At 35.7% G+C, this 133,134-nt stretch overlaps 1 protein-coding gene across 1 annotated transcript; it reads right to left on the bottom strand.

Moving 5' to 3' along the window:
* Nucleotides 1–22,096: 22,096 nt before the first annotated feature.
* Nucleotides 22,097–95,063, bottom strand: RTKN2 (rhotekin 2). The gene is made up of 12 exons (XM_080823238.1): nt 94,775–95,063; nt 87,877–88,073; nt 75,138–75,196; nt 69,786–69,839; nt 68,334–68,451; nt 65,733–65,927; nt 53,810–53,904; nt 43,917–44,023; nt 42,854–42,985; nt 31,140–31,305; nt 26,868–26,975; nt 22,097–25,599 (listed from the first exon to the last, which is right to left on the bottom strand). The coding sequence occupies exons 1-12, from the start codon at nt 94,832–94,834 to the stop codon at nt 25,061–25,063; spliced, it is 1,830 nt and encodes a 609-aa protein (XP_080679364.1). The 5' UTR covers nt 94,835–95,063; the 3' UTR covers nt 22,097–25,060.
* Nucleotides 95,064–133,134: the final 38,071 nt, after the last annotated feature.

The following is a 133,134-nucleotide window of genomic DNA, read 5'->3' as shown; positions in this document are numbered from 1 at the left end:
ACTTGAATTGTAAGAGAGTAAGACGGGTATCTACTCAGTACTCCACTTCCCAACCCTTCTCTCCCCAAGTACACTGATGGGGAGGAGGGGAAGGATCACAGCCTTGGTAAACGATCAAACCCCATGGACAGAGGAAAGGGCAGTCATCAGAGAGGCAGGCTCAATGTGAGCTGGGAGATATCACTAACAATCTCATCTGAAGAATTTTAAGTATCGAGAAACTGTCACATTCATGGTGACAGATATAAGTTTTCTAAAATTCTAATTTTCACTTGAAAGCTTAAATTTTAGCATTGGCAAAAAGTACTGTCAAATGCATGACTGTGGTGACAAGCTGACTTCATTCATTTTTGAGAAAATGTCTGCCAAATAACCAAGTCTAAATAACCATAATTTGTCTGTCAGTTATTCTTTTAAGTAAAAATGTTCCATTAAAAAAAGAAAGAGAGAGAGGCTAGTTGGGCTCACAACTCAAGCAACCACACTCCTGAAGACAACCATCATACTTTGATATACAGTGCTCTATACGTACTTCTTATTTTGTCAGATAGAATATTTAAAAATACAGGTAATCGAGGGCCAATATTTAATACAAGGGATAATTTTTAACTGATCCATCAAGAGCATTACACAAAATTGTCTTCTTTTTCCCTCCACATGGCAGTTAAAAATCTAATGACTTCTAGCTGGTGTTCCTGCTAAGATGCCAGTTTTATCCATTATTATTTTTTTTTCCCATCAATGCAAATATCAATATAGCGAAGAAGGCAAATTATCTTTTCAGTGTTATTGTAAAAACCATTTTCCTTTCTCATCTTACTGAAAGGATCTCAGATATACCCCCATTACCTCCATAGCCAGGGATCTGTGGATTACACTGAGATAATCAGTGTTATATACCAACCTGCTAAACATACTTTCATATCAGCTGAAGTCATTGAGCAAGAGAATCTTATTCTTCTGGTATAGTATTTTCCTGGCAATAATAAAATGTATATTCATATTGCATGGGACAACACCACATTTAAAAATTATAAATTATAACATTTTAGTAATCAATTTTGGGGAGAATTTGACTGATAAAACTGGTTGATAAAAACCATAGAAATGATGCGGGTTCAACATAACATCCAGAATAATATTTAAAACAATACATACCATGATTTTGGCTTGATGGATTACTTTCCAGGAACTGAGAAGTTCATGCATGGAGACATGTGATATGATAATTTCCCAAATCACATAAAATTAAAAATTCAAAGAAGTGCTGGAAGTCCTAACCACAACAATCAGACAGGAAAAAGGAATAAAAGGCACCCAGATTGGTAAGGAAGAAGTCAAACTTTTGTTATTTGCAGATGACATGATACTATATATACAAAACCCTAAAGATTTCATCAAAAAGCTACTAGAACTGATAAATGAATTCAGTAAGGTCATATGGTACAAAACCAATATACAGAAATCCATTACATTTCCATACACTAATAATGAAGTCGCAGAAAGAGAAATTCAAAAACCTTCCCATTTATAATTGCACCAAAAACAATAAAATGCCTAGAAATGAATTTAATCAAGGAAATGAAAGATCTGTACTCTGAAAACTATAAAACATTGATGAAAGAAATTGAAGACGACACATGGGGAAAAATATTCTACGCTCATGGATTGGAAGAAAAAGAAATATTGTTAAAATGTCCACACCACTCAAAACATTCTAAAGATTTTATAAAAGATTGTTATTTATTTATTTTAGAGAGAGAATACATGTGCACAAGTTGGTGTGGGGGCAGAGAGACAGGGAGAGGCAGAGAATCTAGCAGACTCCACGTGTGCACATGAAGCCTGATGCAGGCCTTGATCCCATGACCCTAAGATTATGACCTGAGCCAAAACCAAAAGTCAGACACTTAACTGACTCAGCTACCCAGGTGCCTTGTAATCTGTAGATTTAATGCAATCCCTATCACAATCCCAACAGCATTTTTACAGAACTAGAACAATCCTAAAATTTGTGTAGAATCACAAAAGACCCCACACAGCTAAAGTAAAAGTGAAATAGAAAAACAAAGCTAAAGGTATCACAATTCCTGATTTCAAGTTATACTACAAAGCTGTAGTAACCAGAACAGTATGGTACTGGCACAAAAATAGATACATAGGTCAAAGGAACAGAATAGAAATCACAGAAATAAACCCAAGATTATATGGTCATTTAATCTTTGATGAAGCAGGAAAGAATATCCAATGGGAAAAAGTCTCTTCAACAAATGGTGTTGGGAAAACTGGACAGCTACATACAAAGAACCACTTTCTTACACCACACACAAAAATAAAATCAAAATGGGTTAAGGACCTAAATGTAACACCTAGAACAGAGCACATCAATAATTTCTCTAATGTCAGCCATACATACATTTTTCTAGATCTGTCTCCTGAGGTAAGGGAAATAAAAGCAAAATTAAACAATTAGGATTTCATCAAATAAAAAGCTTCTGCACAGAGAAGGAAAAAATCAGCAAAATGGAGAAGATATTTGCAAATGACATATCAGATAAAGGTTAGTATCCAAAATATATAAAGAACTTCTGTAACTCACTACCCAACAAACAAACAAAACAAAACAAAACAAAATAATTCAGTTTAAAAATAGCCAGAAGACATGAACAGCTATTTATTCAAAGAAGACATCCAGATGGCCAACAGGCATAGGAAAAGATGTTCAACATCACTCATCATCAGGGAAATGCAAATCAAAACCACAATGAGCTATAATCTCACACCTGTCAGAATGGCTAAAATAAAAAACACAAGAAACAAGTGTTGATGAGGATATAGAGAAAATGAAACCTTATGTACTGTTTGAAGGAGTGCAGACTGGTGCAACCACAGTATGGAGTTTCCTCAAAAAATTAAAAATAAGACTACTGAATGATCCAGCAATCACACTACTGAATATTTACCCAAAGAATACAAAAACACTAATTCAAAAGGATTTTATTGCAGCATTATTTCCAATAGCTAAATTATGGAAGCAGCCCAAGTGTCCATTGATAGATGAATGGATAAAGAAGATGTGGCACATATAAAATGGAATATTATTCAGCCATCAAAAAGAATGAACTCTTGCCATTTGCAACCACATGGATAGATCTAGACAGTATAATGCTAAGCAAAATAAGTTAGTCAGAGAAAGACAAATATACCATATGATTTCACTCATATGTGGAATTTAAGAAACAAAAGGAATGAAAAAAGGGGAAAAAAGAGACAAACCAAAAAACAGACTTTTAACTACAGAGAACAAACAGATAGTTACCAAAGGGGAGCTGGGTAGGGGGGATGATTAAATAGGTAAAGGGGATTAAGGGTACACTTATCTTGATGAGCACTGAATGACATACAGAACTGTTGAATCAATATATTATACACCTGAAACAAATAAAACAGTGTACATTGACTATACTGGAATTAAAATAAAATTAAAATAGAAATAATAAAAACAACTGTATAAGTAATAAAAACACATTATAACAATATAATTATAATAAACATTAAAGAGAATTCAAGCAACTCTTTGATGCTAAAGCATCCAAGAACAGGTTTGTGAGTTGAAATAATAACAATAAAAACGAAACAAATTAAATTTTCAAATGAAGCAGTTACCATATATAGCACTGAATGAGATCACTAATTTGAATTACTAAGATTCAGAGATCCAGGACTAAGGACGGAGTGGTTTAATTTTCTAGCTGTGTAACTGTAAGCAAATATCTGTGAAATTCTTTGGACTGTTTTCACAGTTTTATTGTATTATATGAATAAATGTATTTAAAGTGTTGGACACTATGTAGCACATAGGAGATATCCAAAAATGTTATTTCTGTGAAAGTTTTAAGAGATAGGCATTGTAGGGACACCTGGGTGGCTCAGTCAGTTAAGTGTCTGGTTTCAGCTCAGGTCATGATCCTAGGATCCTGGGATTGAGCCCCGTGTCAGGTTCCCTGCTTGGCAGGGTGCCTGCTTCTCCCTCTCCTCCCAGTTCCTGCTCTCTCGTTATCTCTCTCTTTCTCTCAAGTAAGTAAATTTTTTAAAAAAATCTTTAAAAAAAGTTAAGCATTATATAGCAGAGAAATCCTATTGCTTACCTAAAAGGATGGTCTTTACTATTCAGCCTAAAAGAATCACTAAAACAAGAATTACAAGAGTAACAAGAGTTATAAGAGTTACAGCTCATAAATCAAAAAGCATAATAAAATGTAATAATAATTGTTATTATAATACTCAACTAATCTAAAAAAGGACAAAAAAGAAGGAAGAGTGGAACAATGAACCAATAGAACAAATAGAAAACAAACAGCAAGATGACAGACTTAAACTTTATCATATCAATAACCACATTAAACATATATTACCTAAATAACAACCCAATTAAAAAGCAGAGATTGGGATGCCTGGGTGGTTCAGTGGGGTAAGCCTCTGCTTTCAGCTTAGGTCATGATTCCAGGGTCCTGGGATCGAGTCCTGCAGAGGGCTCTCTGTTCAACAGGGAGCCCGCTTCCCCCTCCTTCTCTCTGCCTGCCTCTCTGCCTACTTGTGATCTCTGTCTGTCAAATAAATAAATAAAATCTTAAAAAAAAAAAGCAGAGATTGTCAGACTGGATTAAAAAGTAAGACCTTAACTATATAATGTCTACAAAAAGCACATTTTAAATATAAAGAACAAATGGTGTTAAATGTACAAGGATGTAAAAGACTAAAAAGAGATGTGTTATGCTAACATTAATTATAAAAAAAGTCAGAGTGGCTATGTTAATATCAAATGAAGTAGATTTCAGAGCAAAAACAGTGACAGGGAGAAATAAGTTCATTTCACAAAGCTTAAGGGATCAGTTGATCAGAAGGATATGAAAATACTAAACTTTTATGAATCTATTAACAGAATTTCAAAATATATGAGCAAAATGGACAAAACTATGAAGAGGAATAAATAAATCCACAACTATACTTAGGGATTTCAAGATCTATCTCTACCTAATTGACTAAAAAGGTAAATACAAGATGACAGGTATATAAAACACTTGAACAACACAATCAACCACTGAATTTAACTAACATGTATAGAACATTCCATCCAATGACAGAAGAATAGATGTCCTTTTCAAGTGTACACATGTGAAAAATTAATCAAGAATGACAACATTCTGGGCCACAAAGCAAATCTCAATACATTTAAAAGTATTCAAACTATACAATGTATGTTTCCTGACACAGTGTTATTAATTAGAAATCAATACCAAAAGGTTATAGAAAATCTCCAAATGTTTAGGAAATTAAATCACACTTTTCTAAATCACTTATGATCAATCAAGAAATAAAATAGGAGAGTTAAAAGTATTTTGAACTGAATGAAATGAAAACACATGTCAAAATTTGTAAGATGCTGCTAAAGCTAGGCCTAGAGGGAAATTCATGCACTAACTGCCTATAAAGAAAACAAAAGCAGTCTCAAATTAGTGAACTCAGTTCCCACCCTAAGAAACTAGAAAATCAAGGGCAAATGAAACTCAAAGTAAGCAGCAGGGAAATAATAGAGAATTAAGTGGAAATCAATTGTCTTAAAAACAAATATCAATAAGGAAAATCAATAAGATAAAAGTTGGTTTTTCATAATCAATAAAATTAACAAAGCCCTGGCCAGGCTGATCAGGAAAAAATAAGAGAAGAAACCAATAATCAATATCAGGAATGAGAGAAGTGACATCAGTAGAGTCTGCAGATGTAAAAAGATAATTAAAGAATATTACAAACAACATTATGTTATAGATTTAACAACATAGATTACATGCATTAAATTTTTAGAAGGACTAAAACTATGAAAGCTCTCTCAAGAAGAAATAGATAACCTGAGTAGCCCTGAATCTATTAAAGGAATTAAATTTTTCAAAGAAACTTTCAAAGGAAAGAAATCCAGGCCCAGATGCTTTTATTAGTGAATTTTATAAAACATGCAAGGAAGAAATAATGCAAATTCTTCCAGAAAAGAGAAGAGAATGTAATATTTCCTAACTCATTGTTTGAGGTCTCAAATTAATCTATAGATTAAATGGAATCTCAATCAAAATGCCAGCAGGGATTTTGCAGAAACTAGCAAGCTGATTCTAAAAATCATTTGGAAATGCAAAGGATCTCAAACAGTCAAAACAACTTGGAAAAAGAATAAAGCTGTAGGACTAACAATGATTTCAAGACTTATTACAAAGCTGGAGTGTGGCATCAGCGTAAAGACTGAATAGATCAATGGAACAAAATAGAAAGCATCCAAGTCAAAATGACTTACAAATGCATGGGCTGATTCTCTACAAATGTGCAAAGGCAGTTCATTGGAGAGTTTCAATAAATGGTGCTTGAAAACAGGATATGCATGTAGAAATAATGAACTTTGACTGATATGTCACACCATATTCAAAACAAACTATAATGGACCAGAGACCAAATGTGAAACCTAAAAACTATTATGCATTTAGAAGAAAATGTAGGAGAAAACCTCAATGCTCTTGGGTTAGGCAGACTTTGTAAATACGACACCAAAAATCTGATTCATAAAATTTTTTAAAAACCTAATAAATCAACAGCATCAACATTAAAATCACTGTTCAGAGAATGAAGAAACAAAACACAGTCTGGGAGACGATACTTGCCAACCAAAAAGGTGGGAAAGGGCTGTATCCAGGGTATATGAAGAACTTTCAAAACCTAATAAGAAGAAAACAAACAATTCAGTTTTTTAAAGGAGCAAAACACTTAAACAGATACGTCATCAAAGAAAAAACATTGATGGTAAACGAACACATGAAAAGATACTCAACATCTTTAATCATTAAGAAGATGGAAATTGAAACCTCAGTAAGATACTACTACTTACTCATTGCAACGATTAAAATTGAAAAGATCGGCTGCCACGATATGCATACACTGGAAATGAACAATTAGGTAAATTGATGTGGAGGTGGGAACCAGGTTTCTCCCTATTTGAGTGGGACGTTACAAATAATCAAGGGGAAGTGACTAGACTGATCTCTGAGGTAATTGTTCCGAGTTCGATATGCAAGTTTAAACTCATGTTGAGCTTACTATCAATATGTGGCTACAGATAGAAATGTCTATAGACATGGATACATTCATGTGTTCCCATTTCCTTGCCCTGTCAGCAGAGAGATCTAGAAGCAAGAATACTCAGTAAAAATGAGTAAAAGAAACCCGAGTTCTTTGAAGAAACAGCTGATTCTAGGACTAGAGCAGGAAATACACAGATAGTTTGGAGAATTCTGTGGTACCAGAAAGTAAGAAAGCACTCATACAAAAACATAGTGGGGCATGTCATAGAAACACGGGGGCCAAGGGAAAGAACTCACATGGCTGAGGTAGAGTTTGTCAAGTCTTACCACTGTGAAGTTACTTTCTCTCTTCCTCTCCATACTCTTCTCTCTGGAAGAAAGTCACTCTGTGTAGCCTCAACCTTAAGGAGTGGAGGGTTATGCTCCATCTCCTGGAGAAGTGAGTATCTGCATAAATTGTGTGTGTGTGTGTGTGTGTGTGTGTGTACACACACATATATGTATACACATAAATATATTTTTATATATAAATTGTGTATACATATACATATATAAATATGTATATATATGTTTCTGTATAAATATATATAAATATATATCACATAAATGAAGATATATTGGAATTCTCTTGTTATTTATTCAGTCATTTGTTCATAATGGTATAGATTCATGAATAGTTATTTTATATTTTGCATTATAATCTAATACTACTTGATTTTGTTGTTCATGTGGTTCCAGCTTTGCTGCTGGGACACTTCCATATTTCTGGTGCCACAAGGTGTTCCAGACTCATTTTGTGCTGTCCTTACCTAGCAATAGTGTCAGCCATTTCTACAAGGAACTCTGGTTTCTTTTAGTGGAAAGGGTATTTAGAACCAACATCTGGGCACCAGGTATACTCACTGATACTGGTATGTTATGATATCCAGGCCTTTGCAGTGGATAGAGCTATGATACAGATATACATTTGTAAGAAAAAGGAGTTAACCGTAATACTTCCAATTTCAATCCAGTGATGAAGGATATATTCTACTCTTCCCCTTCTCAGACTTGCAACTCAACAGTAGAAACCTAAATCGCTGGCCTGACACTGCAATGAAATATACGAATGTAGCACTTAAAGATAATGAGTTTCCTATGTGGGACAGAGGCAATAGAGGGAGGAAGTTGAGTTCAAATTTATCATGTCCAAAATGTTGACTTTGGACAAGTTATGACGCTTATTCAAGCCTCAATTTCCTCACGTATAAAATGGGAATAATGATGCTGCCTACCTTACTGCATTGTTGTGAGGATTAAATGGGCCATAGCTATAACAATATTCAGTACAAGGAAGCTAAATGTTGTTTTAGACACATTCTGGGAACCCTCTTTAATATACAGTGTAGAGGGAAAGCAATGAACAAAATTGGAGGAATCTTAAGGGCTTACCTGTGCCTACACATTATTTTCTAGACCAACTACCAAGGGAACTGTTAGCAGAGGAATCAAACTGAGACTTCCTACCTTGTTCCAGGCATTGTTGTAGGCAGCGGGGATACAGCGGTCAACAAAAACCAATAAAAATCCTTGTTGTCACAGAACTCAGCATTCTAGTATGGGAATGCTTTGTGTCTCTACTGCTGTTTAATAAACTGTCCCAAAACATGGTATCTTCAAATACAACTTTTTATTTCCTGAGTCAGGAATGCTGAGTGAGGAATTCAGGGCCCAGCCTGGCAGCTCTGTTTCATATAGCGATGGCCATGTCATTCACTTGACTCCATTCTTCTCATGGCTATGATAGGCTAGGAAGGTCAAAAAGGCGTTATTTACATGTCTGGAGCCTTGGTACTTACCCATATGTGACCTCACATCATTTGGCTAGCTTGAGCTTCCTTTGGGCTTGCTGGTCTGAGGGTAGTTGATCTTCTTACTTGTCCATTGGCTTCCAAGAGGAAGCACTCCAGACATCAAAGGTGGTTTCTGAGTAGGGAAGAAATACACATTATATGTGAAATTGTCTTTTCACGGGATCCCTCCATCTACTGGACTGAGCACACCACAGGAAGCTAAATAGAAGTAGGCAGACCAGTCAGAAGATGATTGTAATAATTCAGACAAGAGATGATGGTGGCTTGAATGAAGGTGGAAACAATGGAGAGGTGATAAGTGGTTGGATCCCTGGACAACAAGATTTACTGATGAATTGGACATAGAGTAGGGAGGAACCAGGGAAGCCAAGGATGATCTCAAGGTTCTTGACCCTTGCAGCTAGGGGCATGGAGTTGGTATTCTCCAGATGAACTGAGAAGATTGGGACCGGGAGAGAAGAGGAGAAGGTCATGTTAAATTTGGAATGATTATTGAACTTCCAAGTGTAGTTATTTAATAAGAAGTGGAAGCTGTAATTGATACATGTGTACACTTTTAGATACATAGGAAATTTTTGGAAACATACATTAAAAACAGTTAACAGCGGTTACTACTGGGTATTGAGAATCTTCAAAAATGGCACCGGGGTATAAAAGGACAGACTAATATATGTCTTCTGCTGTTTTTAAATTTAATACCCTTCTGTACCATGTATTACATAGATGGATGTATGTGTTACTGTGTCCTGTATTACTTTGATAACTAGAAAATTACATACAATTTGTGTGGTTGGTGAAATGAATCAAGTCCTCACAAATAAATCTTTATCAGAAAAGCCCACATTGGGCCAGGGTCGTGACAATGTCCTTTCAAGCTCTGACACTGATTTCTATGACTGGGAATTAACTGCTAATTCTTACCTTCACTTCCTCCTCAGAGCTCTGTGAAATTTGGAGTGTGTAAACAGCCTCTCTCATTCACTTGCCTCATCTTGAAAACAGCACCAAGAGCTCTCAACGCTTACCTACCTCACAGGAAATTTGAGGTTGGATGAGATAAGGTGTTCAAATACTTTGAGTTACCACAAAGACAGGTGCTCGTGTAGGCAGGTTATCATGAGTCCTGGAATATTAAGACATCGTAAAAAGAAGCTGTTTCTGTCTTTTGATCACACAGGCATTTTGATACTCTTGAACTATTACTCTTCATTTTGTCTGCCGTAGAATGAGTGTTTCACCCCAAACAGTATTCATTTTAGCATTTTTGTTCATGCCTTCTGTCAAACAAGATTTCCACAGCCTTTGATTTTTATCAAGATTTACTTGACTTTATTCTTCAAAGCATTTAATTCAAAGTTCACTCTATCAGTGGGTGGATTAGTTGAGTAACTGAAATATCAGTGTTGAATGCCATAAGAGTTTGTTAAATTATTTCTCTTCACAGGAGATATACTTACCAAAGTCATGTACTAATGAACAATGAAGTGACTGTCTAAATAGTAGACATCGTTAGAAGAAGTTACTGGTACACGGTGAATGGAAAATCATAAACAGTGACAGCTCTAACAAATGTTCATTCAGTGCCTCTTAAGTATTCTTCTAAGGCCATTATCATGTGTCAGGTACTGTATTAGGTGCTATGAATACGAGAAGAAAACACATGTCTTTTCCCTCATGAAGCTTATATTCTGTCAGAGAAATGTCACGTTGTGTTTTAAGTCTGGTATCGCCGTTTTAATGAAGTATTTGAGATGCTAGGCAAAGAGGAATTTGGAGGGTGCCGGCTGTATCCGTTTCTGGAAATTATGTAGTTGATGACTATTATTTTGAAAAAAATCACCTTTAGTCCCACAAAGGTAAGGAGAAACCCAGAAAATCACCACCAAGCAGAATCACAAAGTACAGTCAGTGGAAAAAGTTGCAAGTCTCAGGAAAGATGAGCCATCTTTATATGTAAGACCTTTCTTAGAACTAGAAATTACAAGAAATCTAGGCTGAATGTTCTAAAAACAATGTAAGATTAAAAAAAAAAACAACACCCCCCAAACAAAACTTATGTCAAACACAGGCTGGAGATTCACAGATATTATGGTCTCCTCGGACTGGCTCCTGCCTCTGGAAGGTGGTTGAAGTAGATCGCCTTTGAGATTCCTTCCCAGCCTGAAGGAACCTAAATAAGTACAATTGTGAAGTGCTATTTTCTCTAGAGAAAGATTTCTCAACAGCCAAATACACCCAAGATGCTAAGATTCTATTTATATTTTATAATTATTTAACAATGATTTCAAACCAGAGATGGAGCTAAAGAAAACAGACGTTGCTAATTACTGAAGAGAGTTAAATAAAAGTATAGATTTTACCAGATATTCTTTTGCCTTAAGTTCATTAGAAATCCTACTCTTCACGGGCCACATGTCTGTCAGATTTAATTGGTAAACCACTAACTGGCCAACGGTCAGTCCAGGGTCCCCCCCCCCGCCACCAGCATCCCCAGTTCCCCAGAAATCTTGCTAACATCGTTCCCCTCGCTTTTGCCTCCCTGTTCTAATTAATTTTCCACCCACATTTCTGATTTCAGTGCCAACTTCAGATGACTCTTGCTTCATCTTATAATTGAGCTTGCCATTCCTCGCTTCTGTAATTATTCTTAAAAAAGACCTCCATAGTAAAAATAAAAACTCACATTTTTGATTGGCAGCTTCTCCAAGTTGACTGGCACTTAGGTGCTCATCCGAAGCTAATGAGCGTTTGATTGCAACAGTTCCTCTGGCTCTGATTCAAAAAGTGCTCCTGGCAAAGCCATTGTCTTGCTTTCAAATGGTGGTGAGACATCAATGAGGGGGTCCGCCGGACATCAGAATTCACGGTAACACTGTTGCGCACGACCGCTGGCTCCTGACCTTGCAGCCACCCCACGGTGGGTTGTCTCCCATGCAGTGTATCAGCTGTTTCTTGTGTTTTGAACAACTTTGGACGTTGGGACAAAAAGAACAGTCTTAGCAGCTAACATTTATTGGACAGGGACTATTTCCTTGGAACTTTGCAGATGGCTTTATGTGTGGTTGCTCACTGAAACCTCGCAAAGACCTTCTGAAGAAGGTCCTGTCATTACCCTTTTGCAGGGTAATGATAAGCCTGTGGCTTAGTGGACTGACGCTGACTGGCCCAAGGCTGGTGGGTGAAGGCGGCACCCCTCCCTCAGCCCTCCACTGGGTGCCTTCACTGCGATGGCCTGGCTGGAGACTGTGCGGTGGAACTCCCTGCGGGAGGGAGGTGGGCCGTTACACCTTCGCTTTCTCTTTTCCGTGCCTGCCTCCCCTTCTAGGGTTGCTCATTCTTGCTTCTTCTTGACATGCACGTGTGTATCTTGTCCTTGTTTTGTCTCACCTCGGGAAATCATCTATAATTCAGCTGAAGCGTCTACCTAATGCATGTAGATATTGTGAAGTTCCAAAAAGAGTTTCCCTCTATGTATCTCAGGAAAGTTTTGCTTTAGAACAATGAGAATAATGAGTTAAGCGAGTGATTTACTAGAAACAGGATTGATGAAGGAACATTCTCCTGATCTGAAGAGGACAAATATGGAGACTTTGTGGCCACAGAGGAACTGAGCAGTGATCCTGTTGGCATCCTTCTGTCTCTTCACTGGAATGCGAGTTGGCACAACAAGGAATGTGTCTATCAGCCCACGAGGAAAGGACATGTGTCATTTAAAGAGATATGTTCTCTCCTTAATTTGTGGTTCCAGGAATCCATTCAGGGCTTGTTTAAACCCTTGGGAGAACACGGAAGATTTGGGTGCCCCCTTCCCTCCACCTTATAGAATTAAAAAACAGGAGTACAATACAACCCATTAAGTTTAAATCTTATATGTCTGCTGGAATTAATAGTTTCTTTTTTTCTTATTGAAGACTCTGGCCTTGCGTGCACACGCGTGCATGTGTGTGTGTGCTGTTGGATTGAGATTTGCTTAGTTTTGTAAACTGAGTAATCTAGTACTGAGCATTCCACATATAAGTTTCCAGAAGGCCCCACCAAATTGCGTAAAGGAGAAAGAGGAGTTAGGCTAAAGCTCATCAGTTTATAAATTGAATGTCTAGCAGCACCTCACTAAGACTCAAGGAATGCATTAGACTAATGGTTTCCAAATTGCTGTGGGAAACCCCAAGGTCCTAGGTAGGACCTAGGTAGGAAGCAGGATGGGGAGGCCATGTGCTCCTACTCCCTTTCCACTCCAGTGTAGTTGCACTGTGACCTCTTTTATTATTAAAAGGCCCACGTAAGATTTTGCTTGGAAATGGGGTCCTGCTGCTGAAACAAAAGCAGAGTATTGTATACGTGTTGTTTTAATGTTGGTTACTGATCAGAAAAGTACTTGTTTTTTTTTCTGGCACTGCAACCGAACCTCATGTATCAGTCCAACTAATACATAATCCCCAAGAAACAGAGACTAGCCTTCATCTTCATCTTCCCCTGCCCAGCAGCGGGCAGAGCCCTACATAGGATGGGGACTAGCAAAGTGTTGGCTGAAAGCATGTCGTGTTCTCCCAATTACATTAACAATACAAGTTATCCACTACTTCCCATGAAGTTCACAGCAGAAAATAAAACAACGGAGTATTTTCACTGGTGTTGATCAGGCTTGTGGTACATTTAGTCCAACACTTTTAGGGCTCTCCACTCTAAGTGTTTTATTTTAGTAATTGATTTGGGTTGAGATCAATCTAAAATGGTTTCATATCTCTGCATTTTTATTGAGTTTCATTTCTTGGGATGCTTTGCAGCACGAAATAGCAAAGGTGTGGAAGTATCCTGGGCACACTATTCTAATTTCCTGAAGAAACTTTGAATGACTCATTTGGGGATGATGTCAGTGTTGCTCTCAGAACTATTTAAAATGCACTTTTGGTATCACAAATTACGAAGAAAAAAAAAAGAAGTACAGCTGAATTTCCCACAGAGGAGAGCAGGAATCATGAACTCCATTCAAAGGGCTTGGTGTGGACGCATGAGGTTTGCCCTGGGCCCGTGACTGTTTCCTCCCTGCAATCTGTTCACGGCTCTGGGTCACTCTTCACAACCTTCAGGCTCCCCTTCCCTCTTGCCTACTGAAAAGAGAATTTGATAAACTCAGTCATGCTCAGATGTTGCAGGTGGAAGCAATTTAATGTGTCATCTTCTCCTAGCAAAGAGGCTGGTAGGTAAGAAGAATCAAGTCAATGCGGTCACATTAGTGGCCTGGATACATGCGAGAAGTTATTTCTCTCCTTAATTTTTTTTTTTTTTTTTTTTTTTTTTTATCAAGCCAGGGGAGACTTGATCCCCCCAGCACTTTGTATTGATAAAGCCTGACTCAAAACTAGCCCCTGCCGTCCATGGACTTCCCAAGGAGTCGGTGACATATACAGGCTATTGTTTTTCCTCTGCTAGAGACATGGCAAGCGTGTTCCCCCAATACCAACCGTCGCCACTCCGGCCCTCCCTGGTCTAACAGAGAGTGGGTCACAGGTGATCAGGATACGCTCAGCCCACATGGAAGAATTCTTCAGAAACTAAATGGAAGGTAAACACCTCAGCCTGACCTTCAAGGCAGTTCATCTGACTTCACTCTCTCATCCATTTTATTTCTCTAATCCCCAGCTATGTGCAATTACACCATTTTAGGCCCTCAGCATACCTTATATTTTCAAGTTTCTTAAGGCCATCTATTGCTTTGGAAACAAATTACCCCCCCCCCAAAGTTACTGGTTAAAACAATAAGCATTTATTATCTTACTGTAAGTTTTTGTGGGTCAAGAATTTTGGAAGCACTTAACTGGATGGTTCTGGCTTGGAATTTCTCAGGCTGCTCACACCTGGGATCTGCTCCTGAGATGGCTCACTCAGAAGGTGGTGCTTGTCGCTGGGAGGAGGGTACAGTTCCTCCTCAGTGGGGTCTCTTCTAGGACTGTTTTGAGGGTAGCTGCTGGCTTCCCTCAAAGTAAGAGATCTGAGAGAGAGCTTGGGGGTAAGCGTCCTTCTAATGATCGAGCGTCATGAGCTGCCGCACAGCATCTCCTCCACCGGTCTGTTAGCTAGGAGTGAATCACTAAGTCTGTATTCAAGGAGAGGGGAATGAGGCTCCACCTTTGAAGAGAAGTGTCAGAGAATTTGTAGATGTATTTTAAACCACCATAATGCTCCTGCCCTACCGTTTGCTCTGTTCTTTCTGCTCAGAATGCCCTTTCCTATATAGGCATGGCCCCAAATGACATGCCTTCATAGTTAACAGCATCCCTGGTCTTTTCCCAACAGATCTGAGCAGCACCCTAAACCCCTAGGCATGGCGATCCAAACTGTCTCCAGATACTGCCAAATAGTCCATAGTGAACACAAATCACCCCTGGCTTAGAACCACAGTTCTAGATGTTAAAAGTTCTGTGATTTATTTTTGTAACCCCAGTACTAAACAGTTTTAATATGCTGGCGCAGTCACTACTCTAAGACTGTTCTAACAAACCTTAGAAGGTGACTTTATTCTTTCAACTTTGTGCTGCTGAGGACCCTCACTTATCCTGTCTGACCTTTCCCGGGCTTCCTTCACCCCTGACTCCAGTGGCCTCTCAATAAATTATCCCATGCCTCTCCCCCACCTTTTTTTTTTTCTCAAGGTCTGGCTCAAATACTTCTTCCAGTTCTCCCTGATTTCCTTACATGCAATTTATCTTTTTTTCCCCTTCTTATTTCTGTTGTTATGCTTTCCATAGTTTAGTGGTAAATTCAAGTTTACATATACCCAATGCAGGTCCCTCCTGAATGCCTTCTGGGGCCAAGCATTATGCTCAAAATAGTATATACTGGATCTTATTGTTAATGAAATGGATTTTCCTTTGGGCTCTAATACAAAGGGATATACCAAGGGACTACATCACTAGGAGAAAAGTTTGGAAGCTAATCTGGCAAAATTTACACTTAATCTTTTTTTGCTATTTCACATTTATTAAAGTCTGGGAGTGCGATGAGGAAGTTGAGCACTCACTTTGGATTGTGAATGATGATGTTCAAATAGTGTCTCACTCACCTTGGGACTTTAGGCAAGTTACTTAATTGTTCTGTGCCTTCAATCACTCATTTGTAAAATGGTGATTGTTATGATACTACCCTGAGGGGATAAAACGAGAGAGATCAACTTGGAGTTACTCTAGCTGAATTAGGAGAGGGAGAACCAGAGGCTCACTCTCTTGGCATCACTCTCTCTATTTGCTACCTCAAAAGCTATCAATTCAGGAGCCTAGGGCTCTCTAGATTAGTTCGAGACAAATACCAACAGCCATTCCAGTGGTTTTACTAATAGGAAAGTTGAACATATGAGGAAATAGTTTGCCCAGGCAACACGGCTATTTAATGGTAAAACGACGACTAGAATCCAATTCCCCCAACTCTTAAACTGAATACTCTTTCCACAAACTCTCTCAACTGTATTGCTGACGTCAACGATTCCTACTTCAGTTTGCCTTATTTTCTTGAACTGGCATTTAAGGTCCTGCACGTGGTCCAATATATCCTACCTTTCCCCTATTGTCAATTATACTTTAGCCATGCCAATCTTTACCACGTTCTATGGGTTCCTACCTGCAAAATAGGCTCAATGCCTAACTTAATCCATTCTTTTCCACAACTGTCACTACTACATTCCCCCTTAAACTCCTCCAGGAACCTACTGGATAAACTATTCTATTCTGTTTATTTCTCCTCGATTTGAAAAATCTTCCTATTACAACTTGTTCTCACATTGTCCCAAGATACTCATAGTATGTAATTTTGCGTTGCTTAACTCACTTGAGTAGTAAAAACATACAAGGCATTTTGTACTTGTTGAAAAATTGTTTTGCAGAAGTTCTCGTACCTCTTAAAATTAGATGTTTGTGATATACTGAATACTCCTTTATATCACCTCTTGTTTATGTATTATCTTTTCAATTAATTTCTCAGGTACACTGGTGGTAGATAGGGATTTTTTTTTTTAAGATTTTATTTATTTATTTGTCAGAAGAGAGAGAGAGAGAGAGAGAGAGAGAGAGAGTAAGCACTGGCAGATGGAGGCCAGAGGGAGAAGCAGGCTCCCTGCCAAGCAAGGAGCCCGGTGTGGGACTCGATCCCAGGATGCTGGGATCATGACCTGAGCCGAAGGCAGCTGCTTAACCAACTGAGCCACCCAGGCGTCCCAGATAGGGATTTCTTTAAACGTCTGTGTAGATATATTACTTTTAGATATGCAGAATGCAAATTCAAGCAGTAAGTCACCTTGCTATTCTCTAATATGGTTGATCCTACAAACACGTGAACTTTTCAAGAATAAGTATTCTTTTTAATTTTCCAAACCGCAATGGTGCCTAACATAGGATTCTTACACAATAAGTATTCGGATACATTTTTAGATATCTCTTAAAGTCTGATATTTTCACATGAAGTAAAAAAAAAAAAAATGGAGCTGGGTTAAATTTTTTTTTTTAAAGATTTTATTTATTTATTTGAGAGAGATCACAAGTAGGCAGAGAGGAAGGCAGAGAGAGAGGGGGAGGCAGGCTCCCTGCTGAGCAGAGAGCCCGATACAGGGCTTGATTACAGGACCCTGAGACCATGACCTGAGCCGAAGGCAGAGGCTTAACCCACTGAGCCACCCAGGCACCCTAAAATTCTTTTAAGAATATATGTATGCATGTGTATATGTTAGCTAGATCTTCTCATGACTTTCTTTATACATTTGTTACAATGTTATATATCACACTAGCGAAACAAGGTAAGAATTTAAATACCAGGCCCTGGGCTTTATGTTTGTTTCCTGCATTATCTTATTTAATAATCATGGCTATCCTATGAGGTAAGTACTATTTTTACCTTAAAGATAGAAAAACCCTAAAACCCCAAACTTAGATGATGTTAAAAAAAAAAAAAAAAAGTTCCAACCGGTCACGCAGAGCTAGAAGTTAATCCAGGTCTAATTCCAGAATCCACACTCCTAACTAACAATGCAATGTGACCCCAGGCAAGTCTATGTTTACTTAGTGGGCTACTGAGTTAATTCATATGCTTAGCACAATGCCCTACACATACTCACCCAATACTCTTTCTCCAACAGCATTTCACTGTGACAGGATTAAAAGGTTAGTAACACATGCTCCCTGTCCTGAAAAACCTAATTTGTGATAGGTAGAATTCTAAAGTGGCACCCCAAGATGTCCTGCCCCTTGAATATATCATGCCCCTGATTACATTATATGCAAAAGAGATTTTTTCCTGATGTAATTAAGGTTACTAATCAGTGGATCTTGAATTAATGAAAAGGGAAAATTATCCTGATGGGCCACATCTACTCACATAACTCCTTAAAAAGTAGTTTTCCCTAGCTGGTGGTGGATGGAAAAGTCAGATAAATATGAATCAGATAGATTCAACTCCCTCATGAGGAGGATTTAATCCACCAGATTTAATGAGTTGTTGTTATCTTTGAAGAGGGAGCCATGTGTAAAAACTGGAGTACAACCTGCAGTTGCTGAGAGTGACCCCTGGTCCATCTACAAGCACCAGGAACTGAATTCTGCCAACAACAGAATAACAGATAAGTTTAGAAGTAGATTTTCCCCAGAGGCTCCAGATTAGAGAGCCAAGGCTGGCGGACACCTTCATGTCAGTCTTGTGGGATCCAAAGCAGAGAACCCACTGGAATCCATGCAGAATGCTGATCTAAAGAAATGTGAGATGGGGCACCTGGGTAGCTCAGTGGGTTAAGCCTCTGCCTTCGGCTCAGGTCATGATTCCAGGGTCCTGGGATCCAGCCCCGCATCGGGCTCTCTGCTCAGCGGGGAGCCTGCAAATGTGAGATAATGAATGGATGTTTTTTAAAGTTGGTAAGTTTATGGTAATATATTATGCAGGAGACAAATTCACAAAACTAATATGTAAGGGAACACAAAACTGTGAACAAGGGCTTGGGCTATAGCGGTTATAAATAAAGTACAAAGAAAGGAGTGTAATTACCCTGGTGGAGAGGTTGAAGAGGGCATGAAGTCTTGAGGAATTTAGAGGTGCTACCATTTTGAAGAATGAATAAAATTTGCTGCCTGTAGGCTGAGGGACGTAGGGAAGAGAGGGAGGAAAGATATTCTAGGCTGAGAGGATAGCATGAGAAAATAATGAGCAAGCAGAAACTTGTTGAGGCAAGGTCCAAACGCTGAGAATAGCAAGAGGAATGTGCCCAGCAGGGCGTGGTAGGTTGGAAGGGGGCTGTGATGCTTTCTGTCAGCTGTGGAGAGGTTTGGACTTCTGTTCTGCCAACACTGGCAGCACTTACTAGAGTCTTTTAAGATTAATTGAAAATATCTGAAGACTTGATGGAGTATATGTTATATATCTAGAATTTTTTATATATATATATGTGTATATATATATATATATATTTAAAGATTTTATTCATTTATTTGAGTGAGAGAGAGAGAGAGCATGAGAGGAAAGAGACAGGGGGAGAAGCAGACTCCCTGGCAAGCAGAGAGCCTTACGTGGGACTCGATCCTGGGACTCCAGGATCATGACCTGAGCCGAAGGCAGTCGCCCAACCAACTGAGCCACCCAGGCGCCCCTATAATTTTATATTTTATGTATATTAACACATGTTTTAATAGTTGAGGTAAGTGGATAGATAACTCTTTTAACACTTTTTCTCCTCTTTAATATAAAATGAAAATTGCCACAATAAATTAAGATATGTTTACTAAGATGGCTAAATTCAACAAAAATGTATCTACTCACAAAGACAGAAAGAAAATGTTTTTTGAGTAGACAAACAAAAATATAGCACTCAGAAAAGTACCCATTGTCGTCAAAACCATCTATTTAAAAAAATTTTTTCTGAGTATAGTTGATGCACAATGTTAATTAGTTTCAGGTGTACAAACAGTGATTCGACCAAGTCTCTAGGTTATGCTGTGCTCACCACAAGTGTAGCCACCATCTGTCCTCATACAACACCATGGCAATACCATTGACTGTATTCCCTGTGCTGTGCCTTTTATTCCCACGCCTTATTCATTCCATAACTGGAAGCCTGTATCTCCCACCCCTCTTCGCCCATTTTGTCCATCCCCTCCCCACTGGGAACCGTCAGTTTGTCTTCTGTATTTATAGGTCTGATTCTGCTTTTTGTTTGAAACATTCTATTTCAATATCTTAGAACATGTTTATGACATGACATAACTATGTATACACAAGATCTTTTCAATCTCTCTCTCCTTCAGTAATATATAAAGAGATTACCATATCTCTGAAAGCAAACTGCTGTGACATAAAACACAATTTTCAGTAAGATTTGGAATGATTTTGCCTAGTTTTCTAATTATCAAACATGTCAGGACTGGTATTTTTCCTATATTCAGATAAACAAAAATATTTATGTAATAAATCTCCTCAGAGAAAGGGAAGCTTTAAAAAAATGTTAAATATTTCTGGTCATGTTTCAGATTCAGAAGTAAAATGTTGAAATAATATAATTGAGCCAGGACTGTTCATTTCTCTCCCCCTCCCCTGAAGAGCTCCATGGGAATAAATTAAGCACTGAGGGAGGTACATTAGCATAAGGAGTCTCCTTGTGGCTAACAGCAACTGAGTATCCTAGGTTCCTAATTTATTATCAGAATGACTTAAGCTCTGGGCGAATTATTCATCAATAACATAAAACTAAGGTTATACAGTGAATTTTTAAAAGAGTATACTGTAAGAAGGATTATATGTAAACATTCTGATGATTATTAGTTATAGCAAGGTTATCAAATATTAGTCTTATAATAACTAACACCAGCTTTGGGTATGTCTTTCTGATTGAGCTGATTTCACAGCAGTTTACTTCTATCAGTCTAGCACAGAAGGGGGTACCTAAAGAAAAAGGCAGCAAATGTCTTCATGAACCAATTCCTTTAATGTATAGAAATTTTAATCACACGACATTGGCTTCCTTACCAATCTTTGGTACTTAAAAAAAAATACATACCCATAATAGGATACTTTTTTTTTTTTTTTAGAGAGAGTGCCAGCAGAGTCAGGGGGAGGGGCAAAGGGAGAGGGAGAATCCCAAGCAGACGCCCTGCCCAGCATGGAGCCTGACACAGGGCTCTATCTCAGGACCTTTGCAATCATGACCTGAGCCAAAATCAGGAGTTGTATACTTAACCACCTGAGCCACCCAGGCATCCCATGAATATGTTTTAATCTAGGTGATGTTCGACCTACATTTAATTAAAAAATAAAAATTAGAAACAATGTCACTCATACAAGCATGTTATAAAAAAAATAACACCCCCTAGCATCTCTTTAAATGAAATCTTGTCTTTTAAAAATTCAAAGGTAATGACACCTTTTTAGTGCTAACTAAAAATACGCATGATCCAAAATAAACCGTTTTTTCATAGAACTATTCTTAGAGAAGCAGTTACATTACACATGTAAACATTTGAAAATAGCGATGCCTTTGAAATGTAAGGGCACAAAGTCAACTCTGTCTACTTTATAGTTTAAGACTAACAGAACACTGTATAAATGGTCATCAGTTAAAGTTTAATTACTATTCAATAATTCACTCTTTAAGAAGACAAGGACTTTGATAAATTCTAACCACAGGGAGAGAGATTTTCCCTGCCAAAGCACTGCTCTTTCTGTTCCTGGTACAGCGTTCTGACTCAGTTGCTCCTCATTCATGGTAACACAGGTGATTACATTCAAATGGCATTTAACATAAATTGCGCCAAACTGCCCTATAATTTCATTTTGGACTGAATTAATTAACTTCTCAGTAGGTGACTAAGGTGCTGAACACAAGCCTAAGGAAATACTTGACTGCTTAACCTACCTTATATGAATCATCTCTAATGCAAGGCAGCTTCCATTTTTAATAAACAGGACCAGAAAAATTTACTTAGTAAGATCTTAAAGGGTAAAGATAAGGCACTTATAATAAATGAAATCAGTTTTCCACATACATGCACATCCATTTAAAGAAGTCAGGGGGCACTGCAGACAGTTAAGGAGGATTTAACCAAACTCACCAAGAGTTGGCACGCCTGATTTTTTTTTTTTTTTAAAGATTTTATTTATTTATTTGACAGAGATCACAAGTAGGCAGACAGAGAGAGAGGAGGAAGCAGGCTCCCCGCTGAGCAGAGAGCCCGATGCGGGGCTCGATGTCAGGACCCTGAGATCATGACCTGAGCCAAAGGCAGAGGCTTTAACCCACTGAGCCACCCAGGCACCCCGCACGCCTGATATTCTGAAAGACTCTTTACCTTAGGAGGTGTGTGTTTATAATAACAAAATGCCTTCTTTGTCCTTGGCAAGATGTTTAAATAAAAAGCTCACCACTTTGTAGCAAGTAAAAATAATACTATCTTAATGCTGTTGTAAGTAATTTATGTCCCAGAGCTTAAAATGTAAATGTAATTTTCTAAGACATTATCTTCAGATCATCAGCATTATCATAATATCATAAAATATCTATTCTTTCTGTTTCTCTAATTATATTATTATTATCAAGCTCTGACAGCTAACTCTTTGTTTTCAAGTTTATAGTCTTCATATATCAAGAAACAAATTAAAAGGACAAACAGGAATGTGAGAAGGCAGCTCATAAAAAGCTGAAATGTCTTTTATTACATGACATATTTTTATCTGTCATAAACTTCCGGTTTAGGAAATGAGAAAACAAATACTTCTTTGACGAACTCCTTGACAAAGTGTTTAACTAAGTATTTTTAGATTTTTTTTTAACTGTGGAAGGAAGGAAGGAAGGGAGTAAGAAGGAAAAAAGGAAGGGAGGGAGCCCCGACTTTGTATTAAACCTTTTGGGGGAAGTGAACTAACATTTAATGAACACCATGTTAAAGGAAGTGAAGCTGAAGCCTTCAGCCTGCTCCCAAAGGCTCTGTAGCATACAGGAAGGTGGGCCCCCAGAAATAGCCTGAATAACCGTGGTCCTTGGTCAGGCGTCACATAAATATTTCTAGGAGGAAGGGCCTCAGCTTTGTTTCAGTGTCCCACTGAGGGCACAACTGCTAGGTAGTTTCTCTATGAATAAATTCTCTTTCCAGTACACCTTAAATCCTTCTTGATATAATATGCATGAGGAAATGACAAGAATATAATTTGGAAGTTTTAACAGTGGTTGTTATAAGGAAGGTTTCGACTAAAAAAAAAAATGCTTAGATGCCAGTTTCAGAAACAATTTTGCCTGCAGCATCTTCTAGCTCAATAATTTAGTGGCAATGACAGTCACAAATGCTGTCAAAAACAGCAGTTGAGGTTTAAAAAATAAACAAAGATTCAAACAATAATAGCCTGTAGATTTTAATATTGTCATTTACTGAACTGGCAACCACAACAGAATTTATGAGAGTCTTCTCATTAGAAAAAAACAAATCAATCGTACCTTTGCAGGTTTTCATGCATGTGATTGTCTCTACAGTCCTCTAAAGGCAGGCACATGGGGCTTCCTTCTCATCAAATACTATACATGTCTATCATGGTGTCGAAGGTCACAAGAGACCTTTTGTATCATTACTCTCCCGAGTTGCAATTGTTACGAGGAGTCCCCGGCAAACACAAAAGTAACCTGGCAGTTACATCATTCTATATAAATGAAGAAAGACTGCTATCTAAAAATAATGAAAGGCTCCATTTAAATTAATGTTACTTTTTTGTCAAGTGTTCATTTTACTTTGTAATAATGTAGTTCTGGTCCAAATAGAGTGCTCATGAGCTTTAAAAAGATCTCTAGAGATTATACACAGGGCAGTAATTTAATTCTTATATTTTTATTTCTTGCAATGACATTTAGGGTTCAGTGTGATTTCAGATTTTTTGAGCCGTTGCTGACACCTTATGGAAACTGTTTTATTTGGAAATTCTGATTTGATTTTTAAAACTGTTCAGCTCTTGTTTACAAGAAGCATTATTATTTAAAAAAAGGATTTTTTTGTTCCTTTAAGGTATTCATCCTCTCGCTATTTATTCCTCACTTGATTTCATAATCCTGTTTGGGTCACAATGATTAGTTGCTATGGAAATTACCTCCTATGGAAATGATTCCGATGTCATTGTTGTAAGAATATGACTTTTAATGAATAATATCAATAGCAGACATCAACCCTTACTAGAAAAAGGAAATTTAATTAAAATGTTTTAAAAGGATTAATTCTGAAAATTATTATCATGGCCAACTTTTCTGATATTTTTGAATCAGCCATCTGCTTTTTAAATAAGTATTAAATGAATTTTAAGGTGTTAATCAGCTACTCACTTCCCCAAATTCCAATGTCATAATGGAAATTAGCACCATGCATAGAAAAGTGGAAATAGAGAACATTTCATTTACCTTTTCTCTAAACTAATAAATGTTATGCTTCACTTATGAGAGTTAATGTCAACAGGATTTCAGGGCTCATCAAGGAAACAACTTTGAATAACACATTATGCATTCCCTTTAAAGATGAAGAATTTAATATTCCAAAATTTATCCCAGGAATTTGAAAGGTCAGTGAGTTAACTAGTGAGTTAAACAATAGATGAGAGCCAGTGAACCATTAGATGAGAATTCCAGAATGCTAAGAAGAAATTTTCTTGGGTGGATTCTATAATTTGTGGTTTGAATAAAACTTTTGAAACATTCCATTAGTATTAAAACTCTCACAATGAGAATATGGCTCATATTTAACACATTTTAAATTACTAGACAGTCTCTCCCCAAAGAAATTTTAATGCCTTCTTCTGCCTAGTGCTTGCTCACTGCTGGCACTAATTTAGGAATAAATTAACCCTTCAAACAATTAGGATATTGTCTGAAACTGCCTCTTGCACTTTACCAGGGAAATCACTTATATTCCAAAGATCAGAAGTAAAAGAGAAATCCAATTCTTCATAATAAAGCATTTTTTAGACCTCATAGCTTATTAATTATTGATGTAAGTCACTATCATATTTACCAACATAATTACATATTACTATATCTCTAGTGCTTCTGAATTAAGCCTAGCAGTATAGATTTTGTTAAATGTTTTATACATTAAGAGTTTTCTATACTTGTGCCTGCAACCATGATCTAGGGTCCAAAATGTCCTTGATAGACTTCTGCCTTGGAGCTGGCACTGGCTTGGCTTCAAAATTGGTTTTAGTGTCTATGTGTTCACTATCATCATTTAAATTATTTTTCCTGGCAGGAAGGAGTTTTCGAGGAGCAGCCATCGGTTTCTGTAAGTGATGCATTAGGGTTGATAACTTGGTATCCAAAGGCGAGGTCCAAGATACACTTGTTTTTTCCCAGTTGTCCTTAACCAATTGATCTAGGTTACTCTGTGTTTTTAAGCTGAATGGAGCTTTATCAGAAGGAGGAAGGGGAGCACGTCTTTTTTTCCCCTTCCCATCATGTAGCTGGTTACTTGCAGGAGATAATACCTTTTTCTGGATAACCACTTGATGATTACCATCAAAGAGGCTGGCCCAAAGAGGTGGTGAGGAGTCTTCATGCTGACCAATAAGAAACTGTCCATTTGTCTCTTCAAGTTTTTTTTGTATTGTATCAGTTAAACTTTCAAGTTTTACAGGTGAATCAATGCCTGTAATAATTTTGAGAAAAAGTACATGGGGGAAAAATTCAAAAGCTGTGTACACTTTGAGTTATTGTTTTCTAAATCAGTATCTATAATGGTCATCAAAAACACAATGGAGAAGCAACTGGTTTGAGTTTAAAAATAACCCTACCAAAAGAACCAAAAAAAAAGATCATTCACTGTGCACTGCATACACACAGACACACGCGCGCACGCACACACACACAGAAACACACACAAATACATTCCTAAATAAATGAATATAAGCCAGTTTTCAAAGGAGTATAGACACATCATAACTTTTTCAATTCTATAGGTTAAATATTTATTAAATAACTTTTCTTAGATTTAAAATTTATTCTGACTTCTAGGTAAGAGGAGATCCCCTTTTTATAAAAGCCTGATATGTAAACTTGGACAAGTGTAACTGGATTAACATCCTTTCCTGTAGACTAGCAAAGTCTCTGTTAATAGGGAAAAATTCCAAAACCAGAAACCCAAGGAAACAGAGTGAAGCCCTGATACCAGTTTGGTGATAAGGATGCTGGATGAATTTTTCCTTGGGGAAAAATAAGAGAACAGAGGTAAACGTCTGTTAAATGAATCACTGATATTAAATGAATCACTGGTTGTATCATTTTTAATCTAACATTTTAAAGTGTGTGTAAAGTATATATTGGTGGTAAAAATAGAATAGAATTTAGTGTTGACCTGTGTTTGTTCACAACACTGTTCGTTCAGGCAATCCCACAGAGAAATAAATACCCTTCAAAGTGTGGGAAAATGGAATATTAATTAATGAGTCTATAAAGTTAAAATTTTCCAAAGTATTAAACTTAACCAATTTTTTGACCTGAGATGAAAGCTTCCATTTATTAATATTCATTTATCAACATTACTTTAAAACAAATTTAATAAAACACAGAAAAAATTACAGAACATGATTATATTTTAGAATCTGCAAGTTTACATTTTCAGAATTTTCATCAGCTACTCAGCTAATATTTATTTTCAGCGCAGCCTTATTCATTTTGAAGCTTTAACATTTTTGTTTGATCTTAAGCATTCAAACTATGAAAAATGTGTATTCATTAATTTTGTATTAATTCATCTATTAAACATGAGTTCCTTAGTCTATAATCATAGTCTTTTTTCATTCATTTTGACTGTGCCTTGAAAATTTTAGCATTTTAATGTCAATAGAATAAGCTGCTTGAGTATGGACAATGTTGTTTTTGTTACCCTGCAGCTTAGAAAAGAAAAACCCCACTTACTCATATCATGGTAGACTGAGGTCGCCTCTTTTGTCAAGAACAAAGGTGGTTTCCGTGGTGACATAATCTCAATTTTCATAAGTTCTTCACAACAATGCTTCCATTGGCCTAAGAAAGACAGAAAAAGGCAGGCTAGTTTAAAACATAAATGTGAAGACATATACTTCATTTTCAGTAGATATCAACATATTTTTTGCTGTGAAAAATAAGAGGGAATCTATAAAGCATTGCCTTAAGGAAACCACAAAAACCCAGTACTACCCGTAATTTTGAAGTCCAAGTCTAAGCACTAGAGTAATCTATTTGAAAAATAAAGTTCTGTGCACAGATATAAAAAGCTAAGATCTCTAGGCTATTAAATACTATACTATTTCACTAAATGCTCTAGTAACTGAAATTTCTATTCATGACAAAAATTTGTATAAGTTCTCTTCTTTTAATATTAAATAAAAATACCCAGTTCTTAAGACAGTTGAAAGGTAAAAATCAACTGAAATAGTTATCTAGAAGGATACAGTGCTTCTCATAAATGGTGTTAACTTTGAAAATTCTAATTAAGATACAAGAATTGTTTATTTAACAATTATTTCTTCTAATGATTATGCTTTTCGAAATTCATATAACTCTAGAAAAATGCTGCATCTTTATTCAAGTAAAAGGTATATAAGAGCCTATTATAATAAAGACACATCAATCAAAATTCTAACTGGATCTAATTTATTTTAGGAAGGACACTTTAAATAAAGCCATTAGTCATTTGAAATAAAAAATACTCTTTAAGCTGTTTCAATTTTTAAGTTAAAATTTAAGAGTAGGAACAACATTAATTTTTCTTTTAATTATGTTTTACTATTTTCATCTTAAAACGCTCAGGCTTATTTCTTCTGAGTGGATATAAACTTTAACCATTCCATGTTTATTGCGTGCCTGCATGCTGGATAACAACTGTGCCAGAGACTATGTGTCTCTATATTCATGTTATAAAAGTAGGTTATTGAGCTTCACTGTTCTTATACTCTATCTTACATCTGTAGAAAAATAAATGTAATACACATGTGCCTTTTTGGAATGATTTATGATGTATATTTTTCTTCCTTTTATTATATTCTCAGTCTCCATACTCGATATCCAATTTAGTTATTTTCCATAGTTTAAAAATAAAAGACATTTCATGTTTGGTCAAATTATCTATTCATTTTTGTTGTTTTAAATCTAATATATAGCCATGGTTATATGGTAATATGCATAAATTTTAAATCCATCACTTTAAATAGCTACGAAACATAAAAAACCTTTTAGTATGTTTTATTACGATGCTAAGTATAGAATATGATAAAAATTTCAAAATAGCCCACATAGCATCTCATAAAGGGAATGATATCTTGAGTTTGAGGCTTCAAAGGTTGCTCTGCAGAATTTAAATCTAGTAGGATCTGAGATCTCATAACTTATTCCTCCCCTCCACTTCCTTTTTTAGATAAATATATAAAAGCCAGCTTTTCCTTCTTGGGGGCAGGAAAAAATAAGGTCTTATTTAATAGAAAAATAATGAAATACTTTGAACTAGCAAACATTTCTCCATCAAATCTTAGGCAAATTATAAAGTATAGCATTTTCTCTATATTGATAGATGAAAGCTTTTCATTGTTAAACTGGTAGCAGAATACTAATCATGCTGAAGACTGGAATATAAAGCCATAATATCCCATGCGTTACTGAAGTCAGAGGTACAAGTGCGGTATGTTCAATGGTGAATTTTACAATGGGAACATTTGTTTTATCAGTGACTAAATTAGTATGCACAGTTATACCTGATTCAACATGCTAACCAATACGAAATATTAAACAGCTGTTGTATTCACATAAAATCTGTATCCTAAAGATGTTTACCACAATAATATTTGCTATAACGTTCCCAGTCAAAATGATCTGTTATCCTAAGCTGCTTATGTAACTCAATATTTATATTATTAAATACTTGAAAAAATTTATCTTTGACCCACCATTCTAGATCTACCTTTTTGATCATCCAAAACAAGTGTCATTCCTCTTTTACATGTTTGTTAGCTCTCAAATATTAAAAATTAGCTATGACATCCCCCTTGCCTCCAGTCTCCACTCTTCAGGTTGTCCTTCTGCAGGCCAAACAGACCTAGTGCCATTAATGTTTTCTCATGGTTTTTAATTTTCTCATTCTCCTGATTTTCTACTCTTAATCAGAGTCAAGTAATTGAAATTAACTCTAAATATTAAATTGCTCTTAGTTTATTCTGCCCTAAATATCTATGCTCTACTTTGTTCTACACATCAGATTTCATCTAAGATTATAAGAGGCTACACTTACCACTTACAAGTCAGTCTTTACTGACATTTTAGTCTTTGCTTCATATCATCATATACAATGAATTCTAAAGTGTAAGTCTAATAGTATTTATACTTTAAAGATCACATAGATTGGCAGATTTTATCCACAAATCATTAAATACTAAAGAAGTAGCCAGATGTAAGAACCTAGTTGTCATCACTTTCTTATTTTGACAGTAATATCACAAGATTTGTATCCCTCCAAATCCCCCATTTTAGCATGATGAATTATTTTACCTAATCTGGCAAATAAAAACATGAGACCATTTAGCAGTTAACATCCAGATCATAATAGTCTGCATTTTTACCTCCTTTCACCCCTCGTTCCTGTTTTTATACACATAAAAAGTGTAAAATAGCAGAATCACTCCTAAAAATAATATAGTCTTTGTAAGACTCTCTAGAGCAGAGCATTTGAGAAAGCAGTTAAAATTTCAGATGTGATCAGCAAAGGAAAGGAAGTTTTCGTCTTTTAAGTTACATGTCTAAGATCAGCTGAAATTTTAAAAAAAAATGTACCGCATGCTGATAAGTGTGTATTTAAACATCTATTCAGTGCCTAGGGATAGTATTTAAGGAAAACAAGTCCTAAAGAATTCCAGAAGGCTATAGAGGGAGTCCTCTGGTTTCCTGCAGTAAACCAGCAATCTCTTCAGGCCTCAATTTTCTCAACTTTAGAGGAGAGGGAAATCATTTCTGCCTTGCTGGGCTGTTGTGGGAAATAAGGGAAGCCATATGGTATGTGGAAGGTAATCAATACATTTAGTTCCCTTCTTTGTCTCCACCCCAATCATCACTATAATAACTTGACCAGGCCATAAACCACAGTAGGCTTATAAAAATTAATCTGAGGATAGCAGGTATTAACTCTTTTGTAAAGTTCCCAAAACAGATCTTAAGAAATCCTAAAACTGGGGCGCCTGGGTGGCTCAGTGGGTTAAAGCCGTTGCCTTCGGCTCAGGTCATGATCCCAGGGTCCTGAGATCGAGCCCCGCATCGGGCTTTCTGCTCAGCAGGGAGCCTGCTTCCTCCCTTCTCTCTCTGCCTGCCTCTCTGCCTACTTGTGATCTGTCTGTCAAATAAATAAATAAAATCTTTAAAAAAAAAAAAAAAAAAAAAAGAAATCCTAAAATTTCTTCTAGGAGTTGCAGAAACAACTTTTTGTCGTTAGAAAATGCCTATCTTTCGTAATTCTATAAAAAAGCATTCTGAAGACATAAAATACTGGTTGACTCTAACAGTAGGCTTAGTTTGACTAGAAATAGCTGTTATCAATAATCTACATTTTCAATATATGACTTCATTATTTTCTTGTTGATAAAATTCCTCCTTAAATTGAGAATATTAGAACCTTACATATTTTACATAGTAGAACTCTATTATATTACTATCACATTGTTTTTATAATCATGGGCTGTATTACTGAAACTGAAAAACCATATGTATGGTTTTAAAAAAAATCTTTGGATGATGTCCAAGATGATATAATGAATCTGGAGTTAACAGAAGGTTACATGAGTCTCCTGAATATTTCAAATGTTTAGGATCATCACTAACCTACAGAAGTTTTTTTACTACTCAAATGGCTTCTTATTCCTTTGATCAAACACATTGCCTTAACCAGTTAAAACCTAATATTTTGAAAAAAATGTGGCCTAATTTTTTTAGGGACAGAGAAACTTAAAAATAACAGGTATTCAAAGGTATAATAAACTACAGTAAGTCAGCACTGGGAAAAGGTTGAGAGAAAAAGGCATCAATGCACTGATGATATCCTGTCATTTTATTCAAGAGCATAAAAAAAATCTTGATATAAACCAAAGGATTATAATTTTAATATTTAGATTGCTTTGTGCATCCTTTCATGCTTCATGAATATATTACTAGTAAGTCCAAACATCAACTTACTAAGATCAAAAAAATGTTGCCAGAAGGCTTCCATCCATTTCTGAAGATCTTCTCTATTGTCTGCTACAAAGATATGAGTTACAGCCTGTCCAGCAACAGGATTGATGACAGAGAAATTATGAATTTTTTTCTTGGTATCCTTATCCATTGCCCGAATTCTGGTTTCCTAAAAATTAGGACAAAATTGGTATTTTACAAGAGAATATTTTTGTAATATTCAAATAAATGTTTTAGTGCTTAGCTACTATACTTACACCAGATGCAATTATAAATCTTATTGCCGATCACTTAAAAGATGTAATTTTGAGAACTTTCAATATTCAGACTTAAATCTATAAAAATTGCTTTTTATGAAAAATACTGAATAACGTTTCAAAGTATGCTACATAGAGAACTTAAATTACATGAGATTAAAACATAACCTGTTTTGATCTGTTTAAGTAGGAGTTTGCTGTCTTTTATATACATCTTAAAATTTGCAATAAAACAAGTACAGCATGTCATAACTGTAATGTGAATTATGTTAACTACATTTCCAACAGTAATAAAATAAAAGAATCAGTAAAGTATGTTTGTTATTCTAATATTCAGGCATTATACACAGTGTTATCACTTAAAGCAGTAAAACCATAACTTAGTGTTTACTGCAGCAAAGCAGTTAGGTTTTCGCCATTAACATTTATTTCATATGTAACATTCATTTACAAAGCTCATAGCTAAAGATCCATGAAGTAATATAACCTTCCTGATGGTACCAATTATTTTTTTAAACGCTGAATGCAACCATCAGCAACAAAGGCAATGGTTTCCTTCATGTTGGTAGTTTAAACTTTTTCTGTGTGGTACTAGGTATGACGTTGTGGTGCTTCTCCTGTCTATATGTAGAAAAGTCTTGTTCCCAAGTCATTCAAGCACTACCACGCCACTTGACAACTAGCATCTACATGCAGTTTCCAAGTTTTGGGGAAAGAAGTCTGAAATACAACTATCTATTTATGCAACAATAAGGATTTGGCTGCTTGGATAATGACTGATAATGTTCTAGAGCAGTGCTGTCCATTAGAAATATGTGAACCACATAGGTAATTTTAAGAGTTTCTAGCAACTACATTAAGAAGGTAAAATGAAACTGGTGAAAATCATTTTGTATTTATTAATTACATTATTTTAAAATTGTCTTTTTTTGTAACCCAACACATCCAAAATATTATTCTAACATGTGAGCAAAAAACATTTTTGAGATATTTTACATTCTTTTTCATACTAAGTCTCCAAAATCCAGTCCGTCTCTGATACTTACAGCACATCACATTTGGACCAGGCACATTTTAGGTGGTTAACAGCCACTGGTGGCTAATGGCTCCTGTACCAGGTAGAACAGTTCTAGACTCATATGTTTAAACCTACAGTAGTGTGTGTAGAAGAATATTTAGCCGGCAATTGCAAAAGCTGATTAGGAGTGAGAAGAAATTCCTCACTGCTTGCAGCCTTGAGTGAAGAGAGATTCTATGTATAGTCACATCCCAAAACCAACATACACATACAATGATGTCTATGTGGACATTACAGAAGTAGCAAAGAGTTAACCAAGAAACACTGTACATTCCCTGAAGAATGGGTAAATACGGGGAGGTGAACCCCTGATACACCAGCTCCCCCATCCTCAGTTTGTTGCTGTCTGAGAAGCAGATGATCCTCCTCCTGACATATGGTCCGAAGGTCAGTAGTAGCCTAACGCCACATCACAGCGCCTGCGTCATTCATCTCACTTCATTTTTTTTTTTTTTAGTCACAGAAATGTTTAAAAGTGGCACTTAATAAAAAATAAAAGCAGAAGTGATTTAGATTAAAAGCTCCAAGTTGTATTATTTCAGGTAGGTGTTACTGCTATCTAAACCTTCACCCTCATTTATTAAGCCATTTCCAGTAACTTCACGTTCATTCATTCAACAATGAGGTCTAGAGCCCGACCAGGATTAGACAGAGTGTGTTCCAAGTTAGAAGGGGACAGCATCGCTTCTCAGTGATGTCTCCCGTGGAGTCTCTGTAATCCACGGTACAATTAAGGTTTTCTTCCTATGCATCTGAATGTGACCTTTGGGATCGTCTGGCTGTGGCTAGTTTAGTCTCCTGATTCTAATGGCCTGCCGTCCGCTTTGTTGGCTAGAAGGTCGATCCAAGCTTCCAGGGTCAGAGGGGCCCTCTTGTTGGCCTCGATTATGTGTGTGCGAGGTTCAGGAGGGCCCACACAGGCATTTTACCATCTCATATCATCACAAGAAGGGTGAGCACAGTACAAGGTACTCTGAGAGACTGAAAAGACTACATTCATATAACCTTTATTATGTATATTGTTAGCATTATTCTATTCTACTCTTAGTTACTGTTGTTAATCTCTTACTGTGCCTAATGGATAAGTTAAACTTTATCAGAGCTCTGTATGTATAGGAAAAAACAGTATAGACAGGGTTCGGTTCTATCCACAGTATCAAGCATCCACTGGGGTCTTGGAACATGTGCCTTGCAGATAGGAAGGGACTACTGTGTACTACAGAAGTTCTTTCCTGAAGGAAGGAATTCTTATTCAAGAATCACATGAGAAAAAAAAAGGATGCTGCATGAAGTGGCAACATAACTTTGAAAGTTTGGAGTATCACAAAAAGTGAGGATTTAGTAACCATCTTAGAGACAGCCTACCCTGTCAATTTTAAAATGTGGGAATGTGAGTGTCTTCAGAGGGTTATAATGGACTTATGGTCAACACTGTAATTTGAAAGAACAGGGTTTTTTTACATTCCTGTGCCATGGTAATAAACTTTGTGAATGAACTCTTTTAAGTAATTATTTATACAATATAAAAACAAAATGGTGTCCTAAATGGCATGAAAATGCATATAATCCATCTCTTTAAATAGAAAGCTTATTATCACCAGCAGAGAATGACTTAAGCACTAGGAAGAATCTTTAATATGCTCTCAATAAGATTTATTGAAGGTTGACTCAGTGGCGGAGGAGGGCAAGAGAACACTCTATTGGTATTAGTATTTAAAAAAAAAAAACAATGAAATATGAAGTATTCTTGTTGTTGAAATTGTGCTTCCTTCTACCCTAGTCTATCTTAATACAAATTTCTAACTACCTTTTGTATATAGGATTAAAATGAATTCAACTTTTAAATAAGGAAAGTGATTTTTATAGATGAATGTGTGTATTTTTAATAACACCAAGATATCATTTCAAATGAAAATAGCTATGTAAAAAATCTGATGAACTGGATCATTTATATCCTTCTAAGAGAATATAATGCAATAATATAAAAATACTATACATTATACACTCCATTAACTCTGAGAACCATAAATACCACTAAATTTTTAAAACATGAGAAGCTTTTAAAAGGTGCAAATGAAACACAAAATAGATCATTTGAATTAACTTACTATATTTTATCACCCAAAATAATTTAACTAATGGGAATTTTTTCAACCAAAAGACTGCATGTCAAAGAAAAAGTCATTAAACAAAGTTTCTGATAATGTCTGAAAGTCTATGCAAGTTGTTTTTCATTGTGGACAAAGTACCAATAAGAGTGCTTAAAACTGCACTTCTCAAAAGAGGAATGGATTAGAAAATACAAGGTGCTTTTTAGGGTATGAAAGCAAGCAGCTTAGGTATTTTTGCTCCCACTCTTTCTACTGCCTAAAATATTGTCTGTCACTCACTGTATTTGAAATATATTTGGAGAACAAATGAATGAGATAGGAGAAAACTCAGATAATGACAGTTTCAGGTTGACAGAGTCAGATCCCACAGATGATCCTAATCCTACTCTTTATAGATAAGGACACTGATTTTCTGAAATGAGTTTTCTATCCAAAGACAGAGTTTTCTGCCCAAACCATTTAGTTTATTTGGAAGGTTTTAAAGTCAACTTTTATTGCTTTGTGGATAGATTTGAGACTTTCACTGTGAAATTTTAATCTTTGGCTGGATCTCCTTTGTCAGTCACCATATACGGAACTGCAACCTTCCTCTGCATGAGATGGTGGGTACTCAGAGACAGCCAAGTAAAGTCAATAAATCTAAGAAGTCAATTTTATGACAACATACAGTTAACTCTGAAATCAAAGGAAAGTTTCTTTTAGGTTGGTTGTTCATTATTTTTAATTAAAACTGTACTTCAACCTGTCAATTTCTGTGATACTGGGAAATTACTAAGTCAGAACTAGATTTACAAACCATTTCTTACCTTACTTTTGACTATATGATCTTTAAAAAGTCTACCATGTACCCAGATTATGGTTTCTAAACACTCTTTACTGCTAAAAGGAATCAGAGCTCTTTACAGAGATGGCTGATTTCAGCCTGGGCGAGGAAATGTACAAGATAATCCCAGAACATATTCTCCCACCAGAAATCAAAGATTACTAGGGTTGTATCAAAAGGACTCAAGAGTCAAACTGAAGAGGCTTTCAGTAGCCAAAGATGGGACCATCTGAACATCAATAACAATGATAATGGATTGATGCATGAAGTCTACATGAATTTAAAGACTATGAAGTCTTTAAATCTATTAATTCATAATGATATTTAAAATGCACTCACTTGTCACTTTTGAAGGATGCTAAGGGAACCACCTCACTATTTTGGTAACTATTTAAAGCCTTTATTCTGTCTTTCCTATAAGAATTGTACCTCAACCCAATAGCTGACAAAGTAGAAATTTCCCAGCTAATAAACGAAGAATATTAAAATATCACCAGTTTGCAATCCCTAATGAAATAAAGGATCTAAACAATGCTCATCTGTGGATGTTAATATGACTAGAAGACTCAGACATATTAAATGTTTCCCAATATGGGGTGCCTGGCTGGTTCTGTTGGTTAAGCATCGGACTCTTGGTATCTGCTCAGGTCATGATCTTGTGGTTGTGAGATCAGCCCCATGTCAGGCTCCACACTCAGTGCAGTCTGCTTCAGACTCACTCTCCCTCTCTCTCTCTATCAAAAACAAAAAAAAAAACAAAAAACAAAACAAAAAAAAACAACTTTAAATGCCTCCCAACAAAGTACACAGTATTTCCTAAGACATATTGTTATTAACCAACCAACCAACCAACCAACCTAAATCTTAGCCAAAAACAGAAGGGAAAAGGAAAAAGACAACTCGAAGATGCAGGTAACAAAATTCAGACTATGGAAAACTCTGTAGGATAAATGACCCAATTTCTTCAATAAATTGTGTGTGAAAAAGAGAGAGAGAGAGAGAGAATGTGTGTGTATATGTGTGTGTGTATGAGAGACAGAGAGAGAGAGAGAGAGAGAGAGAATGCTAGAGCACTCCAACAGATTTAGAGATTTATGATACCAAATCAATTAACTGTAATATAAACCCTTATTTCAAAATCCTGATTCAGAAACTAATCTAAAAATTTCAAGACTGGGAAATCTGAACACTGAATTCTTCATGATATATTGAAAAAAATATGACTATATATTTTTCTAAAGTATAACTGTTAAATTTACAAGTAAAATCATATAGTCTCCAGGATTTGCTTCAAAATAATTCTATGGTGGGGGCAATGTGTGAGGGCAGAGATAGGTTTATTTCTACCCTTCTCTATATAGATTATCTTTAAATTTTTCCCCTCAAAAGTTGAAAATAAAATACAAGTACAAAAAACTAAGCACCTGCTTTCCTACCTATAATGCAGAGATAGCACTATTTCACTCACTGTTTCCTCATAAACATGTTGTAAGAATAAATGAGTTATTTGAAAGGTAGTTGGTCTAAAGTCTTGTTAATCAGGAATGAAAACAAAATTTTGCTGGCCAAAAACTAGCTCTAGACCTTATATATACTCTAATGACATAGAAAGTATACCTTCACAATATATGGCAAGGAATGTTTGAAATACGTAAACCATAACAATAAATTAAACCAAGCATTAGGAAGGATTAGTATTAGTGCGACATAATTCTTTTCAATTTATGTCAATTAAATCAGATGTAAACTCCTAAAGGAAAAGTCTTGTTTAAATAATTATTTTTGCTATATTTAATAAAGGATAATCTAAATCATTGGTAGGATTGGGACATTAAAGGACTAACATAATCAGAAAAAAAATCCCATGTACTTCATAATAATCTTGCTTGCTAGGGTCCGTGACAAACATAATGGCTAAAAGCAGTTCCAAGACAATTCAACAAAAGTCTATAACATCAAGTAGTGATACTGATTTGTTTAGCATAACTTTTACTAGTTATTAAAGTGATATATAGTATTTAAAGCAAGAAAAGACTTTTGATCACAAAAACCCACACCACTTTTCCATCCCACTCCCCACTCCACTGGCAATGGATAAAACTTTAGCTAATAAAATGTTTTCTGCAATGTATAGAGGATTCTATAGTGGCTCTGTTAAATACCCCTGATTGGGAATGTCTTGCTCAAGAACATTAATAGGGAAGTTTTTTGAAGTTGAAGCAATCACTTTGAAGTAAACCATCCTTTCAAATTTGGATTGAAAAGAGGAGGGGAATAGCTTAGGCTTTTCTTTCCTTAATGTGACTCTTTCCACAGATGGCTCCCTATGAAAATTAATAAACTGACTTAGCTTTGTAGGAAATGCCATTTAGAAGAACAAAAATTATAGTTAGAGAACAGATCCTGTGATCAAAATAAAGAAACTATTATTTATATACCTTAGCAACTGCAAAATTTATGTTTTTACATAATTTTTAAAGTGGCATTAAACAAAATTATTATTTTCTAAATCATGAGAGAAGACAACCAAAAGAAAAGAATTCTGATTTGTTCTTTAATATTTAACATTATTAAGCATAAAAAGATCTTAGAGACCCAAAATCGAAAATATACTAAAAACTGAAACAAAACCACTATTCTTTAAGTTTTATTTGGTGCTTACCAGCTCTATAGATCAGAAAATACCAAGTTGGCATTTATCAAAGATCTTGTTTATTTGAGAATATACTAATACATGTATCCTTAGAAATTTCCAAAGTAAGCCAAACAATGAAAACATCTACCTTATATTTAAAAACCAAGTAATTTAAAACATTGAATAAATGAAAATCTATGAGTTTATCATTAATACGGGAAGAACATAACAGACACAACACTCATTTGCTTCTTCTGGAGGGAGTAATACTGCTCCAATACCTACTGCCAATATCAGTATAAGACCAGTATGTAATACCAACTCCTTACTCTGAAAACTGGTAATTAAAACAGTAAGCTTTCATCCTGCCTTTTCAGGAGGGACTGGGATTCATTCCTACTTGATGAAAAAAAGTCCTTCTTTACAAAAGAATGCCAGCTAACACATGTAGAATGAGGGATATTATGAGAATAACATATGCAATCTCCAGTGTAATAAGCAATTCAGACAAGGGCAATCAGGTCACTAAAACCATTATGTGAAAGACTATTGGACAACAAAGATATTCACACAGTGCCAAACTATCACCTCACTGACTACCTGCTAATAGTAAAGAGGAAAACTTACCTTTATGCTGGAGAGAGATGGGGGCACCACCTTAACCAAGTCATTAAATGTGACATTGGCAATAATGAGACAACCTGACATCATGTGCCTCTGAACAGAATGCCCTATAAAGTATTTGTCATCATGCATGAAACATGCTTGTAAATAGTGTTTAGAATGAATCTAATCAAGCCTCTAGACCTAATTTACAGTTTAAGAATGCATAATCCTTGAACATTCCTAGATTGAAAGCGAAAGCTTTTAAAAGGACATCTTAGGGAAAATGGGGAAATGTGAATATGGACTGGGTTATTAGATGATGTAAGATAATTACTGTTCATTTGGTTAGCTGTGATAATGGTACTGTAATTTCATTTACACACACAAACACACTCACACACTTTCATTTTAGAGTTTCCTATTTTTTATAGTTGCATGTTGAAATATTCAGGGATGAAGTGTCAATGTTGGAGACATACTCAAATGGGTTAGCAAAAAATGTAGGTAAGAGGCTTTATAGACTGACAGCTATAAGATAAATAAGGTCTGAAAGTGACTATTGTTGATGACTCTACTGTATAATTGAAATTTGTGAAGAGAACAGAACTTAAATGTTCTCACAGAAATGCTTTAAAAAACCTATAATTCAAAGCTTGTAGTAATGATTACACAACCATATATTATTTGTCGAAGTTACCAAATTGTACACTTACAATTGGTAAATTTTATGTAAGCTATACCATCATAAAACAAATTAAAAACAAAATACAAAGAGCTTCAACTCCCCCCAAGAAGAACGCCCAGAGATTAAAGCAAACTGGACAGCAATAGTAACTGCTGAATCCAGGTGGCATGAGTGTCCCTCTAGTATTGTTTTAACTTCTCCATAAATCTGAATCATTGGCTAAGTTGAGAAAAAATAAGTAAAAATGACTTTAATAGAAGATATAACTACATAGCAGCCAGGCTTACAGAAGTAACAAATAGACTTCTTGATAGAAATAGTCATATTTAAATAAGGAAACCAGGGTGTTTGCTGCTAAAGAACAGTTTTCAGGTGAATGGAAGCGTTCAAGGGAAACCCAAAGTGGGAGTAGGAACTGCCAACTCTCTGCTACAGAGAGAGAGCAGGAATCAGCCCCAGAGAAAATGAAGATAGCAACATCACAACACAAGAGAATGGAACACCTTGGTATCAGTTCAATCTTCGAGATCAGCAACTAAATTCTATTAACCTTCTCAACCTAACCCTTATTTCATGGTGTAATCTTAAAATCCTCTTTTGTATTTGAGACAAAAGTCATGCACAATGACAATTTATGTCATCAGTCCTCAGGGTCAAATACAGCCCACGTTGTCCCCAAGTCTAAGGTCGAGTCTATACAAATTACTAGATTAATCATTTTCCTGTGAATTTGTAATGGTCAATTGTGAAACCACCACTGGGATTTCTAAGTATGGTGATTTCAGTCATCTTAATAATGGAGCTGATTGACTACCAAATCGCATCAGTCACCAGGCCATCAGCTTTTATTACCACAAGGAAAAATGAGTCAACTGAAAAAAGGTCAATTCAGCTGGGCCATGTGAACACTGTTAACTGCTTTTCTGGAATTACACCCTTGTCATCAGACAAGAAAATACAGATACCCTGGCTACAGTAACAGTGGGGTTCCACTATAACTGCCCTCTTACATTTAAATGCTAAAGATTCAACATATATCTACACCATTGCTTAGAGGTAGAAACCGTGGCTTCAGGCTCACAACCTCATTTCAGAGATACTTCTTACTTTCAAAACTTATTCAGAGTGGGTATGGAGATAGGAAAAAGTCTAATTTTGTCTTCCAGATCTAGTCTAGCAGTATGTCTATGAGGAAATAGAAAAACAGTGAGCCATATAATTTTACTTACTAGCTAGACAAGTTCTATCTGATCTGTGAGTCTGTTTTTTCACTTATAAAACAGAAATAACATACCTATAAAACAGAGCTGACTTACCGGCTCTGTCTGCCATAAAGGACTGATATGGTAAAATGAATACCTTGAAAAGAGTTTTCAAATAAAATAAATGAATTTTAAAATATCCTTTATTAGATTACGTTTTAATTAGTTTCAGGATGATTTTTATTCTATTGTGCAACATGTAAGCGAATTCCATTTTTACTACGTAGGTACCTAGTGAAAACAGTTTAGACAGAATCATCTATGCAGAATTCTTGTCAAAAACATCTACCTGAATCTAGTGAAACAATTAGTCAAAAACAGATGTGGGGACTGGCATGGACTTTTCCAAAATGTCAATATAATAAAAGACAAAAAAAGAAAAAGAGGCAGTGAGTGATGGGTCCAATTTAGATAAAAAGGAAACAATCAAAATACATGGTGACCAGCTGCCAATTTGTGGTCCCTGATGGGGGTCTTGGATCAAACAATAAACAAACATTAGAAAGAACACTATAAGGACAATTGGGATAATTTGCTGTTTATATTAGATATTATTTTATCAAAAATAGATTTTTTGAGTGTGGTAATAATATTATGGTTATAAAAGAAATGTCCTTGCTTTTAGAAGAAACATTGTTGAAATATTTTAGGGAAGAAACGTTATGCTGTTTGCTACTTACTTTCAAATGGTTCTGAAAAAAAATCTCAAACTACTTAAAGAGAAAGCAAATATGGGAAAATATTAACAACAGCTGAAAAATCCAGGTGAGAAGTATACTGCTGATCATTATTCTATTCTTTCAACTTTTCTGCACATCTGAAATTTTCAAAAGGTGGGGAAAAGTGGACACTGTATAAACAAAACAAAACACTGGCAAGTAATGAAAAAATTATATCACTTTTTCAATAATAAAAATATACTTTCATAAACCTAATTATCTAAACCTAAACAAATTCATCATGTTATAACTTTGATATTTATTATTTAAGAGTAACAGTAATCTTCCTAATATACAGAACAGATAAATTAAGTGGACTTAATTTAAAGGTTTCACTGAAGAATTTCCTTTAAGAAAAAGCAGTATCATTTCTAAAAGCAGGATGGAAACAGACCAAACGTTATTACTGTAAAAGATCAGAGAAATTAACTCAAATCCTTATAGATTAGCAAACGAGTATACATATGTTTCTCAGGACATACAACTTTATGTTTTTTCAAAAGATAATTTAAAGTCAAGTAGAACATGTACAGTTACAAAAAGAAAAGAACATGTAGTTAACAGATGTGACGGCTTGTACTTTACCATAGCCTTCAATTCAACCACTCCAAAAGCAAGCAAAGTGAAACAACTAGAAACAATTAAGTACAAGCTATGGATAGAAAACATGATATTCTGCTCTAGAAATGCCATTAAAGTACTCCAGAGTAGGAATGCCAAAAAGGGTGGGGGGGGGTGGAACAAGGCTTGGATAGCAGATGAGGATAAATTTAAGACGATGGGGTAAGTGTGTGTGTGTGTGTGTGTGTGCGCGCGCGTGCGCACTTTTGTGTGCACGTGTGTGTGGCAGAGGGGGAGGGGTCAGGCTTTCCCGTTTTGACACAAGGATAGACAACTGCCCGATAATCCCATAAGAAATCAGGAAGTATTCTCAGGAATGTCTTTTTATGGGATCATTTGAACATTAACTACAAAAAGCATCATTGTAACATGAGCTAACAATTTATGTTTATAATCTCTTAAATAAATTCATGAAAAATTTAAATATTAATGTGAAGTTGCATTCTCTGTTTTAAAACCTATTTACTGGTATAAATTTCCAATTACTATGTTTTCTTAGGAAATATACAGTACTTCCTTTACCAGATAAGCTCTGTAATGGAAGAAAAATAAGAAGATTAATTTATCTTGAACTGACGTATTTTTTTAACTTTTTATTTTTATTTTTCTTAAGATTTTACTTATTTATTTGGAAGAGTGAGACAGAGATAGCAAGAGAGAGAGAGCACAAGCAGGAAGGAGAGAGAGAAGCAGGCCCGCCGCTAAGCAGGGAGCCCTACTCAGTGCTCAATTCCAGGACCCTGGGATCACGACCTGAGATGAAAGTAGATGCTTAACCAACTGAACCACCCAGGCACTCCTGATCTAATCTATTTTAGCAGTCCTTCTCTTTTGTCCATGAAATGGTAACAATGTGAATTGTATAGAAAAGAACTTTATAAAATGTTGTATCTTTATTTTTAAAATAACATTTTATTTACCTTGTTAATGGAAACTACCAAAGCTGGTTCCACTTTAGCTTCAATTTCTTCTGGAGCATAAAAACAATAGAGTTTACCCCCTCTTAAAACACAATACAACCTTCTCCAACTAATTAGGCTTTCTTCCATTTGCTGAAAAAAAAATTCAAGAAGCCATTAACCTTAATCATTATTTATCATCATTAAATTCAACAAAATACTTCAATTATTAAAGTTATTAATTAAAAAAAAATTTTAGATGTGATAGAGTTAATCCATTAATTTAGTGTACAATAAGTCAACAGTCCAAAATCAGAGTAAGTTAATATCACAGAAGGGTTTGAAATTCTCAAAAACATTAAGCAAAATGGAGGCAATGATTACCACATAACTTTTACACACATAAAATCATAAATCAATGCAGTTTTAGAAAAGTTAGTCTATTCAAAATTAGTGCTTAAAATTCCATAGCAATCCATCTAATGATGCCAAAAATTATAAAAATAACTCAATATTCAAAATATAATTTTCCCTTACTATTCTCAGAACACTAGAAAATGTTGACTACCCTTTAGGAATGCAAATTTTCTTTCCTCTTAATGGAATCTTTAAAAAAAAAGTTATTGATTCATTGAAGCCCATAATTAATTATTTACTGACTATAAATAAGTCTGATTATAAATAAATCAGGAGTAGGTGGCACAGAGTCAGCTTTGGAAGCTCAGAGGCCTAAAACTGTGCCAAAAGCTGTTTGCCAGAAAGGCCTTTCTGTGAAAGGTGTGGGACAGTTCTCTTCAGCTTCCACAAGGAGTCCTCTGCGGCTGATTATCCTGCTCCTGCTGTTATGAAGCCGAGGAACCTGGAGAGGTAGCTCCTTAGCCATCAAAACTGCACTGGACCCCTCCCCTTCCCACCTTTTCACCCTCAGCCCCTTCACCCCCCCACCCCCATTCTATGTCTAACATGGAGAAAACTACCATTTAAAAGACTTTAAAAAATACTTATTATCAGAAGGCGAAACAACTGCCAGTATATTAAAATCTAGATTGCAGCTATAATTGTAGGATATGTAAAGTCCTCCAACCTGCTGATTAAGAAATCCTGCAAATGCATCCTCAGCCATACAAGCTGGCTGGGCGACTAGGCGGCAGCACATGTTGCCATATAGGGGAAGCCAAAATGAAGACTCCTCTATTTAAACAAGATAGAAAAAAAAAATCAAGTTATAAACATATTTATTTAAGGTCATTATACATTTTTACTTTTTTCTTTTTGCAATTTTTTTTTTTTGCTTTACGTAAAAACATATGTAAAGGTTCATCCTACTCAAATACCAGTGCCATAGTTAATGACAAAATCAAATATGAGAAAGTAGACAGGATAAGATGATATTAAACTGACAGTTTATAAAATGCTTTCACCTAGAATAGACATAGAACTTTTAGTTTCTTGATCTCTCATTTGATCTTAAAGTATTTAATCAATGAAGATAGTTCAGGGCATATAAGTAAACTTATCTAATATAAAAAAAATCTAATAAAATGATTTTTGTACATCAAATTCTACTTTTTGCTCTGATTTTCATTATAATAGCTAGCAAAGTGATCCTCTAAATAAAACATTTCAGAACACAAATTCATGATAATACTTTAATAAGCCTTTTGGCTCTTCTTCCCCTTCCCTTACTGAACATTAGGTGGAGCCCACAAAGATGGGCATCTGTGTCTGGGGTTGTGGGAGGAGCTGCAGTGTACCAGAGCAAGGGGCTACAGCCAGGCAGGATGAGGGTGAGTAGGAGAGCTGCCAGGCACGAGGTGTCAGAGCCTGAATGGGCTGAGGAAGGTGGATGACACGGGACAATCTCTCCTCAGGTGTTGCCTGGGGTGGGGGGTCAAGGCCCAAGCAGAATGAGGAGCATCTACACGGTATGGCTGCCCAGCGTGAGGTATCAGAATCCAAAGGATAAGGACAGTGTACACATTTGGCAGGTGACTCAGCCATGGAAGTCAGAGTTTAAGAGCAGTGAGGACACAATCCATAATTCAGTGACCCAGAACAGTGTGGCAGAGCCCAGTGAGAAGGACATCTGAGAAGAGGCACAGGGCAGGGATGTCAGAGCACAGGCAGGCTGAGGGGGGTGTCCACATGGGGCTTAGGAAAGGACAGCCAGGCATGGGAACTTAAAGCTTGAGGAAGAACGGGCCTATGTGGGCTGTATAAGCCTCAGCAAGGTAAGGAATGTCCACATGGGGCAAGGGACAACCTAGAATGAAGAGTCAGAGCTCAAGCAAGGAGAAGAGAGCATCCATACAGAAGAGATAGAATGGTTACTTTCAGGAAGACTGATCAAAGAAAATGCATTAAAGGTAATAGAACACCATTTTCTCTCTGTCAGAAAGAGGAGTTAACAAATGTGTAGAATGAACTCTGCACTGTTGGGATTAGAACTGGAGGCACTGGTGTGGACTCATGGTTTCCAACATACAGATTAAAAAATACAAGACACCATATGCACATAAGAGTAGCTGTGTCCACTGAGAGGGCCTGGGGAAAGCAATAGTAATGCTCTAATACCAATGAGTGGACCTAGAGCACAGACCATGTCTTCTGAATATTATTTCCTTTAAAAAAGAACTGGCATTCCTTGGAGAAACGAGTGGTTCCAAGGTTGGGGCTCAGAAAGTACCCGACGAGCCTGAAATATCTTGTTACACCATAAAGCAAGAACTACTCAGTGAATGATGAGAATACTGTCAAAAAAACATCAGAACCCATCTTGAATGTGCTCCCATTGGCCAAACAGGAGACAACCTGAACCTTATAATAAACAATATCAACAGATTTTGATGCACTGAATAAAATAGGAAAACATGAGTCCATACTGATATAAATAAATCAATGAGTAAACTGAAAGATCAGTAAGAAATACACTTACAGAGTTTCAAGACACTCCCCTCTTCCACACAAAATAGGTATTAATTGCAAAGGGGAAACAAGAGTAACTTTACAGTAGAGAAGGTGGGTAGACACCACACTAATCAAATGTTCAAAGTGAAAATCATAATCAAATTATATGCCATTTGACAGAATGCAATGAGAACTTAGCATCAATTTCTGCCAAAGATGTATATCCTAAATCTCATCTCAAGAAAACATCAGAGACAAACCCAAATTTAGGGACCTTCTACAAAATAACTGACCATGATGTTTAAAAATGTCAAGGTTATAAATGCCAAAAGAAAAAAAAAAAGACAGAAAAACTGGTCCAGTTTGAAAGAAACTGAAAGAAACGTGATAATTAAATGTAATGTATGATTTGGATGGTTCTGCACTGGATCCTTTTGTCATGAAAGACATTATTGGGACAATAATCAACACTTTAATAGGGTCTCATGATTAAATGGTGGTAATGTAGTAATATTCATTTCCTGACTTGATAAGTGGTAGTGATGTAGTCGATGTCCTGTTAGTAGGAAATACATATTAATATATTTGGGGTAATGGAGAACCATGTAAACAACTTGCTCTCATGTATTTTGAGGGGGAAGATCTTGACATTTGACTTGTAATTTTTCTGTAAGTTTGCAATTGTTTAAAAAAGTTCTTTCAAAGAACATTAAGATATTCCTTTTAATGTAGTATGTAGGTAGGCATAGAGCCTTCAAATTTACATAATTCTGTGTGTTAGGGCATAAATAAAAACTCAATATATGGCCCTTTGCCCACCCTCAACCACACAAAAATGATTTTCAAAGTTTTTACTGCATCCCTGTTGGTAATGACTGTAAAATGGTTAGCCAATGGCTCTCACTATTATTGACCCAAAAGTCTTAACTCTGGAAAATAAAACATTTTTAGGTAAAAATACTATTATATAATATCTATAGATGCCATGCCAAGGTTTGGTACATCAGTTATATGAAAAAGACCAGCCTAAATGAAGTATACAAAGTAAAACAAAAAAGTTTTTAACAACCTGCTTGCTCATCATTCTACTATAGAATAGAGCACAACAAATTACCTGGCACTATTCAAATATTTTTTATTAATATCTTAGTAAAGCTGCTATCATTCAGAAATAAAGGGTTTGACCTGAGAGAAATAAATGCATAAATACAATAAAGACAATGATTCCAAAACACAGGCATAAATAAATAAATATGTGAATCTCCTTTCTTAAAATAGGCAGGAAATGAAATAAAAATTGTATAAAAGCAGGCATCTGAGTAATACATCTGAAATCAACTTTGTGATTTGTGAATTTAAAGTTTGAAAGTAAATTTCTTTATATAGCAATCCCAGATTTATGAATGGCTTATGTTCCAAATATCTGTAAGCTAGTTGTATTTAAGTTAGGATGTACTTTCTAAAAAAATAGAATCGTAAATGATGATTAGTTTTTCAGATGAGTTCTTAAAATTTATCCAATCAATAATGTGTCTGGAACCTAAATACCACATGTAACAATGGGATTCTCTGGTAAAATAAGTTTAGGTTTCATAGCATGCAGAGAAAAATAATTTCTTCCTGATTACAGTCCTTAAAGAGGGGTATTGGAAGGCGCCTGAGTGGCTCAGTGGGTTAAAGCCTCTGCCTTCCGCTCAGGTCATGGTCTCAGGGTCCTGGGATCGAGCCCCGCATGGGGCTCTCTGCTCAGAAGGGAGCCTGCTTCCTCCTCTCTCTCTGCCTGCCTCTCCGCCTACTTGTGATATGTCTTTAAAAAAAAAGGGGGGGGGAGGTATTGGGTGTAGAATTCCTTTTTCTACAGACCTCTTAACACATCGCAATCACCTGTCCCTTCTAACCTAGGTTTCTTTACAGTTCAGGACCCCTGTGGAATGAAGCAGAGTCACAGCTGCTTCTCCTGACTTCTGAAAAGAAATATGGCATCTAGTCTAGTCACTTCACTTAGCTGAGTATCAAGTCTTCATTTTTAAAAATACTACCGTCTTAGGTAGGAGGGTTATTGTGAAAACCAAGTAAGATAAAGTGTAAATGGCATCTATCATTATGTCTGTCACACAGTAGCTGCTTCTCGTAATTTCAAATCCAGGGCAGTCTCACTCTCAAAACCACACCCTTTCCATTTTCAGAGCTGTTTCCATCCTTGTGCAACATATCTAATCAAATTACTTAATTCTTCTTTTCTAACCAAGGGCGGCATTAGAACAAGATGAAACAGGAAGTGAAAAAGCAATTTGACTTTTCACTATTTAAAGATTTTATCTAATTCATTTGTAGTTTCAAACGGGGAACAAAATGGTGTTTAAAAATGACAGCAACAACAAAAACAAAACACAGGCAAGGGAAAGAATCCAGATAACATCTCAGTTCCGTGTGAATCAATCTTCACAATGTGGTTTCATTGTTTTATAAAAAGCATAAAAATCTCTTGATGATAAAGACATCATTTTAGCTTTTCCGTTCAATGATCAAGAATAAAAAAACTGAATTATAAATTTTTAAAAATCTCATATTTCCTCTTGATTTTATAGACACTGACATAACCTTATTTAGGAAAACCCATTGTATTAACATAGATTTAAACTAATGAATAAATTTGAGGATAGCTTTTTTCTGTATAAAATTGTTTCCTTTAAGTTACAATATTTCTTCTTTTTCAAAATATGACTGATTTCCAAGATTTTAATTTACACACACTCCTAAGAATATACATACATATTACATAAAGAGGCATATAGGTTACTATTCCTTAAAATTTTTTCTGTGGAGTCCACAGGTTTCAAAGTCAACAGTTTTCGGGTGTTGTTATTTTAAGCATAGGTCTTTTCACAGTCTTTAATGTGTTGGTCTGGATTGTGTTTCTCTAAAACAGAGCCATGCTGCACAGTTCCCACGCTGATCTGCCTTATGAGCATTTTATTAAATAAGAATCTAGTAATATCTTACAGAACACTGAAGACAACTGAGGAATCACTGCTAAATTAATGCTTCCTTTATGAATTGTATTCCTTTCCACTTTTCAGATGATTTGGTTGAAAGAATGGAGCTTTTCATCATCAATTCCATTATTCACACATCACAGTGTTTTGAGTCTATAGGTGCTTTAGCAGTCATCATCCCTGACCAGAAAGCAGAGCAAGAAGAGCACAGCCTGTCCTGGATTATTTAAACTCTGGCTCATTCACTTGCTAGCTATATGATATAGTATGTTATGTTCTCTACACTGCAAGTCACCCATCTGTAAAATGTAAATGACAGTAAAGTGAGGAACTTGTGAAGGTCACAGAGCTAGCCAGTGGTAGGACTAGAATAAGAGTCCAAGGCTGATGGCTCCGCAGTCCTGACTATAAATCATTTCATTGTAATGTTTTTTGATAGATACATCTCACAGAGACTAGGAATGAAAACTGATGCAAAGTGTTTATTTATTTACATTTTGTTGTGGTAAGAACACCTAACAGGAGATCTATCCTCTAACCAGATTTCTAGTGCACAATACAGTACTTTTAACAATAGGCAGTAGTACACTGTACAACAGATCTCTAGGGCTTATCCATCTTGCATACCTGAAATTTTATACCCGTTAATTAGCAACTCCTTCTTGCCCCTGGTAGCTACCATTCTACTCCTGCTTCTTTGACTCTATTTTAGCTACCTCATATAAGTGGAATCAGGCAGTATCTGTCCTTCTGTGACTGGCTATTTCAGTTAGCATGATGTCCTCAAGGTGCATTCATGTTGCCACATACTGCAGAATTTTATTCCTTTTTAAGGCTGAATAATATTTTACAGAACAGTGTCTGCTGCGAAATAGACCCTCAACATATGATGGCAATATTGATAATTCTAGAGAACTGACACAAATGAAATGACAATAAACTCCATCTGCCAGATTTTCTGATAAAATTGATAATGCTAATACCATTATAGACTTCAAGTTTTGGGTGATGAGAGGCTAGATTGTTCAGATCAATCTTCCCACTGAAAAGTACTGAAAATGCTGAATCAAATATACTTAAAATTTTTTCCCAGAGCAACAAAGAGGTAATAAGACATAAGAAATTACCAGTACAAATTTAATAAATGAGAACGAGTGAGTTAAGTGAGCACAGAAGCTGTGTTTGTCTTGAGAGTATTTGCCAATCCCAGCAAGTCTGAATTTATGATTTAATGATCCTGCAAGATAAGGAAGCAGAACAGAAATCAAATTCTAGGGACTGAACAATTTAAGTAGTTAATGGGAGATCCTCCCCATGCTAGGCTGATATCCTGAAGGAATCACCAACAGGGTAGTAGTGAACAAGAAATAATCCAAGCCCAGGATTCTCAATGCCTACAAGTGGGGGATAGGAGGGGTTCAGAGAAACTCAGACATGATCTTTGGATAAAGCGGGCCTAGACTGATAGTCCCCCCAGGAGCCTGCCAGAAGCAAACAGAAACATTAAGCATCAATTTATTCCTGTATGTAAACTTTAGATTATAATGACAAGTATATGAAGATATTCAAGGAATTGAGACATCATGAGAACCACTAGAAAAAGACAACAGAAATAGGCCCAGAAAGACATTATATGTCTGAATTATTAGTCATAGACTATAAAACAGGCTTTTCACTAAAAACCTAAACGATAATACTGACAATGCATGCAAGAAATACAAAGTTCCCAAGCAAACCTGAAAAAGTCAAATAGAAACTTCTAGAGCTGGGAAATATAAGAACAGAAGTGAAGAACTCTTGGTATATAGGTTTAACAGCAGATCAGACAGAGCTGCAGAGAGAATAAGGGAAATAGAAGATAGTCATAAAACAACCCAGAAAAGCATTAAAGACAGACAAAAAGACGAAAAATACATCACAAAGAGTAAGAAACATAGAGGATAAAGCCAGAAAGATGGACAACGGTTTAACAGGAATGCTAGGAGAAAAGCAAGAGAATGGAACTGAGGCTCTCTGAATAGAAAAGTGAGATTTTTGTCCAGAACTAATGAAAGACACCAATCAGTAATTTTAAGAAGTTAAAGGAGTTCCAAAAGCAGCATAAATTAAATTAAATTCTATACCTATATCATAATGAAATTTCAGAAAACCAAAGACAAAGAGAAAATAAAGTTCCTTCCCAGAAGGAACACACTGACAAACGATTTTCAACAGCTAGTAAAAGAAGCCAGAAGACAGTACAATTATATCTTTAATATTAAAAAAGAAAAAAAATTGAAACTGCCAAAATCCTATATCCTATAAAAGATGCCTTTCAAGAATGAAGCAAAATAGAGTCATCTTCAGACAAACACAAGAACAAAAACGTCTGATACCAGTGGAACACACTAAAAGAAATTCTAAGGCTTATACTTCGAACATAAGGAAAGTGATATCACATGTAAGATATAAGGTACAAGTGATACACAGAAACTTATGGATAAATCTAAATAAATATAAACTGTATAAGACATTTTGTGAAATTTAAAAATTAAATAGTACACAGGTCAGAGAAATGGAGTTTAACTGTTTGAAAGTCCCTGCATTGTCTAAGAAAAGAGTAAAACTATCTTTTAATTTTAGGCTTTAATAAGTATGATTAATGACATTTCTAGCAGTAATTTCTTAAAGATGAGAAAAAGAATTATAACTTTACATTGAACAAGGAAAAAGTGAAAATGATAAAATTATCAATCCTTAAAAAGGCAACAAAGAACAGAAAAACACATATGTGCAAGATCAATAGCAAACACAGGATATGCTGATAGATTTAAGCCCAAATATTTAATATCATATAATATAGCTTATAAACCTTTTGGTATCAAGTGTAAAATGATTAAATGTTCCATTAAAAACACAAAGATTATCAAACTCGATAAAAATTAAAATCCAGTATATAATCCTCTTTGAAGAGGCATATCTACAATATAAAAATATGTACAGTTTAAGGTAAAAGAGAGGTAGAAGAGTGGAAGAAAATTGTGTATCAGCAGCTCGTGGGTGGCTCAGTTGGTTAAGTGTCCAATTCTTTTTTTTTTTTTTAAGATTTATTTTATTTTATTTATTTGACAGACAGAGATCACAAGTAGGCAGAGAGGCAGGGAGAGAGAGAGAGAGGAGGAAGCAGGCTCCTTGCTGAGCAGAGAGCCTGATGCGGGGCTTGATCCCAGGACCTTGAGATCATGATCTGAGCCGAAGGCAGAGGCTTAACCCACTGAGCCACCCAGGCACCCCTAAGTGTCCAATTCTTGATTTCAGCTCAGGTCTTGACCTCAGAGTTGTGAGTTCAAGCCCGATGTTGGGCTCCAATGTGGCAGCCTCTTAAAGAAACATTGTGTGTATCAAATAGCAAAGGCTCAAATAATATAAAGCAAAAATAGCTGTAACTGTGAGAACTAGAAAACTCTATAATCACAGTGGATTTTATCACATCTCTCATAGTAATATAGAGTATATAGACTATAATAATTATTTCTAACAAATAATTGGAATATATAGAATAGACCATTGAATAAAAACACTGACAAAACTACTGCAAGAATGATAATAAAAAGACAAGAGAATGTACAAAAAGCCAGTATCAAACAGAAAGGAGGGGCATCACTATAGATGCTGAGGAAATTCAATAAAGCTATCATTAAGAAGTTAATGCTTATGAAACTCAAATTTTTATTTTATGTTTTATTTATTTATTTTGAGAGAGAGAGAGAGAGAGAGCATGCACATGTCCAAGTGTTTGGGGGAATGGAGAGAGAGAGACTTTTAAGTAGGCTCCACGCTCAGCAAGGAGGCCAACACGGGGCTCCATCTCACAACACTGAGATCATGACCTGAGCCAAAATCAAGAGTTGGATGCTTAACTGACTGAGACACCCACGTTCCCTAATGAATCTCAAATTTTACCCAAAGAACCTTATAACTATTAAAAATAATTGAATAAAAGATAAATAATAGTGATACAACCATACCATGAAATACTATAAGCCATATAGTATAGATACTGCATATACTGAATGAATAAAAACCAAGTTGCTAAAGAGACATAATGTGATTTTATCCATACAAAGTTCAAACCAGAAAAAATTATTTAGAGAAGCACACATAGGTGGTAAAATCAAAAATAAATGCATGAAAGTGAATACCATAAAAACTGGGACCCATTTATACCTAGAATAATTAAGAAGTAATGTTAGCAATGTTCTTTCTTGACATGAAGGTAGTTATGCATATATTCATCTCAAAATTATTTGTTACATTGTACATTTATATTTTAAGAACTTTTCTGTACTTTTAATGTAATTTTTAGAGCAAAACTTTAAAAATATTTTTGTAAAATCATCTATTTCATCAGTGTGGAGCCACCCATCTTTACAACCATAAGTACAAAGTAAGGTTATACAAAATTTTATATATTCTGCTTCAGAAAATGGACAAGAATAAATGACCCAAATTATATTTCTAAACTACTCTGCCATCACCACTCTGTACTTTTTCTCATAAGTAACATAATCTGGGAGAATGGAGAATGCTCCTGTTAAATTTTACGAACCTTTTTAATTACTTAGCTCCCTTCTTCAACTTGTTATATTATTTTTTTGGATAAACTACAACTACCAGTATCATCCAGAAAGAAAAGTGTTCAGATTATTTCAGCCCTACCTTCTCTTACATCCTCTGTTTCTACCAAAAGGAGGTTTGGCTTCCTCAATTTCAACTTTAAAAATAAGACAGGTCTTTGACTGCCAACTAGAGGGGTGGTAAAGTAATCAATTTCAAGTCAAAGACAAAGATTCAGAATACACAAAACTTTTCTGTCCTCACAAAGTTAGCCTCACAAACAAATCTCTGGCAAATGGCATGGAAAAAGGAAAATTTTTTTTTCTCAGTTTGGGAAAAGGGATAGAAAGAACGCATGCCTACGTTATTTAAGCCAACATCCGCTTCAGAGGAGCATATTAAAATTAGAAATTATTATTGTCTCCACATTATCTATTAACATAACATATGTAATAAGTAAAATATAGACTGTACTCACCATTTCCATTAATAGACAGATTATGGGTCTTAAAGCTATCCTCAGCACTTTCCAAGGTCAAAGTAGTATGAGCTAGCAAATTATACTTTGCAGCACTAGTAATAGGGAGAAATAAGACATACTTTGAGTATTTTAGTATATTTTCTACTACATAAAATATTTAGATGTTCAATAACAGAAAATAAACAACCTGATTAAAAAACAGGCTAAGGTCTTGAATAGACATTTCTTCAAAGAAGATATAAAGATGGACAATAAAAACATGAAAAATGCTCAAGATCATGAATCATTCAGAAAATGCAAATCAAAACCACGAGTGGGGCTCCTGGGTGTCTCAGTCAGTTGAACATCTGACTCCCAGCCTCAGCTCAGGTCATTATCAGGATTGTTAGATTGCGCCCCACATTCAGCTCTGTGTTCAGCATAAAGTCTGCTTGAGATTCTCTCTCTGGCTCTCCCTCTGCCTCTCCCCACTTCATGTGCGCACGTGTGCTCTTTCTCTCTCAAACAAATAAATATTTTAACATTAAAATAAAAAAATACAATGACACCACTTCACATCCATTAAGATGGCTTTTATTAATTAAAAAAAACAGAAAATAAGTGTTGGCTAGACTGTGGACAAATTTGTAACATTGTGCATTGCTAATGAGAAAGTAAAATGCTGCAGCCACTATGGAAAATGTACAGTGGTTCCTCAAAAAATTAGAAATAGAATTACCATATGATTCAGCAATTCCACTTCTGGATATATACCCAAAAGAATTTAAAGTAGTGACTCAAATGGATATGTGTACACCTGTATAAATAGCAGCATTACTCACAACTCACAAGAGCCAAACAGCAGAAGAAGGTCAACTGTCCATTCAAAGGATGAAAGGATAAATAAAATGTGGTACATACATACAATGGAGTATTCTTCAGCCTTAAAAGGGAAGGAAATTCTGACACAGGCTACAACATGAATTAACCTTCAAGACCTTACACTAAGTGAAATAAACCAATGACGAAAGGACAAATACTGCTTGATTCCATGTGTAAAGTCTGTGAAGTAGTCTAATTCGTAGAAACAAAAAGTCGAGTTGAAGGTTGCCAGTGGCTACGTGGCAGGGGAGCAGGGTGTTATTGTTTATTGGGCATAGAATTTCATAGAATTTCATAGAATTTCAGTTTGTAAAGATAAAAAAGTTCTGAGGATGGGTGATGAGGATAGTTGCACAATACTGTGAATGTACTAAATGTCACTGAACTATACACTTAAAAATGGTTAAAATTGTAAATTTTATATATTTAACCATAATAAAAAATTTGAAGAAAAACCACATTTAGATGTTGTAGATGACAGATTATAAATATAAATGTATTATCAACCTAGGGTGTTTATCTCTCTTTTTTTTTTTTTTAAAGATTTTATTTATTTATTTGACAGACAGAGATCACAAGTAGGCAGAGAAGCAGGCAGAAAGAGAGAGGGGGAATAGTATGTTTATCTCTTTATGCTATTTTATCTTAAGAAAATCTGCAAGTTCTTTGGTTTAACTCACACATGTTTCTCTGAATGATCTCCATTCATTCAAAAATATTAACAGAACACCTAAAATATGCCAAGTTCTATGCAAGGTGATGGGCATTTTGGTAAACAAGACTCAGTATTATATTCTCAGTATATATCCCCTAAGGGGGAGGGGGAAAAGGTAAGCAGAGGGATAAATTAAATAGTGGTATTTGTAAGTTATAATGCAACCTTTTCTATGAAGCAAAGGGGATAAGAAAACTGAGGACCTGTTAAGCAGGAGAAACAGGAAAGGACTCTCTAAGGGGTAATGGTGATACTCTCATAAGAAGATGGAATCAAGCAAAGAATGTGGGAAAACATTCCAAATAGAGAAGGCTGAAAGAAGAGCAGTGTGGCTGGAGCATGGGGAACAAGTGGGAAACACCACCTTAGGACACAAGGTCAGAGATAAAGGCAGGAATTAGATCCTCGAACTTTGCTAGAAACCTTGGAGGAAGAGTGGATTTGATTCCAAGCATGATGAAGTCACTGGAGAAAGTTAATAAGAAGATAGTGATGGGATCTGATTCATAATTACTTCCTGGGAGTAAGAATGAATCTTCTTCTGGTTTATCAACTTCAAAGATTTGTAGTTTTCACATTCATCATATGGAAAAATGGAGGACTTCATTACTAATTCCACTTTTTTTATGATAGTCCCCTTTATGCTACTTGTGTTAAAATAGCACTCTTGCCAAAGTATCTAAAAATTCTGAGGTTAAATTTCATATCCTGGTACTCTGTGGTGATTAAAAAGTGAATTTTCATTCAATAATAATTCTATTTTCTGGGGCGCCTGGGTGGCTCAGTGAGTTAAAGCCTCTGCCTTCAGCTCAGGTCATGATCCCAGGGTCCTGGGATCGAGCCCTGCATCGGGCTCTCTGCTCAGCAGGGAGCCTGCTTCCTCCTCTGTCTCTGCCTGCCTCTCTGCCTTCTTGTGATCTCTGTCAAATAAATAAATAAATCTTTAAAAATAATAATAATAATAATAATTCTATTTTCTGGGCTAATAATCTTGATTTTATTTCAAGAATTCTCCTTGGTTTTACTTATTTTCCAAATTAGTAAAACCTCAACATTCAAAACATTAGAAAGCATATTAAAATGTGACAGGAATATGGACAGAGAAGACAGACAAGGAAAAGTTTGATGGGAATTTTTATTAATTGTGCCAAGTGATATGTTTCATAAACCTCCTTTGTCTCATACTAAATCTTTACTAGAATCTCTACTACAAAGAAAAGTATGTATACATGTAGTAAGTGTGCAATGCATACTCCACAGAATGTTACTCCCTTGGAGAACACTTGTTGGTTTGTTTTTTCTCCAGTTTTATTGAGAAATAATGAAAATACTTTACTGTATAAGTACAGCATGATGCTCTGATTTATCTTGCCTTTTAATATATAACTACCATGGACTAGAGATATCTCTCAATACCTAGTGACTTTTATCAGTGTTTATATAGGGAAATTTATGTTTCTGTTTCCAAAACTCAACAAAAAATTTTTAACAAAGTGATGTATGACTAAATTTCAAGCTACATCCTGAATACAACGGTATAATGTCAGATTTCTCTGCAGACTTCTGGAAAGTTTACTAAGCACCAGTAAATCTCCACTGTTGTGAGAGCTAATAGGCACCAGCCTCGTACTCAATGTGGGCCAGTCTCTGCTATTACTCACTTAGCCTGGGTTTGTATAGTTAGCTCTTCCATAGTTAGCTCTTACTTTTCCCTAGTGTTACACAATGAGTCCCTTCCCCCCGCAAAAAGTTGAGAAAGTATTAATGAAAACTGTGGAGAAAAAAGTCAAAGCAACTGAGAAAGCAATTATAATGGAAGAGCAAATATGATTATATAAAAAGTGCCTACTAATAATCACTAACTGTCTGGTGATGAGGGCCTAATGCATTAAGTTTTATCTCAACATGATAATTTGTCCCTGATATATAAGTTTTACAGAACTACATTATAACTTCTCTCACTTAAAATAAAGAAGACTAGGCTCCCTACTGGCATTTTAAGGCAGTGTGTTATCTTCAGGAACAGGTGATTGTCAACAAGCAGGGAAGTGATGCGAGAGAGACGTGCTAGGTGTGTGTGACAAACCACAAGCCCGGTGTGGCTAGAGTCTGATGTAGGAGAAGGAGAGATGTCCCAAATGTAAGTAAGAGGCAGACCCTGCACATGGCAGTGCTTTGTGAGGCATACTAAGGAAAATGGATTTTCTTGTGAGTGAGATGGGAACAAATGGTGGGTTGGAGCAGAGGCATGCGCTATGATGTGACTTGTATTTTTAAACAATCCCTCTGGCTGCCATGTGCAGAACAGACCACAGGGGTTAAGAGTGAAAATGGACATCGACTAGAAAGCTTCCACAGCTGAACTGACTGCAGGTCAAAGAGCTGATGCAGACCTGGAATAGGGTGGTAGCTGGTGAGCTAGGGAGAAGAGGCAAGATTCTTGATATATTCTTGACGCTGACTCAACGTGGATATGGGAGGTGGAAAAAAAAAAAAAAAAAAAGGTCTGAAAACAACTCCAAGGCTTTTGGCCTAAGCAACCAGAAAAATGGAATAGTTATTACACTGCAGTGAGGCTGACAAAAGAATAGATATGGGAAATGTGAATTTGGTTGTGGATGAGTCAAGTTTAAAATTGTTCTAGATATCTAGATGGGTTGTAAGGTAGGCAGCTGGACAATATCTAGAGTTAAGAAAAGAAAAAGTATGGAAGAATTAAATTTGGGAGTTACCAGTGTATAAATGAAATTTAATTAAAGTTAGAAAGTCAAGTGAAGTCCAAGGGCTGAAAAATGAGACACACTTCATCATTAGAGATCAAGTTGAAGAGCAATGAACAAAGGAGGCAGGTGAGGAACAGTCAGAGGTAGAGGAAAAAAGTGGATCCTAGAAGGGAAGTTAACAGAAACGGTCCAAGAGAGAGTAAGAGGAGAGGAAGTGGAGGTAAGGAATATAGAAAACTTTTCTATAAAGGGTAGCTGTCAAAAGGGGCAGTACAAATGGGAGTTATTTCAGCATGCTTTGCGTTGGTAGCAATGATGCAGTAAAAAAACAACAATAAAAAAAAAAAAAACTGATGGTGAGGAGCAGGGGATATGCATAGGAGCTTACTTCTAAGTTGTTCAGAAGATGGGATCCAGTGCACAAGAAGGTGGCCTTAGATGAGGCAGAGTTCCCAAGGAAGGAAAGCAGCAAATAAACATACAGATACAGACAGGCTTATAGATTTGGCAGATGGAAGAATGTAAGTTCTCTCTTGATTGCTTCAGTAGTATCAGTGATAGGTGAAACAAAGTCATCAGCTTTGAATAAGGAGTAGAGAGAAGGGGGAATCGGAGTTTTCAGAAGAGACAGTAATATGATGTGAAATACCTTCCCTGAAGAGAGGCAAAGTGGAAGGCTATGGAAACTCAGTAGGATTGCTGTCACACTGAGAACTCACTTAAGGTTAGTGATCATGTGTCTAAAGGGAGACCAGTAACTATGACTCTTTTTCTCCTGCTTCCTCATCTATTTCTCATGAGTGCAGGTGCGGAGGAGCTCAAAGGAGGATTTAACCAAGGTTGGAGTTTTTCCAAGGTAAGTATGACAACAAGAAAAAGGCTAGGAAAGAATAAAGTGGTTAATCATGGAGTCAAAGCTAAGTTCGAGTCAGGGAGCAAGCTGGAAATGTGGGAGGTGGTAGATAGAGTGGGATACCAACTAACAAGATGGTAGAGGGTGTGCAATTATTTGTCACAAGGTCTATGGCACAATTATAGAGTGGAGGACTGGAATAGGCAGAAGGACAAGATCACTGGAGATGGGGGGTCATGAAACTGAGAGGTCAAGGTATTAGATGAATAAACTACATGTCTTTTTAAGTCCATCAAGAAAAATACCTGAAATAGTGGGAGGCTGGGAAAGGGAGAGAAAGAGAATGAAGATACTTTTTATTTTTCGGAATGACACTGTAATTTATTCTTATTAACCACTAAAAACATTTGAGTATTCTTCACTTCAGGAATAGCATCAATTCAATACATAGTATAATACAAAATACTGCCATTAGTGTGCACAGGAAGCAGCTGGTTATAGGCTGTGCCTTTACGCCAAGCGCACTGGGGAGGTGACATGTTCAGAAAGCAACTTGTATGATGGAGCAGGCTAAAATCATGTGATAAGTGAGGTGTATGTTTGAATTCTTTCTCAGGCCTTAAGAAACAATTGTGACTAAGGCATCTTTTCCTCAGCTACTTTTAGGTAAACACGGAGCATATTTGCCTCTATTTTCAATAAATGATGCATCTGATAACAACAATCTGAAGAAAGTTATTGATAACTTCTAAGGATGGTTAAATAAGTTATGATTAACAAGAAAGTAAGTAAATAAATAAATAAACTATGATAGAGTCAAATAATAATGTGGTCATTAACATAATTATGTGAAGGCTCTGTAATAACTGTAGAAAAAAAGCTGAATGTGTACATAATTATTTATACCTAACTATCTCCCAAAGCTAGATATTTAAAAACCTGAAAAAATATCGGCCAATATATAAAAATATTTGACTTAGAATGAAGTATAAATAACCTTTTTTCTCTTCTAGATTCTATTTGATTATTTTTGTAATCAAATAAAAAATGGGGTAAAGCAGTAGTATGATGGAAATCTCCCATAAAAATCAGAGAAAGGCAAAGCATTATAATACCACATATGTACAGTTTAAGGCATTTTGACAAGCAATATCTTTTTAAAGATTCACAATGACTACTTGAAGTAAGCAGAGCAGATAGTTTGGTCCATGTTTTCAGATGAAGAAACTGAAGTTCAGAGAATATAATTGACTTGCCTCTGCTAGGCAAGTAGTATATTGGAAAGAGAGCCCCACTATACTTACTACCTTTATACTTCATTAAAAAATAGTTCAAAATTATGATACTTTTACTGTTAAAACAGATATAAGGGACTGTATTTTACCACTGCAAGAATTTTGAGTTCAGGGAGCGTGACTTATGAACCTTGGAATCCAATGTGCCATACGATATAACTGCTGAATAATCCTTTCTAAGATGATTAAATGAATGGATAATGAAATTATACCCAAAGGCTGAGGAGCTCCTTAGTTACATTTGAACTCTGCATCATCTTTCACACAATCAAAACAGTAACTTCATTGTTCCTCAAATCATAAATAATCCATTTATTCTAACAAGTGTTAAGATACTTGTTTTATAACTTCAATCTAATTTAAAATGCAGTACAGTGGCTTATTTTTTTTAAAATTAATTACATTTTGTCAAATAATCATTCTCAATTTTACCAGTTTTCTTGAAATGATTGTTTAAAATGATGTATATTTACATAGTGATGAATAATGTACTAAATAAATAGTTCTCAAAGATCATAAAATAGTGAACTCAGCTATTAGAAACACTGGGAAAATCTGGACAAAGGAATTTCAGTAAGTGAAATTCCACAAATAAAAATGAATAAATGAATCACATCAGGGAGCATGCTAAAAATTACCAAAAATGTTCACTGTCTTCTCTTGGATCAAACAATACTTTATGATGATATTTCAAGTTACTTCATTTTTAAACCATGACTAATTACAATGCCAATGTTTCCAAAACTAACAATGATCTCACTTTTAAAACATTCTTGTCAGGATAACATTTTCTTACTAAAACATTACACTCATTCCTTTTAGCCAACCCTAATACTGAGTTCCCAAAAGTTTAATCAGCTACATTTTTTAATCAAATAAGCCAATTGTTATAACACTGGGGGAAGAAGATTGGTCCAAAATGCTATGAAAAAAATAAATGACTACTTTAAATGGTAATCTAAAAAAATGCACTCTTTTGTCAGAAAGAACAGCTATATTTGATCACATGCCATGTTACCAGAGAAGATATATACAGCCCAAATTTGATCTTTTATGTGCATTTTGGTTAAAAATTAAAAGCTGTATTGGGAATCTTCTCATTGAACTAGATCACTATTAAAGAAACAAAACTGATCCCCTTATGCATTCTGATCACTAGTACTTTTCTCAAACTCCTATCATTGTGCTGAAGCAGTCGGTTAAGGAATTACTAGTTAAGAGTCATCCCAGGCTATGAATTTAACCTAGTGTATGCCAGATTCACACCTGAAGCTCAGCAGAATACAGGTACTAGCAGAACATGATTCAGTGAAATGTAAAAGATTTTACTTTTCCTTTGACCAAATTTAATTGGTATAAATAAGCAAATGCCATTCAAGTTGCATGGGGAATGTTCATAAAGAAAATTCGTGTTTGGACTCAGGTATAAACCAAGTAGAATAACAAATCTAAATAGAATGAACATTTCAAGACAAATATGTCGGTTGTTATTTAAAAGAATTAATACTGGGGTGCGTGGGTGGCTCAGTTGGTTAAGCATCTGACTTTGGCTTAAGTCATGATGCCAGGGTCCTAGGATGGAACCCACATCAGGATCACTGCTCAGTGGGGACTGCTTCTCCCTTTGGCCCTCTCCCCGAGTCCCACTAGTGCTCTCTTTCTCTCCCTCAAATAAATAAGTAAAATCTAAAAAAATCTTAAAAAAAAAAAAAAGGGAACTTAATACCAACAGTATTATGCTCAAAAATTCCTCCAGGTTTCAAAGAGGAATATAGGTTAAATGCAAGTTCTAACATCACTTAGATTATCTTCTATGAAATTAGAAACAATGGTTTTAAATTTTAAAATATCTGTCTATATGTTATAATCCTATGTTGTTTTTAAATTGCAATGTTTTAGCATGGGTTTGAAAAAGTTAAGGAAAACCTAGTCTCAGAACAGTAAAAATAGCAACAATAATGGAATGAGCTACAATTATTAAATTTCCACTGTATTTTTATTTTTTTCAATTAATTTTTGAGGAAACTCCATACTATTTTCCATAGTGGTTGCACCAATTTACATTCCCAGCAACAGTGCACAAGGGTTTCCCCTTTTTCCACATGTTTAGCATTTCTTAATTCTTTTGATAACAGTCATTGTAAAAGGTATGAGGTAATATCTTACTGTGGTTTTGATTTGCATTTCCCTGATGATTTCTGATGTTGACCATCTTTTCATGTTTCTGTTGGCCATCTGTATGTCTTTTTTGGAATAATGTCTATTCAGATCCTCTGCCTATATTCTAATTAGATTTTTTTTTTTTTTTTTGCTATTTAGTTCTAAGAGTTCTTTATGTATATGGATATTAACTCCTTAACAGATATATAATTTGAAAATATCTCGTCTCATTCACTAGGCTGCCTGTTTATTTTGTTGATGGTTTCCTTCACTGTGCAAAAGCTTTTTAGTTTATTTATCCAAAGAAAATGAAAACACTAATTCAAAAGATGTATGCATCTCTATGTTCACTATAGCATTATTTATAATAACAAAGATATGGAAACAACCTAAGTACCCACCAATGGATGAATTAGATAAAGGTGTATTATTATATTTTTATACTCAGCCATAAAAAAGAATGAAATTTGCCTTTTGCATCACCATGAATGGACCTTGAGGATATTATGCTAAGTGAAATAAGTCAGACAGAAAGACAAATACCATATGATTTTACTTATATGTGGAATTAAAAAACAAAAAAACAAATAAAACTAATAAGTATAGAGAACAGACTGGTGCCTTGCAGAGGAGAGGTGTGTTGGGGGCTTGGCAAAATAGGTGAACAGAGTCAAGAGGTACAAACTTATAGTTATAAAATAAGTAAGTCATGAGGATGTAATTTATAGCATGATGATTACAGTCTGTATTAAATATTTGAAAGCTGCTAAGAGTGTAAATCTTAAAAGTTCCCATCACAAGAAAACAAATCTTTAATTTGGAATGGTGAGCTAGTTACTAGGCAGTAACTAGACTTACTGAACTGATCATTTCTCAGTGTATACAAAATTGAATCACTATGTTGTACACTTGAAGCTAATATGTTATATGCAAATTAATCTGCCCTGGGTCACAAAAATAATATAAGACAGGATAAAAAATTACGTATTCACTGCCAAATATTGAGGTTTTATAATGAGGCTTGAGGCCCACTCCCCCTCACCACCATTTTTTTTTTTTTTCTTAAACAAGCTTTAAGGTATATGAAACCTTAGAAATGTCTCTAAGGAGGCTCCTAATAAATGATTGTGTCTAAGAATCCTTACCTTTCATATGAGAAAACTGAGACCCAAGGAATAATGTAACTTCTCCAGGATATTACGGGTCCTATCATTGTTTTGAATAAAGCAAAATAAATTTTGCTATCTAAAAAAGTTTTTAAAAACTACTGAACTCAATGGAAAATTCTTGATATATCTTAATCAAGAAAAGCTTTAAGAAGGTAAAGGAAAAAAATTAAAGGGTTCCTTACTTACTTTTCAATGAGATTTATATGAGGAAAGACTTAACATCTTCTATGACTATTTTTCAGTGGAAAATGGGGGGAGAAAACCCTTATTTGGATCCAACAGATCCAAAAGATTGTTGGATTGTGACATCAACTTATAACTCATAAACTGTAATTTTAAAAACTAAAAATAGAATTAAAAATCTGATGACTATATTATAAATAGATAGGGCTAAGTATTGCTTCATGAAATTTATCTGCTTATGCTACTGTACACTCAGTCATAATGTAAAATGTATTTCTTAGCATAGGCCTCAATTGAAAGAGACTGAAAGCTACAATACTAGAATCCTAAGACATTATCCATATGTAAGTATCCGACATAAAAAGAGTTATATAACCATGTTGTGATGATTAACATTTCCAGGGTCTATAGACCTGAAATATTTTGCTTTTTATAATCATAGTGAAGTTATTGACATGTTGAAGAGTCAACTCTACCAGAACATGCAAAGAAATTCTAAGAATGTAGACTAATTGACAGTTTTCCCAAGACACATAAACAAAACTATTTGTGCAGTAACAAATGCAATGTGTAAAGAAAGTATCTGAGAGAAACCAGGGCTCCTTGAAGAAATGGTGACTCCAAGTTTGGGCAGAAAAATTTAAGATGAATGTGGAACATCTTGTGTCAGAAAGCAAAGAAGCTATCAGAGATTAGGTTATGTCAAAAGCTGCAGGAGTCAGCTGAAAAGTTTCCCCCTGATCAAAGTTAGGACAACTTCGCTTCAAAGAGAATAATAACTGTAACAGATTGAAACACAAACATATACAAAAACTGAAGACTTCAAATAAAAGAGAACATTGATTACCTCCATGGTTGATAGAATAGCAACTCATAATTCTAAAATTGGGTAAATAAAAGAATCAAGCATTTTTTTCTCGCTTTCCTCCATCAATTTTTTTTCCATTTATATCCACAGTTCATGAAGGAAATGTCTTCTTTAAGAAAATTCAAAGTTTTAAAAAAAAGTGCATGACCATTTAGAAAGTCACCAAATTATAATCCCTAATGAAATAATTATCAGTAATAGCTGCTAAAACCATTAGATAAAACATTGACAGGGAACTTCATAATGGATGAATTGGGCTGGCAACACCAGAACCCACTGATCAATTTTAATATAACTATAAGTGGAACAAGGCCTCCCAATGGGAGACAGTAGGAAGTACCTATAATCAATGTGAAGTATTACTACCTAAAAAAGAACCTGAATCAAATCAGCCCTCTAGATCTACCAATCAATTGTAAGGAAGCACTGGGGATAGAAAAAGATGTTTAAAAAGATAAGATGCAATTAGCTAAATTCAAAATATGGGAAATTCTACAAGATCTGATTTCTTCAATAAACAATGGCAAGAAAAAAGTAGGCAGGAAATCATTAAAGATTAAAGAAACTTAAAAGACTCACTTAAATGCAACATTGTAGACCTTATTGGATCCTGATTTGCACAAATTATAAGAGGACATTTTCATAATTTGGGGCACTTTGAATACAGACTGGATATCAGCTGATATTAAGGGCTTATTTTTTTGTACATGACAATGGTAGTGAGGCTTTGTTATACAGAGATAAAATATTTTTTAAAATCTGTAAGAATAACATATGACAAATATAGAAAACCAGTTGGCAGACTGACAGGCAGCAAACACTTTGACAAACAGTCCCTTTTCAAGGAAAACATTTCAAAGCTTTGTGGTAGGAACTGGAATTCCAAATCACTAAAACATGCTGTCCCCCAACTTCCTACTTTCCAAAGTAAAGATATTAAGGATACCTCAACTGGGTAAATTTCAGTTTTGTTTCTGCTTCAGGATGTTTTTTCAATTTAAAATGTAAACTTATACTCCACATACGCTACTTTAAAATGTCACAAATATACAGTAATACTATGTCACTATAAATGCTGTAGTAAAAAACTTACAAAATAGGAGAACTGTAGGATGAGCATGTTTCATGATCTTCTTGAAGCACCAAATTTATTTTCTTCCCTGTAGCTTTACTTATAGATGTCTTCAGTTTCTTAGCTAGTTTTTTTGGTGTGTTGGTTATAGAAGATTCTTCTGTACAGCAGCTGTAAACCTCCACCTTTATCTGAAAGTCTGGCCTTGCTTCATTACTAAAATCAAGAGCATTCATAACGTTAGAAACTTAACTCACTAGAAAATAAAATTGAAACATCCTTTAGTGTTTTCGTAACATTTAAAAATCACAATTTGAAACACAATTTATGTTAAAAATGTTAATGAGACAGAACCTCCCTGTATTTACTTAGCATCTAAATGACCTGAGAGAGTGGCTACAACTTCCAGAGCTAACCAGCTTCTAAGTAGGGCCAAGTTAACACAATGCAATCCAAATTGTACAGGCACAGTCCTAAAGAAAAACAATAATATGCCCTGGTCTTCTTGTTGCCAGTGCTATTTTCCTGATGTCACGTCTTCAGTTATACCTTCTTGGAAGGTATTTGCATAATATGTGTGATTTCCTAAAATAACTATTCCTCCAAAAGGAAAAGACTTAAAAACTGAAGAAGGAAAGAGAACAGAAAAGGTTTCCTCTGCTGAAACCTTTAGTGTTCATTTCTTTTTCATAAAGAGTCATTGTCAGATCACCAACCGCCATGTCTTCTCCACCCCATCTTGTACCCAATAACTCTAAAATAACGCTGCACTGTTTGGTTATCTAGAGGAAAAAAACACACAAGCAAGAAACAATACAAAGAGCTATATACTACAAGGCAGGAACTCCTTGAAGGAGAGTGCGACCTTGGTAATATTCTTAACCTTGCATAAAAGATAATGACTACACTATTACACCCATATGCAAAAACTCTGCACTTTTAGCAAATGCTAAGTTTGCTTTGCCCTTTTTCAGACACAATGAACTACCTTTACTATAAAAGATTGTGGTGGTGTTACTAATAATAAAATTTACTTAAAACCACAAGAAAGGTCCATCAGCAGTAGATGTTGCCTTAGATGGAAGATCCATCAGTCTCAGAGATTTTAAATGGCCAATCTATACTTTGGATACATCCAAGGAATACCTCCCAGATATTTTTATAGTTTACTTGGCAACCTTTAAACATACAGTACTCCTGGTAATGACTAACAAATGTCAATATTTAGAGAAAAACCAGAGATTCATAAATATTGAATACTTATTAAAAACAATCTTAACAAAAGCACATTTTTTAAACAACATTTAGAACATTTGTCAGCAGCTATTTTTGGAACAATTTAAAATATTTACAGAATTTTTTAAAAATTATAAATCATGTCGTGTCTTCCCAAGTAACTTGCATTGTTCTCTCAATGAAAAAAAATTATGATTTTTGTCTTTGTGGTAAAAACAAACAATAGCAAAGTGATGTGAAGAAAAGAGTCTATTAACAGGACAGTTTTGGTAGAAAAAAATGCACTAGAGAAAGTTGATTATGGAGATAAAGGTAGTTAGATAAGCAAGGAAAATTATTCTTTTAGTTTCAATTACGTAAGTAAGTATTTGGTGATATTTTGAGGATCCTAAATAAATTCCTGTGGTTCAATAATTTGTAAGAATGACTGCACAATGGCTAATAACTCAGAACAATGCATTTTATTTTTCTGTGCTACACAATTATTTATGGGATACTAGACAGAAGCCACAAAACATGGTCTGCAATAGTTTTTTCTAATGTTACGTGAGAGGCAAAACTACTCTCCAATCTCAACTGTTTAGCTCCACAGCTGAAAATGGCAAAAACCATGTACATTCAGTTTTATTTTAATAGTTAAGTAGCTATTAATATTTAGATACAAAGACAGTGTTTTTGAAACCCTCAAAGAAATACAAATCACACACTGATTTAGGCTAGTAGAAACTTTAGAAGAGGCCAGGAAAAACTTATGTTAGTTGAAAATGATTTCTATGGCTACCTGAGGAGTTCCTTCTGTATTATGACCACAACAAAATGAGCCTATAAAAGAGCAGGGGCAATAAAAACAGCCCTAAGGATCACCCCATTTTTTACTGTTTGGGAGTACTTGAAAGAAGTACAATGTAAGAAAAAGAACGTGTTGAAATTTTACCGAAGTGCTTTCCCCATGGTACATATTTCAGGACTATCTTATAAATAAAGTTGTTATGACCATTTTAGCATTTGTGTAACTAAATATCCTATATGAGATGTAAGAACTGTTTTATGCCCAAATTCACTCTATATAAAATAATGTTATGAGATTTCATTGTATTCATAGTTTGGTTAATAATGAAACTGTACATGTTCACAAAAATTAATAAAATTTATCATATCTAATGAGTCAAATATTTACTACTAACATTACATGATTTCATTTTATTTTACATTGAAAAAGTTCAAATGCAAAAATGGGCTTCTTCTGAATAAAGTAATTTTCAAAATCAATTTAAACATTTAAAGATCTTAATGCTTCAAAAATAATCCAAACACCTAATAATTTTGCATTCCTTTAAAGGTAGAATTTAAACTGTTCTCATTCTCTGAAGACTTAAACATACTTACAATATAGTTACATTTTCAAAACATAGATCTGTGATAGTTTTATCCACAATCACCATGTCAGTATCAAAAACTTCAGCTCCCATTTTGAACAAACAGAAAATGGCGTACTGCTGTGATCCTAGGGAAAAAAGAGTGCTCCATGAGGTGAATCATGCCTATACCATGTTAAAATCTACTTGGAAATGACAAGTTAGCGCAAATATTTGTTAATAGATTCTCATTCTTATGTATGTTATACCGTAATTGTTAACTTTTTATAGGGCCTGCTCTGGCAGTATATGTTAACACCTTTCCCAACCAGAACAAAGCAATTAAACTAAGGAGCATCAAAAAATAAAGCTGAAAATACAGACCTCTCAGCAGCCTACAGCAAGCACCATATTCATAAATTTTATTCCTAGAAACTCTTTAGGTTCTCATTAATTGCCAACTTATTATTGTATATATATACTATTACCTCTGTCATTTTGGTTTCCAAGTCTATTCAAGAAGAAGTTTTCTATTATAAAACATTAGGGGCAGGCATGCTAACAACAGCAAAACATTTCCCACCAAATTGACAGCAAGGGAGGAAACCACAAAAACAATAAAAAGTAGACATGCAAACACAAAAAACATAGTTGCTGAGCCTTTTAATTTGGTGACTTTTTAAAAAGTATTGGGTGATTAAAGGTCTAAAACCTCATTATTGAGAAAATGTAGCTCTTCAGAAAAACTTATTCTCTATAGTAATCAGAAAGATACGCTTAATCCCCACATGTACTCCTTTGTAAAGTAAATTATATTTCCTAATTGAATAACAAATATACTAACCTGATTTAGGATTCTTCATATAAAACTAATTATGCTCAATATGATTCAGTTTTTAAACTATGAGGAACAAAGCTATCACAATAGACAAGAAAGATAAAGAATTATCATATCTTTTCCGCTTTGCCTGTAACAGCTAGAAATCATTTGAGGTTAATTTCTATGACCTAAGCAATACATGGATTTGTGAAGTCTATATAAAGCCATAAAATACTGAAGGGGAAAAAAATCAGATCAATTGAAAAACCTTTCCCTCTTACACCCTGTTAAATAATCTGAAGTAACAAAACAAGGCAGAAAAGATCGCCCAGATTCTGATCAAAAAGAAATACTGCCTTTACCTTTACTCCTTACACATTTTCTTTTGTTGTACACTTCCCTTCCCCACAACCTGTTATAGTCCTTGCATAGGTTCCAATCAACAACTAAAAGTACACTAGATAGGCATTATCTTAATTAGTATCAAGCAATTATAACATATTTGTACTAAAAATAGGAAAAAGCACGGTTCAGCAAGATACTGCTTATTCTGCCAAATGACATCAATTTATTTCAGTGTGGAAGCAGCTTTTTCTCCCAATAATCACAAATTTACTATACCCTAAAGAAAATATTTCAAATATAAATTAAAATCATACATACGCTCCTTATTGCTGAAGTGATCAGAGTCTTTCCACATTAGTGGTATTCGAATATCTATGAAGGAGGAGAAAAAGAAATGACAAGTAATAATCTTGATAAATTTCATTTCTTAGAGTGAAATGAACTTCTGAATTCCATAATGGATTCCGACCATTAAAGCCAATATAAAATTTATTATTTAAATATTCTAACATAGGCAATATTTTCTCAAAAATAGCTTAGACTAGGAATATAAAATATGTTAGTTATTTAAATAATTTACTAAAAAACCCTGCCAACTATTACTCAAGAAATTATTAAGGTCTGTAATAAGCTTATGCCATAACGTTTTCATTTTGTGATTTATGTTTCTGAAATAGATGAAATAGTTGAATTTCTATTTTAGATAACCAGTAGCAACAAACGTAGTTAAATACATTTCAAAATCATAAAATAGTAGGTAGAAATGATGTCAGTACTTCCATTACGCAAACTTTAAAGATGAAGAAAATTAAGTGATTTGTCTAAGATCATTGTTAGTGACAAACAGATCCAAACCTTTCCATTAAGAAGATTTAACTTGTCTACAAAAGAATTTGCAGATCTTTGTATATTCATGTTACAAACTACAGCATTTCCTTTAAGAAATAAAACTAAAAAGAATAATGCATTCCTTTTTCAAGACCAAGAAAAGGGCATATGTTCTAAAAGTGATGAAAATGTATCTTCTCTCATTCACACATTCTTCAAACCTTAAAGTAAATGTGTTAATGATCCTTATTCCAGATGTTAATCTAGACCTTTGACATAGTCAAAATTTTTCTTTCCTAGTTTCCTCCATTCTTTCCTTTACTTTTAATATTAGGGTAACAATTTTCTTCTGACATTCTAGTGGTATCCCTATATTTTCAGAGAATCAAAGTTCTACCAACTAGATTAAGATGTATGAATTAAAACATAAAACAGCACAATAGAAAGCTCAGTGATAAAGTGAAATTAGTTTTAATTACTCACAGTATAAATATCTCAAACCTTTGTGGAAAATTGCTCTGTTTAAGACACTTCCCTATTACACTTAGGATGTTGATACGAGTATTTTCATACCTATTAATTATGCCACTTTCTAATCATTACAAATCTTTATGAACATAAGCTGCTTGGCTACATATATGTTGTGCTTCACTTTAAGTCCTATGATCCTTTGTCTACACTTTCATTAGTTTAGAATCCTTTTTAAGGTTCTTAACGCCTATTTCTAATTTTCTTTCTAGAAAAGCTTTATAATACTCTTTCATCCTTACCCATCCAACCAGATATGTATGTATGAATGCCCTTGCCACTTCTGCCTTAGCAGTTTTGATAAAAAAATACTACTTATTGGGCTCTCTTCACGTGCTCAGCTAAACACTTTATATACATCTCATCTAACCACAATTTTTAAAATATTTACTAATTTAATAACCAATTGACAAGATTTGTTTAGATTTGTATTTTCTTAATTAACAAGAAAAATGTTAATACATTTATCAGCCAGTTCAGTGAATGTATTTTCTTAATTAACAAGAAAAATGTTAATACATTTATCAGCCAGTTCAGTGAATGACCTAAAATAAAATATAAAGTATAAACAAAAATACATAATTATTTCATCTATGTGAGAGTTTTGGAGTATGTGAAATAAAAATATAAACATTCTTCTAATAAGAATAATCGTTCCAGCCCCTTTTGTGTATATAATAGGCCATCCTTTCCTCATTCATTTAATGATTCAGTGGATCTTTATCATATATGTCATCCTGAGTAAGTATCTGTCCTTTGGCTATATGGTTTACAGATCTAATTGAATCATTTAACAGTTACTGTCTATCCTAATAGCAGTATCATACTATTATACTTAATCTTTACAGTATACTTTACCATTTGCTAGAAATATATCCTTCCAAAACATCTTATTCTCAGTTGCTAATTTCTTTATGTGAATTTTAGAGGTATATTGTCCAAATTCCTCTAAAATGTTTTATTAGAATTCTATTATCCAAATTAATTTGAGAATTGGTAACTTTATAATATTCTGTCAATATATATCGTAGCACAACACAGTTACCCTTATATCTTTACTAAGGTTATTCTTGGCTATTTAATATTTTTATTTTTTGTTGTTTTTATTGTAAAAGAGATCTTTTTGCCATATTTTCTAACTAGATATTGTTGGTTTTGACAGTTTACCACTTTTTGTATATTTACCTTGAATCTAGCCACTTTTACGGAATTCTTTTTTTTTAAAAGGATTTTATTTATTTATTTGACAGGGAGAGATCACAAGCAGGCAGAGAGGCAGGCAGAGAGAAAAGGGGAAGCAGGCTCCCTGCTGAGCAGAGAGCCCGATGCGGGGGCTCGATCCCAGGACCCTGAGATCATGACCCGAGCCGAAGGCAGAGGCTTAACCCACTGAGCCACCCAGGTGTCCCTACTGATTCTTTTTTAGTTCAAATAGTGTTTCAGTAAATTTCCTTAGATATTCTAGGTTTGCAATCTATTGTTTTAAAACAGTATTCAGTTTCTCTATTTCTATTTCAGCAGTTTCATCTTTCAGTCTTGCTATTTTAGGTACAATTTCTTAAATTGTATCAAAATTACATTGATAACAATAGACATTTTTACTTTCCCCTTGATTTTAATGGGATTGCCTTTATTGTTTCATAATTATGACTTGGCTGATACCCTGTCAAAGAGCCTGCTTCTTACTTGACCACAGTTGCTGACTCATTTCATTTCACAACTGTTCTTGTTCACAGCTGTTCTTGTCCTATTAGGGTGGTACTGACTATTTACACTATCTTGGGAGGAACATGAACCATGACTTCCTCTGCTATATACCAATAGCCTATGGGAAAACCTTGCCTTTTCCCATGCCTAGCTACATCAAATCCTCAAGAGAAGGCACACATTTCTTATCTATTTCCCAGGTAGTCAGGTACTGTTCCGATGACAAAGGAAATGTACCCTACCAACTATGATTTTTAATTCACCTTCAAATAGTAGAAATTCCTTCCAGATTCTTACAAATGGTTGACTAGGTTTCAGCTGACAGTGCTCTTACCTTTGTCTCTTTTTATGTCTTCATTGATTCTTTTATGATAAACTGAAAGAGACATACATAATACAATGGCTAACTTGATGCTGTCAACTCCTAAAAAGTCTTTACATCATTTTCAAAAATAAAAACTGAGGCACATTATGAACTGATTTGGCTTTAGATATTGAATTAGTAGTCAATGAATAAGCTGAGACAATTGCCACAATACAATTATTTGACATTTAGTAAGAATGATCAGGATATACCTGAATTATCTTTTTATTTTTATAAGGACCTGGCCATGAATAGTGAAGTTGGAAATGGTTCCAAACCCAGGTATCACCCAGTAATCAATGTCATCTCAGAACATTTGGAAACTTTGTTGCAAATACTCATTTTAATCAAAACAAAAGTCATCCAATGTCAAAAGAAAATGGATTTATAAAGGTGAATTAGTTTTTAATTTTCTTTGTTTTTATTTTTTACAAACACACAAGATATAATTAAGCCAAAGCAAAGATGAAGAGAAATTACATATGTATTCCATTTTCTGAGGCTTCCAGTTCCTTAATTTAAAATTATCTTTTGGAAAGGAGGAACACATGCAGAAATTTCTATACTTGAGTACTTGTGGTAAGGAAAATCACCTTTTTCTTTTACTTTAAATGCTTTTACTTAAGTACTCTTCTGAATGTGCAGTAAATGTTAATATGAATTGCTGTAGCGAATAAACTATTATGGCAATAGATGTTAACCCTATCATGTCATTTTAGTCTTCAACAGTAATTTAACATCTCACTTGTGTACTTAGTGGCACTAAATCAGAGGATGAAATGGAGGATTATGTTTAAGTATTTTCAGAAAATCTCCCTTAAAGATCTCAAATATTTTATTTATTCACATTAAAATGTATTGAACATAGTGCACAACTGCTATGTAAAAGTACTGTGTTTAGCATCAAAAGCATACAAGGAGGAATAAAACATGTTTTATTCCAGTCTTATAATTGGAAAGATGAAAACATGAATATAAATAACTATAAAACAAGCAACAGATTTTATATAGTTCAGTTACTTTACGGAAGAATTTTTTGCTAAGGGCAATTCCTACGATTTAGGACAATTACATCCTGTAAAATTCAGATCTATCTTTCCTGCATGAGAATTTTGTTTATCAGTAAAGACATTCCTAAAAACAGTTCCTTGGGCAAGAGCCTGAAATGCAGCAGCATGTTCCCTGGAGCTAAGAGAAAAAGGATTTTGGCCAGTGAAACAAGTTAGTTATGACTTGAGGGCTTATGGAGGTCTGTTGTTCCCAAAATGTACTGATGAGATGATATTTGTAAAAGGTACATTATCTAACTAGTATACACGAGTCAGCCTGTGTTCACTTCAATCTGTGCCATCTCCAACCGCTGTCTAGTTTCCTTAACACTTTGGAGAAACTGAGACAACACAGCATAAGTGCCATCTAGTGGTAAAGGGTCTCCTATCTGCATTAGGAATTCAAAGAAAGAAAACATTTCCAGCTGGAATGATAACAGGGAAGGCTTTATAGATGAGCAAACAGATCCTGAAGATAATATAGTTATTTCAAGAGCTAATTGGGTGTCAGAAGCAGGCAGTGTGTTGACAGAACAGGGAGAGAAATGTCTGGCTAAGCAGACAGTTTATGTACAAGAGTGGAAGATATGGTTAGAAAAATAGGTGGGTCAGAATGGAAAACTTGTGGGGGAAAGTTTGGTTTTCACCCTATGAAAAACAAGAAGCAGTCATCCATCCAATCAATGTCCAATAAGTAATTACTATGTGTAAGCACTGCATTAGCTTCAGGGTATACAGTAATGAATAAAAACAAACAAACAAACAAACAACAAACCACATAGTTCCAAACCTCACGGAATTTTTAGCCTGGACAAACATTAGAAATGTTATTGAAACTTCTGACCAGAAAAGGAATGGAGAGTCAAAGATGTGAGTTTGTAGCTCAGCTCAACCACTTACAGCAAGTCGTTTAACCTCCGCGTCTAGAAAAAGAGAATTATCCTACCTATTTCACAAAACTGCACTGAAGAGAATATATAAAATACACATCAAACAGCTTTCTCAAACTGTAAAATCTTACATAAATGTACAGCATAATGATGAAAACAGTGTTTTAGAACAAATATAGATAGAGGTTATGCAAAATAAAATGAAGGAAAGAAATGGACTCAGGGAATCAAAACCCCACCAATGCTAAGAAGGTACGTAATAGAATTTATTCAGCAATATAAAAACAATCCATCTACAGCATACCTGATATGGCAACCTTTCCTTTACAAGCGGTTCGTTCTTTACTTTCAAAATTCACATCACTGTCAAAAGGAAAAAACCTAATGAAAAAAAGATCTTTTCTAATAAGCAATGTCTTAACAATCTTTCACAAATGCCTCAATATTAAAAACACACATATCCATGCATAATGATTTCCAGTTAATATAACTACTTCACTCAAATTTCATGATGTTTAGGCAACAGCTAGCTGCCTTTAAGAGAAATATGTAGAAGCACTCTCTTTCATTTTTCATATAATCTTTACATTCCATGATGATTATATACTGGCTTACCCTACAATGAAAGCCTTCTGTGAACACTTAATTTATAAGATGTGCAGTATTTGTCCAGGTCCCAGGATGTGTAATACCTAGGTTCACCATTTCATAAATCACATTTCTGTCTTACCAGATTATAGTTGCCTGAAAAAGCTAGAGAGCTTCCCAACCATAAACTTGCTGCTCAGGAGTATTTTATCTTTATAAAAACCTAAAAATACCAAAAAAATTATTCTGTGCTATATATTTATATGCAGTAATATATATCATTCTTTGAAACTCAAAAAAACAAATATTGAAACAAATTAACTCAGGAACTAAAGGATGGAAGTGGCTCGCAGAGAGAAAAAAATATGGAGTAAAACACTGTCATGACAATAGGAAAAAAGTCTCAAGTAAAATTCTTGGTATATAAGAGACTCCAACAAGATCTGACTTTAGAATATACTATTACCATTAAAAAAAATTCAAAATACTTATCTCCTGGTAAATCAAATCACTCCAACCCTTGAATATTTTTCTAATATCTTATTTCCTAATATCCCACATGTAGAAATTAGCATTACATTTCTAGAGCAATATTTCTCAGAGTATTCTGCTTTGCATTTTTGGGGGGTCTCCACTTAATTTGGTTAATTAACTACTGGCTAATTTAATTAGGTACTTCAAATAATGTGATAAGATAAAAACTTTTCATCTGAATACTGTTTGATTCTAAGAGAGCTTTTGGAGAAAGGTTGGGTGGGATTCTGAAATGCAACTAATTTTCAGAAGAGTATGACACCATCTCATTGTGTTTCAGGAGGCAAGTCAAAAAGACTACACAGATATTATTTTTCTTACATCAAAACTTAAAGACAATATATCAGTCTACTTCTCTTACTCTCTTACTGGATTAAGCACATAAGCATTTTAGGCGAAATATATTCCATATGAGCTAAAATAATATACTGATATACTTAAGTTGATAAACTTACATAAGACACATATATAGTATTTATAGAACTACATATGAGGTATAACTGAAGTAATGTAGTAGACTTAAAGCCATAAATTTCTCAGGATCCTATCTAATTACTTTGTGGTCACATTAGTATTTAAGTTAAAATAGGAAATTCACTAAGTAAAAAATAAAAGTACTCATCAATTATTTAAAAATAATGTTTCATTGAATCATAAATTCTAAGAGTCTAGTTCAATATTTTATACTCAAGTTTAGTTTGTCAAGTTGGAAAACATTAGCTTGCTTATTACTTATTTCATCACAGAGGAAAAGTTCAGTTGAATAGCCTGCTATAAGGCACACTAGAAATCAAACACAAATCTCAATTTCCTCAAATTGGTATAAGAAATACAATATATACATACAGTTGGCTGGCATTTGTAAGTAATATTTCTAAAAACACCTTCTATATGAGCAATGAATAATATAAATTCTTAAAATGCTTATTTCAGTGAAGAAATATAAGAAAGCTCTAATATGGTGAGTAACTTGACTTTTATGGAATAAGTCATAGATTATGCTAAAGTTGAGATCCATTAGATATTACTAAATTGGATTAACTGTGAGGCTTTGGCAGGTAAGTGAAATTCTGAAATATAAGAACCACCAAAGCAAACTTGTTGAAAATTTACTACAAAAAAAAAAAAAAAAAAAAAAAAAAAAATTCCCCTTTAAGGATTCAACCACATGGCAGAGTACAGCTTTCTTCCCTATAATTATAATTTACTTGCATAGGCATTTCCAGGGCCAGCCAACAAAGTTATTATAGATAAATATTATCAAACTATAATATAAACCCATTTAATCATATAATCTTACAGAATAATTAAGTCTTTTTTAAAAAAATGAGAGACACATTGAACTAATTCAGCTTCATTTTGCTGAAGCCTGAATTATTTTCAATTCAAATAACTCTTCAAACTGTTATTTAGGGTGCTAAAATGTGATGTTTTTCTAATTAATCCAAATTGACAATAAAATTGTTAAACATTCTCTGTTTAATAATGTGCTACTGTAGCTAATAGTTTGCTACAGTTAAATAAATACTTGTTTGAAAATCTGCAATGTTAATGCCAATTCTAAATGCTACAATTAGAGAGCCAGCCTGAGGAAAAAGCAAATAACCACAAAATTATCCAGAGGCACAGCAAAATAGTAGTGTACCTTCTTCTTATAAATCCAGTTTAGAGCATTATTATGGTGAGACTCGTAACTGCTAATTTAAGAGATAGAGACAAAAATACTAAAGACAAACTTTTAGTTTTATCTTATTACTTAATTTCTGCCTGTAGGTAAACAAAATGACCAACAGAGGGTGCCAATCAACCACTTTGTTGCTCAAAATCTGTATTTAAAATTGACTAAGTATAGATTATCCTATTTTATATTATTCAATATGGGAATTTAAAATAGAATTTATTTGCCAAAATTAACAAGGTTTAATGAGAAATTGAACAATTATGAAAGTATTTTCTATTTTCTTAATGAAGTACTAAGAGAATTCTAACTGGGATTCTATTATTTGGAAGCAGGTTATGAAATCCTTCACCTCTTATGCAAATGAGTGAAAACTCAGACATTCAGAAGAGCTTAATGTGGAATTTTAAACATCTTAAGTTATGTGGTATAAAATTAATAACTTCATAAGTATCTTAAATTGGGAAGATGAGGTTTCTATTTTAAACCTTGATATAACAGACTCAACAGACATAAAATAATGTAAAGTTTAAAAAATAAAATCAGCTCTGTCTTTGATATACCATGTTTTAATGCCAGGAGTACACAATTCTCATTTGCTATCTATACTTTTTCTTTTTTCAGTTTATTAGTATTTAAGCAATATATTAGGCAACTGGATTATAAGAAACTGGTTAGTGTGGCATTATTAAAACCACAATTATGTTGAATGATATAATAATTAGGTGCTACAAATGACTTTGACTAATAGCATTTTTATAAAACCAAATAAAGTATTTCAGAAGTTAAGACAAGAAATACATTGGCAGGTTGGGATAGAAGAGAATATTATTACTTGAATGTACGCTCTATAAGCATAGGGATTTTCTTCATCTATTTTGTTCACTGCTGAATCACCAGTACCTGGTATACAGCTCAGTACCTTGTAAGATACTCAACACAAGTTTAGTGAATACTGAAGTGAAATATATGTGGCCATTGAATGAAGGAAGGAGTATTTAGTAGATTCAGTCTAAATCTTAGGTCTGATTCCTACCATCAATAACTAGTTATGCTAAAGAGTTGCTGTTAACCTCTTAGCCTCAGCATCATCATCTGTTAAATAGGAGAAATATCTACTTACCTCATAGGTACTGAATGAAGTAATATTTTAAATATATTCTATGTCATTCTTAGAAATGTCACAAAAATACAAGGATTAATTTGTATTTATATTCTTGGCCTCAATATTTAACTTGGAGCTGAGGTGGAAGAGGCATTAAAACATTCGTTAAAGTAATCAGAGTATGACTCCCCAGCTCTTGTAGGATAATGGTAACTAAATCTGAATTTCTCCAGGTATCTTACAAAAGCTTTTAGATCAACAGGAAAGCAAATAAAATCACCTATAGCCCATATTTCACAGCATAACTAGAAAACAGAGACTACAACAACGTTCTTTTTACATATAAGTGGAGAAATTGACAACTGAAACCATCAAAGTCAACTCCTGGAGTACCCACTGCAAAACACAATACCAACTTGTGATCTCTCCTAGAAGAAAAGACAATGGATATAAGACCTGAATGATACCACAGTCCTGGTTCCTACAGAGAGTTGAAAGGACTGCTAAAGAATTCTTGTTCAGAAGTTATTAGACTTATGGAGAAGAAAGACACACAATGAAAGAGGTATCCTTTAAAGGCATGCCCATGAAGAAAAAAGCAGCAGCAGCAGCACAAGAAAGCAACTGAAGTTAAAAGCCTTAAAAAGCAAAATAATATTTTTTTTAAAAATCAGGAAACCAACTAATCAACATCTCAAAGGCATCATTTATTAAAGAAACTGCTCTTTGCATTTCCAATAATTGAAAATACTGTTAGACAAACAAACAAACAAACAAAAAATAAGTAAGCTCTTCTACCCACCCATTATCAGTTGGTCTGGGAAAACTCTACCACCTGCATACTTAACTAGGGACCAAAGAAAAGGGACCTAAACATCCATAGAAAGTTACTATAAAACAAAAGTAGGAGGAGTCCAAATGCTACAGCTGATAAAAATACCCCATCAACCACTCTCCAAAAAATATAAAGTAACAAAAACACGATATTCCAAAATGAATTAAGAGCAGTTAAATAAGCTATTACAAATATGAAAGAAGTGAGGAATCTGAAATCTTTAGATCTCAGACTAGTAAGGGACAAACAATAGGTAAATATGAAAAGAGAGAGAGAGAGGGGTAAGAAGAAAGAAACTGTAAAAAGTAAAACAAAATCATTTCTGAAATGATGAGTAAGATACAAAGTGCCGAAGGATGAAGAACATAAAATTGAAAGTACATTAAGAGACACAGTGGGTGAGAATGAAAGAGCCAAAAGACAAAAAATGAGATTAAGACTTTTAAAAACATCAAAGAGAAAGTGATAGACATAGAAGACAGGCAAAGAAGAGCCAACTTATGTGTAATTGGCATCCTTAGATAATTAAAAACAAAGTTAATGAGACACTTAATGCCTTATTCTAGAGGCTTTAACTCCAGGAAAACTGTCTGAAAATAAATGGACTGAATCTACATATTGAAAGAGTCCTAAGTGAGCCAAAATTCTCAGCCTTTAAACCTACCCCAATAAAATTATCAGACTTTCAGCCTCTAGACAAAAAGGACCAAGTCATTTACAAAAGAAAGAAAATTAGATATTAGAATTTTTGATAAGACAACAGGGGAGTGAGGTTTTTAAGATACTCCAGGGAAGAAAACATTGGCCAAGGATTTTGTATACAGTCAACCTGTGCTTTTAAAGTTCAAACACTAAAGGAAAGCATTTTAAACATAAAAGAATGTGAAGAAAGCTATACTCACACTGAGAAATCTACTAGATCATAACCTTTCTCCAAACAGGAGATGATTTTAGAACTACAACAAAAGGAGAGTTAGTGAACATTATACATATTTAATAGTAGATCAAAGACTAAAACAAAGGTGAGACACAATTACAAGATTAGCATGTGAATCTTAACTACTCAACCAAAGAAGAACACAGCTTAGAAAATAATAATAATACTAAACCAAAACAAAAGAGAAAGATAGAGAAGGAAAAAATGGAAAAATAAGTTCACTGATCTCCCTACAGATGATAAATGAAAGGAAATGATTTCATTTAAAGTAGAAAAACAAAATAGTAAAAGCCTAAGTCAGGGAAAAAAGAGCTAAAGTCATTATGAAGTTACCAGTACATAGGTTTTTTTGTTTTAAATATAAAGTTCCATTAACTACTATAACCAATAAAACTTGTCTTAAATTAAAAAAAAATTAAAAAGAGCAGAGAAGATAGACCAAACACTAAAAGACAAAGCACAATTATAAACACATAAGTTAACATAACATAAAAGAATATGACAAAGCTAAAATCAATTATATCAGTAATATATAATGTAAATAGGCTTAGCACTTCCTCCCACCAAAGGATTTTCAGATAAGCTCATAATGTAAAACCTAACTCTGGGCTGAACACAGGAAACTCACGTCTTACAAAGTGATTCATAAAGGTTAAAATAAAAGAGATGCACAAAGATAAACAAAACAAATGCAAACACTAAGAATGCCTGGGGTTATGATCTTGTTAACAGGCAACTCCAGAATTCAAGTCTAAAAAAGCCACTATCAAACAACAGCAATAAAAGGACATTTATAATACTAAAGACCACAACTGACAACAAGTACGAAATAAGTGCAAAGATATCAAATGGTTCAAAAAACAGAAAGTATCAGATATATGAGGTAAGACAGAAAAATCTTTTTTTTTTTTTTTTTAGATTTTTAATTATTTATTTGACAGACAGAGATCACAAGTAGGCAGGCAGACAGGCAGGCAGAGAGAGGAAGGGAAGCAGGCTCCCTGCTGAGCAGAGAGCCCAATGCAGGGCTCGATCCCAGGACCTCAGATCATGACCCAAGCTGAAGACAGAGGCTTTAACCCACTGAGCCACCCAGGTGCCCCAAGACAGAAAAATCTTAATAACAAATATCTCAACCTACCTTTCAGCCCAAGACAGTTCAAGTGGTCAAAAAATAAGCAAGGCCATAGAAGACTATTTTCTTTTAAGATCTTATTTATTTATTTGAGAGAGAGAGAGAGAGAGTGAGGGATAGAGAACACACAGCTGGGAAGAGGTAGAGGGAGAGAGAGAAACGGACTTCCTGAGAGCAGGGAGCCCCATGTGGGGCTAGATCCCAGGACACTGGGATCATGACTTAAGGCAGACGCTTAACCGACTGAGCCACCCAGGCACCCCTATAGAATACTTTAAAAACAATCAATAACATAGATCTTTGAACATGTGTATTAAACTTTGTATCATGGTAAAAAGAAATATAACCTTAAAAGCCCATGAAAGTTATGAAAACTGACTATATTAAGTCAGAAAGAAATTACAAAATATTCCTTAAAACAGAAAAAATAAAAATCGGTTTGATCAAGATACAAAATGAATTCCTCTTTCGGTAATGTCCAAGTATCTCATATTAGAAAAACCCTACCTCTCCCTCTTCTGTTTCCCACAGAAAACAATTTAAAATCTGGGAAAACTACTTAAAAAACAACTACGTAAAAGGACTAGCAGGCAACCAAAGGAGAGAAGAAATTAGAGAAAACTCAACACTACAAGGGAGTGGCACCATGATACATTCATACAGGGGAATACTACTTATCAATAAAAAGGAGCAAATCACTAGTCACATAATGAATCTTAAAAGTATTATGCTGAAGGAAGAAACAGAGTATATACTAGGCAAGTCCATTTATATTAAGTTCTAGAACAGGCAAAACCTATGGTGGAAGAAAAATCAGTTAACAATGCTTGTCTTGGAGAGTGGGGGACAAAGGTAGGTACTACTAATTGAGAGTTGGAGAAAAAGAAACAAAATGTATTCAAGAAGTATAAAGAAAAAGGTAAATTCAAAATGAAACAATAGATGACTCTGTTTATGAAACTGATAACATAACTGTTCAGAAAGAAAAAAAATCATTTTAAGTAACTTTTAATCATGGTCTCCCGTTTATCAGGAATGTATACATGCTTGCATGTACATAGACACACACAAAGAACTTTCTTTGAATTGCATCACAAAAAATAAGATGAATTGATGGATGAAGAATGAATTTAGAATAAAGCAAATGTAGTTAAAATATTAATTATAGAATCTAGGTGGTGGATATATGAGTTTTCACTGTACAATTCTTTCAACATTTTCGTATGTTGGAAAATTTCATAATTTCTGTATGTTGGGAAAGAACTCCAAAGAAATGCTGAACCTGCCTAGCTGGGTTTTCTGTCAGTAATCATACTGATACTAAAATTATGAAACTACTTTATATAATCATATTATTAAACAATAAGGAAGTAGATTACTGTTATTAAGAATTAAGTTTTTCAGAATGGGAAAAAAGATAAATACAAAATAATTCAAGAAGACAAAAACCTACAAATATCAATGTAAACGCCTAACTTTTTAAAAAAATCTCTCCCATAGCTATATCTAATAAAAAGGTCTAATAGCAATGACCCAAGTAACTATGGGAACACCCAGTGCCCAGATCTTGATTTCAAAATACCATTCATTATTAAAGGGAACCAGGACTCTAGTATTTTCCGTGTGAGGCACAGAAAATACAAGACAAGCCTGGATCATGTTTTTGTGCTTGAAAGGAAGGAAGTTCTTAAGGACTAGTGGAGGCAAGTCAAAAGAATAAAGATGTCAGTCTGAAGGAACTTCCATCAAATTTGAGACAATTTATCTATCAAGAGATTAATGACTATAGGGGCGTCTGGGTGGCTCAGTGGGTTAAGCCTCTGCCTTCGGCTTGGGTCATGATCCCATGGTCCTGGGACTGAGCCCCACATCGGGCTCTCTGCTCAGCAGGGAGCCTGCTTCCTCCTCTCTCTCTCTCTGCCTGCCTCTCTGCCTACTTGTGACCTCTGTCAAATAAATAAATAAAATCTTTAAAAAAAAAAACTAATGACTATAAATTATAAGACACTGAATAAATAACAACCCATGAATCTCTGGAGAGAGAAAAGAAAGCAATGCCCTTCCTTACAGAAGATTAGCTACAAAGTACAGAAAAAATAATAGGGTTAAATAATCACTATTTACAAACCCCATTACAATAATGTAGACAAGGATCATAAATGGACATAACCCTTAAGTGAAAGCTAGTTAGATAGCAGAATATTCTCCTAGTCCCAATATAATGTCCCAAAGATTGCTTAAGAATTGCTAAAGAAAAACCATTATATTACAAAGGAGAAATCAGGCAACTGCCATCCAAACCAAGGATGGAACTGCACCACACGGAGTGGTAAATCCCATCACATTCACATTGGCAGCACAGATCTTAGCCAACCTCCCCTCAAAGGTTCTTGCCAAAAAAATATTTAACCTGAATCTTACAAATAAGACTTTAGACCCAAATTCTAGATATAGCAAAAACAGGAAATAAGAGAAAAGGTTCAATGATACTATAAAGAGATAATTAAATAAATAGAAAAGTGTAGACTCTGCAAAACATTAATGGCAAAAAGTCTTTATAAAAAAGTAAAATGATTAAAAGAAAATAAAAAGTCATAACCAAATGTACTACATCAACCTTGACTGAATTCTGGTCTGGGAAAAACCACTGTAAAGGATTTTCTTTTTACAACTAGCTGAAAGTGAATTCAGACTGAATATTAGATGACTACTATGGAATTATTGTTAATTTTTTACATATGATAATTATATTTTGGCTATGTAGCAGAATATTTGCTTTTAGAACCATTGAGATGTACATGCCATGTTGACTGTAAATTATTTTTAAATGGATCAATACAAAAAAAGAAAAATGTATATGTGTGCATGTATATGTTTGTACATATAATACAAAGGCAGAAGAAAGAATAGATGAACCTATATAGTGAACTACTAACTGGTCCATCTAGGTAGAGAATATACTACTTTACAATTTTTATCATACTGTTCTTACTACTTTTTTACATATGAAATTTCATATTAAAAAGTTGACTAAAAAATCTGAACAAAGTAAGGAATAATACTCGACAAACATGGCAAGCATAGAGGCCAATGAAAGTCAGAACTTAAGAACAGGCATGAAGGTGACAAAAAGAATGCTGGGAAGTTTAAGAAGAGGTTTATACCTCTCAGTTTGCGGGACACCTTAGCACAATTATCTGGCACCTAGAAGGCTGTCAGTTAACACCCATTAACTTCCTAGAGGGGTGAGGAGTCCTCAGATTTTGGGGTCATCTGGGTTCATGTCCTAGCCATGTAGTCACTGTGTGTCCTTTGAAACAGTTATCTAATATTGCATAGTCCCATTTGACAACTCTTTAATAGAGGTTTATAGCTCTCCCAGTGTATAACGTGATATTTGTGCACACCTTAACAAAATATGTGGCACCTGAAAATCTGTTGGTTAACAACCATTAACTTGCCTGCTAGCCTTCTACACATTCCTGAATCTTGCTTCCCCCTTGCTTCGTCTTGAGCCTCAACCAAACACATCTTGTCACTACTCTTAAATAATTCACAGTCCTCTTTCACCCTGAGCTTTTATTTTGCTATTTTTCTTTCTTGGAATGCTGCTTTCCTCTCACTCACCCAACCAAACTCTATCCATCCTCCATAATCTAGAAGATTCAGATATAATTCTTTCATCAGATCTTCCTCAAGTTTGCCATTTCATACTGACTTAATTCTTCTTTGACAAAGCCTATTAATTTTTTGATATTTTATAATAAAATTTTAGAGAAGGTAGACTAAGCTAGACTAGAGGTAGGCGGTAGACTCATTAAAATGCCATTTTAACTCTGGTAGCCATGTAAAAAACGAAGCATTTTTCTACCTTAAAGACTATCAAAACCAAGCTAAGGAAAAGAACACTGAGTCTCTAAAGGTTAAATATTTGACTGCTGAACATACAAATGTTCTCATATTTTGACAAATTCTGTTCTTTGAATTTGTATACACCAACACAGTACTTAATAATGTTGTACAAGTACTAGTCAGTAAATATTTGACCAACTAATCAAATGGCATAATTTACATAACTTAATTCCAGAAACTGAAAAACCATCGTAAGACTCTCCTTACTCTCTAGATCATTTTTATGTAATTTCCAGTTATATTTGATAGTGGCATCAGGTTATATCTGCACAAAACAAAGTGGAATTGTAAACAAAAGAATTCATAGAGAATATTCAGATTTCTTTAAAGAAATAATTTTATAATTAAGGGAGACAATTTTTTATGGGAATTATGAACAAATATAAATATGCATGTATAACAGCAAAGCTATTTTCATCTAATGAAGATAATCCCTAAAGAAACTGAAAATCATACACATTTCCAGTTGAGTCAAATATTTTTTTCCTATCTTTCTTCTATCATTTCAATAAGGATTAAGTTTATTTAACATTTTTATTAATCAGTAACTTTAGAAAAGTCATACTACCAAATTAAGAAAACGGTCAATTCACAATTCACTAAAAATATGTACAGAACATAAATGTGGAGGACACTGATTCCCAGAAGAGTATTTCCTGCAATGTGAGAGATGATATAATAGCAAGTGTTTAGTCCCACCCTGTACCTAAACCAGTGCTTCTTAAACCCTTCCACTGAAACGGCCCTCTCCTGACAAAATGTCCTTTAAAAGGATGGGGGGAGAACATGAAGCTCTGTGAAGAGAATAACGCAAATTATACCACAGTTCCTAATTTCTCATGTTTTATCTTAAAAACTCATGGATATAAAGAAGATATGCCATATTTATCTTATGGCTTTGTATATATCCTGAGACATATTTATGTACTCTCAGTGATACATATGATCCAGTTTGAGAGGCGCTGACTTAAACCAAGGTATGTCCATTTGAAAAAATGTTTTCCTAAATTATGATGTAAGAATAATTTCATCTTATGATGTCAGGGATAAAAAATAATGAAAATTATTTCACATTTGTTGAAATAATAATTATGTAAAAAATATCAGATTGGGTTTTTAATATAATCTTAATTTTCAAAATGTAAATATTATCTTGCCAACCGTAATGAAGGAACTGAGGCACAAAGAGATCCAAAAGCAGTACAACAAATAAATATTAGTGACTTTGTACACAAGTGTTTATTGTATCACCATCTCATCAACATTTTATTTTTACAAAAATCTCTTTCTGCAACCTGTGTTTTTTATCTTATTTTTCAAGCATTTAGTGGAGGCACCCTGTGAACAGCACAATGGCCATTAAGGTATAAAAAGAAATTCTTCACTAGTGCTAGAGCTTTAAGACTGATCAGCAATGGGTGATGTAAGACCATTTACATTAGAAAAGAAACCAAATTTAAGTCAATTCTTAGATTCAAGAAGAGTTGGCATTGTAAATGGGATAGAATGTAAATTTCATATACAAATCCTAGACCTGATCCAAAATGGAAACACAGAGTAATCAAGAGAACAAGGACCACAAGATACTTAGCAAATCCTAAGCAACCTCTCATTAGCTTCTGTCACTAGCCAGTGACTTGTCCTTGAGTAAATTGCTTGCCTCTGGAGGACTTATATTCACCATATGAAAGGAGCGTGCATTTCAATTTCTACACCTAAGCTTCCATTACTCTCAGCTAACACCTCTTTATTAGCATTTTTAAGCAATTATATATATATATATTTTTTTTTTATTTTTATTTTTATATTTCTATATTCTCAGCTATCAGTCTTGGCCCTTTTTCTGAAAAAAAGATTTAGTTATTTATCATTTGAGAGAGAGATAAAGATGGGGGAGGCAGAAAGAGGAGAGAATCTCAAGCAGACTCCCACTGAGTGTGGAGCCTGAGGCAATGCTCATTCTCAGAACCTTGAGATCCTGATCGGAACTGAAATCAAGAGTCAGAGGCTTAACCAACTAAGCCTCCCAGGGGCTCCAGTCTTAGTCCTTTTTAAAATAATTCTCTCAGCTCTTGCTTCTTAACCATTTCACTTCATAATCTGGGACACAATAAAACTGCCAAGTGAAAACTGCTACTATAATATTAATTTTATTCTGAGTTCTACCGCCAAAATGTTTATAATATTAGAGACTACTTTGGTGTATTTATTTTTTAAAAGCTTTGATGATTTGATATTTGACATTAAAATTAAATTATATTGTGTTCTTATTCAAATACTTGAGTACATTAAAAGCCATAGGAAAACTATGCTACTAACCATCTTCCAGTCTGATTTGCAATCTGTTCTTCTAATTTCTGTAGCTCCGATGTGTAAGCCATTATTCGAGCATTGCATACTATGAGATTCTTAACTGCATGCAAGATCTGGTCTTTCTGCGTGCTCAGAGAAAGGAGTTTCCATATTCCTTCTCGCATTCGAATTTCTAAATCTATTTTTTCTTGAATGTTGCAATCCTTTAAAAAAAGAGAGAGAAAAGTATTCTTGAAAGATAGCAAAAATTCAGAATTATAACATTTCTTTTTACTCCAATAGATGGAAAACATACTAGACATCATGTTAATGTTGTAACATATTGGGAAAGTGACAAACTTTTAATGTATAATAGCACAAATTATATAGCTATTTGATAATGCTCTTTGCAAAACCTTTATTAGGAAGTTTTTACAATCTAGTAGAGAAACAGAACAGAAATGGGGGTGAGAAACATTACATATTATTAGCATAATTTTACAAGTTTAAATAATGTCTCCCAAATACTCCTGTCCTCCTAGAACTGCAGAATGTGACCTTACTCGGATATAGAGTTTTACGGATGTAATTAGTTAAGATGAGGTCATACTGTAATAGCATGAGCCCAAACCCAATGACTGGTGTCCTTATAGGAAAGCCACATGAAGGAAGAGACATACACAGAGAGATTACATGCAAAGACTAAAGCAGAGATGGGAGTAATGAGTCTACAAGCAAAGGACCACCAGGCAACAACAGGAAGCTGGAAAGGGCAAGAGAAAAATTCTTCCCACAGCCCTTAGCAGGAATATGGGCCTGCAGGTGGGTACCTTGATTTCATACTTCTGGACCCCAGAACAATGAGAGAATAAATTTCTAATGTCTAAAGCCACCCATTTTGGTAATTTGTTAAAGGATAACCTCAGGAAACTAATACAATAATACAGTAACTCATGTAAACAATATAGCATATGCACATATTATATATGTTGTATTGTGGAATGGCAAGATATGGTTGATGACACTGAATTAACCAAGGAAAGATTTTCTAAAGGAGAAGATGCTGGAAAAGGGACTAAGTTTTGGTGGCTATGGTAAGCAATGTAAATAAAATCTCAGAAGCAACAGTGAAAGCACTGTGCCCAGAAAATGTCAGAAGCTTTTAGCTACTGGATGGAACAGAGATTTAAAATATATTTTTGAATATGTTTACTTTAGTTTTTTTTTAAGATTTTATTTATTTATTTGAGAGAGAGAGACAGAGATAGTAACAGAGAAAGCAGGAGCAGGGAGGAGAGGGAGAAGCAGGTTCCCTACTGAGGAGGGAGCACCAATGTGGGACTTGATCCCAGGACTCTGGGATTATGACCTGAGCCGCAGGCAGAGGACTTTATTGACTGAGCCACCCAGGCGCCCTATTTACTTTAGTTTTAAGAGTCATCATGAAACAACTATATCACTTTAGTTCTGAAAGTCTTTTATTCCATACAATTATCTTGTAACTGCCTGGTTCTATACACAATTTATACTTGTAACATTAAAATTCTATAAACTCCAACATACTGTTTTGATTTAATTCACAGTGGCTTTTTAAAAAAATTATAAATCATTGGATACTCTTTAACTATACTACCAACATAATAATGCTCCATTACGTCCATTTCTAAAAGTAGAAGTCTTGGCTTCTGCGGTAAAAAATGAATGTTGTAATTTACCTTTTAAATGGATCAAAATCTATATCAAAAATGTAAATGGAATATAATAACAGAAGTTCCAGATATTCAAAAGACAATCTTTTCAAAAGAAAACCTAAAACTTAGGAGAGCAAGTCTATGAAAATTACCCTAGAAGAGAAGCTGTAGCAGATGATTGAACTTGTCTATCCAAATCAGTCAAATGCACTATTCGCATGCAGAATAGATCTGTTTAATTACTTTCTGTAATTACATCATGTAATTACCACATAAAAACCTTCTCTAGTAGTAGAACTCAAAACTGGTATATTAAAAAAACAAAAAAAACAAAAAAAACTGGTATATTATATACATGTAGTCGTTTGCTAGTTTTCCTTCTTTACACATGGCTGAATTTCAACAATTCTGTTTCATCTTTTTATGACTTTGTCAGTCTCGAAGTAAATTCTTCTTTAATGTAATTAATAATTAATTATAAGAATTATCTATGTGACCCATATGTCTATAGAAATAAGCTCTGGCAGGCTGGTTAGTATTGGAGAGTTCATGCAGTGAACAACGTGAAGCCAGGATGAATAGCTTCACCCTACAACTCAAATACAAACAAATACCATCTGCTACCATTAAATTCAATTTTGTTTTTTAATAGTGTGAGGCAGCCAGCTGAACCAGCAGAGCGGTTCTTAAAGCTGGCTACATATTAGAATCACCTCTGGTAGGGAAAGGGCCTTATAAAAGTACCTAAGTTAAGACTCACCCACCAAAACACAATTAGACTCTCTGGAGGTGGAGCCCGAGTTTTTGTTGCTGCTGTTTTTCTGTTTTTTCTTTTAAGTTCCTCTGGTGATTCAATGTACAGTCAGGGTAGAGATCCACTGCTGTAGTACTTGAAATTCCATAGCAATCTGGAAAGTTGCAACAACCTTAAGGAACCAGTAGGTGGCCACAAACACGTTAAAGAACCAGTTTGGGCTTCTAGGGTTTCCATCTTATAAATGAAGATTGTCTTCTCTTCATCACTTATTGATAAAGACTATAAAATTATAGAGGCTTGGGAAATAGTGCAGAGATGAAATGCAAAGTTAGGGCTTCTTTTTTAAATCACCTTATTTGTAAGGTTAAATATTCATTAAGGAAATGAGATGTATCTCATATATTAACATTAGAAATCTATCCTTTAGAGCAGGAATCAGCAAACTATAGCCCAGTCAATGCTAGTCTTTTTGTAGATAAACTTGTACTGGGGTACAGTCACGCCCATTTGTATTATATAAGGCTACTTTCAAGTACCATGAAAGAGTTGAGTAGTTTCAACTAAGACCATGTGGTTCACAAAGCTGAAAATATTTACCTACCTGTTCTTTTACAGAAAAAGTTCACTGATCCCTCTCCCAGCCAAATTATTCATAGTAAACTAGTTTACCTCCCCTATTCTACAGTGTAAACTAGTTTACATTCATAGTAAACTAGTTTTAAACTAGTTTACCTCCCCTATTCTACAGTGAGCAAATGTGGATCCGGGAGGGCTGACATAAGTGAGATGAATTAAGTGTATGTGCACTTTAGAATGTACTGGTGTTTTAAAAAAAAAAAAAAAGTTACGGTGTTAGCTAGTTTTGTGGTCTCTGCAACTTTAGTATACATCTATACTTCACACACAGAAAAAACCTCTCTGGTTAAGTGATATCACTCTAGCCAAGAAAGTCTTTATGGAGTCAAAGAACTCAATTTTAGTTAGTAAGGGGTGCAAAGTGCTCCCGGGGTAATAGTTGATGTGTTATCCACAGTGAGAACAATGATCTTGTAATGAGGGCACAGACTGAGCCCCAAAGTGTAACAGGACAGAGATAAAATCCCTATTGCTTCTGCCTCAACCATAAAAGCAGAGTCAAGACTGAGTAGGACCCAAGACAAAAGCATATACCCATCCTTCTTAGAAATGTCAGAAAGCAAGTCTCCAGAAAGAGCAAAGAATGGGGGGAAAGCCTTCCTTTTGTCATTTCTTCTTCAATTTTCTAAACGAGAGTTTTCTTGTAATCAAGTCAAATGAAGCTTATGGCACTGTCCTGATCATGTAAGTATCTAAAGTCAGACTGATAAAAATAAATGGACAGACCAAGGCTAAAAATGAAACAGGAAAAGGACTTAAAAGTGCAAAACTAGATTATGTAGAAAACAGAAAGATACTAGTTTTAAAGAGCTAGAAGGGGACAAAGGAAGTCCAAAGAAAATGGCCTTAGTATTGAAATTAAGCAAGGACTTAAAAAAAAAAAAAAAAAGTGGTTGGGCTGCTAATAAGACAACTGTAGTAATCCAGATAGAAACTATTACCTACCTAATGGATATAGTTAAACCATGTTCACTAAGAGACCATGATGAAAAAGACTGCAAATGAGTATTTATAGCATACATCCTTCTTCTAAAAGATATTGCATGTTATTTTAAGAATTGTTTATGTACAGAAAAAATCTGGGAATTGTTAATAGTGATCATTCTGGGAAATGGCATTAGAGAAAGAATTCTTAAATTCATGTTTCTATATACATTTACTTTGGTGAAATGACATAATGAGATAGGGAAACTGAAGAACTCCATAAAAATCTGTCTTTTGCTTTTTTTCTTGCTTCTATTCGTGCTAGGACTTGACCCACACCCCACTTTACACATGCCTTGTAATGCAAATAGTGTATGTCCTCCTTGTAAGGGTCAAGGAGTTCTAGATTTCTTTAGAACAAATAACATCCAAGAAAGAACCAGATGAGAATGACTGGAGGAATCTACCACATGTGTATTCCAGACCACCAGCACTAGACATCTTGACACCAAGACCCCCTTCAGCAACTCCACCCGGGCTCCTCGTCTTTGTTCTAACCGCTTCCTGTTTACTTGAGAGGACACATACACCACACCGTTATCCTCAATAAAAATCCCCAGACCCCAAACTAGGACAAGACTCATGCTCCTTTTCTGAGTTTCCTGAGCATTCATCCTTACCTGCTCTCTATCTTCAATAAACTCTTTCACCTCCTATGGGCTCAGATCAGATGAGATTTCCATCCTGCAAGAAGCTAAGGACCTTCTTAGCTAGTCCTATGGGACCCCATTCTGGGTCCTCTGATCCAGCCTGCTGGCATCAATAGCATTACATCTTAATCTCATTTTTATTACGATTTCTAAAGTTTAAATATTTGTAAGAAAAGCTAGCTGGCTGCCCCAACATCTCAGATGAATGGGACAAGAGATGGTAAGAAAACAGTTTTCTCTCAAGTATATTCTGAGTGTTAGGTACTATCCTAAGTATTTTAAAGAGGTTCTCAACTCCCTGTAACTTTCTAAGATAAGCATCTTACCCATTTTACAACTGTGAAAACTAAGGACTTAGAAAAGACAGATAACTTATTCAAGGTTGTATAACAAGCAGAGTTGGATTTGACCTTAATCTGACTCCAAAGCCAATACTCTACGCTGTGTGTATTCACAGATGACTCCAAGGTTTGAACAGAGGTGTTTCACTAGTATTTGACCACCCAAGAATTTTTGGCCCTATCCCTAATAGATGGCAGGTTCATTAATATCAAAGGAAAAACAGCAAATAAAAACTCAGTTAGTCGGGGCGCCTGGGTGGCTCAGTGGGTTAAGCCTCTGCCTTTGGCTCAGGTCATGATCTCAGGGTCCTGGGATCAAGCCCCGCATCAGGCTCTCTGCTCAGCAGGGAGCCTGCTTCCTCCTCTCTCTCTCTCTGCCTGCCTCTCTGCCTACTTGTGATCTCTGTCAGATAAATAAATAAAAATCTTAAAAAAAAAATCAGTCAAATATAAAATTCTCTTACTGACCCTCAATATTAGGTTGAAACCTATTACTATTTTGCAATTTTTATTCAAGATCCTAACAGAAGGAATTCCACAACTCTATTATTTGCTTTTCTTGCTGCCTAAGAAATCATTAAATACTGTACCTTCTCACATGAAAATAATCCAGCCCTTGTGTATAATTATTTGTTTTCATTCCACGTAGCTTCTTTCATGACCTTATCCTCTTCTTTCGTGTAATTCCTAAATATTACTGCTGCACACAGCTAAATAAATATACTCGAACCACTATCCAAACACCTATGTAATGCACACCAGAACTTCCACAGATTGCCAATTCACTAGAAATCAAGATTTTGTTAACAATTGGGACAGCCAAAGTACATAAAGGAGAGGACAGAAAAGAAGTATTTTACATTAAAATGTTTGAAATTTTTGAAAATGCTGGCATAAAACAGCATTACTAATAAAGGAGTTGGACTTTTCTGCATAATGATTCTTAATGTCTTCCTTTATTTTTCTCAGTATTATTGAAGATTTACTAACGATGTTGTATCTACTGAGGTTTCTAACAAAGAATAATTTTCTAAGGAAAGGCTTTGCCAGGGTTCTAAGCAAAGACAATATAAAATTCCTCATAGTCTGCCAATTTTGACCTACAAAACTGGTATTTTCATACAGTTTAGTCTATCTCAGAATTAGGTAAAATAAGATAGAAATTAAAATAGAAGTGAAGCTCCAGCTTAAAGATCAGTTTTAAGACTCCAAAATTATGGTTAAGGGGAAAAATAACATTTTAATAACTAGTTTCCCTAAGGAAAAATGTTGGTCTCTATGAAGTAAAAAGGTTTCTAACCCGCACTTTACATGGCGAAATAGCAATCTATCAAACTTCTTTCTTATCCAATTCAAAAAGGATCACTATCAATTTTCTAAAGTTCCAAGGTTGCAGTTTGCTCCCCCACCCTGCCCCTCTAGTTTCTGTCGTGCGTAGACAGCGGTCCAGTACTTGTGCTGCCGTCAAATCAAGTGATAACCAAACCATCCTCCTCGGGCCTCGGGTGGGCTTCTTGGAAATCCCGGAACCTGCATTTCCCCAGCATCTCCTACGCTTGGGCAGGGGTGGGGGAGGGGGGGTTCCAAACCCTGCACGGTGCCGGGAAGCAGCGGGCAGGTGCGCCCGGAAACGCACGGCGGAACTCTGGCATCGCTTCCCCACTCGGGTCTGTCTGTTCCATGACAAACCGGGGGCCGTGGGGAATGCGGAGATTTCTAAGCTCCCTTGGAGCCTCAAAAGTGCGGCCTCCTAGTCCTTCCTTTTGTTTCTGGTCACCGCTGGATAGGAGACGCGGCCTGGGTTTTTCTCAACGCCGAGGCACAACGGTGGCGTGAGGACCTGAAGCCGGGCCCTTCTTCACTCACCTGCTGGGCGGGAAGGCCCGCCAGGCGGAGCTCGGGACCCCTCACGGTCTGTCCCTCCATCTTCCGCGCCACAGCCGGGGCCTCCGCCACTCCTCCAAAGGTAAGATTTGAAAATCCCGCCGCTCGCCTGAGCTGCGGAGGACGCCAACCGCCGTCCCGGCCGTACCAAGTCCGGCCGCAGGGGGAGGGGCGCGGGGGGCGTCCCGCCGGAGGGCGCACGCGCAGTGGGAGCGCCCAGCGCCCGGGCCTCCCGAGTGGGAAGCCGGCGGAGAACCGAGCTCTCACGGCCCGCGGAGAAGTGGGGCGCGGACGGCCGACTTAAGGCCGTGACTGGAGTGTGGGCGGGCCTGGGACGCGAGTGGGCAGGGCCGTGGGTAGAGCGTTGGCCACGGAGCTCACCTGGCCCGGCGCAGGGTTTCTGCTGGTGGTGGTGGTCGAGGCAAGCCTTTGGTGCTGAATGCATTTTCCCGGCATCCCGGTGCAGGCTCTCCTTCCAGGGCACTTGCGCTGGCTGCAGTCCCTGCGTTCTTACCAACGACTCGGGGACACACAGTATCACTGGGAGCCTATGGTGTCATTCCCAGAGAACCAAGGGGCACTGCTCCCAGCGCTCACACAGCACAGGGTCACTCAGAGACCACGGCCCTGTTAACCCGGCTGGTGGGATACCGTGGCATTTCACAAGGTCTTTCCTTTTGTCCACAGTGTTTCTTTATAATTCCATATAACCCCACCACACACACCCAAGTAGTGTGTTCTTCTTGCAAAGACTTCTTTACTGAAAGTAGTTTATTCTTTTCTTGCAAAATACTTTTCATTACTCCTTCCCCACCAGCATCCAAGAGAATGATGTATTATTTTCCCAGAGCCCCATTTTTTTTGCTGTCCCTAAAGACCAACACAAAGCTCTTTTTTCTATTTTTTCAAGATTTTATATTAGAGAGAGAGAGAGAGCCCAAGCTGGGGGGTGGGGGGAGAATCAAAGGGACAGAGAGAAGCAGACTTCCCTCTGAGCAGGGAGCTCTTCATGGGCTCAATCTGGGGACTCTGATCTGGGGTCTCCGGGATCATGACCTTCAACAAGAGGCTGAAGACTCCCAGGTAACCCCAGTGCAAAGATTCTTTAAAGAGTGTTATTATTAATCATAATGGGAAATTATGGAATCTTTAAAAGTAAAAATTGGAGTGCTAAAGATTTCAAGCCCTTGTAAGATCCTTATGAATATATTGTCCTGGCCTATCCTGACTTACCCTTGAAAAGGCAATAGGACTTCTCTTTGACTGCTGACATTTTTTTCTCCTAAGTACAAAATCAACCAAATCAACTCTCCCACCATCACCTCATAAGAAGACCTTGGGCACTTTTCCTTCCATGAACTGGATGAAAATACTTTTTTATTTGCCTGAGACAGTCCCTGTTTGGATTTGCTGTCCCAGTGTCCCACCAATCTTGCACTTGTCCAAAGTGAATAATAAATTGTATGGTCACATAATCCACAAGGCTCTTTTTAAGCTGTTGGTTTGAAGATTTACTTCTGAAAATATGAAGAGTGTGTGTCCTCTCAAATAGGTAATTGCCTCTTTGAGGCCCTCTGGAATAGATGATACTCGAAGCTTCCCAGCTAGGAATGACCGTCCCCTTACATTAGGAATGTATGGGTCATTAGGAATGACCCATATCCTTACACACAACTATAAAATGTGTACAGCTCAAAATTACCAACACAGTGAGTTCACCTCATTCTCTCCAAGCACAGATCTGAATTCCAAAGTCATTAGGTACCCTTCCCCCAATGCACACCCCTCTCTTATGCTTACCACTTTGTGATATAATTATCCCCTACTCAAAGTGAGCTGCATGAGCCTAGTAGAATACCTGACTCATAAAGGAAATACACACAGGGAGCTCATCATCAGACATATATTATTTGTCATATAACACAGCTCTCAGACTCCAACCAAAATTCTTATAGTAACCATCACTTTATGGAAACAGACAAGCCAACCAGTTTTCAATTGGACACAGATGTAGGAATATGTGATGAGTAAATACTACCTGGAGATGCATTTATTCTTGAAGAAAGAGATCTAGGAAAAGCCATATTTAGTAATTATCTGTGGAATTGACAGTTGTTATTAAAGACCTTTCTCCTTGGAGAAGATATATTATAGGCCTATCTCTTTATTATTCATCAAGGGATGTGTCCAGGAAGTACTTAAGTTATAACTATCATATGGTGATTTAAATACCTCCAAGCAGGAATGCTGTTTCCTTATTTACCCCCAGGTCCTTCTGGTAGTTTCATCAAACATAGTTTTCTCTGGTATATGTGATGCACATAAAAAAGAGATGGAAATTACCAAAATGTTAAAGATTTCACATGAGTAGTTTGGTTAGCTTGAGAAGGAAGGAAGGAAAGAAGGAATTTAAACAACTCCCAGAAAGTAAAAAGTATGACATTTCACCATTTCACCTGTTTAAAAAATAGTAATTGGGCATCTCGTTTGAGAGCGAACATCCCACCCTCTGCAGGCTCCTGAAGGTGATGGATGCTTACCCAATTGCCCAGTGTAAAAGCTTCAGATGAAAGGTGAAAGATGGGATTACTAGTCTACCAATATTACTTCCTGTGATAAGTTCAACATGGAAGACTAATTACAAGTATCTGTTATCTCTAATATAACAAATAGATAATATTTAAAAATTAATTAACATAAAATCAGTATTTGACATAGGACAGCCAATTTAGATAATACTAATAAATGTTAAAGCACATTTTTTCTTCTCTTAATCCCTGCATTCCTCTTTTTAAATCTCTAAAAGGCCAAAAGAAAGGAAAATACTGAACGGGAAATCAGCTCTCTTACATAATAGACCCATTATGTTTAAAAATGTGATCTGCCCCAGGAACAGATAACTGTTGTGGTTTCTAATATGCTCCTAGACTCTCGTAAAAAACTCCTATTAAAAAATTCTTTCAGTGCTTCCTTTATTCATCTGTTATCTTGTAGGTGATGCATTTAAAACGAACTTGATAGACTAGGGGTATCTTTGAATCATATACAAAAAAAAGAAAAAAACTGAAGTAAAGATGCTGAGCAGAGGTGCAGCATTTGCTTAAATGAATAAGCCATAATCTACAAATAGCAGAAGCATCATATAATCATAAGGAGGATATGGAAGACAGAATCTGAGGACTTATTAGCTCTATGACCTTGGGCAAGCCACTCAGTGTCCTTATTTATAAAACAAGTATAATAATACCCAGCTTGTTTTTTAAAAGTTGTTGGGAGACTCAGATGAGATAAGATTTGTGAGAGTGCCTTATAAACTGATTATCCACACAAGCATGAGACATTGCTACTGTAGGAAGGAAGCATTAGAACCTATGGGCCAGTGTAAAGGACCCACAGAACCCTGAGAACTGAATGAGAAAATCTTATGTGAATAGGGTTGGGTATATTCAAAATATACCACCTACCACTGAAAAACAATACCGTGATTATACTATAAAGAACTACAAATCAATAAAAAATCCAACTGGAAAATGGTCAAATGTTATGGTAGGCATATTGTAGGTGATTAAACCCAAGTGGCAAATAAACTGTGAAAAGTTGCTCAACTTTATTATGTTTTAATCTGTAAATTAGCAATTTAAAGATTAAGGCCTGAACAAGATAATATTTTATAGTTACTAGATTGGTAAATATGAAAAAGTTGGATAATATTAAGGACTAGAGAATTTATGGGTGAAAAGGATATTATACACTGATAGAGGTGATATAAATTTGTGCAATTACTTTGGGAAAAAAATCAGAACTATCTTACAAAGTTAAGAATGTATATACCAACCCATTTCACTGTTAGGTACATATATCCTTGGGGAACTTCTTACAAATGTGTACAAGCAACATGTTTGTAATAGCAAAAATATATAACAATCCAAATGTTCATTTCACGACAATGGATAAAAAAAAAATTGTGGTGATGTACCTAATGACATATGTCAGTAAAAATGAGTAAACCATAGATACATGTAACATCATGGCTGAATCTTGGAAATATCGAATGAAGGAATCAAGTTGAAGAGGAGTACATAGAATATGTAATTTTTACGAAGCTGAATAAGAGAATCTAAACAATATTTTGTTTAGGAACACATACATGTGATAAAATGCTTATATTTTAAAAGGAAGAGAGTGCCAAGAATAAAACTCAGAATAGTGCTAAGAACAAAACTCAGAATAGTGACTATCTCTGGGAGGAAGGCAAGGGGATGCGAGGGAGACCGAGCATGCAGATACAAAGCTACTAGTAATGTTTTAGTTCTTAAGCTGGATAGTAGGTTCCCAGGTTATTTATTTTAGTGTTTACCTAGTAATTTACATATATATTGCATATATTCTTTTGTGTGTCTTCAACATGTCATAATAGAAATCATTCAAAGATATTTGAAATATTCTTGTACAGATAAACAATGGTGATAATGTATGGTCTTTTAAAAGATTCTTACTTGGCAAAATGACATTTTTGACTTCCAAATTCGACTTACATTTGATTCATTTGCAGTACATTTTAGTATGTGAAAGTGTGAAAGAACCGCTGTAATGCACTGGTGCTTATGCCCAGTGAGAGATGAAAACTGGCCATGTGGGTTGATCTATGAATGCTTAAAAGCCATTGCTTGGGAGCTTGGATGGCTGGTGAGGTAGGTAGATTTTGCAAAGGATGAGAGGTTTGTCAGCAGGTAGGGTTGAAGTGAAGTGCAATTTGAGTAGTTACTGTTAATGTGACCTGTGCATTACACATAGGCCTAAGGACATTCAAATGACATTAAAATCAGAGGGCTCTCTACTGAGCAAGAAAATCTGCCAGAGGAATTAGTTACATGACTTGAATCAGCGGTCTGCAAACAGCGGCACACAAAAACTTTCCAAAGTTGTATAGGCTTGGGCAGTGCTAAAGGAATCATTGTTAAGATCTTCAGTTTGCATTCCCCATCCTAAAATTGATCTATCTAAGGTGCCTGTTGTCTGGGCCTCACATTGATCCCCCTTTGCACAGTCACCTTTTCCCACTTGACAAAAGACATTACTGTCAGCCATCCCTACTACAGCCTTGCTCCTGGGTATAAAAACCATCTGGGGGCAAAGGGGCAATTAAATTCATTGGTGTTGCTGTTGCTACAATTCATGAACCAGGGGCTCTGTTGCTTACATAGCAGAGGTAGACTTGGTGTTGAGAACTGTCTCATTCTAGCATTAATTTCTGCTCATGGATGCATGAACTTTTGGAGGAAAAATAGGGCTCATCTATCTCATTAGGAGATTCATTTCCTGAAAACTTTTATTTTTGATATTTAGTATTGATCTGTTATAATTCATCATATGCTTATTTTGTTATCAATTGTATACTACTAACAATTTTAATAATGTAATCCAAATCATTAAATCTTAAAGTCATGTGAAATGTAAAAATGTATAAAATTCCAATTTATACTTATATGCTTGCTGAAGAGAAACATGATAGGATGAGCAATAAAGACCTCGAGCATAAAAATATTTTATGTAAGCAGAAAAGTCTGTGGAGAAAGTGGAATGAAAATAGCAGTTCGAGTAGGAAAAGGAGCAATGTAAAATTTCTGATTTAGAGATAAAGTGGTTCAGGTCTTTTCTAAATGGACGATGGTGGCTGAGTATCAAATCTTTAACATTTGAGATTCCATTAGATACACTTAGTATATATAATGACTTAAATTGTACATTGTAATTATTTTCAATACACCAACAATTATATCCTTTGAAACTATTTAAATATATGCTAAAACACGACAGATGCCTCCTTAAAAATAAATTAAGAGGTAAAAAGTTTTTAAACATTATTTTAGGAGTTTTGCACAAGCATTTTGAAAAACTGCTGCTTTAGATATCTGATGGTTTCATACTGCAAGACCTGGATGTGTCTGTCTGACAGGGAAGCCTGCTTGCAGACTCACTTCTTTCAATTTTTCTCTGATTCTGCTCCTCCACTTCCCACCATCCCTTGTTGTTTCTCCTATCCACTTCTAGTTTTCCAAACAGACTCAACTCCTTTTCTAGGAATTTTTTTCTTCAAGTGAATTAATACCATCAATTAGGCAAAGGACAAATTCATGTCTTCCTGCTCTCGTTCTGGAGATGTTCTCTTTATAGATATTCACCATTGTTTTCTCCTTTCTCTGTCTTTGCTCTTTCATGTAAAATTCTGAATCCACTTCTCAAGTTCTGAAGCAACAACAAAGAAGCCTGTTGGAATTCTATTGGATTGACTTAAGAGGAAACTTACATGTTTTGGGTATTGAGAGTTCTTCTCCATGAACATCACATATGTTGCAAATTTAGATCTTCCTTAATGTCTTTCAGTAAAAGTTGTGTACATTTTTCCACATAGGCCTTATGTATCTTTTGTTCCATATATTTTTGGATTCCTTATATCTCTTCTTGCTGCAGTAAATAATGGCTTTAAAAATATGTCTTTGTGGCTAGTCTATAAAAATAATCTTGAGAACCCTCCTACGCTGTTGGTGGGAATGCAAGCTGGTGCAGCCACTCTGGAAAACAGCATGGAGGTTCCTCAAAAAGTTGAAAATAGAGCTACCCTATGACCCAACAATCGCACTACTGGGTATTTACCCTAAAGATACAAATGCAGTGATCCAAAGGGGCACATGCACCCGAATGTTTATAGCAGCAAAGTCCACAATAGCCAAATTATGTAAAGAACCTAGATGTCCATTAACAGATGAATGGATAAAGAAGATGTGGTGTATATATATACAATGGAATACTATGCAACCATCAAAAGAAATTAAATCTTGCCATTTACAACAACGTGGATGGAACTAGAGGGTACTATGCTAAGTGAAGTAAGTCAATCAGAGGAAGACAATTATCTCTCTGATAGGAGGAATTTGAACAGCAGGGCAGGGGATTGTGGGGGGTAGGGAAGGAAAAAATGAAACAAGATGGGGTCAGGAGGGAGACACACCATAAGAGACTCAATCTCTCAAAACAAACTGAGGGTTGCTGGAGGTGGGGGAGGAGGAATAGGATGGCTGAGTTATGGATACCGGGGAAGGTATGTGCTATGGTGAGTGCTGTGAAATGTGTAAGCCTGATGATTCACAGACCTTACCCCTGGGGCAAATTATACAATGTATGTTAATAAAAATAAAAAAGAAAAACAAATAAAAAGAAAAAAATAACTCTGATTTCCACTTGTTGGTGTTATATCCAAATACCAATTTATCCTTGATAACTTAAATTCTCTTATTATTTCTAATAAATGATAAGTTTGCAGAGGGTGGGGCGCCTGGGTGGCTCAGTGGGTTAAAACCTCTGCCTTTGGCTCAGGTCATGATCCCAGGGTGCTGGGATCAAGCCACAAATCAGGCTCTCCACTCAGCGGGAGCCTGCTTCCTCCTCTCTCTCTCTCTGCCTGCCTCTCTGCCTACTTGTGATCTCTGTCTGTCAAATAAGTAAATAAGAATCTTAAAAAAAAATAAAAATAAAATAAAAAGTCTGCAGAGGGCAAGGGGCGGTATTCTATGTAGACAACGAAGTGTGAATTATAACAGTTTTGTTTCCTTCTCTTCTAATTCTTGTTATTCTTCTTACCTGACATACCGAAGTGAGGAGGGCAGACAGCTAATACAATGTTAAAAGGAAGCTGGGGAAGTGGGCATGCTTGTCTTCTTCCTGATTTTAAAGGAAATGTTTCTAATGTTTAACCATTTCTTTATTTCTCTACTCTGGATCTCTTGTTACTTTGGACTTATGCCCTTCATTTTCAAGTATTAACTCCTTAAATATTGCCTCTCCTCTGTTCTCTCTGTTCTGTCATTTAAGGACTATAATTAGACATAAGTTAAATCTTATTCTAGTTCTTCATTTCCTAATAATATTCTTTATTTAATATTTTATTTAATATTCTACATTTAATATTCTACATTTTCAAACAAACAATCCTAAAATTTATATAGAACCAGAAAAGACCTCGAATAGCCAAAGGAATATTGAAAAAGAAAGCCAAAATTGGTGGCATCACAATTCCGGACTTCAAGCTCTATTACAAAGCTTTCATCATCAAGACAGTATGGTACTGGCACAAAAACAGACATATAGATCAATGGAACAGAATAGAGAGCCCAGAAATAGACCCTCAACTCTATGGTCAAGTAATCTTCGACAAAGCAGGAAAGAATGTCCAATGGAAAAAAGACAGACTCTTCAACAAATGGTGTTGGGAAAATTGGACAGCCACATGCAGAAAAATGAAATTGGACCATTTCCTTACACCACACATGAAAATGGATGAAGGACCTCAATGTGAGAAAGGAATCCATCAAAATCCTTGAGGAGAACACAGGCAGCAACCTCTTCGACCTCAGCTGCAGCAACTTCTTTCTAGGAACATCGCCGAAGGCAGGGGAAGCAAGGGCAAAAATGAACTATTGGGACTTCATCAAGATCAAAAGCTTTTGCACAGCAAAGGAAACAGTTAACAAAACCAAAAGACAGCTGACAGAATGGGAGAAGATATTTGCAAACGACATATCAGATAAAGGGTTAGTATCCAAAATCTATAAAGAGCTTAGCAAACTCAACACCCAAAGAACAAATAATCCAATCAAGAAATGGGCAGAGGACATGAACAGACATTTCTGCAAAGAAGACATCTAGATGGCCAACAGACACATGAAAAGTGCTCCACATCACTCGGCATCAGGGAAATACAAATCAAAACCACAATGAGATACCACCTCACACCAGTCAGAATGGCTAAAATTAACAAGTCAGGAAATGGCAGATGCTGGCGAGGATGTGGAGAAAGGGGAACCCTCCTACACTGTTGGTGGAAATGCAAGCTGGTACAGCCACTCTGGAAAACAGCATGGAGGTTCCTCAAAAAGTTGAAAATAGAGCTATCCTATGACCCAGCAATCGCACTACTGGGTATTTACCCTAAAGATACAAATGTAGTGATCTGAAGGGGCACATGCACCTTTATAGTTTATAGCAGCAATGTCCACAATAGCCAAATTGTGGAAAGAACCTAGATGTCCATCAACAGATGAATGGATAAAGAAGATGTGGTATATATACACAATGGAATACTATGCAGCCATTAAAAGAAATGAATCTTGCCATTTGCGATGACGTAGATGGAACCAGGGGGTATTATGCTTAGCAAAATAAGTCAATTAGAGAAAGACAATTATCATATGATCTCCCTGATATGAGGAAGTTGAGAGGCAATATGGAAGGTTTGGGGAGTAGGAAAAGAATAAATGAAACAAAATGGGATCAGGAAGGGAGACAAACCATAAGAGACTCTTAATCTCGCAAAACAAACTGAGGGTTGCCGGGGGGTGGGGGGTGGTTGGGTTATGGACATCGGAGAAGGTATGTGCTATGGTGCATGCTGTGAAGTGTGTAAACCTGGCGATTCACAGACCTGTACCCCTGGGGCTAATAATACATTATATATTAATAAAAAATTTTTTTAATTCTCCATTTTCTTGCCTCTTTGTGGCTGAATTCTGAGTATTTTCCTATCTTGATATTTCTTTATCTGTGTCTAATTTTGTCTTAAATTCAACCACTGAGTTTCTTTATTTCAACCATTACACTTTTCATTTATAAGAGTTCCACTTTAGTTACTTTTTTTATATCTTTCTTATCATTTTGGGTAATGGTTTGTTGCCTGTACATTCATGTGATACTATTTTTAATTTCTTTCAATCTTTCTCATCCTTTCCATTCTGTATCTAGTCATTCTTATATGTGTAGTTTTTTAGGGTATTAATTTCAGGTTTCCACTGACATTTACTCATGGTGACTTGTTTCCTTGTGCTTTATAACCTTTAATTGGATCTTCATATTAGCTAATCTCAACTTTCTTCCAGACAGGATTTTCACATGCTTCTTCTGGGAGCCATAAGGCTCTAGATGCATGAAACCAGTTGGCCCAGATTCCTCTGTTTGTTATCAGAATCTCAGGTGCAGGTCCTTCTACGTGCCACTGGCAGAGCAAAACCACATGTGTATGTGCATAGCTTGTGTTCAGGTAGAGCTTCTACCTCAGGTTTCAACTCCTGGTTGTTTTGTTTGTTTGGGGGCTTGGGGGGTTGTTACTTGATTTTTAGTTCCTTAAAAGTTATTTCTTCTTTCCTGAGATTTCAGCAATGCTACAAAAGTTATATTTTACACAAAATTTATATTTCATGCAAACTTGTTCAATAATGAGAGGAACCACTGCTCATGAAGTCCATCCTATTGCTGACATAGTAGCCCACGGGAAAGGGTATTTTTAACACCAAAAATATAAGAAACATATAATATTCTTCACTGCAGAATAAAGAGCAGTCTTAATACTGCACACTTTTGGTTTTAAGGAAAACTTGCCATGTTATCTGTTTTTCTCTTGCCACCTGAAAAAGTTGTTCAGTGTCCCAATAAGGTCACCATTGTTCATCTTTGGACAAAGATGGGCTTTTTCAGAGAATAGAACAAAGAGCCATGGAGAATAAATGCATTGGAAAGCCCCTTGTAGGTCTAATTAAAAAAAATTTTTTTTTTCTCTCCCTCTGTAATAGGGATCCTTAACGTATCTGCCCCCTGGGATTTCAGACCTGCTATAGACAGAAGTATCGTGTCTCCCATTCTTCTCTTTTCTTAATAGGAATCTTGACTGAAGTTACCCTGAACATGTTTCACCAGTGGGTACTGGAGGTTTGGCAAGCAGATGACTTGCTTTTTTAGTTCATAGGTGTTTTGGTTCAAGAGGAGCTACACCCAGACATGAAGCACATTTCTCCCTGCTGTAGGGACTACGCTGCAGTGTCATCCATAAATTCTGCTCTTTGTGCTTCTGGTCCTCACTAAGTGGCACTTTTTGGGTTTTCTCCTTCAGGGAGGGGTGAGCATATATTGCCTGTGGGAAGGAGAATGAATCAAATATTTGGTGCCTTGAAGGATTATTGTAATCTGTGACATTCACAAAATATTTCTGGTTTGGTTCACTTCCTCATAGGCTTGCCCATTTGCAATTAGACATGACTGTGAGACATGCTTTGGCTGATGACCGGTGAATAAGTGTCTGTGTAGCAAGTGTTTAAGAGCAAGTGTTTGATTTGCTACAATTTTCTCTCCCTCTGTCCCAGTGACAGGCAACTTTCCAGATTGTGGATGGTGCAATATCCTGGGCTGCAGAGGGAGAAGATTAAAGAGAGCCTCAGATATCTTGTGATGAACATGTATTAAGAGCAAGAAATCCATCTTTGCTCTTTTGAATCTCTGGGTCTGGGGACTTTTTGTTGCTACTGATGCAAGTACAAAACTGAGAGACAGGATTTAAAGTATGGTCTTAATTCTGCCACCTAGTATCCATGTGCCCAGTCACGTGGTGACTCTGAACCCAAGTCCCTTCACCTGTTGAGTAGGACTCATAATTCTTCCCCTGTCTGCTGCATTGGCTTGGTTTTGGTATCCAGTATTTGTGAATGTGTCTGAAAAATATAAAGGAGGTGCAAACCTATTCCAGTAGTATTATCATTAACAATATTTAATTGGTTTATTCCCATTTTTTAATGCTAATCCCAAGAAGAAAACATAAAGGAAGTTATGAAAATTCAAGACTTAAATCAAATAATGGTGTAATGAATGACTTGATGATTTCAGCATGAAGTAGTGACATGTCTGTCTAAAATATCTAAATAACTATGCACACTTTCTTATGTAAACATAAACTTCATTAAAGAGTCTTTAATGCTTTTGAAATTTTATTGTAAGTTAAAGATTACACCTAAGAGAAATAAAACCAAAGGTAATTTTGGAAGAAAAAGTTTATTTTGGCCTTAAAATTATATTTTTTGTTAATGTGATATCAAAATGAACATTGAGCTGGCTTGCTTACCATGAATTCCAGAACCAAGCTTATTAAACTGCTTTTTTTAAAAACTTCTTCAGCCATTTCTTCACCACAAAATTCTGACTTCTCGTGAGCTGACCCTTGTCTTCCATTGAGAGCACCACATTAGAAAGAATAAATCATAAAATCTTATAAAAATGGCCTTCCTGTTACTTTCTGAAAACTAAAGGTAGGAACACATCCTGTGACCACTTTCCAGAGTGTGTGAGCCTGGTTAGCAACTCTGTATTGGTTAACAAAGACCATAAACTGAACACTTATACTGTCCATGACAGGGAACTCTGGGTGTTACAGGATTGTTGTTTTTGGCTTGCCATTTGCTGTCTCGTGAATGGCCAGGCTAATAGGGCAGGCTCCATATTAATTCTGTAAAGTGCTGTGTTGACTGCTGCTATCATAATAATGATGATGATGTGTGATGAATAATTATACATGAAAAGCTGAGCTCCTTCTCATATATAAGACACCTGGAATGGATTACTTATTTCTGTCCTTTCCAGTTTTGCAATGGGAAATTTAAAAGATTTAGGATTCATTTTGAGCTGAATAACCTTTCCTGATTAGTTATGCTCAAATGAAGTGTTAAATAATAGCTAATGCTAAATGAAAGCTTATTTTGATGGCCACTGCTCTAATTTTTTCCATTTGTTTACTCTGCCATGAATATAAATTTCATTTCTTCAAACCATTTCTTTATTACTTACAGAAATCATTCATTTATAAAGCATGCACTAAATTCTTCAGTTGAAATAAATAAAGTATAAGAGTATATACAGTATCAATAAGAAACTTTTTTGTCTTTCGTGACTCAAATAACGTGGCTCTGACTTCTTCAAAGGACATTTGTGTAGGCTCGAAAATACAGTCATCAAATACACATCTTTATTTTTTTATGTCCTAATAATATCTTAACCACTTGGAGTTTCATTTCTTTGTCTGGTGGATGTTTTTATAACAATGTCACAACATTGTCACTCTTTCTCCCTGGCATGGTATAAATAAAATCTGAGATTTTACCTGCAGATTTAATGTGTCTTACTTAATGTATAACACTAAATACTTTGAAGAATTCTATGTACTAATCATACACTGGATTCATATTTGGAAAAGTGTCTAACTAAAATATTCTCTTAAAATGTTGTGCCCAGAAAAAGACACTCATATTGAATAGAAAAAAAAAACAGGTGATCTCCCTGCTGAAACAATTTTCTTCCCAATGCCCAATATCTTGTTGTTTTTTTTTTTTTAAGATTTTATTTATTTATTTCAAAGAGAGAGAGCAGAAAGAGAGAGAGAGAGCACATGAGTTATGGGGAGGGGCAGAGGGAGAAGAAGCAGGCTCCCCGCTGAGCAGGGAGACCAATGAGCAGGTCTCAGTCATAGGATCCCGGGATCTTGACCTGAACTGAAGGCAAATACTTGACTGACTGGGACACCCAGGCGCCCCTAATATCTTGTTTTTCTGCTAGTTTTTATTTAATCAAATTCTACTTTGCTTCTTTGCTTAATAGTTTCTTATGTTAGGGCTAATTATAGAAATTATATATAAAATTATATGTATTTTATTATCTAAGATGTAATTAGATTCCACTTTGGGACATTATTTATTTACTGAAACTAAATTTACCTCTATTAGCTGTGTTTTAAGTTCATAAAATTAATAAAATGAAAAGAATGGCTATGGAAATCTGGATTATCATAAATTACTTTCTAACATAATGCAGTGTTAACAAAAATGAATTTTATAAGTGGAAAAAGAGTGGAAATGAGTAAAAAAATACTTAAAAGTCCTTTGTATCTTACTGATTTTTTTCTATATCTTAATTCATTATTAGAGGAAATAAATTATTGATTAAGTGTTTAATCATCTTTTATTACTCAAAGTATTCCCCCCTGAAAAAGTGTTGATTGTTCCAGAAAATTCATTTTAATGAATGAAAGGTTAGATTTGTTAAATAATAGAAGATTTTACTGTATATATTTAGAATATGAGAATGGTTTAGTAATTATCGCCATGTGTACAAGGCAGATGCTATGCTATGTTTTTCTAAGGTATGGAGTAAAATGTATTGTGTAACAATGTTAGCAAAAAAGGATCTGGGTTGATGTCTACTCTTTATGGCTTAATCAGGTCAGAACTTTTATGACTATTGGCAAAATGTAGTACAAGATTTTCAGAGCCAGGAAGATTCAGTCGTAAAATTTTAGAAATTAGAACAAGTCTTAGTATCTATCCAGGTCTATTCTACAGTTTTATAGAAGACGGTAGAAACAAAGTAATCATTATAAAGCATTATAAGAATAACAACAGAATTTACTACTTATTAAGTACCTTTAATAAACTACTGTGGCATATTGGTTATCTCTTCTGAAAGATCTTTAGTAATATAATACATAGCCAGCATTTATTTATTATGTATTTGTCTAAACGTTGATACATACTATATGGCATGAGGTGCAATTCCAATATATGATAAAACATTTTTTCACAAAGTTGTTTTCTGATGTGGCCTTTTCCATGACAACATTTACTGAAGGACCAAAATTGGTTGTTAATGATGAGTTACCACAGTATTTTTTTCCATCATTTAAAAATGACTGCTTACTGTATTGGCCAGGGTTTCACCCAGGTAGCAGGACAGGATCTCCCCAAGGGCCATCTCCATATGTGTTCATCTTGCTAGAACAGTTGTGAAAGGCTCTTGTTCTGGTTTGTCTTTCCAGCTGTGAGCCTGAAAGTGATAAATGCTGTTGGACCTGTAGACAGTTCAATGGGGAAACAAGAATATGAGAAAGAAAAGATGCCCAGCCCTGGAGATCCTGCTGTGTTTCTTGTTTTCCTGCCTCCCAGATCCAACTGTCATAGTTTAGATAAGCCAAGACATTAATCGACCAGGAGCTCAGTGGTCCTGACAGTTGCAATGCCTTTTAAATGAAATGCTTCCTTGATTGCCCTATGCTACAGCTGTACCCGCCACAGAATATAGTCATTTGTCCACTGAGAAAGTCCTTTTATTTTTTTCCTTGTAGTAGCAACAGTTTTTCTCTTCCTAAATAAAGTAAAATCTAGCTTTTAGGGGAGAGCTCTTGAAGAATAGTCACGTTTTTCTGTCTAAAACCAAGAGCCAGCCTCAATTCTATTGAATTTGTTTGCAGTTTTTATTGGAGAAAAGTTGGAGGTATAACCAAACATAGGATTTCATCTTTGAATATTAAGTCTCTAATTTTTCAGATGAAAAATACAACGAAAAACCTTGCCACCTCCGCCCTCAACTTCAATGCTCTCATATACTTTGTAACATTAAATAATTTCTCAGGCTCATCATTATTTATTTCTGTGGATACATTTCAAACCTCAAATTAACAAGATTAATATCAAAAGGTTATACAACACTAGGTAAAATGTCAGTCTGATGCCATAGTAATTAATTTTAAAAATGAGACTACAAATTTGAATCTGTTATTATGATCATCATATTTATGATGGTATGAATAAAGTTATTCATTCCAGAATGTTAACAAGATATCTTTCATGTATCATTAAAATAACTTATGTCAAACACTTGGCTAAATTATTGAAGTACTTCCAATATTAATAATTTCTTACAAATGTCTAGCAAGAATAACCAGTCAAAATTAATTAATGATCAATTAGGATAGATTATTTCTCTTGGCTCTCAATTTCTTTCCTAATAATCAACTTGCTTTTTTCTAAAATAGGTCAGTTAGCAATAAGTCTTAGTCATTTCACACTTCTATTTTTTAATAAGCCAAAACTGTTTAAAGAAATAAGTGATTCTCTTGTAAGTTGTTAATCCTTATGGATATTATAAATTGTGTTTTTAGCCTTTAAGTTTGATGTGCTCATTTTGTCTTTAATTATTCTATACTAATGTGATAATACTGCAGTAATTTTATTAGTTCTACTTCTAATACATTTTGCAAAACTTGATTTATTCTCCAATTAATTATATTTGACTTCATAGTACAAACATTCCTCTCATTATTACACTATTGATTAGGGGAAAATTATTTTCAAGCTAAAAGTATAAAAGGGTACATTAACATCTTTCATTTTTTAATTATTTTGTACCCTGGTTTGGATATTTGTGAATCCATGTTTGCTATACAAATCTCTTATTAATTTAAGCTAGAACCCAAGAGATTAAGAATCAAATGCTTTGATTCATCTTTTAGCAGAAGATATAATATTAGCAAGAAACATATTACCTGCAAGCCATAGTAAAGAATAAGGATCTAAAATGTTGGGTAAGAATTAAATCTTTGAATTATAAGCATGTTGAAGAGATGCTGGGTTTCTGAAGAGGATTAAGCTCTTCTATGGTTACTATATTTGAGAAATATCATTTCCTCTATGTATTTATAGAATTTACCACTTCATTTAGCAATTGCTAAGTTACAGATGAATATTAAAATGGAAAAAATGTGAAAATAACTGCAGAATAAAGATAACAGAATCATTATCCTAAAAACACAATACTTGAAAATTCTACTAACCAATTATTCTGAATGTTAAGTTTATCACTTAACTTAATTGGGGTCAATTCCTTTCTTAGCTGCATTGCTGAAAAGTAGTATATATTTTCCTAAGTGCATTGATTTCATGGATTACATACCTACTCTTAAATTATTTCTACGGACCTTAATATACTAACTAAATGATGTGCTTAGGAAAGCCTTCCATTTTTTCTGACTGTTTTCTATGCCTTCTAAGTATTCTCCCCATTTAAAAAGGGAATTGAAGTCTGTTTGCTTAGATACTAACTGAATCTTTTGAGTAGCCCCATGATATAAAGTACGAATTAGAGACTTTACCTAGAGTAATAACAGCAGGAGCAGCTAATATTTACTTGGTGTTATTGTTAGGCAGTGATGATACTTAGTGCTTTATATGCTCTGTCTTATTTAACCTTCACGGCTCCGAGGCAGGTGAATACAGGACGTGAAGGGGGAAAGACTCACAAATTAAGGAACTTGCTTCATTCACACAACTAATAAGTGGCACCCTGGCTGGGACTTAAACCAGATCTGTTTGACTCTAGAGCCTTCTACACTACCTTTCCACTTGTGATAGAATAGAATAGAATAGAATTACAATAGGAGAGCCTGTGTCTGAGAGGATTAGAGTCAGATGTTTTTTGCTATATATATATTAAAAAAAAGTCAAAACTCTGGTTTCTACCATAGACACTGCTCTCAAACTTGAAACGATTCAACTGGTTAGGGGAGGTGAAAAGTAGGAGGAAAAGCTAAGAGAGCTTAGAGACTGTGTGTCCCTGGAAAAGGGAAACCCCTGGAGATCAAGAGGGCCTGGTCCTTACTCCTGGATAGAGACTGGAGAAGCAGTGAGGCCCCAGAGAAGGGATACTTGACTATGTACTTAGATGTGCTGGAAAAGGGCTCCACAGTTTCCCTTGCCTCTTTGTAGGAGCAGAGGATTCCCATGCCCCCTCCCATGCTCAAAGGAAAAGGTCCTTGACAGCCCTCCCAGAACCCAGCAAAGCTTGGGAGCAGCATGCAGATCCCTGCACGCCTTGAGAGTGCAGCTGACGTTTCAGAGAGAACTGGACCCCAGAGAAGGGACCTTGCAGTGAAGGGACACTCCCGGCAACCTGTGGGGATCTGCAATTAAGGAGCAGGCAACTTAGTAGCCATCTCTGCAGATGTCACTGAAAGTAGAAGTTGCTGGAAACATCCTGTAAAAATCACACTAACCAAGACTGCCACCCCAGGGACAGAACAAAGCTGAATTGACTGATTGCCACAAAATGAAAATTTTAAACTTATTAGACATACGGAGACCGTGTTCATGTAAACAGAATCTTTAAGTAGAACCTGAAACAAGGATTGCTTGTAATTCCCACTGGTCACCCAAGTGTCACCCTAGATTGAAGGGTTTACTTGATTTCATTCTTTTGTTATTTAATCCTTGACAGGGTCGGCCTACTGATTTTAAATATTCATTTTGCCAATTTGAGGGGGAGGGGAGGGAGAAGGTTGCTGATTATCCTCTGTCCATCCGGTGCCCATCATCCATCCATGCCCTGGGCTGTGTTGTGGAGATCAGCCCAGGGCCCCACATCTCCCAGGCTCATCATCCATCCATGCCCTGGGCTGTGTTGTGGAGATCAGCCCAGGGCCCCACATCTCCCAGTCTCATTTGCTGCTGGCTCCGTTTGTTCAGCCAGCAGGAGGCACTGGCAGTAGTTGAAGGATGGTGGGGAGACAGCGGTCCATGTTTCTTCCTCATTCCCTCCTGCTTTGAGCAGTGGCTGTCTGCCTTTCCATCTCTACCTCTACTTCAAGGCTTCAACTGCCTTTGGGTTTCAGTAATATCACTTCCTCTCTTTACCCTTCTAGGCACAGGGACACCAATGGCTTCCCCTGTTGCTGGACCCTAGGTACCTCACCATGTTTCGTCCTTTCCCTTCACTCAGCTCACGTCTCAGGGAGGAGGCCCTTCGTTAGAATCTCTGGTCTTCCTGAGTTGACTTCCCTTCCCTCCAGGTATCTTGACTGGTATTTCTAAAATTATGAATTTAGAGTGTCTTGAATTTAGAGTTAACAGAGATGGCAGAGGTAACTTCACTCTTAGTCTTAGGAAAACCAAATTAATATGCACATGTGCTAACAGATAGGTTGATCTCCAAATTGAGTCCTTTAAATGGCAGTTTAAAAATTATTTTAAAATAATTGGAAGTGTTTAAACTATGAAATTTGAATCAGGCTGTTCTGAAGTATTTCTGTGAAACCCCAGGATTGGTGAGGGACACTACCTAAAAACGAATGTGTCAGATTTTGTGTCAGGTTTTGCTCTATTTAATATGAGATAGTGACTTAGCAACACTTAAATTAATCAGTAGAGCCACCGAATTTAGATTAAAGCAAATGCATTGTTTTTCTTTTGGCAATTAACTTAGTAACTAAGTTTTTTACTGAATGCAGTAAAAAAATTAAAAGCATCTAGTGTAAGGATGGTGTGTGAAGCTAAAACTGCTAAAAAAAATGATGTTCAAATATGTTTAAATTCTTTGTAATGGCATATATTAAAGATAATTCTAAGTAAGAAGAATAATTTAATGAATTCTCATGAATCACCTGGGTTCAACACTATCAAATCATAATCAGTCTTATTTACCTAAGTTGCCCCCTCCTTCCAGCTCCAGCCCTGATTAACTGGAAGCAAATACCAAACAGCATATCACTTCTTCTGGAAGTATTTCAGTAGGCTCTCTAAAAGACAAGATCTCTTTTTAGGAGCATAACCATAGTTCTATAATGTAAATAATCCCTTGCTGTCATAAAATGCCCAGCCTGTGTGTTTATAGTTCTCTTATCATCACATCACATTTTTATACTTCACTTGTATGAATCAGGGTCAAAATATGACCCATACATTGAAATTGGTCGATATGCTTCTTAATCCCTTTTTTACTCTTATGATTTAGTTGTAGAGAAGAAACAGGTTATTTGATCTGTATAATTTCTCATGGTGTAGGTTTTGTTGATTGCATGTCCTGTTCCTCTGTCCTCTGAAATTCTTGTAAATTAGAGTAGAATCTAGAGTAGTAGTTCTCAATCCAGGCAGTTTTGAACTCAGAGGACATTTGTCAATGCCTGGAAACAGTTTTGGTTGTCACAGTGAAGGGAAGTGCTACTGGCATCTAGTGGGAAGGGGTCAGGGGCACACTAAACATCCTACAGTACGCGGGATGACCCCTTTCCCCCAACAAAGAATTATCTGGCTAAATTGTCAATAGCGCCAAGGTTGAGAAACTCCAAAGGCATGGTTACATTCAACTTTGATTTTAACCCTTTTTCCCAGTTTGTCCATTTTTATCATGTTCGTATCTTAGGTACCAATTGTTTGCACTAAATAAATAGTAATTATTTCTAACATGTAATTTGAAATATACCGTAGATTAAAAGAATATTGGAATGACTTTGGAGAGACTTCTAAACTACCGTTAGGATTAGCCTTTATCTTGGTTCCCTGATCAGAATATAGTTTTATTCACTAATCTGTAGTTAGAAGAATTTGATATCTCACTACAATTGTGGTTGAAATACAAAGCTCATTTTTTTGCAATACTCATTCCTAATTAGTCCACCTGCCCTTCTGATACCTATTTTCTGAGCCCATTATGAAAGCTGATGAAATTTAGTATTTGCTAAACTGTCTGAAAATTTTTGAGGAAATAAATACAAAAAAACTGTAACCATTTTGCTCCTCATATGTATAGCTATAATTAAATTTGAAAATAAACAAGCCATCTGTCCTGGCTTTTGAAAAAAATTAAGCAACATCATTTAGAAAAAATTGGAAAGAATATCTAATTTACAAATGATTCAAGTCTTTAAAAGTGAATCACCAAAAAACGTACTAAAGAAATAAAATTTTCACTGAAGGTAGCCTAGTTTTTTTGTGTGTGAAGAGAAGAAAATTTCTGAGTCCCAATTCTGCCAGTCATCTGAGTTCAGTTTTTATGTCTTTATGCTCTTTGGTCTTTCTCTGTAAAAGAAATTTTAAACAGTGAGCAATGGAATGACATGCATTTATAGAATGTGTGGTGGATAAAAGAGCACAGCAATCTTAAATTCTAAAAATATTTTTACCTCAAAGATTGAAAACAAGATAAAGATGAAGAACCCTCTGAAATATTAACTGATTTTATGTTGATATTGTTCCAGTGCCCTGTCTGTGAGCTAACAGCTCAGTTATCTCCTCAGTAAGTGCATGAGTGGTCTATTTAATATGCAGGAATGTTTGCGTCACCTGTATGAAAATATGAACAGCAAATCCATCTTCTAAAACTGAACAACCTTTATAATTTTTTATTTCTTTGGTAATATAATAGAAATGTATAAGAAATTTCTCTTAAATATTTTAAAATCTATAATAAAAAGATGAATTTTTTAAATGAAATATTTTATGATACACAATTGGTTGCAAAGGACGGAAGCTGATTCAAAATAGCCTAAATAAATGAACTATTTATCCTCAGGTACTTGAAAAATCCATGGAAAATCAGTGTGGTAGACCCTACTAGCAGCTCCCCCCCCCAAAACACACCCTCCCCACTCCCCACCTCCCACCCATACCCTTCTTTCCCTTGCCAGAAAGGCCTGTCTCTGACTGTGCAGGTGGAAAACGATAGATCTGCACCTACCCAGGTTCCCAGCTTCGCTTGCAGCTAGGGTATAGGCATGTGACCTAATCCAGGCCAATGAGACACAAGGAGAAGTCAACTTGGAACCCTTGGAAAAGACTTTTCCTTCCTGTCTTTAGTCATGGTTGTGTGAGAATGTGATGCTGCAGTGGTTACACAAGAGATGTTGGGCAAATCCGGAACAATCTACCCCTGAACTCTTTGCTAGATGAAATGCAATGATCACTTCTATTGCAGTGTTTTGTTGTGTGTAGCCAAAGGCATTGTAATTGATATTACTGATTTCAGGTATGGTTATGTTCAAAAGCTTCAGAGATATTATCAATTGTTTATCTGTTTTTCTCACAATTCTTTTTCCCTCATTATTGGCTTCACTATCAGGTTCCAGGAAGTGCCCTAGGCAGGTATAAACTAACGTCATCTTTACCAGTAACAGTTTTAGCCTAGGCAGAATTTCCTCCAAAAGATTTCCCAAATTCTCCTAGGATTTAGTGAGATTGATCTGGCTTGAGTTCTATACTCTTCCATGGGACAATTTCTCCAACCAAAGACATGAAATACAGTGATCAGTTTTCCTGAGACCCCTGGAGCTGAAGGGGTGCCCACCTGTTCAACCAGACATAGAGTAGCGCTATTTCCCATTTCAACTGAAAATAGAAATGAGTGCTATCTAGACAAACAAAATAAATACACAAAAAGTTCCAAATGTTTGGTATAATAATAAAAATAAATGTTTACATGGGACACCCGGCTAGCTGAGTCAGTGGAGAATGTGCCTCTTGATCTCAGGGTTGTAAGTTCAAGCCCCATGTTGGGTGTAAAGATTACTTAAAAAGTGAAATCTTAAAAAAAAATAAAATGTTTGTATTGCCTAAGTATAGAATGTATAGAGAAAAATGTAGTCTTGGAAACAAGGAGACTATTAAAAAAAGAAAAAAGAAATAAGGAGACTATAATTTTATTGATTGAATCTTTTAAATACATAGATCATTAAGCTCCTAATATATTCTGGGTATTGTGTAGGTGCTGAGAATACAGAAAGTCAGATATGTAACACCTGTGCTCTCAGTCAGTCTAATGAAAGAGATTGAGGGAAGTCAGCAATTACAACATAGCAGACAGATGCCATGTGCACTGTATATCATGGTTTTGCAAAGGAATGGCAGAAGAGAAGGTGAGGTGAAAGTTTTCACAAAACTTTCCAAGAGTTGGTAAGATGACAACTGCATTTTAGGAAGTTGAGATGGTGAGAACTTCATGAGCAAAAGTCAGAAGCAGGTGAACTCTTGGTGCATTTGCTTAAAACTAGGCTACTTCCAACTCCACTATTGGCCTGCCACAAGCTTTCTGGCCGCTCTGTTTCCTCATCAGTAAATAAACAGGGAGTGGGTTGGGAGGCAGGGAGAGAGTGGATAGGGCTGGACTTTTCCAGGATTCTTTACAGATGTAGAATCTGATTATTCTATCTTGTTACAAAAAGGCCTAAAAACAAAGTTTTTAATTTTGACCCATTATGAAATTCACAACTGACCCAGTTTTCTAATTATTGCCCAAAAAAGACTTTAGTTTAACACTAAATAACAAATAACAGAGTCATCACGTTTGGGAAATAATTCCCCTAAAATTAACTGCCTTATCGTTAACATCCCATTTCTAGGGATACATTTAACTATTTTTTTCTCTCAGTGAGTTCACCAAAAAAAGCTGTTGTTTAAGTTACAAGTTCATTTGGTGCTTTCCTGAGTAGTTTTGTTTTGACAGTACTCATTTCTTTTTAAAGTTGAAGTTCTCTTGGTCTTGCTTCGAGACTTCAAGAACCCATTCACACTCATTTACTATAATTATTGTGAAAATCTGAATTACTAAGCCCCCATTACACTCCCAATGAATAGTACAGTAAAGTTCAGAAAATGAAAAAGAAAAAGTAAAGGAACAGAACTTACCCGGGAGGTTAAAGTTGAGGAGAGAAAATCTGCATCAGACTACTGATCTTCCTGAACTTGACATCTATATTTCTCAAAAAAGAAAGAAAAAAAAAAGCATCATTCTCTCTTAATATCTTTTTGTTGAATAAATACATATTTATTCAAATCCTCCTCCTATAAACTTACATAATTCTAAAATGTGTCCTAATGTTCATATTAACTGGGGATGGACCTATATGTATACACATCTGAATTTCATCTTAGAAAGCACTTTGCCCTACAGAAATGAAGGAGATTCTCATCTCTATCCATCTTCTCACTTCTCCAAACCACATCAGTAGCAGTAGAAAATTCTAATGTCTGCTAAAGCCAGCTTCTCTGAAAATGAGAGAGAAGTTCGTACTTGTTGATAAATATTGTAAGATTTCAGTTTTGAGGCTTAACATTTTTAGTGTCCTCTATTTCTCACTACATCCAGGAAGTTATATTCAAGAAAGGAAGCACTTATTATGCTTCTGTTATTCTTTCAGAAATTAGAATGGGAGGAATAGAAATGAGCTTTGAAAATATGTGAAACCATATAGATCTATTCTCTAACTCTGGATCCGTTTATTTCAAGATTTGACAGCAAATCTGTAAGAAAACAACAACGTCATACATATTAACTGTGTGGTACATTAATTTGAGAATATTCATTATGACAAGTAATGAGAGGAACAGAACGCTCTATTTGTTTAAGCGATCAGAAAACTCATTTGGAGGAATAATGGGCTTTCTCTGGGAGTCTGACACAGGAAACTCTGGGAGAGCACACGCAGCTTATTTAAAGTATGTCTTTGTATTTGCTTTTATTGGAGAGTTTCAAACTTTTGTAGATGAATCCCAGTAATTATTTGAAAAGACAGAGGGTTCTTAGGTTGTACTGAGCTAACTGGATATTCAACTTGCTGTAATCAGTGCAATGGAATACCCAGCACAAAGAAAAAAAAATTACTACAATTTAATATATTTTGGGATAAAAGAACTCCCCTTAATTTACCACTCTCAACAAGAGAGATATCCCCTCGTCTGAATTCCACACCATTAAGGGAAGTCTTGTTAAGATTTGTCACTCCATGGGGTGCCTGGGTAGCTTGATTTGCTAAGTGTCCAACTCTCCATCTCAGCTCAGGTCTTGATCTCAGGGTCGTGAGTTCAAGCCCCATATTGCGTTCTACTCCCAGGGGGCCTACTTAAAAAAAAAAAAAAAAGAAAGAAAGAAATGTCATTCCATAAATCCCAAATAGGACTGCTACAATCAATTTTTTCACCATTGTTTAAATATACAGATATTTAACCAAATGGAATATATGTTCACCACACATGTCCACACATACAGGGAATGGAGCAAGGCGTTGGAGACATTCCATTCGATGGTGGTGGCATCAACTTACTCTATGAAAATATACACATCATTTCTCCTCAACAGGGCCATCGATCTGTTTATCATCTTAAGACCAAATGAGTATGAAACACTTTAAGGTTTGTTTTGAAATCCAGTGTCGAAATGGTGATAAAAGGTTATTTAATCTTATACAAATTTTCAAAAGGAAAGCTCTACTTGCCAAGAGAAAATTGTTTCTACAGAGCATTCTATTTCTTTTGAATATTAAAGACCCAATTATACCTCAGAAGTTGGTTTATCGTGCTGTGGTGAGCCTGATTTTCCATTTAATATAAAGGAACAGATGTTCTGTGCATGCCAGGGATGGGGGGAAATCTGTCCTCCTTTCCCTTGTCTCCCACCCACACCCCCACTGGCTGTTCTCCACATGGTAGATACATCTACTCTCTGAATTGTGCAACCCCAAATTAGGCAGAATGCTCCCAATTTCCTGACATTTGATCATCATTTTGCTAAAGAACAATTTTAGACTAATAATAGAGGTGAACTCCTCACAAAAGTTTGTAAGAGCCCCAGGCAGGGAGGAGTGGAGGTGGAGGGATAAACTTTAGAGGCAGAAAACAAGTTGTGAGAATTAAAACAACAATTTGGAACATGTTATTTTGAATCTAATTACATTTCCAATGGCGATCAATGACCAAAGACTAAAATCTTGATTCAAATTAGTAACAAACAGAGAATTTATCTTTCAGAAATGCAACTTACATAATTTTGAAATTATTTCACTACTAAATGTTTTATTGCATGTGCCTTCTAATATATTTTGTTTTGATGTACCTAATAGATTTTGTTTCAGTTTTGACTGATGTAGTTATTAGGGTTTGTTGTTGGTTTACTTCTAAGGAATTTATGGTTAAGAAAGAAAGAAGAGTGGTTTATTTGTTTGGGTCCCACTTTCAACAGCTGGGGGGTTAGAGAGTAGAGAAGGAGCTACCCACAGGGCAGCCCTGGAAAATGGAGACTGTTAGCGTTCAAGGCTGAGAAGGCAGACAGCTAAGAAGGGTCCTGGAAGGGTCATCCAACTCAGCAGAGCAGAGCTTCAAGGTCACCAGTACTGCAGAGGGGGCGGAGCAAAAGCAAGCTCAGGAAACAATCATCTCAGTACCCAGGAGGGTTTCTAGATATTATAATTTTGGTGTTTGTTTGTTTGTTTGTAAATTGGCTGGAACGAAATTTGTTTTTCAGTATTTCAATTTCCTGAGTAAGAGCCTTCTAACAGACACTGCCTGTCACCTAGTTGTCAGCCTTTCCTCCCTGCTCAGAGTCAGACCTGTTCAGTTAGAGAGGGGAGCTCTCTTGACCCTAGGAAAGGTAGGTCTTTACTTCAGGCCTGAGGGTGAATCAGGAGACTCGTGACCACTGTGGTCATTCTTCCATTGATTCAATGTGTCATCAAACACCAATGAGCCAGGCATGGTCCTAAGCATTAGGGATACAGCAGTGAACAAAACAGACAAAGCCCCTGCCCTCAAGAAGCTTACATTCTAGTGGAAAGAGACAGTTACTCTCTACGTAAGCAAATACAGTATGCTGGCTGGTGATCTAGGGAGAAAAACTGAGCAAGACGAGTTAGGAAGTCAGGCTGAGGTGGAGGCTGGTGGTTACTTCATATAGAGTGGTTAGAGGCAGCCTCAGTGAAAGGGGAGTGAGTCATATGGCATCTGGAGGCAGAGGTTGCTGCAAGCATGGAGGCCTTTGGGGGGCGTGCTGGGTGTGTTCAAAGAACAGCAGGCGCCTGGGTGATGAGTGAGGGAGAGAATGAGTAAGGGGAAGATCAGACAGGGAAGACAGCGGTGAAGGTCAGGTGGTGTAGAGCCAGGGAGACCTTGGCTTTTACCCTGAGCACAATGGGGAATCCATTGTAGGTGTGAGCAGAGGCATCCCATGATCTGGGATTTGTTTTTAAACAGCTCTCTAAGCTATCTTGATGTCCCCTGGTCAGTGAGTGGTCTGAAGGCTGTTACATGGCCCACTTCTGTCTAATGAAATATAAAAGGACATCTACTAGAGAGGGCTTCTACTGCCGAATTTTTAATAAACTAAGCATTATGAATAGAAGGTCCTTCCCTTTACTTTTTCTGCCTGGAACTTGAACGTGATGCCTAGAATCGCAGTGACTCTCTTACTACCATGAACTGAGGAGGTATCGTGCTAAGGATGGTGGAGCAGATATACAGAAGGAGTCGGTCTTTGGAGACACCACCGATCCTTCATAGTGGCTCATGACTACCTACTTCCAAACTTGTGTTAGACCTATTTTAATGGGTTATTGTTCCCTGTAAATGAATTCCAAACAGGAAATGACATTGGGGAAAGAAAAAAGAAAAAAGAAAATGACAACCATTACACACTCAAAATGACATTTAAATACCAAAAAGAGCGGGAAGAACATAACCTCAGAATATGATATAAATTTTTAAATTGAATCAATTTAGCTTTATAACAAATCCCATGATTGGATTTTAATTCTTCTTTCCCTACAGACCAGTACAATCTTCATCACAAACTAAGCTCTAAAGCAAAATGACAGAACAGCTGGACAGTTCAGCAAACCAGGCCCTGAAAGGTCATTGTCTTGTTGTGCACTACGAGGGTCTAGTTGGGTGACCTTGTGTGAAGGCTTGCTGAGGACAATCTTGGCTTATGCTTGCTGTCTCTACATAATTATTAATAGCACCTTCTTTCACCCTCAAAAGCATCTTGATTAGCATAATAAATTATAAGATTGCACACACACATACGTGCATATATCCACATAGAGGAGTAAATTAATCAAACCTTTGGGAAAGGATTTACAGGGAACTAAATAAGAGATTTTCTCTGGAAATGGGACCAGATTTATAGAAGAGTTATTTTTAATATATTATTTGTTTGAGTTTTGTATCAGGTGCATGTTTTATTTTCAAAATTGAAAAGAAAAAAAAAGCTTACAACAATGAAAGGGAGTACTTACCCAGCTATAAGGATTCTCAACTTTTATTTGTCCTGTGTAAGAAATCAATCACAAACAAAAAATGTCAGATTCTATTGGAAACGACATCTAAAGAGAGGGAAAGCTAATATTTGAGAATAAATATCAGTTACCCGCCTCTGAGTGTGCGGTCAGTTCACAAAGATAGGATCTGAGGGGCCTGGTGCTGGTGTTGCCTGAGATGCTTTATTTCCTCCAGTTCCCTGTGGCCCATGGTCAGCATGCTTCCTAACACTATTGTGGTTAGGGATTAAGGACAGAATGCAAACAATTTCTGTAACTTTCAACTGCCAACATGTGTTTTTTTGAATGCCTACCTGTTTTTTGAATGCCTATTATGCCAAAGGCACCGGGCTGGGGTCGGGGTCATGGAAGCAACAGGCTTCCTGCTCTTGTAGAACTTAGAGTTTAGTAGGAGAGACAGACAATAAACAAGCAAAAACACACATACATAGGGAATTACAGATTGTGTATGTTACTGTGAAACAGATGAGAAAAGCACAGTGCTTGAGAATAAATAAAACACAGACTAATATTGCTGGGATCACAAAGATCAGAGTAAAAAATCTGAAAGCTTTTCTTTCCTCCTTCTACGAGGGGAACCAGGTTCAGGAATGGAAAGGAGAGAGGATTTTGTCAAAAAAGTGCAGTTCTGGTTCCACTACAAAATAATACCATACTTGTAAAAGTGACAAATATTCTAAGCCTCATTTTTTTAGTTGACCTTCTTTTGTCATAAGGTTGCTGTGAAAAACAAGACGAAATTAATCAATGTAGATGAGATGCTGCAAAGTACTATTTATTATCTACTCTGTCAACAAACATTTATTGAGTACTGTCTTTGGGATGGGCTTCTGTACTAACAGCATGATATATAAAGCTTCGAGAAAAAAGGCTGTAGTCACAAAAATCTCAGATTTGGGGGGATAAATAAATATATGGAAGTAACTATGTGTGTTTGTGTATGTGCATGCAGTTTATTTTTTTTATTTTTAAGGATTCTTTCGAAACAAATGGAAGTAAAAAGCTCCCATAAAAGATTGATTTTAAAAGGTTTTCAAAGTTTTGCTTCTGAATTACTAGAGACCCAACCCTATATTTGTCATCATTTATATTATGGCATACAATGAGGATAAATGCTTACAATGTGATGCTGAGACTCCATCTTTGTTGAATGACATTTGAATGACAAAAGATTAAAAATCATCAGCATAAATTTGCAGGAGAAACCCATGCATATATGGTCAGTTAATTAACAGTGAAGAAGTCAAGAATGTGCAATGGGGAAAGGACAGCTTCTTCAATAAATGGTGTTGGGAAAGATGAACAATATATGCAAAAGAATCAAACTAGATGATTATCTTACACCACATACAAAAATTAACTCAAACTGGATTAAAGGCTTGGAGTAAGACCTGAAGCCATAAAACTCTTAGAAGAAGACATAGGCGTAAGGTCCTTGACGTGAGTCTTGCTGATGATTTTTTGGATCTGACTCAAAAAGCAAAAATAAACAAGTGGGACTATATTAAACTAAAAGGCTTCTTCACGGCAAAGGAAACCATCAACAAAATAAAAAGACAATCTACTGAGTGGAAGAAAATGTTTGCAAATCATATTATCTAATAAAAGGTTAATATTCAAAACATATACAACTCAATAGTAAAAAACCCAAGCAATTCAATTTAAAAATGGGCAGAGGATCTGAATAGACATTTTTCCAAAGAGGACATAGCGGTGGCCAACAGACAGACAGATGAAGAGACGCTCAATGTTCCTAATCAAGGAAATGCAAATCAAAACCACAGTGAGTTATCACTTCACACCTGTTACAATGGCTGTTATCAAAAAACACCAGAAATATCAAGTGTTGACAAGGATATAGAGGAAAGGGAACCCTTGTGTACTGTTGGTTGGGATTGTAAATTGGTGTAGCCACTATGGAAGACAGTATAGAAGTTCCTTAAAAAATTAAAAATAGAACTACCATATCCAGCAATTTCACTTTTGGATGTTTATTCAAAGAAGAAGAAAATAGTAACTCAAAAAGGCATATGGACACCTGTGTTCGTTGCAGCATTATTTACAATAGCTAAGATATGAAAACAAACTAAGTGTCCATTAATGGATAAATGGATAAAGAAGTTGTGGTATTTTATATATATAGGAATACTATTTTTGAAAATATTTTATTTATTTATTTGACACAGAGAGAGAGAGAGAGATCACAAGTAGGCAGAGTAGCAGGCAGAGAGAGAGGGAAGCAGGCTCCCTGCTGAGCAGAGAGCCTGATGCGGGGCTTGATCCCAGGACCCTGAGATCATGACCTGAGCCAAAGACAGACGCTTAACCCACTGAACCACCCAGGCACCCAGGAATACCATTTTACACATATAATGTAATTCACCTATAAAAAAGAATGAGATTTTGCTGGTTTTGACAACATAGATAGAACTTGAGGGCACTATGCTAAGTGAAATAGTCAGACAAAGAGAAACAGATACTGTATTATCTCACTTATATCTGGAATCTAAAAACAAAACAAAACAAAAAATTAAAAAACCAAGATCAAAGATACAGAGAACAGATTGATGATTGCAGGGAGGGGCAAAATGGGTGAAGGTGGTCAAAAATACAACTTCTAGCTGTAAAGTAATTGAGTTCATGATGATGTAGTGCTCTACATAGTGACTATAGTTAATAATGCTGTTTTGCATATTTGAAAGCTGCTAAGAGAATAGATCTTAAAAGTCCTTGTCATACCATAAGAGACTTTTAACGTTACAAAACAAACTGAGGGGTCGGGGGGAGGGAGGTAGGGAAAGGGGGTGGGATTATGGACATTGGGGAGGGTATGTGCTATGGTGAGTGCTGTGAAGTGTGTAAACCTGGTGATTCACAGACCTGTACCCCTCGGGCTAATAATATATTATATGTTTATAAAAAAATTTAAAAATTTAAAAATAAGTCCTTGTCATAAGAAAAAAAAAGACAAAATTTTTATAACAAGGTATGGTGACAGACACATTAACTAAAGTTCTTGTAGTGATCATTTCATAATGTATACAAATATCAAATCACTATGTTGTATACCTGAAACTAATATAATGTTATATGTCAATTATACCTCAATAAAAATAAATTAGATAAAATAGCAATTTTTAAGAAGAAAAAAATAAATTTGTGTGAGATATTTGTTTATATTTCATAGATGTGAAAACCAATAATTTATACAAACTATATATGATCATTTTGGACTACATAAAATTTATACAAACTAAATATGATCAATTGTGGACTATGCAAAGTAAAAGATTTGTGGATGAATTGAAGATGATTTTGCCAAAACTGGAGTCTTTTAAAGAAGAGAATGTGTTGGAAAGATTTTCTTACAGCTAGACTCTCTCAGTTCAAGCAGAGCTTTTGCCTATTTAAATTTAAATTAAGGGGGGCCTGGGTGGCTCAGTGGGTTGGGGCCTCTGCCTTTGGCTCGGGTCATGATCCTGAGGTCCTGGGATCAAGCCTCGCATTGGGCTCTCTGCTCGGCGGGGAGACTGCTTCCCTTCCTCTCTCTCTGCCTGCCTCTCTGCCTGCTTGTGATCTCTGTCAAATAAAGAAAAAAATAATAATAAATAAAAATTTAAAAAATTAAAAAATTAAAAAATTAATTTAAATTAAAATTAAAAGTTTAAAATATCTCTTTGCACCTTTGAGAGTGAAGAGTCCATGGTGTTAACTTGGTCATAAAGAGTTACTTGGTTCACAAGTTCTATGACTGGTTTGCCTGAAGAGATTGAATTTTTATGACTCAATTGATGAGATATTTTGATATGTTATCTCTATGCCTGTAGATGTTTGGAAATTACCCACATCCATATACCCTCTCAAGTGGCCTTTTTTTTGTCAAAACTGTCTCACATTCCTACTTAAGTTTAGTTTAATCTTTATAAAGCATGTTATATAAATGCTACCTGAATCATGTAGTACTTAAAAAAATTCTTGGAACAGTTAAGATGTTCTCAAGCAAAATTGAATAAACAACTCAAAGAAGTGGGTAAAACTTCTTGAAAATTTATTTTGGTAATTTTATAACAACTTAAAAATTCCAGATTCCTTGTGCTCTTATGCTCCTTGGCCCTCTCTGACTAATAGGGACATAATTATTACTGTTTCTGAATTATTATAGTTCCTGCATCCTTCCTTTTCTTCCTCTTACAAATGTGAAATTTGTCCTCAGCAAGAGACTAAATGATACGACTTTTAATATTTCCCTTTTGATAGTGCTTGTTATGAATAAAATGGTGACGGACACCAAAGCCATTTTCAGAAAGGAAGCTCGTAGATCACTGGTTGATAATTATTTCCTGTCAAGTGGTAACACCAATGGGAACAATGGTCACATGCATCATGGTCAACACCACATCTCCACCTGGTATGGGAACTGGTACCTGACAACTGTTCAGTAAATACTGATTGGATGATTTGCCTCATCTTAGTCTTTGGTCTTGTTAATAATCATGACACAGGCTAACTGTATAATCATGGTAAAATCATTGTGACAGGAACCAGAATTTGACTGTCCCATAACTAGTTATAATACTGAACAAGATGCTTTGTTTCTTGGCCTTTTTGTTATTGAAGTTTAATTAACATATAATGTATTAGTTTCAGACATACAACATATTGATTCAATAATTTTTTTTATTCAATAATTTCATACATTACTCAGTCCTCGCCATGATAAGTATAATCACAAGACTTGGCTTTTTTATTGTAAAATGAGAATTTCAGATGAGATCATGACTTTGAAAACTTTTTTGTTTGACAGTTTTGTTTTAGTAATGAAACATTTTTTAAAAGATCCCTTAAGTGGAATATTAATATGTTTTATGCAGCTTCTAAAAGCAGAACAAATGTGGTTTGAAACAGAGCCAGAACCTCCCTTGCTTGGCAATTCTATCATTGAGTCACTTTTTTTTTTTTTTTTAAGAACCCTAAGGCTCCAGAGAACACAATTTGAGAGCCAAGGGACTTAGTTGTTTTTAATATTCTAGTTTGCAAATTTTATGACCAACATTAAAAGATGTCACAGTGAAGAAAGAACACATAGTTCTCAGTAATCACCGAAATCAAGCTCCAGTCCTGTATTACTGTGTGACTTTGTGGTTCAGATTCTTGTCTATCAGATAGAACTATGTTGCTGAATAGTGGCATGCCTATCAGTGACTAGATAACTTAGGAGGTAATGGTTCTGGCTATCTGTTGCTATACAAAAAACTTCCCCAAATTTTGGTGGTTAAAATAACATCTCACAATTTTATGGTTCAGGATCTCAGGCAGGGGTTGCCTAGAGGATTTTCTGTTTGTTTAATGGTATTCAGCATGAAAACTGGGGCTGGTCTGGAGAGTCCAAGTCATCTTCATTCATGTGTCCCTAGTAGGGATAGATGGCTGGAAGCCAGGACTCAGCTGGGACCATCAACTGGAGTGCCTCCTCAAGGCCTTCCCAGCATGGCAGACTCAGGGCAGTCAGATTCTTCTACGGTGACTCAAGGCTCTAAGAAGAATGTTCCAGCAAACAAGTCTTTCCTGTATGACCTTTTATGACCCAGACTTCTAAATCATACAGCATTCCTTCTGCCATACTCTCTTGGTCAAAACTGTCACTAGCTTTTCAAATTCAAAAAGAAGGGCTGAGCCCCTATCTCTCAATGGTAGGAGTGTCAAAGAATATTCAGCCATGTTTTAAAGCTGCCAGGGTTATTCTAGTCTTCAGCATCTGTGTTATTACTACAATAGTCCAGGAAAATTCAGAGGCGTGAGTACTACATTTCTCTCCACAGTCGCAGGGAGAGAATATTGTAAGGGATTCCACATTTTCTTGAAAATTTTATATTGGGATTAAATGTACCAAGCCAAACCAAATGACTACTGGGTTTCTTGAGTTCTATGCTGCAGGCAAGCCTCACACCTGTACTACAGAATGCTTTTGGCAGAATTCTTTGCCATCACTATCATTCTGTATAACCAAGGTTTCTATAGTTAGGATACATTAAGCTACTCCAAGATTATTTGGATAATGGAAACAGGACATGCGTATTTGGAGGGCTGCTCTGGAATTGTGACTCAAAGAGCTCCCGGCCTGTAGGTTTTGTTAAACAATTCAAACTGTTTGGGTTCTTTCCCTCTGCTCCCAGTAATACTAGAAACAAATAAGTTGAAATTACAGAATGTGTGTTGTCTGGGGAAACATGCTGAATGCACTTTGGACATAGTTCTTTTTTTTTTTTTAATTGTATTATAATGTGGGAAGAGAATGTGAAAGTGTTTAGGAAGCGAAATTCCTTATTGTGCTTGATAGTGATAAATGGACTTGGCTGGGCTTTTTCTACTCAAATGAAAGTAACAGGGAATATTGTTCCACCAGCAGAGATGATTTTCTTTTTTACCTCTGTTAATTCCACATGTTGCCTAGAGAATTCCTCTCCCTATGTGGAATATATAACTCAGAATTTGTAAAGACACACAAGGGAAAATGATTTCAGGAAATCAAATTACTTTGGGGGAGAATTGCCACAGTGTTTTTTCATAAAACCCAATATGAGAGTTTTTCTAGTGTGTTGCATAAGACCACTTTGTACCACTGGGTCTGCAGTCAATAAGAACATAACCACCAAAATGTGTCTTTAAGTCATCACAGCAGTCTGTTAAACTACCAGTACAGGTTAAGCCCTTTGTTTGAATTAAGGTAACGGGTCAACTAGAGTTCTTGCTATGTATCAAGAAAATTAATACTTAGCAGCAAGTGCTGTGGTATGATTACCTTGATACCTTGCCCCTCCTTCCACAGGGAAGGTAACTGTGGCTGGGGGGAGCATGATGGAAGGGTATACCCCTGCTAAATGCTCATTATACTGTATTGTATAAGAGCGAGACTCTCTCTAAGATTCCTGGTTAGGAAAATACAAGAAGCTAGTTAACAACTTGGTTTTAGTTAACTTCTATTCATCAGCCTAACTTGTAACTTGGTTAAGTGTGGCCTAGATTCAATGAAATGGCATACCTGGCAGTGTGTAGCACAAAAGAAATTCTTGATCAATGAGAGCTGTGTCAGTAGATTCCCAAAAAAGAAACAGATGGCACATTCCAGTTGAATTAATTTGAGACGAGTTTTGGAAAGGAACTCTTTATAAAGGTCTGGGAAGAATGTAGTGAGACCCCAAGCTTAGTACAACTGAGCAGTATGACCACCAGAGGCCTGAACTAATAAGAAAAAGGGGCAGCTGTGAGAACCTGAAGACAGAGAGAATCATAGTTGGAGAGGGCTGCCTGGCAGGAGCTGTGACTTTCAGTAGAGGGATGAAGCCAGTTTATGAAAATCCCACAGGGAGGGAACTGGGGGGAAAAATTCTCCAACTAGAGCCAAAGATTTAGGGAGTTCGCTGATAACAGTCACATGGGTCAACCCCACAGAGGCACAAAGCAGGATACATGAACAGTGGATTTAGAGGAGTAAGTGGAAAATGGAGTCAGCATAATATTGTTCATTGTTACTATTATTCTTTTTATTTTCATTTTTCCAATATCTGGTCCCAGAATACTCAATATTTTGTGCAGCACTTGGCATCTGGAAGCGCAATTATTATCTGTTGATTAAATGAGTAAATGAATGAACAAATTATCACCCATGATTGTTTCAGGTAGGAATTAAGTCAGGTTGATATTAAAAGAAACCCAACTACAGTGGCTTGAAAACCCAAGAGTTATTTTCTACATAAAAGAAATCTGAAGGCAGACTTGCCAAGATTTCCAAAGAGGTAGTATTTTTCTGAGTACGTTTTTACCTTAAATTAAAGCCATTACTAAGGAAGAAGGTCAGCATTCTTTTGACCAGATGAATGGACTTCAAAAACCAAACTTTGACACCTGAGAAAAGAAAGTTATGGAAGAACCATGTAAGCTATCTTGCCATATCTGTTTCCTAGGCTGGATTTGAACTAACCAAATAAACTCGTGATTTGAAACAATTATCTGGACAGTGGAAGGAAAAAACCAATAGCAACCAATGACTGATGTACTGTGTGTGTGTGTGTATGCACATGCACATGTGTCTGTCGGGGGTTATCTTCCAGGTTTAATTTTATAAATCCCTCCCCATCTCACCTATGCAGTTCACAAACCAATCAGGATGCTGAATCATGTTTGTCCCCCCAAAACCAGCTCTAAAAATAGCCCCAAAACATCATTAAATCTAGGGCCCAAATGGATTTTTCCCTCAAATTAAAAAGAAGAAGAAGCAGAAGCAGAAGAAGAAGAAGAAGAAGAGGAAGAAGGAGGAGGAGGAGGAGGAGGAGGAAACAAATTTAGGAGAGTACAAAGGGTAATACATCAAACGCCTATGTTCTCTCTAGTCATAACAGAAAATTAACATTTAAAAAGCATTTGCTCAGAGCACCTGATTGACTCAGTTGGTTAAGCATTTGCCTTCTGCTCAGGTCATGGCCCCAGGGTCCTGGGATAGAGCCGGGCATTGGGCTCCCTACTCAGCCTCTCCCCCTGCCTCTCCCTCTCCCCCTGCTTGAATTCACTCTCTCTCTCTGTTAAATTAATTAATTAATTAATTAATTAAATTCTTTAAAAGACATTTGCTTTTTTTAAAAGTAAAAATTATAAAACAAAATTGTCCTTCGCTGGTCCAAAGCCAATTATATAAGAAGAGCAGAAGGGAATGCTAAAGGCAGGAATTTTTTTCAGAGTCACATTTGGGTCTCTGAGGGATATAGCCTTGCAAGTTTTCCACATAGCAACCTGGGAGTTGGCCAATGTGAACTGGGAAGTTCTCTCCATGATAGGTACAGGGAGGACAGAAATATAGCTTTCCAGAACTCTTCTAATTCTTGTGTGCCACTGATTGGTCCCAGGGTTTCCTGAAAGCGGAGGGGGGAAATGAGGTTGGGGATAAGGGTCCAATATGAAGATTGCTCTGTGGAAATCAGCAGGCCTGACCAGGATGGTCTTATGGCGGAAGCTGTGGGATCAGACTCAGAGTAGAGCCAGCGAGAAGACGTGGGAGAGACCCAGGAGGTCTTGAGCACCTGCAAGCTCTAAGGTAAGACCAAGTCAGCCTGGTAGCACTACTCAGCCAGTCCCATTCAGAAAGACCAGACAGCAGAGGACAGCCGTTGCCAACTTCAGCTGCAGATGCCAGCAAGGAAAGCATGACCAGGCAGGAAAGAGAGATCCCAGGCAGGGGTCCCAGTTCCCCTCACTCCACCACCACGGGATGAATCCATCTATTCCTACCCAGAGGATTAGGGTAAGTCTGAAGGGACCAGTCTTTTTACCCAGAGTCACACAAAAGATACTATTTAAATCACTTTCATAGGTTGAATGTTAATTGCTTTTAAAATATGCTCCATTTTTCTATCAATATATTCACATGATCTATAAACTGAAACAATGTACAAAGATTTACAGGAAAGACTCCTGTTTCCCTCTATCCCATTCCTACTCTCCCAAGAGCACTCCCCTCAACGGAGATTATTTTAGTTGGCTTCTGAGGTATCTTTCCGGAGTTTATGCTATTACTAGCAAATGTGAATATATATTCTTAATCTGATTTTTCATTTTCTTAAATCAAAGATGGCATCACTATTTTTTTCTCATTTAAAATATATTATTGGGACTTCCATATCTGTATGGTATTACAATGGTTTTGTTGTTTTTTTTGGAGGGTATTTCATTGTAAGGATGCTTCATAATTTATTCAACTCTTTCCTTATTGATGGACAGAGATAACATTTTGCTATTACAAACAGTGGTACAATGAATGACTTTATAAATGTGTTATTTTTGTCGACATGAGATAGATCTTTAACAAAAACCTAAGGGGCTGAACTTTAAATAAATGTGCATACTGGATTATGCCACAGCATACTGGAACATTGCTAAGTTTGATGGTCCCAGGCACGCAGTGACTAATAACTTTTGGGTGATCAAATCAGTTAATAAAGAAATAAAGAAACCACATAATATTGGTACATATAAGAGTATTGTTAGTAAGTTTGTGACTTTACTTCATATGCATGCATATATGTAAGCACACGTTAAAAATATAAAATTGGGCTCCAGTCTTGTAAAATTTGTGCAATAATAAGCCACTGAGGCCTGACTGTGAAAAGGGCTTAATGATAGGATTTACAAAAAAAGTTTGTGACTTTGCTTCATATGCATGCATATATGTAAGCACATGTTAAAAATATAAAATTGGGCTCCAGTCTTGTAAAATTTGCACAGTAGTGAGCCACTGAGGCCTGACTGTACAAAGGGCTTAATGACAGGATTTACAAAAAAAAGGAAATTGTCTTGGAAATCTAAGAACTGGGGTCAGGTTAGGGCAAGCCCCTTGTGGAACAGGGTGGAGTGTGGGTCTGCATCTGAGGCAGCTGCCAAGACTTCTGGTGGCTGCCCTCCAACTGTCTTTTCACTCTGTCTTCAACCGCTCTACTTATTCTTAACTTGTGTGCCCCCATACTTTCAGCTTCCTACTTCTCACAGCGGCTCCTCCAGTGTCAATTTTACCTTAGGACCTTTTAACTGAGCTGTCAAACTTACTGTCTCATGATTTCTGGATTTTAGTAGAAATTTCAAATTTTGCCCTGCTCATTTTTCCATCAAGCCTGTACAGATAATAGGTTGTTGGTAAGTGGACTGTTTGGTTATTCTTTGATCTGTTACTCACTCATGAGCCAATCAGCGACCCTGGAGTGAGGACCATGTGGTCAAACAAAGTCTCAGTCCCCGCCTCCCTGCGGGGAGAGGAAGCTGGTGGGGCTGTCTTCCTTACAACCCAGTGTGG

The sequence above is a fragment of the Martes martes genome (assembly GCF_963455335.1).
Source record: "Martes martes genome assembly, chromosome: 14".
Lineage (NCBI taxonomy): Eukaryota > Metazoa > Chordata > Mammalia > Carnivora > Mustelidae > Martes > Martes martes.
The sequence above is the reverse complement of the archived record's forward strand: the minus strand, read 5'-3'. Positions and strand labels throughout refer to the sequence as shown.

Coding starts and splice junctions, on each gene's coding strand:
- RTKN2 (XM_080823238.1), bottom strand. CDS start 94,834: ATGGAGGGACAGACCGTGAGGGGTCCCGAGCTCCGCCTGGCGGGCCTT. Junction 65,928..68,333: donor TTTGAAAATGTAACTATATT/GTAAGTATGTTT, acceptor TCTTGATTTTAG/TAATGAAGCAAGGCCAGACT. Junction 25,600..26,867: donor CTCAGTCTACCATGATATGA/GTAAGTGGGGTT, acceptor AAATTATTACAG/GCATTGATTCACCTGTAAAA.